Genomic DNA, 144,179 nt, shown 5'->3' on the forward strand with positions numbered 1-144,179 from the left:
CATGTACCACAGTGTTCATTGCAGCACTATTTACAATAGCCAGGACATGGAAGCAACCTAAGTGTCCATCGACAGATGAATGGATAAAGAAGATGTGGCACATATATACAATGGAATATTACTCAGCCATAAAAAGAAATGAAATTGAGTTATTTGTAGTGAGGTGGATGGACTTAGAGACTGTCATACAGAGTGAGGTAAGTCAGAAAGAGAAAATCAAATACCGTATGCTAACACATATATATGGAATCTTAAAAAAAAAAATGGTTCTGAAGAACATAGGGGCAAGATGGGAATACAGATGCAGATGTAGAGAATGGACTTGAGGACACAGGGAGGGGGGCGGGTAAGCTGGGACGAAGTGAGAGAGTAGCATGGACATATATACACTACCAAATGTAAAATAGATAGCTAGTGGGAAGCAGCCACATAGCACAGGGAGATCAGCTCAGTGCTTTGTGTGCACCTAGAGGGGTGGGATAGGGAGGGTGGGAGGGAGACGCAAGAGGGAGGAGAAATGGGGATATATGTATATGTATAGCTGATTCACTTTGTTATAAAGCAGAAACTAACACACCATTGTAAAGCAATTATACTCCAATAAAAAATTTTTTTAGAAAAAGGGAATGGGTTAGATCTTTATGGTACATCCATACTCTGGAGTACTGTGTTTGAAAGAATGAGATAGAACACTGTGTACTGGCATACAACAATGTCCAAAAATCATAGTTTATGAAGAGATCAAAACCCAGAAAAATGTATACAAGCTTATTTCATTTATTACAAAACTCCACAGAGCAAAAAATGTGTGTGTGTATATATATATATGTTCATCTGTCCTAAATGTATGAAAATGTCTATTAAAAATCTGGAAAAAGGAAAAAAAATGTGAATTTTTAAAAATTCCTACATTTTTATAGTTCTATATGGGATTTATTTTAAAATAAATAAATAAATAAATAAATAAATAAATAAATATATATATATATATATATGTCAAAACCAAGGTTTCCTATAAAACAGAGGCTATGTTAAAGATTAAATCTTTGGGACTTCCCTGGTGGCACAGTGGTTAAGAATCTGCCTGCCAATTCAGGGGACACAGGTTCGAGCCCTGGTCCGGGAACATCTCACACACAGCGGAGCAACTAAGCTGATGCGCCACAACTACTGAAGCCTGCGCACCTAGAGCCCATGCTCTGCAGCAGGAGAAGCCACCACAATGAGAAGTCCGTGCACTGCAACAAAGAATAGCCCCTGCTCACCGCAACTAGAGAAAGCCCAGGAGCAGCAATGAAGACCCAATGCAGCCAAAAATAAAATTAATTAATTAATTAATTAAAAAAATCTTAATGCTTCACTTGGGAAAGAGTGCAATCAATGACTGCAAGAGTGAATGAGAGAAACCAGAAAATGAAGCAAGGAAGCAGGGAAAGCAAAGACAACATGGGACTGTATGGAGCTGGCACAGTTTCACAGGAAAGGATAGCCAGGGACATGTCCTGGCAGGCCACATGGAACATCCATCCCACATTGGAACAGCTGGGGGTGGGACGAGGAATGAACTAGAGAATCAGCTCTCTCTTATCTCCTATTCCTCATTGGTCAACTTTTCCCTCACAAGTTAACTCTGTACTTCTAGGTTGTATTAGTCATGACATCTGACGAGTCTTTGGGAAAGGCAAATCTCATGCCCAATGCTCAGTGCTCAACTGAACGCAAAACCAGTGGGCGGGGGGGAACCAGTGGGAAGAGATAAAATTGTCATGCATTTAGTTGAGTTGAGCCTGGTTTAGATGCTGCTGTAGTTCTGTCTTCATCAGGTGCAGTAAAATCTGACATCTTGCCAGGGGAACCTGAGACAGTAAGGGATATTTGGGGATGAGGTAACTCCACAGTATAATGGCCAAAGATCTCCACTGAGCAAGTAGCCAAGACCCCAGGAAGTACATGACATCAAGTGAATGTGGGAAGATGCATGTATGTTTAATTCTACCACAGATATATTAAATTATGTAAGTATACTAATTACAGAAATAAAAATAAATAAACAAACCAAAAAGTTACTAATACATTTTTACCTTCAATATAAGGGAAACTAAGAAACTAAAGCATATTTGAAAGTGTTTTAATTCTACTAGTTAACCAGGAGTAAAATTTAAAATGGGATGCTTACTTTCCAAATTCATGGACAAGTAAAAACCAAAATATGGTTCATCACTAATAAAAGGAGACTCCCAGGAAGCACAAAAATCAGAAAATATAAAACAAAATACTAAAAAGGAAAAATCATACATTTAAATTATGCTAAATGGTCAACTTCCCTATTAGAAGACAAGGATACATAATATTAAAGCAAACAAACAACCAACTAATATCCAAATATTTATTGGAAAAACCTTCCTCATCAGTTCTGAGACCTCTCAGAGCACAAACTAAGATATTAACTTCATTTCATGCAAAACATCTCCAACTGTCAATAGAAGAAGAGCCCCCAAATGAGTAGATGAATATAGATGAATAGTCTTAGAGTCCGTGCATGAAATCTAACGGCCAGAACTGAGTAATTTGGAAGTTTGAATATAAAAGCTTCATTTAATTATTTTAATGGAATTTATCTTATCTATAGTTATAGAAATATGATTCTATTTCCTTGTTTTCTAGTATGAAAAAAATTATTTTATAAATCATGGAAACGACAGTGCATTGAGATTTTTTTGGTGGGGTGAGGAGAGAAAAAGTGAAGGAAGAGTGTGAATCCTTATGCTTATGGAGAAGATTCTTTGAGAGCTTTACTTCTCTATGTGTTTTGCATTTTTTAAAATCTTGGCACAAAATTGAACAGAAGTATAAAGGCAACAAGAGAAATCTACCAGTAATATTTCAGATAAGACTTTTGAGAGAGTTCATTATGATTAAGATAAGTTCCTTATTTCTGTGCATCTGCCCCAACATAGCTTTTTTCCCTACAAACGTTTTATATATTTTTCTGCATTATTGTAAATAAAACTTAATCTTTTTTTTCCTCTCTAGTTCAAAGATCTTTAGTGGGTTTTCCAAAGCCATATCTAAATGTTTGAGATAATTATTGCACTACAGAAATTTACATATGCCATCAAAGTCTTTACATTTATCCTCAGGAAATACTACAGTTAAAAGAAAAGATATTTTTTTCTGTTCTATTATTTCTATCCTTGATATAAACTGCACCCCAAAACATACAAAATATGAAGAATTAAAACCATATATCCAGCATAAAGGCAACAGAGACTCATGACTATAAGTAGTGTATAGGTTACTATGAAGACTACTCTTCTGGCCCTAATTTTTTCCCAAGGAATGGTCTTGGCACTGGCTTTATAAGTCTTTGTAGATAAACACATTCGCTATGATGTGTTCAGTTCTAGATTCTGAACATTTTTATGGTATTAGTGTCTTTATTCCAAGATATTCAAGCACTAGCTTTATCAGCCATTCATTTTAAGAGCTTCCAAAAAGATTTGAGTTCAGTACACATAAACACATCCATTTGTCAGTTAATCCATACTTTTCAGACATTAAAAGAAAAAGAAATGAAGAAAGAAGAGAAGAAAGAAGGAAAGAAGATGATGACACAATCTAAAATCCTGAAATACTGAAAGTAGGTCAATTCTATGACAATATCATAAAATTTATGTTCACTTTATCAATATTGGTCATAAATATGTTATACGTTACCACCTATATTATTATCAATAGCATAAAGTGCAAGCCTGAAATCCAAGTCAGCTCTGAAGCCAAGAGAAAAGAATGACACCAACCACATCATGAGGGCAGAGAGCCAGCTGCTCCTTAGTAGAGTCACAATGGCTTTTTAATATTTAAAATATTCCTCTATCATTTAAAGGTACACCTCAAACTGTGAAAGGAATCATCAAAGAAGATACAGAAACTGAGACTCTAAAATCATAGATGATACTAATTATCTCTATTGTGAAATTCTGTTCAGAGTTTTGAGATGAGGGATAAAAATGGTTTTTTTTGTTTTCTACCATATCAATAGTTTGATTTCATAAATGAAAACATCTTCATTCTACAATGAAGACCTAGCAATTGCACAGGGAGATCAGCTCGGTGCTTAGAGGGCTGGGATAGGGAGGGTGGGAGCGAGATGCAAAGAAGGAGGAGATATGGAGATATATGTATACGTAGAGCTGATTCACTTTGTTATACAGCAGCAACTAACACAACATTGTAAAGCAACTATACTCCAGTAAAGATGTTAAAAAAAAAAAAGACTTAGAAATTAACCTGGAAGATAAGTTATCACAAAGCCTCTGCAGTCTACGTGAGACACTGCACACTCCACACTGCTCAGCCTTATAGAACTCCAAAAAAGAGCAGCTGAACAAAACATAAATCCAAAGGACAAAACTAAAATACAGAGTGCCATGAACTCCTACCAGAGCTCATCCTTGCAAATGGCATTTAACCCTCTTTAATACTGTGTTTCAATCTGGCCTTTAACATCAATCTTTTTGACACTACTGACTCTAGTCTACTATATTACCATTAATATAACAATTTTCAGATATATTTTTAAATGGAGATAAAGTTTTCTTACCCTAGTCATCACATCAGTCCAGAGGAGGCAAAAAGAATTGGGGGGGAGGGGGGAATGGAGGGATTGGAATTAAGCAACATGGATAAGAACTCTGCCTTCCGCCCTGAGCTGAGCTGAGAGGTGAGGAGGCCACCCCTACGTGAAAGAGATTCAATATCAGAGTAGAAGGAAGAACACTCTGCCCACGCCCATTGGTAAAGCCATATATGTTCATGGCATAATACGAAGGACATGATGATGCACAAGGCCCTCATGTCCAGAAATCTCAACCCCACCACTTAACATTTTATCATCAGGGATTTATGCCTTTGCAATTACCAAGGGAAGGGATCCCACAGCGTAAGCTGACACCCAAGAGGAAAGAAATGGCAGCCACTTGAAGAAAGAAATCCAGAAAAGCTAAAATACAGGATGAAAGGTTTGTGATGAAAAAGGCCACTGAGAGAGCAGGTAATTGTAAGTTACAAAAAAAAAAAAGACAAATTCCACATGTGTCACTCTTTTCCCTGGATAAAATTCCATTTCCTAGTAGAGGAGAAGGACCAGTAAGAATCAAAGCAAATAAAATACATATTGAACACCTAGCATATAAATGTCTTGTTGTAGCTGTGGGCTGTAAGAAAGAAACAAAATGTAGAAATCAAAGTAGGAAGATAAGAAGGAGACATAATAATAGAAATCAAGGTTACAATAATTAAGAAACTGTGAAGTAAAATTCTAATACACATTTTGGACTAAATGTGAGAATTTCTAATTCCACGTTCAGCTCTATTTAGAGATGTGATCCTGTTGTGATATGGAAATAAATTGGTACCTGATGAGAAAAATGCTGGCAACTCTTCATCTCCAAGAGCTACATCTACAGGAAATTAACTATGTGGAAACGTTATGCAGATCTTAAAAAGCATTCACGCAAAATCTGCTTTGAGTAGATACCAATTTATAGTTGCCAGAGAATAAAATCAAAGCTGTGTGATTTCTTAGAAATAAATATGTAAAGGACAAAGAAATACAAAATAATTTTTCCTCCCTCAATCCCTAAAGAGAAAATTTCCTAAAACTATTTCCTCACAGATACAAGAGCTGTCTCATCATTCAAGCATGAAGCCTGAAGAATTTCAATTAGTGATACTAAAACATGTCTTCTTAAATAAATAAGTGATACTAAAACATGTCTTCTTAAATAAGTTTTTTATTCAATAGCATTCTTTTTTTCATGTTTAAATAAATGTTTGTTGAGCATGTCCCATGAGCAAGCCATGTTGCTTAAAATGAAGAATATAACCAGATCACTTGATCCCTACACTTAGGGGGCTTTAATGTGTGTTGAGGTAAGACATGTCAAAAAAACAATTCTAAGGCAAGGTAGAAGATGATAATGCCAAAAGAAAAATGAAAGCAAAATGCCAGGAAAGTTCAGAGGAAGCAGAAAGCTTTCCCGTAATGTTGGAAGGTACAAGACGTTTTTCATGGAGCACACACCAGCTGAGTAGGACCTTGAAGAACATGTAGGATTTCTATAGTTGTAGAGAGCACTGGAGGAATTCCAAATGAACGAAATAGTGCAATAAAAGGAGCAAATGTGAAAGAACCCAAGAAGTGTTTAAGGGAAGAACATGTAGTCCAGTTGTGTATGTTTAATGATGGTACAAGTATTGTAAGAACAAAACTCTAGACTTCACAATTCTTCTAGAAGTTCCTGGCTCATACTCAGATTTTCAAGGCATGCTTTTATACAAACAAGAAACTATCTTCTATTGAAATAACATCATAAAATTTAGATCTGGGCCTTTCTAACTCAACCCTCTATTTTAGCAGAATTGAAAAACTGACTTTCAAAGAAGATAAGTGGCATTTCCAAGTTCATACAGCTAATTAATGGCAGTGCTGAGACTCATAGTGGAGCTTATATTCTGGTCTGGAAGGAAAGATTTTTCCTGGTCCATAAATACTCTCTCACTCCACACCTTCCCTCCCCATTCATGCCAAAATATGCACTGGTTCACAGGCTGACCCATGCAGTCTGTAAGGGAGGGACAGGGTATTTTCTCTGTAAGATGCTAATTGGCTCACACAAGGAGCCATTCCCTACCTTGGCCTCATTAGCTCCAGCTTCTCACCAACTCCTGGACGGGACCCTTATTAACAAAGAGGGTCAAACAACGATGTCAGCAAGAAAAGGAATTTCTAAAAAGAACCAATAGCAGTTGAAATGCATGAAATATAACTTTCTTAGATTTGACTCCCTCTAGAGTATGTTGGAGGGAAAGACTTGATCCAGGGAATTCTTTTTCAATACACATTTTAAAACATGGAAAGTTCTTGATACAATACTCCCCCTCCTCCACAAAATCTACAAGTTTTCTTTAAAAAGAAAAGCCAAAGCAATTCAGTCATTCTTAATGGAGAGAGCTAAAATGTTCCCGGCTGAGTAAACTCCTGATTTATATCTCTAACTCATCACCTGCTGATACCAGGACCAGAGACCTCTAAAGTCAAGTCATTAAATACTGGCTCTGTGATTTAAAGTATTAAAATTCCAAATTCACAGTAATAGCTTTAGTGTGAGGCAGCTAGTGTTTTTTTCTAATGGGCTAGCATTTAATAAATGCTATCAAGTAAACCTATCATGAAGCCTTTATTTCTACAACTTCAAGTTCACTAACCAAATTCAAATGATATTCAGCTTTTTCACATGTATAACGAACATACATTCATTTGTAAAATGTGTAAATGCTATGTGTTGTTTCATGGCAAGATATATATGTATGGTTTCCATACTGCAAAAAGGAAAATCCGGGACTTGCTTAATTCTCCGAAAATCATAACATCTGAATACATTTAAGAGATTCTTTCACCCGTTTTGCATTCTCAATCTCAGGTAGGCTTATTCAACATAGAAGTTTTCTCAAGGTCACTGAGTCATTAAGTATCATACATCAATAACAATGGAGGTATTTATGAAATCCCTCAAGGGAATGATACTTATGCTAGGATAATCAAGTTACATCTAATCATTTTTGTTCTTTCTAGCAGGAAACCTACATTAAGTACATATATATATATATGTGTACATATATATGTATACAGATATCGATGTATTGTAGTTATGGATATAGATAGATATTTTAGTGACCTGTTTAATGAGCTTCTGCTATTCTAGGTTGGTAACCCTATTAAAGTGTTATTTTAGTATCTATCACCCCAAAATTTAAATAGCATATTTTTGGGAGAGGCATGCTATGCAGCTTGTGGGATCTTAGTTCCTGGACCAGGGATCGAACCTGGGCCCCAGCAGTGAAAGCGCCGAGTCCCAACCACTGGACTGCCAGGGAATTCCCTAAAAAGAGTATTTAAAGAAACTTGAAAATAACATGAGAGAAGAAACCATAAGATCTTAATTTGAAAATACCTTAACAGTCACCCGAATTTATGTAGGAATTCTACTCTGCAGGAAAACACATTCCACTTTAGGCAGCTCTCATGGTCCAAGACGGCCCTTATGTCCTTCTCTCTCAAAAATGCTCCTCTCAGTGAAGAAATTTCTCATTAGGCCTTGGGTCCCCAGCTATTAGCTGATTAGTAAAGTACTTTGGCTTGTCTACTAATATTAATAATTAACTTGATTGATTAATATACATTAAAGGTGCAGAGGAAAGTCATGCTGGTGGGAACCTGTAACGAACTGCTTATTTATTTGGACACTCTGGTACATTGAGAGTTCATTTTGACTTCATTGAATACTGCAAAGCAGATAATTTCTCACTTTCTGCAGGAGTGAGAGAGAACTCCTGTTTTCACAAGTTGCAAAATGTAGTGACTAATCTTTATTATATTGTATTACACAGTTATGTGACGACTCCTGACGTCCACAGACCATTTTCCATTCCACAGACTGGACTCACTTGACTTTCTGTTTATTGAAGTGACACTTTTGTTTGAAATTCTGGGTGCTTCTTACCCCTTTGAGTCACACACTGTGTCTGGGAGCCTCTGCTCTGGCACTTTTAGCACCTCATTAATTACTAACTGTAGCAAAGTCCTGCTGTTTTGCAACTCCTCTGCCTTTCTTGGGAAAATCACAACCCCTTGTTAGAATGAGAAGGCAGGACAATAGTTATCTGCCAAATGTCCAGTTTGGAAGCATATTACAAAGGCTAATTATCTTAAGGTCTTGTAATTTCCCTAGATATTCAAACTTGGTAAGATAACTCATTGTGTCTCTGAAGTACGTTTAAGTTTAGCAACAGGGGAAATCCAGGGAGCTTTTGCATTCAGCTAACTAAGATTAAGAGAAGTTAAATGATTGCTAAAGCTATAAGTGAGAAAAAGTGATGAAATAGAATATAGTCTCCTCGTTCACATAGGCATCTTTTAGCAGGAGAGGCCCAGAGCTCAATACCCACAGGCATAATAGCACTCCCAACTTCTTTAGCACTTATTGTCTGAATCTCCAGTTTGGCTTTCAGTATGTGCTCTGCTTCAATGTTGTTTATTTTCTTATGCATACAAGTTCTGACCATCCGCCCCACCTCCCTCAGAGGCAGGGGCTGTATCCTTTAATATTCTTTTTTTTTAATCTGTAGCACATAGCAGAGCACTCCACACATTTCTCTATGTAGGTATTTAAAATACACGGTATTTTCCTACTACAAAACTATAACAAATAAAAATCTAATTATATAAATCGATGCAAGGTCTTAGAAAGAACAAGTTCTTAAATGACAGCTAACAATTTTATGAAGGATTAATCTGTCAGACCAATTTGGTGTTCTATGTTAAGAGGGCAGATATATTGAACAGATGCAATGAGCATACTCCACACCAGTATTAGAAATGTGTTGTTGCACTTTGCGTCACATGTACCAATAAAAAGACTACATATTCTTGAAATCAGTATTCCTCAATTTGGGGGTTAAATAAAAGAAATCCAAAGGATAGCTTTCCACAGTACTGAAGAACATCTACTCATTCCCTTCACGTTGAACCCTAAGACTCTCAGTCATGTTAACCATTCTGATTTGCTCTCTTGTCTTCCCCGAAATACTCTGGTTATCTTCTCTGAAATGTTCCCTTTCAGCACCACCCCTTTCCCAAACAAAGAGATTTAGAGTTGTTGAAAATTATTCACTGATCTAGGTGCAGCAGGGGCTCTTGATAAAGTTAAGGGGACACAGACTGATTTGAGCTCTACCCACCTCCACCTCTGCTTAGACCCTATCAGATATTTTGGAACGTATATCTCATCCCACATTCTCTCCTTTCCGTGTTTACCTCCCTGCTTTGTGGGTCTATTCCCTCTCGTCATCTGGTAAAAGGATATAGGGGCACTGACTAGAACCTCCTGGGAAATGTTGAAATCATACAGATGCCCAACAACCAGAGATTCTGCTTTAATTGTGTTGAAATAGAGCTCGTTCATCAGTACTTTGAAAAGCTCCCTCAAATGATTATATTGTGAAGCAGCTTCTCAAACCTTAATGTATATGCAAATCACCCAGGAACATGGTTGAAATGATTCAGAAGATTGATTCAGCAGGTCTAGAGTGGGTCCTGAGATTCTGCATTTCTAGCAAGGTAATCTCTGGGGTGCTGCTCTGTGGACCACATGTGAGCAGCAAGGCTTATTAAACTGACATCTTTGGGAACGGAGCCAGAGCTAGAGCTAGCACTTACTCACCCGCCTTCCCTTCCGCTCTCCTTCTCCCCCACATACATTACTTATATATTTTAGATTCCAGTGGTGAGTAAGACTAATAGCATGGAGGGGAAGATTGAGAATAACCTGGCAACCTGCCTCGTTGGAAAAACGATTAGGTGAACAAATGTGACAACACGCCATAGCGCCTTGTGTGGACACTGGAACGTGAGCTCTCAGGAATTGCTGCTGAAAGGGAATCTGAATGTTCTGAAGGGGCAGATGCACAGACTGGGTCATTCAATTGGTCTCAAAGGAGAGAGAGAAAAATTCAAGCGTAAGTCTTTCTTTTGAACAGGAAGAACTTCAACACCTGAACTACCCTTTCCCTATACCTTCATCAGATTTGCTTCAGAATCTGGCTTAACACCCAAGTCTTTAAAGACTGATACCTTGACTGCACTGACCTAGTTCTGCTCATTTCTCTGTAGTCTAAAGAGGAACCTTTGTAACCTTTTTATGTCCTCCTCATAACTAAATTATGAGCCCCTGGAGACCTGTGTCCATCATTTCTTTGGTATAATTTTCACAAAAGTTAATACATTTATGTTTATTGTCCACATAGCAGACATTCATCATTCTCACTAATCGTTAGTCTGGAAGCAGAATCCAAGTGATTTTCATACATTGAAGTAATTTGAAAATAAGTGACAATTTCAGCAGTACAAGTATAGGGTATTACATGGAATAAACACATTGCCTTATTTAATTGAGGAGGGTGTAATTTTTTTTTCCTTAAGTACAACTGAAAAAAAAAAACAGAACAGGGCCACTTGTATAGCAAATCCATATTGGAATTCTCTATTATAAAAACAAATATGGGCTTCAGTTAGGAAAGTAAATACAAAAATATTAGATCTTCCTTCTATTATATTCAGAATTCATCTGACCCTAGACTTTGCAAATGCAAGTAAATGAAAGTCTATGAGGAATTATTAAAAGAACCAGAATTAAAATGTTTAACTCAAGGAAATGGGTAAATTCATAATATTTTAAACTGTATTAAGAGTTCTTCCTTTGAAAATGGTAATGAGAAACAAAGGCAATGCCCACAGAAGGTAGTAAAGGAATGTTGAATAAATGTGAGTGAACAAAAGAATGAACTAGTGAATGAATGAGTTGTTCTCAGACTCCACTGATGTGAAACAAAAGGATACAGATTTCTAAAACAGCACAAGTGATGAAACACTGAATGCTAAATGAAACTGTGTTCAGAATCTTGGTGTGGTCAAAAATATCCTAGTAATGAGAGTGACTGGGCTTTAGTCTCAGCTTTACCAGTGTGACCTTGGGCAGGTCATCTCATCTTTCAGGTCTCAGTTTCCTCATCTACAAAACAAAATAATATATATAGGGCTTCCCTGGTGGCGCAGTGGTTGGGAGTCTGCCTGCTGATACAGGGGACATGGGTTTGTGCCCCGGTCCGGGAGGATCCCACATGCCGTGGAGCGGCTGGGCCCGTGAGCCATGGCCGCTGAGCCTGCGCGTCTGGAGCCTGTGCTCTGCAACAGGAGAGGCCACAACAGTGAGAGGCCCACGTACCACAAAAAAAAAAAAAAATATATATATATATATATATATATATATATATATATATACTAAGTGATCTCTAAGAGCCCTTCCAGTTCTAGAATTCCATGAATTTGGGGAGTCAAATTAAACTAAAACTTTCATTAAGAACCAGAAGTTTTACCAGTTTTTAAGCAAAGATTCTAGTTTGCTTTTGAAATTTCAATTCAGTACAGAAAACTTATGTTGGCATAACTGCATTAGAGTGAAATAAAATTTGTTCTGTATTTTTTAAAGCTTGCAAAGAAGATTGTAAATTCCTCCCCGCAAGGTCTTTAAAAACAATGCAGACTTTTGCATCTCAAGGATGCCTTTTGTGTTCTCCTGCCTCAAGTTCAAGTGTCAAACAGGTTCCCCTATTGTATTCCAGCTCCCATCTAATGGCGGTCACAGCAGAGAGCCCTGTATGTAAAGCAGCCTGAAGCCCCTTAGGACTTGGTGTTCCAGGGTGCCACAGTCACAGCAATAAGGTACACTTCAGTGGGAGGGAGTTGTAGCACCAGACTGAAATATTGGCCAAGTATGAAAAATTAGATTAACTACCAAACCCTTCAAGTTCTCTAAAACACATATATATTAATTCATCAATAGCAAACATATCTTACTCCAGGGGATTCAGCTGTGCCATCTTTCAGTCAATTTTGCCCATTATCAGTAAGAGCCTATTGAATCTTACCTTGTAAATTATCCATTATTTTTATTATGATGGAAATTGTCTATTTTAATTCTCTTATTTATTCTCCTTCTGCACACTTGTCTTGACTTACATATGCTAAGACCTATATTGACTGAAGGAATCAGAATTTGACTTAAGGGAAGTCTCAGTAGCCCAATAACTACAAAGCTGTATTTCTCACTCATGCTGTATGTCCAACATAGCCAACAGCGCGTAGAGAATGAGAGGGCTGTTCACCATAGTCCCCCAGGGACCTAGTCTGAAGAAGGCTTCATTTTGTCCTGTGCTTCCATGAACATCACAGCACTAGAAAGAAAATGTGGTAAACCTGACTCTGGTTCTTAAAGCTTTTATCTTGAAGTGACTTAGTGTCACTTCTACTCTCATTTCTTTCCATGTATACATTCTATGCCTAACTTTAAAGGGAGGGAGAGGGAGGGATATGAAATCTCTGTACATGGCTAGAAAGCATAGCGAACGGAGATAAGACTATTTGCTGAACATTCACGTGGCTACCACATGAAGCCATGCCAGGGCTGGCATTACAATTATTATAGGGAAACTCCTGTGCTCACTTTCAACCCATACTTGAGTGCTGTACAAGATGTCTCTGGCTCCCAAGAAGGCCTGTCCTTGAACTATTATGTTAGGTCCCACCAGCATAGGGAGGAATTTTAGTTCATCCTCTGATCTTTGATTATAAGTTCCTTATGGACTTTTTACACAAGGCCGTAGATATCCGTAACAATTGTATCCCTCCTATATGAAAAGAGACATGAATGATTTCCTGTCAAGAGGAGACTAGACTATGACTTCTTTGTCCTACTCTCCTACTGTATTTCTTCTTGTTCCAGAAGAATTCTCCATGTCCTCTTCCTTCTGACAGGGAAATCTTTAGTGACTACACTGTGACTTTCAGTGGAACTCTGTATTTGTATCTCCAACTTTGCTTGTATACATAAAGGGAAGTTTTAAAGTATAGAAATATCTTGACTCTCAAAAAATCTATGGCAAGGTGAATATTACTGGGAATTCAAGAAAGGCAACATTGAGACTCAAAGCAGAACAATGAAATTGTGGTCTGGGTGATATCTGCCCTAACCCACAAATAATAAATAGCCTTGATTCAATAGATACAGTAGCCGTAGGGCAGCATAATTTTCAAGAGAATGAAAAGTTCATGTGCTTAACATTTTCAAAACTGGTATCTTCAAATTAAGCAACATGGAATATTAAACTTCAGGGCTATAAACTAAAATGCTTTTCATTAGCTGGTACAGTCTTTATTTAAAATGTAGCATGGGTCCTAGTATACAATCAGAAATATCTATGTTGCCATTGAGGGTTCCCCCAGTTAAGCATTTAGAAGTTGTTCATATCAGAGAAAATCCTTTCATATAATTCTCACTAAGAGGTACCAACAATAGCAGCAATTTTGATAACAATGAATTTTTCAAAGAAAATGGATAAAACGTAAAAATGGCGTAGTATGTTTTGCCTCACCTTTTTGTGTTCAAGAGTATATACTCATCTATTTTCAATCTTCAGAGCACTTTCTGTACAATTTTTCTTCTTTCCTAAGTCATAGGACATGCCTACTCTCAGGTGAAGCTGTATCAGGGAATTTTAAATTACTTTCAGAACAATCCATTGTTTAATCTTTGCCATAATCTCCTCCTATGGTAAGGGGATTGCAGTATGGTGTCTAATTTACATTTTTGTTAATGCTTCATTGGGGTCACCCCTAGAAAACTAAGTTCATCCTTGAAACAGTCACACCTCCCCTTCTGCTGCTTTTTCTTTCAGCTTCTGTTTCTGCCCTTACTTTTCAACCTCCCATAGTCACTGAGCATCCTTATTCAACACAAGTCTCCACATACTCACGTTTCATAATGCCCTGCACATGTTGGACCTTCTTCCCTTGCCACATGTCAGAGATCTGTTAAGAAAAAACAATCTAATTAAAATAATTCACTCCTTCTTAACTTTCTTGGGAATACTTGCATTTAAATAAATTTTTAATTATGAGGATTTCAAGTAGTATACATGTGAACAATTTCAACAATGGGACTAGACAGATGAAAAATTATGTACAGTCATATGCACACATAGAGAAAAAGTAGCCTTACATCTTCCCTACATCTGGGGCATACCACCCAGGCCAACATGAAATCAAAATCAAAATATGTTTCTAGAAAGAAAGGTTCACGTGAGGGTAGAGAAGAAAGAAAGAATGGCAGAGCTAAGCTAATCCTTTACAGCGGTCCCCCACCTTTTTGGCACCAGGGACCAGTTTGGTGGAAGACAAGTTTTCCACGGTCGCAGCGGGGGAGAGGCAGATGAAGCTTTGCTCGCCCCTACTCACCTCCTGCTGTGCGGCCGGTACCTAACAGGCCGCAGTTGGGTACCCCTGCCATCACTAACGTGTGAGCTAGGGTTAGGTTTCAGAGTAGGGCGCTTCTAAAGCAGGGAGGGGGCTTCCCTGGTGGCGCAGTGGTTGAGAGTCCGCCTGCCGATGCAGGGAACACGGGTTCGTGCCCCGGTCCGGGAAGATCCCACGTGCCGCGGAGCGGCTGGGCCCATGAGCCATGGCCGCTGAGCCTGCGCGTCCGGAGCCTGTGCTCCGCAACGGGAGAGGCCAAAACAGTGAGAGGCCCACGTACCGCAAAAAATAAAAATAAAAATAAAATAAAATAAAGCAGGGAGGGCTAGATTGCCCAATGGATGAGACTCAGCAGGGGACGTTTGGGTAAGGTTGGGTGACCAAAATCCTGTCTGGGAGAACATGTTGCAAAGAAATACCAGAACGTGTAGCAGATGGTGGAGCGTTGGGGCTAGGGTGGGAGAATGAGAGCAGCCAGACACCTAGAAAGGCTGACCTTCATTTTTTTGTTGGTTACTGTAAATATACTCAAACACTTATAAGAAATTGGAGAAATGAAACGTCATTTTTCTCCCATGAGAGGAATCCACCCACACTGCAGCTACAGTAAACTGGTCAAATCATTAACCCACAAAGACCCCTGCATAGGTATCAGCCATTAACAACACTCCCACATAGTCAATATTGAGCCACATTGAATTGCCGGAGGAGGAGGCCTGATACCATTCCAGGAGCATGGCTGCCTCCCTAGCAAGCGGGCAGCCAACCTTGACCACCGACCTTCACAAAACAAGATAGAAGGAGAGCTTATCCTTCCACCTCGGAATTAGGGCCAGTCTAAGCAAGGGAAGGAATCCCTCCTTATCCACATTTTAAGACTCACCATTAGTCCTTTAAATGCTGCCCATCTTAGACACAGAGTTTATCTCCCCCCACCTTTCCCCAAAGCATTGTTCCTTTTTCCTCTTCCCACAACATACCACCAGCCTTATCACATAGCATTTATCTCGTGGAAGCTTTAATGGTTTATGTGGCTGTCTCCCTCACTGAGGGTGTTCCACTGGAAGGCAAGGCCCTAATCCTCATAGTTTTGTATCCCTGGAGCCTAGCGTGGTGCTTCCCACATGTCCAGTGAATGCTGAAATAAGGGTAACCAGCTGACCAAAAGTAGCTACCCAAATGCATTGGTAACAACAGATGTAAACCATAAATGATAGGTAAATATATAGGTAGAGAGAGGTTGTTTTTGTTTTGTTTTTTAAGAGTTGCTTTGATGAATGTTTCCTTAAAGCTTGTTGTTGAACATGCCCTTATGTGCCTCTACATGCCATTTTATTTCTGTCATAAACCATAACATTGTTTTTAACCAGAGCACCAATACAACCTATAAAGTCATCCCTTGCATGTTCTTATCTTAAAGACCTTGCATAAGTCTCTGCTTCTTTGTCCAGCCCGGAGTTCACTCATAGCAGGCACCATCAACATACATTTCTGGAATGAAGGGATGACTGACTTACCTTAGCTGCCACCCTTCACTACCCTTTCCAATAAAGTACCCTCACTCACCTATGGAATGTAAAAGACTGGTTTTAGACCTAGCAGGAAAAAATAAATATAAAAAGTGACTTATTCAAAACAGCCTTAAAATCAACATCATCTTTTGCTACTGCTGTATCCTGACTACTTTGCTCCTTCCCTTCCTACGTATCACCTTGTTGCTGACGCCTGGCTACAATTTTGAACAGGAACTTCGCTTTGCTCCTTGCCATTCTGATTCTAGTTTTTCCCTCTGGTTTAGCCCACAGCCATGCTCTGATGTCTGTTGTATGCCTGCTTCTTTACTTGCGAAGCCTTCCTGGCTTGTAACCCTGCAGCCTCCTCTATTTCCCTCCCCTTCACCCAACTCAGTTTTAATCAGAGTGCATTCCTCTGGAAAGGCCAGACAACATGGTAGAAAAAGCACTGGCTTTGGGCTTCCCTGGTGGCGCAGTGGTTGAGAGTCCGCCTGCCGATGCAGGGGACACGGGTTCGTGCCCCGGTCCGGGAAGATCCCACATGCCGCAGAGCGGCTGGGCCCGTGAGCCATGGCCGCTGAGCCTGCGTCCGGAGCCTGTGCTCCGCAACGGGAGAGGCCACAACAGTGAGAGGCCCGCATACCGCAAAAAAAAAAAAAAAAAAAAAAAAAAAAAAAAAAACACTGGCTTTAAGTCAGACAACCTGGTTTCGAGACCCAGCTCTGACACTTATGCGTCACTTCAGGACCCCGCAAGAATTTTTGGAAGATACTTTTAAAAAGGACTATTTATAATAGCACAAAGTGAAGGGAAACAACAGGAGATGTTAAGGCACCCAGGAACTAGTCATTTCCACTCCTAGGTAAAGAGGCAGGGAGAGTCAATGGTGTTATTGAAACCTGGTTAAGAACTAGGGCCACAGAAAAGGGGCTGCTTGACGGAGCTGTGGTCACCCCTAGGGATACAGCCATTTCCAGAACTATGTCGAAGAAGCGAGGGAGCAGAATCACTCTTTCCTCCCATACTCTGATCTCCTGCTGGTGCCCTCACTGATTGAACTCAACCAGGAATCAGAGGAAGAAAGTTCTGGGGATTTGCCCATAGAAATCAACATCCTGGGGGTCAGGGAAGGCAGAGAAAATAGATGTTGGGGTAATATAACCAGAGTAGTTTCTATGTAAGTTTAGGCAAGCAACTTTATCTTTCTGGCTTACGTTGTCTCATCTAGGAAACAATGTGTTTTGAGGCTGTTTTGAGGTAACACATGCAAGAGCAACTGCAAAAGTGTTGCTCATTAAAATTATCCCTCATGTAGCCTTGCCCACGACATCTTATCGGACTTGTATGTCGTCGACAGTAATCCTTCAGCCTAAGTCTGGGACCACAGCCACTCAAGCTTCACTGTTGACTTTCTGAAGCGTTTCCTGGGACAAAGGAGACATGGATATCAGTCCTCATCCAAAAATATAAGTAGGAAAAAGAAAGGACTAACACAGAATAAAAAGGAAAGGCTGTGCTCAGTAAAATCCATGTTCCTTCCTCACTTACAATTCCTAAAAACAAAAGGAGATTGAGTGGTATCTCCATGAGGTGCAAAAGTCCTTTACTCTAATCTCTATGGGCGTCTGCCCAGAATCTGAGGTTTAAAATGTGTTCCTCCTTGTCCCAAAGTCTAGAGACATCTAGACAGATTAAACTAGTCCTGGACCTAATTTGCCAGGCCAGCGTCATCTAGGATTCTTGTAAGGGTTTAGGCATTTCCAGAAAATCAACGCGTTTACAGGCAGATTTCTAAATCTGGACCTATTCAGTTAAACATAATTCCGTAAGTGAAAGATGTGATGTCACGTAACTAGAAATAGCGTTGACATTTGCAATTACAAGTCTGTCTTTCTTTTTTGGATATATTGCCATTATTTTCAGAGCTGAAAGGGACTTTGGAGATGATTTACTTGAATTCCCTCATTTTTCAGATAAAGAAAGCTGAAACACAACAATAAATTCAGAACAAGGACTCACCTTGATCCCTAGATTCTTGCCCTTCTTACCACAACACACAGCCTCTTTCTGTTAAAACTCTGTAGTCAAACAAAATTTTCTGAGGTAGTAAATAATTTATATTAAGTACTACCAGATATTCACTTTTTAAATGAGCCCAGCAAAGAACTGATTTGTGAAAGTTTTAAAAAATAGGCACACCAGACAGTGCTCACCACAATTTTATAAGTGTCCCATAACTTCATCTGGGAGGAAGAACATTCTTTCTTGTTGACAGAAAGTAATTCATCATGGGTCTTGATTTTCTCATGTTCTTAATGCTATATAACCATTTAATCATTTTTAAAATTGCTATAATAATTCTGTCTCCTTTATTTCTCTTTCTAAAAATAGTAGTTTCCTTCATCTACTCATTTCAATGGCTTTTAAATACTGCTGTCTGCTCTCTATTTCAGGGATGACTTCTAGCTGCATCAGTTAGTTACACAGACACCACCCGGAGGACCCTGCTTGACTTACTCACTCAGATGCCTCCAGATCTGAGTAACTGGAGGGTTGAGCATTTTCAGGATCTGCATGTTAGCTCTGTGGTATAATGACTGATGTCAGCCCGAACTTTGCCAAACAACTCTCATCACTACCAGTTATGTACCATTCCAAACTATTGGGCTTGCTCTCTCTTTCTGGAGCACACCCCCCTTTCACATATTTGCAGTATGGATTCAACAATATGACAATCATTTTCTTTCCTTAAAGTGGCACTGCTGCAAGTGACAAAAATAACTTGTTACTGTTGTCACTGCCTGGTGGGGGAGGTAGAAAAGGAGAGATGAGAAGTTACGGTAACTAGTCTGGATGTGTTTAACCCTCTATCTTCATCCAAAACTATTCTATTCTCCTGGCCGACTCAAACTCCTGGTTATCTAAACTCCCTGGGACTTTGATGTTTTCTGGAGAAAAATAGCAAGGAAATGTTGACTTCTATGCTGAGCCTATGGTTTTTAACTTGCTTTAGGCTTGGGCCCTGGAATTCATTGGCAGCCACAGGCTTCTGTGAGCACTGTTTTCTTGATTAAAAAAAAAAAAAGTGCTATGTTGCACAAAATAGGCCATGGCAAGCTTTCCATAAGCTGTAAGGACAGTCGAGGGACGCAAGGCTCAGCCAGGGAAGTAAATACACACTTAATAGAACGGTAACATGGATCAGGAAAAAGTTATTCTAAAGCATAGTGTCAAGAGAGAAAGAATACACTCGCCGTTTATTTAATGTTTTCCTTATGTTTCCTCAGAGCAGCACTTATTCCTTGACAAGCTTTTCCTGCCCACTGCATCTAGTTCTTTTCTGGGATGGCTCAAGAACTGCAGCTTCTCACTGTGTTTGTTTATTTATTTACACGCCCATTCCTGTCCTCATCCAAACTAACATATGTCTGCACAACACACAGTGAAAAAAGTAAATTCTTTCTTCGTGTTTATTTCCCTGAACTTGTTCACCAAATTGCTTTTTTACATCCCCTTTTGCAATCTCATCCCATCCGGCTCAAGTATCCCGGATTAGAAAGGCCTTCTCTGGAGTCCTTTTCAAAGGGAGCCTCCCACAGCCTTTAAATCCCCCACGTTTTATGGTGCAGATATTCAGGATCTGAGGTATTAAGAAGGAAAGCAAAGCTGACTGAGACGGGCATAGAAAAGTAGAGTAGCTTCTTTTCTGGATAATCATTATTGGAATTGTCCTGTTGTCTGCAACTTTTCTGGTTCAAAGTAATAAACTCGGTCATTCTCAACTGGACATTATGCAACAGATAAAGGAAGGGAGTGTGTGTGTGATGTATGGAAAATACAGTTCCATCACAGAAACAGAAATCTTGCAAATGGGAATTTTTAAATAAGCCCCAAATCATAATCTTGATGGGTTGTTGTCTTCCCCATAATAAAGAACCTAAAGAAAACTATTCCTGCCTCCAAAATTCCAATACAGGAATGCAAAGTAATAAATGATATTTAATTAAGGAATTCATATGGGAAGACCCAGTCTCTCAGATTCTAATTTTTAGCACCTTGACAAGAGTGCCTATTTCATGTTCCCTTCCTTTGGCTTCCAGGCCATTTCCCCTCCTCAATCCTCACTTTTGGGATGTATAACAGCTACAGCATAGAAGTCGTCATAGACACAACAATTTGAAGCACTGCAAGCTTGAAAATGGAATGGCCAGATGCAATCACTTTTTCTCCTCTCATTTATCAACACAGAAATTAAGGCAATCTGGTAATAGGGGTTACAAATAGATAAAAGAGAGAGAAACACAAATCTTAATTGTTCCTGCAAGGCTTTAGCGATTTTCGAAACCGAAATTATTTGAGCATAAGAATTAGCAAGGTGTCTTTGAATCAGGGACTTTTAAAAAGCCACCTCTCAGAAGTCTGGGGCTGTGTAAAACTGTAATGCTGTAGAGTGCAGTCCTTGAGACAGTCTGTGTAATACAACACATAGGACAGATTTATGTTAAAAATCACTTCGGGGGCTTGTGACTTTCAACTAAATACTTCTTCAGAAACTACTGGAAGCTCTTCAACTTGTGCTACTGGAGAAAAGAGGTGGGAAGCTACCACCGACTAATAAGAGCCAGGGTGTACGCTCTGAAGGGCCGGCCCCCGGCCTTCCCACACCGGGGTGGACCAACGAACCTTATTTTTCGCTGCCAAGGGCCCCTGGACCCTCTCCTCTCCTCCCCAAGCCGGGAAAAATCTTTCCAAATCTCATTCCCAGTCCCCCAGGTGAGAAACCAAATTGCACAAGAGATCTCGAGAAGATTTGAGAGACGGAGAGTGAGAGAGAGAGAGAGAGCGGCGCTGGGCGAGGGCAAACTGCGGAGGGAACGCCTGAGGGCAGGAGGAATCTTCCAGAGCCTCAGCAAAGACTCCGTTTGGGAGAAAGTCTCAGCACAGTTGGATTTCCAAAGGTGTGTGAGCGCACACACCTCTGAGTCCTACCCGCTCCGGGCAGGTAACGGGCGGCCGACCTGACCACCAGTGCCCACTGAGCTTCCCCAGGACCACCCGCCCGGCGCCCAGCTGCAGCTACTTCTACTGAAAGAAAGAAAGGAGAAAAGCAACAGAGGAGGGGCTCAAGAAAGCTGGGAAGGAGTCCGCAGCCAGAAACCCTGCAGCGATCTGCCAAGGGGGCGAGAAGCGAGTTGCCCTGGGGCAGTGGTTGCGCGCCGGCGCCGGGAGTGGAGGCGCAAGGGAGCCGGGAGGCAGGCCCCCGGGAGCGGGGTGCGCCCAGCCTGAGGCGGTTGAGACCGGCCGGAGTCGGGGGCGGGGAGGGGGGCGTCCCGCGGCCGCTGGACCGTCCACCTCCACGGTCCCAGCCCGAGCGCGCCTGCCTCTCCCTGCGACCGCGACCGTTCTGAAGAGGGGCTCTTCTGGGCACGCTGTGCCTCCCCCCACTCCCTCCGGCTCCCGTTCTCCCGCCTTCTTTGCAGTGTCCAGAGATGCTCCGCCGCAGACCCGGGACCCCTTAGGCGCCTCTTCCCGTCCCTCTGCCAAATCGCGACGCCTGTACTTTTCCAGCTCCCTCTTTCCCTCTTGAAATTGAAAGTTATTGAGGTCGCTCAGGGTTGTTGCTCCAGCAGTTTCCTTCCCCGCCCCCGAGCTCCCCCCGCCCCCAGCAGCCATCCCCCTCCCCTCCCCCCTCCCTCGCCCCGTCCCTCCCTCCCTCCCTCCCACCCACCCTCTCGCCCTCCCTCCACCACTGGAGCGGCTCCTGCTCGCGAACAGCAGAAGCAGCTCGGGGTCTCTCCGCCGCCCCTTGGCCATGGCCGCGGTGCTGACGGCGCCCGCTCCCCTCCGCTCCCGGGGCCCCAGCCGCTGCCGCAGCAACCTCTAAGCCCAAGGGGCCGCCACCGTCGCCACCGCCCACCCGGATCCCGCCCGCGGCCGCCGCCGCCGCGCACCATGCTACCTGCGGCCGCCCTGGCGAGGCCGCTCGCTGCTTCTGGAACCCTCACTTGCGGCACTGACAGCCACCGTACAGGAGCCCCCGCAGCTCAGGGCTCGGACAGTTTGAAAGTACAGTAGTTGGTTTCCCTGACCACCCGACCCGCTTCGTTTGCCATCCCAGCTCGCCTATCGGATCTGAGTGGAGGAGTCCGCTGCTTGGATTCTCTCTTGCTCTCCATATACGCCTAACACCTACGTGTATTTCTAAAACATTCAATATTAATTAACAATCAAAAGAAAAAGGAGAAAAGGAAGGGAAATATTACTGGGTTACTATGCACTTGCGACTGATTTCTTGTTTTTTTATCATTTTGAACTTTTTGGAATACATCGGCAGCCAAAACGCCTCCCGGGGAAGGCGCCAGCGAAGAAGTAAGTGCAGGCTTTTTTACGCATTTGCTCCCTCCCGCCGCGTTCACCTGTCGGGTCGCTTTGCCTGTCCTGAGTCGGCTCCCAGAGGCAGCGGTCCTCCCACCCAGCACCCCACGCCTCGAGAGGAGGTAACCGTTTAGGCTCCTGTGTTGGCGTCTTTCACGCCTTCCTCTCCGCGCCCCTCTCTTCCCCCGCAACCTTCTGGGTGCCAGAGTCCGGTGGACCCGGCGCTAAGGTGGCTCCCGCACCCTCATAATTTCAGGTTCGCGGAAAAGTTCGGCCCTTCGTTAGACTAGCTCGAGGGATTTGTGCTTTCCCCCCGAGACGTGGACGGGTGTCTCGAGCCCCCAGGCGTCACGGACTCCCGGCCGGCTGGATGCCCCTGACCACTGAGTTCCCGCCGGGGAAGGCGCGGCCGCGGCGCCCGCTCACCTTGCGTCGCCGCCTTGCTTGGGGAGACCTCGCAGGGTCCTCCCGCGGCGCTGGGGTCGCGAGGAACTCTCCCGCCCCTCGAGAAATGGCGAGCGAGCGCCTGCGCGGCCGCTATACCCCCAGCCACGCACGAGTGGAACCGAAGGGCGCGCGGGGCGCTCGGGGTTCGCGTGCCTGCGCGCTTAAGGAGACGCTCTGCGTCCCAGTACGAGGGATGTGAGGGCTGCCGAACCGGCCGCTGGGAGCTGGAGGTGCCAGGTTTCCAGTTACAATCTTGCCTGTCACGCGTGAGCGCTTTTACCGTCTCAGGCCCTTTAAAGTGGGTCCCCTGGGGCAAACACACACTGAGGGTGGGGTTCCCCTAAAGACTCAGGCTCGCCTCCTCGCTGCCCGTTTTCCCGATTCCAGTTACTTGGAAGGTTGGCTTGTGAAGACTTCCTAGGACAGTGCCCTAGTTGGTATGAAACGGGCACCGCCCCCCCACCAGGGCACCCTCAACCCGGGTTGGTCTGTTTCAAGGTGGCGTCTTCCATAGATGAGGAGACAGACCCGAGAAAGGCACCTCTCACTGCCCCTGCGTAGCCCAGCGCGCTGGCCGCTCCGCTCCGGCGTATGTGCAGGCGTGGGGAGTTCCTTCGCAGATAGAGCCGAGGGCGACCCTGGCTCCAACGTGGGGGGCGCTGGCGGGGACTGGGAGGGAGAAAACTTCCCGGGGCGCAGAGAGCGATGCTATTGCTTTGACCAACTCGGACCTCCGCCGCCCAGGAGCCAATGACGCTTGGCGGCGCCCGGTCCCGTCCGCAGAGCCACCTCGGATCGCTGGCCCGCGAAGCCCCTGGGGGCAAGCTCGGGTACAGCGCAAAGGACACAGCACAGTCTTGTGTGAGATGGAGATTTTAGTAATCGCTTCTCCGCCACTGTTTGTGCCCTGCTTCTGGACGTGAGGGACCGCTGAAAGCTCCCTTTGTGCCGCTTGCCTAGGGCAGACAAGGTTTGATTCACCTGAAAATTGCCTCTAAGAAACGCTGTACCAAAGCGCCAGGGGCTCCCGCCCGGCCTCAGCGCCTCTAGGATCGCGTAGCCGGGGGGCAGGAGGGCCTAATTTAAGCACGTCGGGGGCATCCGATTTATTATGTTTGGCCTCTGGATGGTTGTATTCTTCGAAACTCCTCCACTCACCCTTTCACTCGAGACTTGCGGCCGCCTCCCAAAAGAAGTGGCTTGGAGCTCGAGTCTTGCCCTCGTTTCTGGCGGTCCCCAGGTCCCCTTCTCGCAGAGTCCGGCCAGGGGAACTGAATCGCAGGTCGGTGAGGAGAGAGAGGGATGCTGGGCACAAGCGCAGCCTCCTGCTTTCCATCCCTCTTCCAGCCAGTGCCCACCCGGCGCCCATGGCCCACACCCTCCTTCACCCCACTGAGGACCCCAGGGCCAGGAGCCACACAATCGCAGGGCAGGAACGGGGTCCTGAGTGTCAGAGTGGTCTCCGATTGCAGTTTGGGGGCCCCTGTTTCTGATGGAAGACACCGGAAAGAAAGCTGGCCATCCATTCGTTCTCACTTCCCCCCAGCAAGGACAGCGTGCAGGAAGCTGCCCAGTGGTGCGGCCCCAAGTCTTCTGGGAGCAGAGGGGGGATGGAGCACCCTTAGGCTCCGATTAGAGAGGATTTACAGAGTCCAAAGGCGAGCTGCTTTTTGATCTGCCTTAATCTTCTCAAGGCCAAGTCAAAGGCGCCCTCTTGTTGAGTAGTGGGGATGAGAAAGGGAGTGGGTGGAACTGTGTTGAAATTCCGATTGTTCTGTGGGTGTGGGGCCGGGAGAGAGCTCCCCTAGCAGGGGATGCTCCTTGCTCCTTCACACTTGAGTCTGCCTTTGCTCCTGGGGTTTGCTGATGCAATCCTGGGAGAGGGGCGACCCCTTGCGTTCTCCGAGGAGACAGAGGAGACTCTTGGCAGGTGCAGCATGGGGTTTGTTGTTGTTGTTTGTTTGTTCGTTTTTTCTAGAATGGGGAAGGAGTAGAGGGTAAGGTCCAGAAAATCAAGGTCAAACTGCAGGTGTACAAACTCGTTTCTTTGGAAATCTCTGAAAAAAACTTTTTCTCAAATAGGGACTGGGAAAAAGTTGTTTAAATGAAAAATAAGATAGTAGTCAAAGGTATTCTAGAAAGAAACGGTCTTTCCTATTTTTGCTTCAAGAGACAATTAAGGTATTTAACCTTTTGGCCTATAGTTAAATAGCTTCACTCTCCTAAACTTTTAAATCTTAACTAATGATAGAAATTTGGGGTGTAAGAACTATTTTTCAGAGTTTTTAAAGTGGGCTCTTGAATGTTTTGGTAGAAAAGTTTCTTGCAAAAACACATTCATTTGCAGTGTTAGATATTATCAATTCTAAGGAACCATGGCTTATCCGCAGATAAAGCAGATAAAGCTATCTATATCAGTAATCTCCTGTTTCCCTCAAGGAACTGCTATACCATTTATCTCTACTTTGTTGCAAACTAGTGATCCTGTTTCCTCTTATAGAAAAAATAACATTTTAAACAGGAATTTTGTACTTTAAAAAAATATCTGTTATGTTACGGATGAATAAATACTCAATAACTTTTTTACCTGCTTGGATTCATATACAGCTCCTAGAGTTGACTCAGTTGAATTTACTCAAGATAAAAATGAAATGGAATCCTTATTCAAAAATCCTGAGCAAGAAATGTTTTCAGAGGATGTTAAATAAAGAATCCTGAACGAGTTTTAAACTCACTTCCAGCTCAGCCTTTGCTGCTTGGTACAGTCAGCTTCTGAATTCTAGCTTATCTGCTAATAAAAGTAAAGGTTATATGTGCCGTAATAACCGCAGTACCTTTCAATTGCACCACACTTTCACTTGAGTTATTCACTTGGGTCCCTAAATAGCCACTTGAAGTTTGGAGGCAGGTATTAATATCCCCATTTTACAGGGAAAGAACCCAAAAAACAGAGGCTAAGTAACCTATACAAAGCCATACAGCTACTAAGTGGAACTTATCTCCTGCCGTTTATGCTATATGTTGGCCCATGTCAGAGAGAAGATGTCAGGCGTGTTAAATAATAAATCTGATGGTCTCAAAACCATCATTTATCCTATGTTTGTAGAATAAGCTGTTCTAATTGACTGGAAATTTTTGAACTGATATTTATATGTATCATACATTAATGACCAATGTCAAAGAGTTAAATACCTGATAATGATCATGAAGCTTGCTAAATATAATATTATTTAGTTATTAAGAAGACATTGTAGGATCATATTATGCCAGAAGACTATTGTGAGAAACATCAAATGCCATTGTAGTACCCTTTTAATTTAATGCCGTCTATTAATTGGTTTTTAAATGCTTAGATTCCAGATAGATCCAACTTTTGAAAAGCCATTGTAGGCATAATAATTACCAAGCACTCACTGCACAATCTATAAAACTTTAAAAAATCTTTCATAAAGATGTTTGAAATAAAGGAGTAAGAACATAAGAGAAATCATTTTAATGGTGATAAAATGAAAACCGATTTATTGGAATACAGTGGCCATTGCTCATGATACCATTTTGGATGTTAAGCCATTCTTTGAGATTCTGATACACTCTTTTTTTAAAAAAATTGATTTTGTTTATTTATTTTTGGCTGCATTGGGTCTTTGCTGCTGTGCATGGGCTTTCTCTAGTGTGGCGAGCGTGGGCTACTCTTCGTTGTGGTGCGCGGGCTTCTCATCACAGTGGCTTCTCTTGTTGCGGAGCACGGGCTCTAGACGCGCGGGCTCAGTAGTTGTGGCTTGAGGGCTCTAGAGCGCAGGTTCAGTAGTTGTGGTGCATGGGCTTAGCTGCTCCGTGGCATGTGGGATCTTCCCGGAGCAGGGGTGGAACCTGTGATCCCTGCATTGGCAGGCGGACTCTCAACCACTGTGCCACCAGGGAAGCCCCTGATACACTCTTACACAGCTAACCTGGAAAATAATAGGTTAACTACAAGACAGAAAAATCTTTCATTCTATTATGCATTTTGTCATATTAATTTTGAATGGAAGTGTATAGTGTGGATATTGGCTACAACGCATTTTTTCACCTGTCTACTTTTGTCACCAGTCTACCTTGTTTTTGAGTGAAACACTGTTTAATAGATGAAGATATGAGTAAAATTTGCTAGAGAAAGTATATTCTGCAACATATTATGTGATATCTGTATGAATCCAAGTCCCAAATTCAAACTCTTAGGCATTGATGGTAACATCTAAATATAAACAAAAGACACTTATTTTTGTGAATTCTAATTTAATCATCATTACACTATCAAAATGGTTTCTTAAAATATCTCTTTGTTATACTATTTTAATTCTTTATTACTTCAATAAAAGGATTTTATTAAAAACATTAAGAATGATAATTTTTGAATATTGTCTTTTTAGTCCCAAGTTATTCTATGTAAAGTAATTGAGAATATAATAATCATAAAATTGATTTAATGGCATTACTTCAATTTTTTTTTTTTTTTTTTTTTGGTGTTACGCGGGCCTCTCACCGTTGTGGCCTCTCCCGTTGCGGAGCACAGGCTCCGGACTCGCAGGCTCAGCGGCCATGGCTCACGGGCCCAGCCGCTCCGCGGCATGTGAGATCTTCCCGGACCGGGGCACGAACCCGTGTCCCCTGCATCGGCAGGCAGACTCTCAACCACTGTGCCACCAGGGAAGCCCTACTTCAATATTTTTAAGCATGAAACATGAACGGTATTTTAACTTGCAAGTAGATAAGTTTTGTTGAATCATTTCTCCATTAAATATTTCCTGGAACTTAATATTCTACAAATTAGGTCCCCAGAAAGTGATGAATGGGAAATTACAGCATGTAGTTAAATTTGATTTTCAAGTTATTATGGGGAAACTCTTGCCACACTACTACAAAACAACTTTATTAGTCATCTGATCATTTTAGTCTATTTTAATCTGGACAGAGATCTCCAGATTGCTACTGAGTATCTCAAATATTTTCTAGTTAAATGGTTAATCTTTTTTAAAAAATGCAATAGTTCTTTTGAATTTTATAAATTATTGATAGAATACTGTGTGTTGTCAGAAACCTTTGTAGAGTTAAGACCACATGATCTCTTTGCAATTATAAGAATGAACTATCAAAAAATAAAACTATTCCACATACAGCAATTTTCTAAATCGTCTTTCCCCCCTTTATCTCTATCCAAATGTTTCATTTTGGACATTGTCCTAACCTCTCTTCCCACTTCCTCACTATTCACTCTCCCCAGCCCCCAAAACATCCTTTTCCAAGCAGTGAATTCTTGAAATGCCATCAGAGTGGGTATTATGTTTCATGAAATGTAAGAATCAACTTTGGTTACCATTAGGAAAACATCATTCAGTTTTGAGACCATGGTAAGGATCATGTAAGACAGTGTGTTGAAATTATATGTTTTACTTGGTTAAGACTATTTCTTCTCTGAACCGTGCATCATACACTGGCATTCTTCTGAGAATGATCATTTGAAAAATTGTCGCATCATAAGTTATATAGATATTTTTTGCCTTGCTTTTGATTTTGAGGAAAAACGTGGGTTGCTTTCTTGATTGTGAATTTTTTCTTAAGGTTTAAAATTATTTGATTATCTTAAAATTTACCATTTGTTGGCCAACCTAGTAAGTTTGAAACGCTTTGCAGTTATACCTTAACAAAACATATAAAGTATAAAATACACATCTGTAAAAGACGCTGCCCATTTTTTCTATTTGTTTAATTCTGTCCATCAGATCTTTCCATTCAGGACTATTACTAGCATTACGACTAAAGTACTTAACCCAGCAATGATGAAAAGAATGGAATGTTCCATTCTCAAGGATTGTCGGGGTTCTGAGGATGCCATTGAGTGCTAAGAAATCCAATTTTCTGCTCCAAAGATGTTTCAACAACATGCAGCTTTTAGGCAAAATACCTGAATTCTTTTTACATATAAAAAGTTTGAATAATTTCAAAAACTCATTAAAAAAAAACATGGCTGCAGGTGCCTCTTCGCTGATAATATTTCTGCCTTATTTATATTCTTGGCGAGGTAACTAGGTAACTGGGTAACCTAGGTAACTAGGTCTAGTTACCATCTGCTGTCACTAAAACTGTTCTGGAAGTTTTTAGGGAAAATTCAATGGTACTGAAGGAGATGATTGCCCAATTAAATACATATTTAATGGCCTTTAACTGCTTTTATGCTTTATGCCTTATGCAAGTATCTAACCCAGTCTTCAAAATACTACCTTATTCGGTTTCCATCTGACCTTTAAGAATTTGATGGATAGCAGCAAAGATCATAAATTCATGGTACAGACTGAGACCTAAGAAGTCATTGAAGGAGAATTCCCAGTGTATGTTGAGAAAAGTAGGCTAAGAAGTAGAAGACCTGGGTTCTATGTCTAGCACTGCTAGTAATATCTGAATAACCCAGACAAGTCCCTTTACCACACTAAGCTGCAGTTCCTCATCTGTGAAATGAGGTGGTTGGTTAAAAATTTAGATCTAAGCAATTCTTATAGGTTCTTCAACTTTTAATCTTTTGGTATAAGAACATGAACCAGGAGTAGCGAGTTAGTTCTTCTAAACTTAGTTGTTTTATTCAACCAAGTTTAGTGGATGAAGATTAAGAATACAAACAGGGACTTCCCTGGTGGTCCAGTGGTGAAGAATCCACCTTCCAATGCAGGGGATGCCAGTTCAATCCCTGGTCGGGGAACTAAGATCCCACATGCCGCAGGGCAACTAAGCCCTCAGTCCGCAGCTAGAGAAGCCCGCGCGCCACAGTGAAGAGCCCGCGTGCAGCAATGAAAGACCCCATGTGCAGCAAATAAGACACGATGCAGCCATTAAATAAATAAATAAAGAGTCAGAGGAGGAAAGAGGTCATCTTAAAAAAAAAAGAATACAAACAAATATAAGTATTCACTTATTATAAGTAAATCCATCATATAAAGATTAATAAGTAACTTATCAACATAGAGACTGAATTAATTATGATATTCCTCACCCATCACAATATCTAGTGCCTGAAAACCATAGCCATAGCGTCAATCCACATACTCCATTTTTGGCAAGGCCGTTTTGTCCTTGGGCTTAGAGTCACAGGGAGCTGGTTTGGAATCCCAGCTAGAGAGATGCATCATGACAGGATTTTAGAAGTGGCCCTGTAATGGGATGGAAGCGGCAATTACAAAGGCCCAGGTTTAAGCTTATAAGACCCTGTGCTATGACAGTGACTGACTGAGCACGAGAGGACACAAAGAGGAAGAGAGCCATATTTGGCACTAAACTTTGGCTTATAAGGACTCATGTTTGGGTGAAAAACAATTATCTCTATCTTTTTGATTAGAGATGATCAAAAAGAACAGGAAAGTAAGACAAGCAGATTTGTTAGGAAACTTATTTTCCTTTTGCTCTGCCTTTGAGGGCCAGCAGGGCATTTAGTAACACTGAATCAAAGTTGCAGAGAGATTCCGGAGCTGAAAATAGCATTTTTGAGTTACTCCCATAGAAGGGATAGTTGAATACATGAGATAAAAATCTGGCAGTGTCTTGTTTATTGTTATTAAAATGTTTGCTGTGCTGACATTGAGACTCACTCTTACTGGTAGTATCAAAATAAGATGAATTACATTAAGGTACTTTGTCTATAGAATCGAATGTATCATTTTCAACTGTGGTTTCTCATGTTTATAGCCCTTTTTGTGCTACGTAAGAAAATGGTCACTGGTATCAGGAGCGGTAATTTTACGTTGCCAAGTCTTCCACTTGAAGATCATACTTGGAAGTCTCATCACCTGTGGAACGATATTCCTTTCCCACAGGATATTAGGAGACTTGAAAAACTTTATAGTAAGGAAAGATTAGTTTCCTTAAGGTGTAAAAATGATTTTTTATATCATTCCACTTGGATCTAGCATCTACTCATAGCATTCTACTTTCAAGCAGATTTCTCAACAAAGTGTGCTCTCTTAAAATAAGAAATTCTCGGGCTTCCCTGGTGGCACAGTGGTTGAGAGTCCTCCTGCCGATGCAGAGGACGCGGGTTCGTGCCCCGGTCCGGGGGGATCCCACATGCCGCAGAGCAGCTGGGCCCGTGAGCCATGGCCGCTGAGCCTGCGCGTCCGGAGCCTGTGCTCCGCGGCAGAGGAGGCCACAGCAGTGAGAGGCCCACATACCGCAAAAAAAAAAAAAAAAAAAAAAAAGAAATTCTCAGGATGGAATGAAACTTGAAGGAATTCAGTCCATCTATATGATACGTGAACTACTTCTGCAACATCCCCACCGAGTAATTGTCTAGCCTCAGTAACAACCAGGTTCCACGCCCTCACTTGCTGCTTCTAGACAAGTTGGGTCTTCCGAATCAGGAAGCAGGTTATATTTTCTAGTGGTCTGTTCTCCTACTTCTCTTCTGAGCACTTGGCTGGGGCATGGGATTACATTTAGTTACCTTAAAACCTCTTTCTAAAATGAATACACAATAATTCAATGCACTATATTCACTCCCAAAAATTGTCCTTAGAAAACTAGCTGGTAAGCATATTTATAATTATACCCCAATACAAAGCACATTCCTGAGAGTAAGTGGTAAAGCAGCCCCCATTTTATAACCACATAATACAAACCACCACCACACAATATAAAATAACAGAATTTGTGAAATGCTTATTTTAGAACACTGTTTTCTTAACATATGCTTGATAAGCTGGTAAGAAAAAGTGCCCCTAGTTTCTCATTGTTCTCAATGGTACCCTCATACAATGGGACCTCACATATGTGAACACACAGTCATCTCGACAAAAGCTGTCATATAAGAAGAGACGGTATCAGCCACATTTAGATGAAAAGAAAGAGGTACCATAGTTCTCAGAACCACTGTTATAGTCACATACATTCTATCTTAATATGCATTTATATTTATATGTTAAAGTGAGTATTGTGATAATGATTATTGTTTAAATAACTGCCATGTTTTAGTCACCTGTGAGTGCCAGACTCTGTCCTTGATGTTTTTGCAAATATTATCTCAATTAGTCCTTCCACTTACCTTGTAAGGCAGGTGCCAGTAGTCCCATATCAGTCGCCTGAGGTCATTCAACAAAGATATGGTGGACCTGGGATCCCAGCCGAGGACTGACGCCAAAGCCCATATCCTTCCTTGATTTTTTCATGTCACTTCAACTATTGGGATTGGTACTTGAAGCAATCATGGGAGTGTTTTCTCAAACGCTACCCCACTTTTTCTTTCCTTTACTCTCTGCTCATTATCTCTTCCTCCTCATTTAACAAACCACAAGTCTTCTTCAAACATTTACTCTAGAGGTTGCTTCTGGTATTCTAATACTCCTTCCCACATCTCTTTCTTTTCTCTGTCCTTTTTCCTCTTTCCGTAAACCTGCCTTATTGATGGTTTTTAAACATAGAAAGTTGCTGATTTTATTTTTCATTAGAAGCAATAGAGTAGCACAGTTTATATGAAATAATCTAAGATTATTCTTCCCATCTATGGTGCATAATACCAAGAGAAGACTAACTAAGGCATGAGAATGTGGGCAAAGTCTATAATTTTGCAGTTAAATATCAAAATCCTTCTCTGTAATTTATAACCACAATAGATATTTCACTGGCTAGTTTTTGCTGTCCAGAAAAGTTATCTTTATGGTACTTCATAAAATCTCTTATTTATATTACTTTTACTATGAGCATTAACAGTAACCTCCACTCTGAATTCTTGCTTTATGGGCCTTGGTACAGTGATTTTTCAACCCTGATTTCCAGTTAGAATCACCTCGGGATCTTAAAAAAACAAAGCCAGACTCTATCTTAGACCAAATGAAGCAATCTCTGGGAATGGGGCCTGGAATTCTGCATTTTCAAAAGTAGTCCTGGTGATTCTAAGGTACAGCCAAGACTGAGAAGTACCATTGGACCCTTAATTCAAGGATAACTCTTACAGCTAAGCAACTGTTGAAAACAATGCCAGTTTCATGAGAGTTCGACAAAAAAAATAGGCTTGTGTGGAGTATGATAAGAGATGAGATATGTGTCGTTTGAACAGATAGTAGTTTAAAATATAAAGCAGTCTGATAGCCCCAGATTGTTTATCAGTTGAGTACTGTTTAACTTGTGGCACTGACTGGTGCAGACAAGACCATCTGATTGAGAATCGTCTCAGCCAGAGGGTCTAAGAAGACATAGCAGAGAGCACACAGTAGAACATGATGGTGAGTTTAACAGCTACTGCTGCTGTTCTCACAGATAAGACCCCTGCTGCTAGGAGAGGTGCGATCAGGAGGGAGGGTGCTTGCGCTGAACTATACCAGGGGTTAGGGAGGCAGTGAATAGAAGATGAGGTATCAGCCATACCCCCAATTTTTTTTCAAAGCTACATAATCATAAACAACTGTTTTCATGTCTTACCAGATGACTGTGCCCTAGAGTCCTCTTTGTTTTCAGGAAAAATGAAATGGTTAGAAAATGGCTTCTAATAAGAAATAAACATCCTTTTCTTTTATGGTTTCTACAGTTACTGACCAACTTTATATTGACTACTGGTGATCAGTAAAACTACTATAAATAGCATAGTTGTAACTCTATCTTAATGGGTTAAGTTCTGCAGTAGGTTGTTTATTCTTGAACTTACTGTTCTTACTTCTCTCCTAATGTGCTCTTCTTTAAGTGGTTATCTTCATTAAATCTTGTTTGTTATTCCTTTCTAGTCCATGAACGATGTTCAAACCTTGCCATAAACCAGGGAAAGCTCCATGTAAAAGTGAGGTGGAAGTCTGGGCTTCCTGTCAGACTTAATTCTGTTTGTTAAGGGGGCTCCTTGGGAGAATTTGGGTTCCAGTGAGTCACTAGGCCAAATCCCAATAACCACAATTGCCAAAAGTAATTAGACTGAGGAAAGCCAGGCTTCTGGAGAGGAGGGTCATCACAGCACGCTTGAGCCATTGCTCCGTGGTCAGACCTAGTTAGTTGTCCCTAGGGATTGGGAGCAATCATGAGTTACAGAGAGCAGGAAACCCACCAGAAAACAATGCTTTTCCACCAATTTTTTTTTTCCTCAATAGGTTATTCATCCTAAGCATGCAAGAGATGGGAATGTGCCGCCAGTATACGTGCGCAGTGCAAATCACCGTCATCTTATAAACCACCTTGTCTGCCTGCATGAGGGCAAACGCACACATACAGAACTCCTGCTGTCATCACTGCAAGTTCTCCTCCTCCCTTCCTGAGTAGATAAAAAGAACCCAAGGAATGTAGTCTGAGTCTTTGTATGAGAGGTGTCTGATTAGGATGGGAAGGGAAGGGGGAAAGGATCTTTGTAAACATCCTAAGGTCAATTTAGATATAATATTCCTGACGTAACATTTGGAAATAAGAAAATAGTATATTGCACAGGACAGGAGCTCTAAAACCTCCAGATCTAGGAAAAGGCCAAGAGCAAGCTTAGGATTTCTTTTACTGAAGACAATACCATTTTGAAATATGGTGCTGTAAGCAGCTAAATGGAAATTATTAAGAACTAAGCGGTGCTTTGATTTTAAGCTTTCACTATGCTAGAAATTAGAAGATTGTTAAGCCTTTCTATAGGAAAATACTCAAGTAGCACAAATATATCTATGCTTAATAACCTCAGTGAAAGTTCACCTTTGAAACTATTGACACTGCCTCAAATAACCTGCAAGGTTACTCTGTCACCTCCTGTATTGGATCTTTAATTGAACAAAGTCACAGAGTTCCCACTGTCCTTAATGTGGTAAGTTTCACATTCTCTTATGATTCAGAATGATGTCAGTATATTTTAGTACTCCTATGACCTTAGACCTTAGACTCCTGTGACCTTAGACTCTCTTTGTTTAAACATGTGGATGGGTGATATTGCTTATTTTAAATCCACAGAAAGGCTCGCAGTCAGATTCTTATTCTGGCCAGCCTTCTGTGGCAACTGGCAATCTCCAGGTAACACTGGGCAAATAAACCCTGACCTCGTGCCCTGTGTACATCAAAGAGTTATAATGATCTGCTATCAATATGATATTACCAGTTTAGTGGAATCATATATTTGATTTCATTTGGTCTTAAATTTGACCACGAGCTGATTTAAGAATTGAAGAATCTTAACTTTTGGAAATTTAGCAGCAAAACGGTGACCTTGCATTTACTTGTATCACTCACTACCTTCTGATGGCATGTAGTTTCTGCCATGCAATACAGAAGATGTAGACAAGTGCTGCTTGGCCACAAACTAAATGAGCACCTACTGAGCTGCTGAAGATTTGTTTCGTACAGAATTCAGTCTTGTTTTCCAATTTATGAGCAATTTGTTGTTCTAAGTTTAACAGGACCCTCATTACTGTTTGGTAACAAGAAATAAAGCCCGAAGGCGGTATCCTTAGCGGCCTCAATTCACAGACTCATTTCATGCCACCCTCAAGATGTTAACTCTTAGCCCTCTCCACAAAGACTAGTACAATTTAAAAGGGGAAGTCTCTCCTATAGCATATTTCTAAGACACCCATCCAACATTCCAGTTCTGTCCAGAGCTTGATGTAAATCTAAGCTTTTAACATAGATCAGTGGGATTCCCTTGGAAGCCAATTAGACTTGCAAGATCATGTCGATGCCTCCTTGGCCCTAGTACAATCAATAGCATGTACCATTCTACCTAGCACTGAGCCTCCAGGGCCCAGCCCTGATTCATGTGTGTTTTCAGACTTGTGAGCATTATGTGCCCATACCTCAACGTTTAATTTCTAATAGAATAAGGGAGATTTCCAGCAAGCGTAGGTCCAGACCATTTCAGGCTACTTCTACCATTTTCAGTACCCACGTGGACACCTCATTGACGTTCTAGGAATTCATCATGAACTGTTTGCCTCTGAACTTAATATCTTGCCCATACTATAAATGGAGAGCTTACAAACCCAGAAATCTTTGTGTAATAATTTTTTAACCAAACTACTCAATTCACAGACTTTGGGGCAGAAGTACCATCGTTCATCAGATAAGAACACATTTCAAATGAAAATTGCCAAGATTTTCCAATGCAGGATATTTTCTCTACCCTTCCTAGCCCAAACTTACTTTCTCATCCACTCCTAAAATTCTAAATCACTACTAAGATGAGTCGAACAGCCTTAATTTTAGGCTCTTCCAAAGAAAAAACAAACACACAGACAGCCGAGTTAATTTATGAAACACTGCTGCATTTATCTTGGCATTTATCTTGGCAGATTTCACTTCTCTCCTGTCTAACTCTTGCATGCAGTGGTTGAGAGTCCGCCTGCCGATGCATGGGGCACGGGCTCGTGCCCCGGTCTGGGAAGATCCCACGTGCTGCAGAGCGGCTGGGCCTGTGAGCCATGGCCACTGAGCTTGCGCGTCCGGAGCCTGTGCTCCATAACGGGAGAGGCCACAACAGTGAGAGGCCTGCGTACCGCAAAAAAAATAAACAAATAAAATAAAATTAAGCACCTTGAGGGCCACTGCACACAATGATTTTGGTGTTCCTTCACACTTCCTATACAAGTTTCTTTCCTCATATACAATTTATTTGCTGGGTCTCTGAAACTGAATCCATCCCTCTACTTTAAACCTGAAGCAAATGGAGAGCCATTTTTATAAGAGCAATAAATGAAAGTGGCTGTTCAGATACTTTACTTGAATTTGTCTACACACTGAAGTACCTTTTTGTTAATACAAACCCTTCATATTCTAGCAAGCAGCTTCCTGAAAATCTAGGGCTGCTTAAAATTCTATGACCAGGAACCAGGAATCCCCCCTTCCCCCGACACCAGCCCCTGTTCCTGGGAGTATGCCAGCAGTTTTGCAGGATTCATTCTGACAACTGTTCTGGTGTAAATATTTAGAGAAATCCTTTCCATTAGAGATGAAACAAAGTGCAAGTAACTGTTCCCAAAAGATATATCTTATTAATGTTTGCAACAACAGGCCTTATGCTATCTGATGCACAGATTCCAATATTGTACACTGGAGAAAAGACTAAGGGAAAAAAGAATCCAGATAGGAAGTAGATTGAACTCTATGTAACCTGAACTGAAAAATATAAGTTATCACCAGAGAGATGAAACGTTTTAATGTGCACAGAAAGTAGGGGAAATGAGTTAAATTAAATTGAAAATAGTAAAAATTGGCTACTAGTGTTTTAATGGTTTAATAAAAAGTGAGGGGCAGTTACAGATTTTTCTATCACCCTGCCAGTTCAGTGTAGTTCTTAGCTATTTCTCCATATTCCCCACAAAATGAAGTAATACATCTGAGATCCTATCTGATGTAAGTTCTGGTTTCTGTGTTGTTATTCAAGAACTATTAAAAGGGATAATAGCTAAGCTCTAATACTTGTATCAAATATCACTTGTTAAAACAGGGTGGTAACCTAGCCTCAAGGGGTAGAAGCGTACCAGTGTTCCACTTCTGCACTTTCCTGTCTGCATGGCATTTTCAAGTGTTTTATATACTAGGGGATTACACAGCTAAGTCATTTAAAACATCAGAAGCTTCATTGACTGAATTTCAAATTAATTCTAGTGTATTGATGATTACTGTGATACTTGACTAGAAAAGGTATACATCCTTTACACTACTTATTGTTTCCTCCTTTGCTTGATGATTTAAGGCCTACACTAAAATATAAAAAGCCAAGAATTTTAATTCAGTTTCTTTATTGATAAGTCACAATATAAGATTTCTCATTAGTATATGTAATTTTTTTCTTCTTTACAGGAGTAGGATTTTTCTTTTTACTTTACATAGAATCTTTTTTCTGCTGAAAAGCATTTTAGAGAAAAGATGCTATATAAATAATGTTGTTAAAATATCTACAATGGGATTTTATTCCTCCTTGTTTTGCTTCTAACTTATAGTGGCAATCATTCACTGCTGAGTCTCCAGTTGGATCCCACTTGAATCCTATATTTGTTGGTGATTTTGCAAAGAAAATAAAAAGAGGTTTAAGGGAGATGACATGGAAACTTCATAAACTTCATTGTAGGAGAATCACACCTTTCTCATTGCCTTTTTAGAATCTTGATCTTTTTGTGTTTGGACTATAGCTAGAGAAATGCCATATTAGAGGGTAGGTGGGTTGATTTCTAATTAACACTCTGCTGTATAATTTAGACAAATCATTTAGTTTGTGATTCAGTTGCATCCACTATAAAATCTGACTCTTAATCTTCCATTTGTTTGAAAGCAAGAGACTGATCTTGAAGTCCCTGCAACAGTAAGATCAAAGAGCTTTCCCTTTCCTTCTTGAAGCATGCTCTATCCTTAGACAACTATCCGTCAAAACTTCAAGAATGTGGAGTTAGAGCTTGAATTCAAAAACATGAGATTCTCTTTGTACTTTCATGGAGTTTTTTAGATCATATTTTAAAAAAGCTAGCAAATGAAAAAGAAGTTCTGTTGGGGGGAAAAGTACAGGGAAAATTGAAATTAAACTAAGCCTAAAATAACATAAATTCATTCATTCATTCAACAGCTATTTATTGAACATTTAGTATGTGCCGAGATTGCAAAAGTGAACAAAACACACGTGATTTGTAGCATGTCACAGTGGTTAAGGAAAAAAAATAAAAAAAACATGAAACCAGAATTAAACAGTATTTGGCCTAAGATAAGTGAGAACTGTTAGGCACTCTTTCTAAGCTGTATAACTTTTCTTTTTAAGTATTGTTTAAATAGAACTGGAAAACAGATTGTTTACAAATAAGCCTAATGAATACCCAGATTTTTCTCTGGAAAACAAGGGTACTAGACATCATGTGGGGAAGACACAGGAAGGTAGAGGAAAGATCAACTGAAAACACTGGAATTTATTGGGCCTCCCAGTATTTTCTTGCTTGAAAATTTATGACCGATGAATAGGAGTCATGGCTTAGCATGACGTTTGTGACAATCATAGGAAGTTTGCTATGCAAACTATAAACGTGGTTGGCATTGTTAGGTAAAGCTTGTAATGGAGCGGCATGGTTTAGCTGAGCGAATTTCCTTTTTTGGCACTGAATAATTCCTATAGTTGAACTTTTACACTAGTTCATTAACTGGAATTACTTTTATCAAACAGACAAACATTAAAATATTGTATGTTTAAACATTAGTGCATTTTTGTCCATCTCTCAGAGGCATTTTTCAAACCTTTTATGGTAACCCTTGACCACTACATGGAACATACAATCCGATCTACTTAAAGCTCCAGTTTGGCAAATGCATGTCAACAAGTTATTTGGATTTCTTATGTGATCTTTCCTAACATCAATTGAAAGCTTTAAATGTCAGTTGCCAGAATTCAGAGCCTTGAAAATAATATGATCCAGTTCTTTTCTGTATGGTATTACTAACTTGTGAAGGATTTTGCGTAAGGAGAGGTGACTATCAAGTGTTTTTATATATGTTATCTCATGTAGCCTTCACACCAATCTCGCGATATATAGTTAACTATTTTAGAAATGAAGAAACTGAGGCTTAAACTAATTAGGAAACGGATCAAAATGACATAGTCAGAAAGGGTAGAATTAAGTGTATACCCAGATCTTATGGCCTAAAGCACAGCTTTCCCCATTACACTCTGCTTTTCATTAAGCCCATTAACGGAGAAGGCCAGAGGAGGTTTAAATGAGGGAAATTCTCTTTCTGCTACTGAGACAGAACTACTGATGCCTCCTTAGACAAGAGAGTAAACTGGGCTAATGACAGAAGTGGTTAGTTGGGAAGTATAATGAGAAGCCTTTAAACTGTTGTTAAAGCAGGGGCCTGATAAGATCACAACTACTGTTCTTAAAAGTTCACTGTAGTTGCTCAATGGGAGCAGAAGTGGTGGTAGGAAATGGAAAGATGTGAGCTCCGTTCATAGGAAAGGGTGATTGGAGATGAGGGTGGGGAGGGCACCCGGCTGTCTGGCTTTAGCCAATAAATGGTGCCATTTACTGAAATAGAAAATACTGGAGAAAGAGCCATGTGGATTAGGTGTCCATGTTTTATTTTATTTTATTTTTTTCTAAATTTATTTATTTATTTTTGGCTGCGTTGGGTCTTCATTGCTGCTCGTGGGCTTTCTCTAGTTACGGCGAGTGTGGGGTACTCTTCATTGCAGTGCGCAGGCTTCTCATTGCAGTGGCTTCTCTCGTTGCGGAGCATGAGCTCTAGGCGCGTGGGCTTCAGTAGTTGTAGCACGTGGTCTCAGCAGTTGTGGCACACGGGCTTAGTTGCTCCGCAGCATGTGGAATCTTCCTGAACCAGGGATCGAACCCGTGTCCCCTGCACTGGCAGGCAGATTCTTAACCACAGCGCCACCAGCGAAGTCCTACAGCATGTTTTAATAACTAGGAAGATTGCAGGGAATACTGCATGCAGCATAATTCCCTCACGTAACTGAAGAGGAAAAAGAGAGGCCAGAGAAGTGAATTACTTGACTGAAGTCACTTTGCAGTGGAGCCAGGAGTAGAAACAACTCCTGTGGCCATTCTGTTACACCAGACACCACACGGCAGATGGTTCCAAGGACTGACGTTCCAGAGAAGTGCTCTGTGGATCTTCTGGCAATCTGATTTCTTATTTGTTTAATTAACGGTCGTTTCAAAGAGAATTATTTGTTCGCTGGATACTTATTTCACAATCTCTTCATTTTCTTACTCCATGAGATCTAAACACTAAAAAGTTTCTATAACCTGTTGTCCTAGTGTAGCAAGACTCACAATAGGGCACAATTTTTAAAAAACAAACCAATTATACATACTCTCATCAAATACAGTTGTCAGTTTCCTCATCAAATATATTCTTATTCTATTCCTGGGAATGGTTAAGTTCAGATCTGGCCCTGAGATGGTAAAGTACCATTATGCCCATTATTAACAATAACATATCCATATAATTTTGGACAGCTTATAAACACATGCATATTTGTACGCATATTTGTCTTACAAGTTCATGGCCATTCCTGCATTACCAGAATCCCCATTTATCTCCTGTGAAGTTCCTGCTATTAGTTTAATTTCTTTGAGTCTGACAATAAAGGCATGTAGATTAGGGGAAATCTTTCTTATGGATGAGATGATTCTTATTGGCTGACAAGGTGAATTGGTGGCTCTTTAAGGTTCTTTCCCATTTAAATACCTATGTGTGAACTCATCCTGGAAGGTGGGGTGGGGGAAATTCCAAGGGAAAAGGGTACCAAATAAGCTATTTTAAAGACAGAACAGAAATGCTTTTAAATCTAAGAATAAAATTCTAAGCCCATGGCTCCCCTGATAGTCCTTATAAGCTAAAATAAATTAAAAATAAAGATTCATAGTGATACATTATTTGATAAAATATTAAGGAAAAAAACTTTCCCATTTTGTTATTTCACTATAATCATTTATTTTTGTTATATATCGGGTAATGAATTAGGATCTTGAAATTTGCTCCCTGATTAATATTCTGGTGATACAGTATCCAAAGGAACAAGCCTATAGAGGGTATGATGGAAGATGAACCAAGTTGGATCTCTTTTTGTTACTAAAGATTTGGCTGTATAGTCTCAATGTAGAGTGATCATTATCGTGGACCACAGGAACATTTATTTCATCCAGTGAGGAAGATGGAAAATCAGAGGAATAACAGGCAGGTGTCTCTGCTCCTACTCTATGCAAGATTCATGACTAACTTTCCAGGATCTGTCTCCACAGTGACTAATCACGAAGAAATGAACATCAGGGAATGATCTTAAACACTGGAAATGTAATGGGATATCGATGCTGTAAGAAATCACGCTTAGCTTCAGCATTTTAGTTCTGTTTGGTTTTGGAGAACTCTTAGATTCCATACCTAAACTCGTGCACGCTCAGGTGTAATGATTGAACTGCCAGGTTGCAAGCATTCCCCCCAACTTTGTTTTCTGAACTCCTATTATGCATGAACAACTTTTCCTAAAGTCCCATCACCTTTCAAAACCATGACTTTTCCTTGTTATCGGCACAACCAACTCCTTGGCCTGCTATTCATGCTCCTTATGTTTAGTCATAACTTTCTCAAGCCTCTAATTCTTTCCATAAATTTCACATTCCAGTCAACCGCCCCCCCCAAAAAAAAAACCTAAAAAGTGCCACTAATGCTAGGTGATCCTTGTCAAGGCACCACAAATCCATAAGCCTCAGCTTTTGTTTTTGGGGAGTTTGGGGTTTTTTTAATAAAATGAAGGGGTTTAGGGTTTTATTCTTTATGATGCATTATGAACCTGTTAATGTGCCTTGTCCTGGGCTATGTGTTTGGGATACAGAAGGGAAATAAGACAAGTCCAAGCCCCAGGACCTCAAAATAAAACAATCATTTTCACCTGCTTTTCTCCCTCCCTCAATCACCTATCCTTCTAGTTTGATATCTGAATTCCCTTATCTCAGTTAACCACATCATTTTATGCCTAGTTTCCCAAGTTAGAAACCCCCAACTCAACATTTATTACTCTTTCATTTTCCCATTGAAAATTGCTTGTCAAATCCTGTCAATCCTGTCCAATCTTCTTTGAAAATAACTTTAAAGTCCATGCTCTCTTTTTGCATCCCATTAATACTATTCTAATTCAGCTAACAGCAATGCCAGATACAGAACATAACATCCTATTGACTCTCTCAACTTTTAGTCTCTCCTTCCCAGTGATTCTTTTCTCCACCATCAGAGAGGATTTACTTAGAACCAAATTAGATCATGTCACTGATTTGTCCATAAACAGTTCATCTAAATTACGTGTAAGATTAAATTCAAATCCCCACCCAGTTTCTCCTTATTTCTCAATATCCAGCTCAAATGTCAGGTCTCCCAAGTAGGTGTTTCCAGGTGGTTAGTTGTTTCCTTTCTCCCTGGCCTTGTACACAGTGTTTACCATGCTGGCTTGACCTTGTTTATAGTCTCTGGCCATACTTGGAACTCCTAGGTCTTATCCATCTTTTCATCCAAAGCACCAAGCATTGTTTGACAAACTGTCTGAAGGAAAACAGAAAGCATAGTGGGTGTGCTCTATGGTAGTAGAACTTTCTGAAAGACAGATTAATGTTCACTGTGGGGAGATGTTTTAAGATATTCAATATGAGGGGATGCAGTAAAATAATTATGTTGGCTGCCCCCAAATATCATAAGATTTGTTTTACTAAACATGATTAAATAGACTGTTCTGGGGAAGCTGTTTGAACTAAATCCCTCTAAAGTTCCAAAGGTTTATGATTCTATCAGCTGGAAGCTAATTAACTGTGTGGATGTCAGTGTTCTCATCTGAAATCTAAGATCCCATAAAATTCCACAGTTTTATATTCACCATTATCCCAAATGTTCTTTATATATTCCTACATAAACATTACTGCTCATAACATTCCCTCTCTTTCCATTTGTCTAACTTCTTCGCTTCCTTCAAGTGCCATAACTATTCCTAATCGTTCTCTACAGTCTTCAGATACCTCAGCCATCAATAATTCCTCCTACCTTTTGATTTCTGTTGTAAATTTCTAAACTATGTATTTACAGCCCTCGGAATATAAACAGACTATTCTACTAACCGCATTGTAGAATTCTTGAGCCAGGGACCGTGCTTTGTCTCTCAGTCCCTGCTAGAGAATTCCCAGTAATCACTGAATAAATATTTAGTTGTGAGGATGGCCATGATGTGACACTGAGAGTGTGATATTTGTATCACCTGCATCACATTCACCTGGGGTGCTTCTTATAAATGTAGCTACCTAGGCCCACCTCTTCATTCCCAAATCAAAATCTTTTGGAGTAAAACCTATGCATCTGCATTATTAACAAGTACTTCAGGTCGTTTTCATATACAGTAAAGTTTGAGAACCACAGGCATAGACCTTCACGTTCTCTATACCATTCTAGTACCATTTCCATGGCATGCCTGACCTCCTTCAGTCTGTTTAAGCAGTTTCTTGTCGTCAGTGTGTTGCTGGAGTCCCAGAGGACTTCTTGCTCAGAATGTTGTTTGAGACCACCATTGATAGCCATTAAAAGCTGTGTCTGCAAGTCCTTAAAATGTAGCCCCTCTCTATGACTGTTGATGAATCCTCGGTTCCTCGAGGTTCCCCAAATCTGTGTTAGAAAGAAGCTTCAGCATCTGCCCTCTCTCCTGTCTCCTTGCTTGGAGGCTCTTGAGGAGTTATTATTGACTAAAGCTTCCAGCTGCCTTGAATAAGAGTGGAAATAGTACAAGGATGTGTTTGGTACTTCTTGAGTAAAACAAAATGTCTTATACTTACTGATTTGTAACGAGTGCCTGTAAGAATGCTAGGTGCTTACACATGGTCTCGCTTAGTCCCCCCAGTGTCTATCGAGTAGATATTTTCGGGTTGCAGATGAGGAAGCTTAGGCTCAAAGAGGTTACCCAACTATTGTCTAAATAAATAATCAGACTCTTATTTGTGAACTCTTCGACAGATTATTGGTTTTTTCCATCTTTGGATGTTCACCAACTAGCCCAGTGTCTGGATGTTAGAAAACTTAATTGTTTAAATGAATAGCTAGTTGAAGAGGTACCTTCTGGTTTTTCAGTTAGTAAACGTCAGCACTCTGTTTGAGTCCAAAGCCAGTTCTCCACCGCCCAGTTCCTGTTCTCCTCTAGGAAACATGCAAGGCCCATTTCTGAATGAGGGGGTACCACAGTGAATCATGCACATAAATACAAAAATGAATCATACTCACAAAGGTGCATTTCAGCTCCTTCTGTTCTGTCAGCAATTTTGTGAATCTAGGAGAAAAATCCACTTATTTTTTTCTGCTCAGGACTTTAGATGTCACACATAAAGCTGGATTTATTTAATGGTATACCCGCTATTTGTACATCTTGTGCCTGTTAAAATATCACAAGTCCCTTGCCTGCTGTTTGCTTATGCTAAGACTTCAGCCATCAGATATGCTACTTTAGCATGCTATGTGGTGAGAAGATTTAGGTTTATTCAGAATATAACAAAGTGGAGCTTGTTTTTCGGACAAACTGAAGTTTGTTTCATTCAAGAATATGAACTCAGTAGTTATAGAATCATACCCATGCAGATTCATTACCATTAAACTATCACATTTTCTGTTTATGTTGATTTCTAATTAATTCTCTCCTTAAAAAAAAAAAAAACAGAATGGCTCTCTCAGCCAGACCGGAGCACATAATGATTCCCACTGTTGGATGAACACTGTTGGATCTGTCTCATGAAAAACGCTGTTATTACCACCCACTAACTCATCAACAGGTCCTGGCTCTCTACAGAATCTGGGTCTCCATTACCCCTGTCCACGGCCTCTTATCCTCTATTCACCTCCACTTGGGAACATGGCCACTTGGAGAAGGGGAAGCTTTCCCCCCAATTAGCAACAGCTGGAGATGCTGATTCAGTCAGTACCTTACATTTTACACCCGTAGCAGAGTACTTCATGATAGATTTTCTACTTGTAGTTAGGAAAAATACCCACTATTTTTGGTTCTACAAATGCTTTCTGTTGCAGTTTCAGCAGTAGTGTCAACTATAGCTATCTGGTAGCTCATAGGAAAACTAATATGGTTTTCAGTACTTTTGAAGAATCACCTTTGGAATTAGCCCTTAGGTTATTTAAGTCATTTAATGGGAAAAAAAACCCATAATAGTGAGATTCTAAAAGGAAGGTTATAAGTGAAAACTATAATGCTGTTGCTCTAAATTATTTAGACTGTCAGTAGGCGTCACTAATGGCAAGAATTCAGAAAAATACAAAAAGGATTATATTCAAGATTGCAAAATGTTTTACTCTTTTTATTTATTCTTATGACGTCTTACATATTTCATAACTTTCCTGTTTCTTCTCACCACCACCAACGCCCCCTCCCCCTCCACACACACACTCCAGTACAAGAGAATGAAAATTTAAAACCCCAAAACAAACTAAAATTACTGCTAGAGGGAGGTGGGAGGAACAAAAGAGAAATAACATGTTCCCAAGAGCAAAGTACAGGTAGATCAATGTACAGTCTCTTCCAAGATTGCAATCTGAATGTAAATTCCCTATTTATGTCTAGTTAGAACATTATCCTCTAATATAAAAATTAATAGGAAAACATGTTTTCGTGGAATACAAGATGCTGGTTCTGTTCCATGACCCATAAAATTAACAAAAATTAAAGTGAATAACTAAATCAGGCAAAAATGTGTTCTTTCCTTTCCCTCTAATATCTGCTTACCAATGCAGAGTCTGAAGGTACTTGGTAGATAATCCCAGCTATTTACTTTGGTCGAAAAGGGTCTGTAGGATCTGGCTTTAACCTCCTTTTCTAACCTCATGTCATACCAGTCACAGCACTGCAGCCTCATTGGTGTCCCTTGTGCTGTTCCTCATGCCCTGGTCCTTCCCACAGTCTGTGCACTGGCTGATGCTGCACCTGGGGTGCTCTCCCTCAGGTTTTCATGGCCGAGTCCTTCTCACCCTCCAGGTCTCAGCTAAAGGGTAAATTTCTTAAAGGGACCTTTCCTGACCAGCATATTTAAAATAACTTCCCAGAGTTATTCTCTGCTTTACCCACCTGTTTATTTCCCGCACAACACTCATCACAATCTTTAATCATTTAATTTTTTGTTTACTTGCTTATTAGCTGATTAACGTCATGAGATCGGGAACCAGATGTCTTATTCATTCCTACGATTTCTGCACCATGTGTTGTGTTGGGCACATAGTAGTTATCAGAAATTTTTGTTAAAATCCTTAATACTAGTCTCCACTATATATATATATATACATATATATGTACACACACATATATGTGTATATATGTGTGTATAATATATATAATGTATGTATATTAAATATATATTACATATAATATATATACTATATATAATATTATGTATATAATATACATATATATATACACACACAATGCAACCCACTTTCATCTTTCACTTCTAGTTCTGATGCTATAGCCTGTGCATAGAAAAAGCACAGCCATTGTCCACCAACTTGGCATCTAGTTCCAAATATTCATCATATCTTAGATTTCGGGAATTCTATATCCGCCATCATTTGCTAGCCATGTTCTTAATATTTTGAGCTGGCTTGATTTTAGTGGAAAGTCTAGCTAATTGCTACTTAATGTTAGGCCTGTTTTATTGCGTGGTTTTATTTTAAAGTATTTATAGAATATAAATATTAGACTCCCTTCAGGAAATTATTATTCAGTAAGAGAAAAAGAAAGATTTTCCAAGTTTTCAAAGAAATAGTTTCCATTAAAAACAGTGTGTTTCCCACATAATAATGGTGGAGCCCTAACTGGGCTGTATTCAGCAGCTGGTGAATACATTCCTCTCTGAGACTATTAGGAATTTTGTGAACCCATTGGTCTGGGCACAAACTTTCAGAGTATCAGAAGTTGATTCACTGGGACAAAAGATGTGGCAGACTCAATGATTTTAACTGCTTCAGGTCAGTCCATGTCTGTGCTATTGATTTGACAAAAGACCAAATAGAATGTGTGGGTGTCATGTGTCTAATACAGGCGCACACTCACACACACACACACACACACACACGTGTGCATACATTTATATATTTAAATAGCATAGGTGAATTTTAATTCATTTAATGATTAAAACATTGGTATATGAAGACATTAAAATCATCAGATGATACACAGTACTTCAAAAGTAGCAAAATCTATATAGGTATATATATAAACATGTTGCTCTTTTAACAAATTATTAGTCAAAAATAATAATAGAGGACTATGATAGACCTCTGTTCATCCAGGTATCATTGTTTAAGAATGTAAAGGAGTATTGTGTACCAGTAAGCGATTATATTTATTTAAGCAGCTTTTGATATTTTGCTGTCTATACCTAATACTCCCAAGTTGCCCAGATGGTTCTAGAGATCTTAGCCATTGTCAATTCTGCCCTAAAAGCTTTAACCTATGAACAAATAAGAAACATTGACTCTCAATATTTTCTGGGGTTGATTCAATAGAATTTGAAAGAGACTGCCAAGTTATTCAAGTTTTTAACATTAGATTTTTCTTAAAGTGAATATTGCCAAACATTCCAAAGGAAACATGAAACATCTCTTTCCATGACCAAAAGATTACATTAAACTTAAAAATGATTTTATAACAATCAAGTCCCAAGATCTGATAGAAATATGCTGTCCTTACTTAGGCAAGAAAAAAGTCTCCATTTTCACCAGGTGAATGGATAACTGAAGTAAATGACACCTAGAAAAGCTTTCATTATGTTATTTTGAATGATTTATTTCATAATTAAGCATCCTCAAAATGTATGTGATTTAAACTTGGTTTCTTTACTATGTGTTCATAGATGCAGTTCACTAAAGTCAATTATTATAGGTACTTTCCGTTAAATATTTACTGCTTTAACATCGTTATTTTTTTAAAAAAACACAAATAAATGGCTTATATTTTATATTTATTGCTTTCATCCATTCAATAATCAAACACTCTTTAATGAAGGGACTTCCCTGGCAGTCCAGTGGTTGAGACTCTGCGCTTCCCCTGCACGGGGTGCGGGTTCGATCCCTAGCCGGGGAACTAAGAGCTTGCATGCTGTATGGCCAAAGGGGGAAAAAAAAAAAAAACACCTCTAATGAGGACCTATTCAGTAAGCAGCTACCCTGTGTAGAAGCTGAGAATTATCCGGAAAATTACGAAGAAATTATCTAGACCGACTATATTTCTGCCTTCGAGAAGCTTCCAGTCAATGCGAACGTCCTTGTAAAAGGAGAGGACATGGATGAAAGGATAGATGTAAAAGTAACTTTGATTATAGAATTTCACCTGCCTCTTCTCCCTACCCTGTCTCCTAAGGCCACTACATGGAGAAGAGCAGACAGTGAATGTTGTAAAGACAAGAATGCTTTAGGGAGAATCTGTATGTTTCATTGGTTAAAAATAAATTTATCAAATTGGTTAATTTATTAACTTTTGATTATCTGAATTATAAAATCAATGTTACCTTCATGTGTTTAGCACTTCCTTTGAACTTAGTCGAACCTATTATAAACCTAAAGTCTGTTAAATTTTGTACTTCTGGAAATTCTCTAGCCACAGATAAATGACTCTCAGAGGTAATTGGCAGCATGCAATAATGGATTTCTTCTGCATAGCAATTTACAGTAGATGTTAATATTTGCAGTTGGGCTGTAGAAAGGGATTAAAGTAAGGGAAATCCTTGAAGTTTACACTTAAATTGTTACAGAAACAGAACTTAGAGTTCAATGCTGCAGTTGGTTTGGTATATCATAAACATTGAAAATAGCAAAGATTGTGTATTTTCCAAATGCTCTAGTACCGTTTAAAACTCTATGTTCTGCACCTTTTATCAAAAAAGTTGAATTAACTATCATGACAATAGCCTTTAGGAACAGTTGCATCAGTTACACATCACAAGATTCAAACAGAAATAGTAGGAAGACTTGCCTAACAGCTAGAGAAATTGAAGTCACTTACACAGGGAGTATCGACAATTCAGATACTGAAAATTGGTTTAAGTTATGCATTAAGGTATACTCTTCACTTTTAACTTTCGTATACAAATTAAGAAAAGATACTTTCCTCTTTCCCAATTTTAGGAAAAGATATACAAATTTGACCATGTATTTGAAGCATTTGTAATCAGAAGGTCCCAATTTAAAGTTCCCATGAATTCTGCCCATTTATTCACTTTATATATACCCATGTTACACATCTAGAGTTTACTTATATATAAACAGATTGGTACCAGATATCAAAGATATAGGTTCTAACCTTTGATCTAAGTTCACTATTTGTCCAGCAGTTTACAGCATTTCTTTGGGTTCTAGTTTGGGGTTCCAAAATAAATAATTGTGATAGCTTCTACCCTTACTAACGGCAGTTTCCACGGTTAATTTAGCTTTCTATGAGATGCATGCAAAAAGTGGTAAAAATTGAAAGCAAAAGTGGTATAGAAACACGGAGTATTACTAAAATTAGCTGATAATATATATTTTCCTTATTTGGACTACAATTCCTTCTTCTGGCATCTTCGGCACCTCGCCCTTTCAAGATCTCTTCTCTAATTAAAAGACGCTCACGTACATCTCTAGCAACCATCACGATATTAAGCTCCATCTACTAAGCATCACTTTTTGGACAGTTCACAAAATCTGCAAAATCAGTGATCCCAAACCACGTTTATATTTGTAGACCTTCTTATTCTATGTACCTTGCCACAGCCCTTCAACTGTGGCTTTTATTCAGCCGTCCCTTTCCTTTCTCTTCACTGGCCAGACGTAAAACACAAATCCTCTCACTTATTCAGTCCACATCCTGTTGGTCAGCATATTTGATTGAGTCCACCTCCTAAATATCCTTGGAATATGCATCCCTCTCTCACCACATTGCACTGTCTCTGCTATATTTTAAGCTCTCATCAGTCTTTTTTTTTTTTTTTTTTTTTTTTTTGTGGTACGCGGGCCTCTCACTGTTGTGGCCTCTCCCGTTGCGGAGCACAGGCTCCGGACGCGCAGGCTCAGCGGCCATGGCTCACGGGCCTAGCCACTCCGCGGCACGCGGGATCTTCCCGGACGGGGGCACGAACCCATGTCCCCTGCATCGGCAGGCGGACTCTCAACCACTGCGCCACCAGGGAAGCCCTCATCAGTCTTTTTACCTTGATCCTTACATTAGTCTTCTCCTAGCTTCCATGCCTGCCATGCTGCCAGGGAAATTGCCTTTCTGATGCAGGTGGGATCGTATCACTCACCAGATTGAAGTCCTCCAAAGCTACAGAATAATTTCTTTGGCAGAGCCCACAAGGGGTTTCATAATCTAGATCTATCCTGTGCTTCCAGTTTTCTTGATGTGCCTCATACCTCCATTCACCACTACTTAAGCATAAGTTGCATGGAACGCGTGCCAGTCTCCTTGATGGGGTAATTGTGGTGTTCCTGCTTCCAGCCCCATCATGGCCACTTACATGCTCATAACGTCAACACATTTTCTAAGATTAAGTTCAAATGTTAGATATTCTGTGAAACCTCCCCACCACCAACCCCTCCAATGCTCATATAAAATAGTAGTACAGAACATTGTTTGCAAAAAAAGTGATTCAGAAATAGAAAATGAAGGTATAACTAGAGTGGGGGAAAAAGAAGCAGCATGACAAAGTAGAATTCTATTTTCTCTCTTAGAATTATAAGATTTTAAGACTGAAAGGGCTGTTACAGTCAATCCAGACCAAAGTTTTCTGTGGTTTCCATATAAAAGGTAAAAACTCTTGCCTTAAGATGAAGTTTGGGAAATTTGTATCTAGTTGTGTCATACCAACTGCATAATTTGAGTGATCCTTGTACAGGGTTCAAGAAAGCAAAATGTCATGCTACTCAACTGTAAAAGAATCTAGAATCATAGAATCTGAGCTTCATAGTCTCAATTTTTCTTACTTCCCACAGCATAACACTTAATCCTTCCAGAAGAAGTAAAGTTTGCCATTATTTGTACGTGCCCATATTCAAAATTCCCTGATTAAAAACAAACAAATTTTCTTTGCCAGTTAGGACAATTGTATCTTCTTTACTTTTTCGACACTCTGTTTCGCCAAAACTTTTGTCTAAAAAGGCAAAATATGGGGAAAAAAGAGTGATTGTAGTACCATGTGTGAGTTGAATGTGCTACAGTTAATCAGCAAAAGTTTTAAAGAGGGAATTAAGCAAGATACTTTGGCACATCTCATAATTTGGGGCAAAATTGTTACTAATCCTGGGACCCATACAGAGGTCTGTCTGGCAGAAGTTTCCAGGCATTCAAAACCCAAATTTTTAAATAAAATTTATTTCAAGATATATCAGTTTTTGAGGCTCAGAATATGTAAGTCATATTAATTTTCATAACTTATCAATTTAAAGTTATAATTGACAAAAGTTTCAAGGGGCTTACACTTACAATTGTGTTCCTTTGAGCAATTGCGTTTCAGAGATGAGATAGATTGATGTGGGTCAATCCAGTCCATCTTCATTTAAATTCAGTCACTTACTTTCCTGAGCTTGGAGTGATTTTCTTTCAAACTGAGGTCCCGTTTTCCATCAGTAATTCTTATGAAAAGGTTTTACAGGTTTTGACCTACACCTCTCACTTTTTGAAATGGGTCGATTAGATTCCGAACACATGGAACTCTCTTCACCCCTTTCTTTTTTAGGGTCTTTCCCAGATTAAAATATGTACACATTTTCTGTAAGTCTCCAATGCTGGAGTTCCTGGCATGAAAAATGACCCTGTTCCTTGGAAGGCAGTATTCACTTACAAGTCCCCCAGGTCCTGTAATGTCTAAACCTCCTGTGCCACTTTAGATGTCCGCCCCACCCCGCAGAGGAGCATGTACAGGAAGAGCAGACTTCCCTTCCCCCACACATTTCCTCAGTTTATTTACAAAACGTCTTGGAATGAGAATGAGCTGCTTGTGGTTCCTGTGGCTGATTCAGGGATGGTTTCCTCCAGGCAGAGAATGCTGGTCAACCAAATGACCTTTCTGCAGCTAACCCGTGCACCCCTGTGGGAAGGCTGATCGGGCTTATGGGTACCCCTTCTAACTAAGCCTGGTGGGATTTGTTTTTGCAGTAAAGAACTTAGCAATAATCAAACATCACTGTGAAGATAGACTTAGTCATTGCAAGCTCCCTCCCCGCACCAACAGTAGTCAGAGAAACACGGGGATGCCTTTGCACTCTTGTGCCTCAACCTTGCTTCTCATAGGGTCAGGATTATTCCCTTCTGAATTCCTGAAGGGACTATAGAGCTATTAATATTGTATATGAATAGAGAATACCTTAGGAGAAGAAATCATCCCAAACACCAGCTACATGAGAGATGCACGTCAGTCAGCAATTTTCCATGAGCTCACACATAGGTGTCTGTGACCAGTTAATAATCATAAAAAAAGGTTTAAAGTTGTGAAGATCTCAAGTAAACATTGATCTTCCAAATGTTTGTATTTGTTCAGACTTGCTAATGAATATTCTCACCACACATATGGGTGACTCTTAGAAACCTTGGGATTCTCAGGGATATGTGAGACTGGTCATGTCCTCACCAAATATATATTTCACTTAAGTAAATGAAAGATGAGGGCACAAAAACTGTAAGACTTCTCTCCCAAAAGATCAAATATTGAACATAGCTTATAGTAAATATTATTATAAATACTTACATATGATCCACGTGGAACAACTGATAAGATAAATCACATTTTCACCATTATATCAATTTGAACTGATAAATATTAAACTCATGTGAGAAGAAATGTTTCGGGATAGCATTGGCAGGGAGTGAGGTGCTGAATAGCTACATAGTTGCAGAATCAGTTTGCTTTGAATCAGAGAGTGAAATGGTGTTCTGTAATAGACCAGAGTTGAAAAAGATATCTTAAAAATTAGTGTCATTACTCAGATTAAGCCCCAGTCTATGTTGTCATCCTTATTTGAAGACATTAGAGACATCCACCACATAAATGAAAAGCAAAACTAATACGTATTGATTTCAATGAGTGAGCACAAAATACCCGTCTCTAATCTGCCAGGGTGCTAGTTCAGTGAGAATATTTCCACTAGGTATATACTATCTATAAATATTTTGGGGCAATATATTCTTATTTTTCAAATGCTCAAATTTTTAGAACTTTGAAATTAAAACAATATATGTATGTATTAAAGGGAAATACCAGATCACAGAAAAGAGGGAAAAATTCCCAACTTATTCACCCATTACCACCAAGTTGAAAGCTAATAAAAGAAAACGTGTATCCTGCCCAGAGAATGTCATTGAACTTCTATATCTATGATTTAACTTTCATTTTTGTCTTTCTACATTTGTCCCCCTAGTGCATCCTAACGTCAGTCAAGGCTGCCAAGGAGGCTGTGCAACATGTTCAGATTACAATGGATGTTTGTCATGTAAGCCCAAACTGTTTTTTGTTCTGGAAAGAATTGGCATGAAGCAGATTGGAGTGTGTCTCTCTTCATGTCCAAGTGGATATTATGGAACTCGTTATCCAGATATAAATAAGTGTACAAGTAAGTGTCTACACAAAATTATGTTTTTATCTCATCCTTGGGGAACTTTCCAAATTTGAAATGGCCTCTAGCCATATTTGTAGTATTCAATGTTAAGTAAATAATAATATTTACCTGACACTTAGGCTAAACCATACTTGAACTCAGTCCTTAGGGCAGGAAGATTTTCACCACTATAAAAAATACTCCTGTTTTGGGGGTGTTTTTTTCATCATAAAAACAAAAACTGAGAACGTGGTTATCATTCATTGAACCTGTAGAAAGGTACCACAAGCACCAGTGCCACCTGAGTTCCCACCACCATCACAAAATCCAAGTATTTAATGACTGAAAGAAGTAATTCAGCTATTTTCGCTTCAAGAAGGATTCCAGTACAGCAACTGAAACATTTATTTATCAGTTGGAATTAAATGTTGGAAACACTGTCAGATCACATCTCATCTGGACTGAAAGTTTACTCTCCACACCGTAGACCCAGTAACCTTTCGAAATGTAAATTAGGAAATATCGCTACTCTAGCATACATCACATGTGGCCCTGCCTTCCTCTGCATACTCGGCTCCTACGACTGCCCCTCAACCACTTTGCACTAACCTCACCGGCCTTCTTGCAAGATCTTCCCACTTCAAGGCTTTTGAAATGACTGTTGTATGCTCACCGTCCTGGCAGTTTGGAAAACTCTTTGCCCACACCTTTGCTTGGCGGGCTCTCCTTTCATTCAAGATTCTGCTCAGATGTCACCTTCTCACAGAGGCACTCCATGACCATCTTGTCCAAAATAATCAACCTCTTCCCCTCATCAGTCACTTTTTATATCTTTTTCCTACCTTTTATTTTTGTCGTTATTTTTTCCAGAGCACTTATCACTCTGGAAGTAGACTGCTTAGTTTCAAAGACCACTCTGCTCTGTGGTCCTGAGCTAATTACCTAACCTTTCTGAATCAGTTTCCTTCTCTGTAAAATGAGAATCATAATAGGGGCTACCTCACTGGGTTATTGTAAGGTTTAAATGACAATATTGTAAAATACTTGTAGCAGTGTATGACATACAGTAATCACCATATGAGGATCAACTATCATTATTGCTTATTGTATCTCCCCTCCTAGAATGTAAACTTTGTGAGGTATGGGCCTTATCTCTCTTTTGTATGCTGCTGTCAATGTACCTAGAATAGGGCTTGGCAGACAGTAGGCAACCAAATATTTGTTAAATTAAAAAATAGACCTCAAGAGCAGCACAAAGGCAACATCCTAGTACATTTCATCAAAGTTCTAATGAAACATTTTCACTATCATTTAATATAAATAGACACTTGGTCTTATAAGCATCCTTGTCAAAATTTTTTTCATAAGGCAATAAATACAATAATTTTGAAATCAATGACTGGTGTACCTCAACTAAATGACTATGGAGGAATCTTTAATTTGGTTTGGCAAAATAATTTTGAGGCTAAGTGTTTGTTTGACATACAAGTTGCATGTGCCTGTGTTGTAAGCATACAGAACTGGACCAACAATAAATAGTTAACTGACGCTAATGGAAGCATATTTCTCTTTTCTTTTTTTGTTTTCAGAATGCAAAGCTGACTGTGATACCTGTTTCAACAAAAATTTCTGCACAAAGTGTAAAAGTGGATTTTACTTACACCTTGGAAAGTGCCTTGACAATTGCCCAGAAGGGTTGGAAGCCAATAACCATACCATGGAGTGCGTCAGTATTGGTGAGGAGGAGCTCTAAGACTTAGGAGGGATGAGAAACACCAGAGATGATAATGTCAGTCTCCATGGAAACGCTACTCAGAGTGCTGTCTCACAAGAGCCTGAGGGACCACCTCTAAGAGGCTCACTCCCTCCTTCTTTACAAAGATACCATCCTAATGGGCCTTACTCAGCGTGTATCACAGTAAATTTAACACCCTGTGCGTGCACTGTTATTTCTTAGGGACCATCGATAACTGTTTCAACTATTGTGATCATTACAGATTTATTTTGTATCATTATCTAATGAAGTTTTACTTATAGTAATTTATATGTATACATGCACACTTCCATATACACACACACACACACACACACACACACACAAATTTGATCTTGAACTAAATTTCCACCTTAGGTTAAGAGGTTCCACCTAGATCTAATGTCAACCAATGACCAAACTTATTTTCCAAAAGGAGGAAACATATTCTCTGGATACAGCCCTTTAATACTCAGTAGATGGATCAAAGACTTCGAGAACTGGATCTGATATGGTTAAAAAAAATCTCACTTTTTTCTCTCACACTGCTTTGCTGAAACACCCTGCTTGCACAGGTATTCAGACACAAGGAGAGGATTTTGGACTTAGACTGACAGAAGGACACAGTCCCAGGGCCTGATTAATTGCAGGCTGAGTTTCCTGGAGGAGAGGTTTCTCAGACAAGTTGTTTGCCTAATAACGGATCACTGTCAGGCTATATTTTCCCTGTTTTAAATGGTGTGCAGCTACTACAGCTACGAGCTTGGTGAACAGTTGGGGAGCAGATGCTAAACCAAATGGGGAAACAGCATACTAAATCTCAGAATACCCCTGGGCAAGAGCTGCAAGAACCTTTTGATACTGCAGTGCTGTTGGCAAATGCACACAATTGTCCCCTTGATTCAGTGCAAGATAGTCTCCAGGACACCCCTGGGCTCCCCACAGACATATCCATTAGAATCTTAAGTACTGGAGAAATAACTCTAAAGTGGTGGTTTAACCATTTCAGGTCCACATGAGACATTTATTTCTAAACAAAGTGTTTGTGAGAAGGAAACAAATGGATGATATTTTAAAGATAATCTCAGAAGCATCTGGAAAACAACTTTCCTGAAACAGCTCATGGCTCAATTTGGTTCAGTCTTATTTTTTCCTCTAGTCAATAAAAACACAGAAAAATAAATTAGAAATAGGGTAAAAGGTACTTGAGAAAGCACTTCAAGTTCATCTCTCTGTAGGTCCTGAGGGCTGATGATTGGAGGTGATAACTTCCAAACTGTGGAGAAAATAGGAAACAGTTCTGAAAATATTCAAGGACAGAAATTCAGGATAAGTTGCAGAAAGTCTGTGATATTGCTCTACCCAGGAAAGGGGCGAATGTTTAGATTTTCTTAGTTGTTGAAGGTGTAGCATCAGTCCTTCAAAGTCCATTTATTTAAATGTGTTAATGCTTTCCTATCAGAGAGCATTTAACACCTGGCACTGTTGGATTAGCTATTAAGGCTTCCTGGTAATTTATAATACTATTTAGACAAAGACTGTTTGGTTAACACAATTACGTTTAAGAAATGTATATATTTTAGAATAGGGGTTAGCAATCTAAAAGCCATTTAGTGAATCAGGCTCATTGAACAGATAGGTGTAAATGACCTAGGACATAGGAATAGGCAAATCAACTTTAGTTCCCAGCTGGCTCTTGTTGCTTGCTGCGTAAGGGATGTCTCCCATCACGTGGTATCTGGCCTACAAGCACTTGTGTGGACCATGCCTGTGGGATTGCCTCAGAATTTCACAAAAAATGATGACTTGCTTGATGATCACAAAGGACCATTAAAGGCTGTTCCTTTAACAAATATGAAAACTAGGACCCAGAGAGCTGAAATGGTGATCCCAAGGAGACAACGTGAGTTATTGTCAGTGCTATAATTAGTACCTCTACTCTAGCTCTCTACGGCAGAAGTTGAAGAATGTATCTCTCCCTTTGCTAAAATCTATACTGCATGACTTGTTTCTTACCCGGATTTTAAATTGACAGAACATGTCATAAACAGAGAAAACACCACCTTCATACAGAGCTAGGGTAAAAGATTTATGTCACAACATACCCACTCCTCATGGTTTGCAAGTCAAATTAAGCAAAAATGTCGACTGAATCCAATTTTATAGGAGAATGTATTTCTTCCACTTTGTGCTCCAGAAATTTGCTTCCTTTCTGCACTGTCATTCTGCCATCCTCATTGCTCTTCTTGGAGAGTTGGTGCTGTTAACTAGTCACAGAGGGAAGATATCTAGCTCCAAAGAGTGAGTAGCAAAGAACATGGCCTTGCTATGTTCTCTCTGGAACCATGCAGTCAGGCAGCAAGAATGAGAACAAATGAATAATGTTGTAAGACCATTACAGGTGAAATATCCAATTCAACTTTCCTTCCAGTTCAAGAATCCCTTTTACAGCATTCCAGGCTGACGATCAACCACACCATGACCACTTCCAGGGACAAGGAGCTAACAACATTTTTTGAGACACTTGTTTCATTAGTGAACAGTTAAATGTTCCAATGTTAAGATTGTTCTTAATACAGAGGATAGAAGAAATGCAGTTTCTGTTGAGCAGTTCTGTTTTTTTCTTAATTACCTCTTAACCAAATAGTGCCCCAGATCTATATTGTTCATTTAATGACCTGAATACTACTTAAATCAACCTATTTGTTGTCTTTACATGATCAACAAAGTTTCCATTCTTTCCAAAAATATTTTTTGGATACTAACATTAAAGGTTCATTTGAAAGTATTTAGCTAAGAAAATTTCTTCTCCTCTCAAGGCCTTTTAACCATCCCATCTTATGAGAGCTCTTTATATCTGAACTCGCTAGTTGTGAATATTTTTCCTCCTTCTTCAATGGAATAATCTAAGATTGGCACTAAAATTTCATTTTTAGAACCATTCATCATCTGACTAAAGACTCATAGCTACCTATGTTGTAATTTTTTAAATCTGTTTTTCTTAAGTCTAGGTGTACATTTGCCTAGACCACCTTTGCTTTTATGAAAATCACAAAAGTTTGGGTGATTTCCACATCACGTAATTTTTTTCTAATTTAGTCCATGTAGTTCTGGCATTAAATGAATACTGGACAAAGTTACAGCTCACAAACTTGGATTTTTATTTCTCCATTTGCTTTCTTGGAGGTGTTTTTATTTGTATGTGCAAAGCTCCCCTACTTTTTAATGACTAATATTGGGATCAGAGATATGACCTTAACTGGCAAGAGATTATGATATCATTAAGTGATTTGGTTGCTCTGTTCTTTAACCAACTGAACATGAAGACTCCTTTGAAAGTGGTTCAGTAAAGTTCATTTAAGTTCATAGAAACTTAAATTCACTTATCTAATCATTTCCATTCAACTCTGTGTTGCATTCAGATACCTGAAAGTGACTGACAAAGCATGTGAAAAAATGTATTGTGAATGGTTTTAAATTTCTGAAACATTTAGGTTATATTTCTTGAGGTTGTATGAAAAATAGTATTCTGCTCTAAAATAAGGATTCGTTAAATCAGAAGGCAGCGAGGTTACTGGGAATTTGTTTTTGTGGAAAGAGAGTCATATCATCTGAAAGAGTTACTGTTGCAAGCCGTTTCCTTTGTAAGTCAGGAAATTTTATGAACATAAATATAAGAATATCACCTTGCAGGTGTTTATTTTTATTAGAAGTGCAAAAATCTGTTATAATACCTTGTAAAGCCAAAACTGAAAAGATTGATACACACAGAAAAAGGGAAACATCTACAAAAGAAGTTTTAGAAAAAGTATATCAGTTCATCCTAAAAGTCAGCCTGTCAGGTGACTTCTAGAAGCAGTTTATCAGCTGAAATTGACCCAGAATTCACTTAAAACAGATACTGCTATGCCTGATCTACACCCATGAATAAATGACAATATTTAAGTACTCAAGAAAAGGCACATGAAGTAGAAAAAGCACTGAGTTGTAGGCCAAGCACCTGAATTCATTTTTTGCTTAATCATTCTCTAGCACAGAAGTTCTCAAAGTGTGTTCTCAGTACCTGCACATGTGCATCACGTGTATCATTAGAAATGCAAATTCCCAGGCCCCACCGCAGGCAAATGAATTGGAAACTCTGGACGGGGAGAGGTCCAGCATTCTTTGTTTTAGCAAGTCCTCCCTGCAGGTGATTCTGTTGCACACTAAACTTTGAGAATCAATTCTCGAGTATGTAATAATGACTAACCTATCAAGTTATGGTCAGGATCTATCAATAATTGTAGCAGTGCTCTAGAAATTGTAAAGCATTGGTCAGTTGTGAATAATTATATTCATGCCTGGGTTAATCAAATCTACAGTGAAAAGTAAACCCAATGCAAGAGTGAGTTTACCTGATAATATGAGGACCAAAAAGTGGAAAACATTCTATTCCTGCTTTCACTTTCTCTTTGTTTTATCTTTAAGTCATCTTGCCCAACTTTGTTCTGCAGGATTTCTGCTCAGAATTTGGGCAAGTATTGATGGAAGCATGCCTTCTTGTTTATTTAACAATTGTGAAACTATGTGTGAGCGAACTGAGGCTGTTTCTGGTGTTCTGTTTCAGTGCACTGTGAGGCCAGTGAATGGAGTCCTTGGAGTCCATGCACGAAAAAAGGAAAAACATGTGGCTTCAAAAGAGGGACTGAAACACGGGTCCGAGAAATAATACAGCATCCATCAGCAAAGGGTAACCTGTGTCCCCCCACCAGTGAGACAAGGAAGTGTACAGTGCAAAGAAAGAAGTGTCAGAAGGGAGAACGAGGTACAATCATACTAACATGTGCTTGTTTGAATCCTCATGATTTGATGCAAATTTCACTTTATTTCTTAGGAAACATTTATTATTATCACTCACGTCTGAAAACCCTAAAATGTGTACCAAACAAAGAATATGTTGGCTGTAAATTACAGAATATCGATGTGGTAATTTTTTTAAATGGAGCTTGATATCAGAACTTTAAACTACACAAAAGTGTGCTAATTGAATCTTAGGGAAGGGGGCTGCATTATAAGCATATAATATATGCCTATATCTTCCTCTTGGGCCATTATCTTTCCTATCGTCTACCTTCCTAGTACCTGGAAAACTTAGGGGAAGCCTCAGAAACACAAGGTCTAATAATAACATTTGATACACGAGCATGGTGAATACCAGCCATCAGCTTACTCCTTTCTTCATTGCCTACAAACCAAAGTAGTGCAATTAGGTGTTAAGCTTTTGTAGCTAAACATATTTTAAAGGTTACATATTTTATAAGTATAATACAAGCGTTCGTGACATTTTATCCCCAGATTTTTTTTCATATTACAGTAATTTCATACATCAGATTATAGAACCTACCAAATCAATATTAAGTAACTCTGTGTAAGGGCTGTTCTGAAGTCGTATGAGTGCCAAGGAAAAATATATCATTTAATCTGATGCTTTAAGGTGATTAAACTTCCATATAGAAGATCTGCAGTTGTTGACTTGTAAAATATAGTTTTTCCATCTTTCTCACTAATCCTCAGCACCACTGCCTACAAATATGTTATGTAGCTATTGGTGAGCCTATAAATGATCCTCTCAATTAATTGCGGCTTGGCTGACTCTGTAGTTGAACTTCCTTTGTTTATTTCATTCATTCATTCATTCAACATCATTTTATTGAATTTTTATTTTATGGCCACACAGAGTGCTAAGCCCTGGGGATTCACAGCTGAATAGAGTACCATCCCTATCCTGAAGTTATACTCAGAGTCCAGTGAAAGGTTGAGATGTTTAAGCAGATAATCACAATATCACATAGTAAGGGAGGTTTGGTGTGTGGAAAATTTCGATGGAAACACAGAAGAGGGTGCTGTGAAAACTTGAACTTTGCTCATACAAGAAAGGACTTGGGTCCCCCGTACTTTGCAGTGTCTTTCACTGTACCGAAAGACCAAACTGACCATCATCAGGATGGATACAGCATGTCGTTGCCATTAGTAATCAAGTAGTTAATGTGATAAACTTTTTGAATACATGGATTATTTTAAGGGAACTTCAAGTTTTTGTAAATTTATAAGAGGTTTTGATTAAAATTAGGTTTAAGGAATGAAAGTTGGCTAGTGAAAAAGGTCTTTCTGGCATTTGTTACCAATTAATTTAAAACATCTTAGATTTTAAAAGTTGGATTTGGAAATAAAATATTTCATCACTCTACTTGTTGGTAAGCTCCCATAGCCGTACATTTACTTATGTTTACTAAATTTTCTTAAAATTTAATGACTTACAGGTGGTCTTTGTTCATATTATTCTTTCCACAAAGATTCTACATTACTAATCAGTATTTAGTATACTTTGCTTTTAAAATATAAATGAAGAAAATCTCATCCAATAGAAAAATTAAATTATGATACTAATTACATATTTTTCTTTTATTTGAGGATGTGGTCTTCTAATATATTTTGCTAGCACTGACTTAAACATTAACATTGAAAATGTTAGTTTTTAAACTAGCAACAAAGATAAGTAATGCCATAAGAAGTTTAAAATAGTAACCTGTAACATAAGCTTGACTTAAAAATTTCTTTCTGGTCCTTGTTTCTTCTCCTCTGAGTAGGATGCATTGGCATTTTATGTTTACAAAGAAAATGTTATACAACTAGAAAATTTTAGGTGCTTTATTCTTTTTCAAATGTGATAATCCATAGACTACTAAGTAGGAAATGTGGATTACATGTATAATTAAATTCAAGATTTAGTTCCATTTTTATTTAATTTTCATTCATCTTTTTATATGTCTGTCAAAAATAATTTCTCAAGTAGCCTAGAAATTTAAGATAGGAAGGTAACCACTTCTCCCTTCATTCCTTACTTCTCTAACCTATTAGTTTTCTTAACTTCTCTTAATGGTAACTCAAATATCAAAAATATATCTATTTGAATATGAAGAAACCAAATAGAAAAGTAATTATGACCCCTGGATATACCACTGTATCAAATATCACATCAAAATAATAACACTACCCAGAGTCTTCTTGTTTGTATTGTATATCTCAGAGCTATACAATAGTGATAAATATAAACACAATAAAGTGATGAAGACATGATTTCTCCTACCACTAGAATAGCTATTACTTGAGCTGCACCTAAATGATTGTAGATTCATAAAATAACATCATTTAGATTCATGGCTGAGCATTTTCAGATGAGAAAGCTAAAAGATAAGGTTTTTTTAAAAAAAAATTTAGCCTGAAAATCTTGAATTTAAACTTACATCTATCTTCCCTGCCCAAGAGGTTAACAATAGACAGAAGTAGATAACTCATGTTTGGAAAAGGTATGGAGCATGTGTTCAGGAATTTTTCTGCTGTGTTGTAATTGCCAATGGCAAGGTCTCCAGGGAAGAATGATAAGATCCAGAAATGACTTTCTAAAATGTACACAAAGAAGAAGCTGAATAGGAGGAACTAGTTTTTAGTAACAGAATGGATTATTCTAGTTGTGAGATGCATATTTGTATATATGAAATTTTCATATATATATGAAAAATTGGTTGCAAAATCTTACACATACACACATTTTTCTTTACTAATATTCTTCTCATGCTTAGAATAGTTATAGTTAGTTAATCTGAGGAGATAAATGTCATTTCTGTAGCCCCAAATCTAAACTTTTACCTGATGTACTACTTGTTTGCACATTTAGGATTATTTCCCTTTACCTGGCATGCTGCCTTTTAATATCTTAACTTCTCCATCAATTACTAGCTTTAATAAGAAGTTATTATCAATGCAGTAGTTTCTAGCTTGAGCCTATCTCAATTGAATTATATATCTTAAATGTCAAAGATATATAATGTTTATTTTAAGAGATTATGAAGGCTAACATGTATACTAGTATCACATATGCCTTAAAACAATATATTGTAAATAGAAGTAAACAAGGAGAAAATGCACTTTTAATGGCTGCCAACTCATACTTATTAACTCTTTTGACATATTGCTTGTAACCATTTTAGATAAGGGGAAGTGAAACAGAACAGGGGAGCATATATTTGTCCGCCTTTGATGCAAAAGAGTGATTTTTTTTGTTTGGGTTGGAAGGCAGGGTGCAAAGAAAGGAAGATCACCAAAATGTTTCTCATTCATTTGTACATTCCTTTAATTAACTGAAGAGAATTTCCTGTAGGTAATGGGTTTTGAGGCAATTCACAAAGAATGAAAGAAATTTTGTTCTTTGGTGAATTGCATGAATAAGATCCTAGTTAATTACATGTAGTGCATGATCTTGGGATAGAAAGGAGAGAGAAGAACAGAGTCATGGAAGAAATGGGGCAGGGTCTACTTTCTTGGTGTAAAGAAGAAATAGCATCCTTCCTAGCAGAGAAGGAGAAAAAGAATCCATTAAAATATAAATAAATAAAATGTCCAGAGACATTTCCAGGGAAGAAACAAGTGTGGGAATTACTGCATTATTTGAACATACTGAAGGTCACCTTATGTGCCTTCCCAAAATTAAAAGTACAGTTGTAAAATTCTACTAGGTTTTACATAGAAGAAAAGTGTTATATGTTAACTTACAAATTGCTATTAATCATGTTTTCAAATACCAGTATTATAAATATGCATTATATTTATCATGAGCACTATATTTAAAGTTACAGTAAAATTTGTTTTTAAAAAAGGAAACAAATAAAAAAATGAGTCCACTTTGTTCTCAGGTTTGCACCTCTGTCTTTTAGTTAACTTCTTAAGATCTTTATAACAACTACTCCAGTGATGAAGAGTTGAGTTTTATACAGGAAGGATTCCTATTAAAGCTTCAGTCAAATTCAAAACGAGACATTTAGCCAAGATTTTCAGAACAGTTCTCAAAATCCAAATAGAAGGAGTCATTAGCTCAAAATTGTAGGATGCCAACTGGCTTGGAGAATTTTGATGATGGCCTCTCACCACCATCACCTCATGCAGGAGGACCAGCTGGCCTACAGACACTGATCCTGTTTAAGCCCTGGAGGATGGGAGCTTTCTGCTCTCTCCCTACACCCAATCAGTACACTAGCCCTTTAACATAGGGCAGAGAAAATTCGACAAAGTACAGAGCTGAGATAAGAGTGGCATTAAAGACTGTGGTTTTCAACCAGGCATGATTTTGCTCCCCAGGGCACACTTCTCATTGTCACACTTGGAGGAGGGGGATGCTACAGGCATCTAGTGGGGAGAGGCTGCTAAATATTTCACAACGCACAGGACAGCCTTGCACATCAAAAATTATCTGCCAGTAGTGCCAAAGATGAGAAACCCTGGTATAAACTCAACAGTCTCTCTTTGAGGCCATGTTAGTCCTTACCCAAATGGGTTTTTTGTTTAGATTCTGGGAAGGACCAGTGAAAACCTTTCATTGCCACCAATGGAAGCCTGCACATGGTGCAGACCTTTGGTAACAAGAACAATTTGGTGAAACAGAGGGGAAATTTTTGCCCCCCAATCATTACAAAGGTAATCATCAATTTTATTAAAAATTAATATTATTTGAATTTCAAATATTCCAGTACCACACGAAAATATTTAGCTATGTTTAAAACCTCCAAGAAAGGTAGTCTATTGCAAATAAATAATGCCTTTTACTCTGAACAATGTTCCTTAATACAAATGTATGGACTTTCTCTTAAAGGCTAAGCCCAGTTTTTCATTTAATGTCCCCAGTGGAGAGGGCTGTCATTTGTTTAATCACTATTTAGCTCTCTCTCCACTGAGACAAATTATGTGGCTACAGTCATCTCTTGTTTTTTAATAGACTCCTATCTACTAGGTTAAACCATATGAAACTGCCATTTTGTTGATTATAAATGGTCAAATATAAGCAGTTTCATAGGGTTCAACCTAATACTCCAAAATTTTATCTCTCTGAATTTTGTAAATACTAGAACTAGACCTAGAGTACCATTGTTACTGATGAAAACATTACAGTTTGTATATGCCACAACTTAATTTAAATATTAGGCTTTTAATATTAATACAGGTATGCTATTGTTTTTGAAGGATGTAGGCACTCCTAACCTCTGAAGAGCCTCATAAAAACATGGTTCATCTTTGGGTCCTTTTCAGTTATGCTCACTCATGGCCTATGCACTGATTTATTTGATTACATATTTTCTCCTTTGCCATATTACTCAACTCTTACTCTTCTTTGTTTCTTTCCCACCAATTACAGCTTAATCTTTGAAGCATCAAATCAGCTTGCAAATTTCACAGCTATGTGTCCGAATTTATTATCCACATAGTTAAAAGAGTGTTATCACCTCTGTGACAGGCGCCAATTTCTTTCATTGATTCCTCTGACATTGACATTACAATGGCAGGATCTTTGCAAGCATTCTCTGTTGCCCAGGTTTGTGGGTTGAAGACCATGCTAAGATTGTTTATATATGCACAGTTTACTTCCCTCTGTAATAATGGAGCTGAAGGATCACATCCAGCACCTAGATAGATTTTGAAAAAAGTAAAATGACAGTTACTAGGTTTCTCGCCTTGAGCACATTTGACAATTACATTGTGTGTTCTTAAATTTCTCAGTGTTAACGAAAAAGTTCTGCAGAAAATAAGAAGCCTTTTATTTCATGTTTTGCCATCCCAGGTACTATACAATTTTTTATAATTCAACCAGCAGTTTTTATCTTTTTATAATCAATACCAAGTTCATACCATTCCATTTTCGTAGGCTCTCTAAGATTTTGGGAATATTCATAGTCATCAAAATTCATGGTGGGCTTTATTCACAGTGGGAAAATACTTAAGTGTTGTTATTATCTTTGTAGTCCCTACCTTGCTTTGGTGGTAGAAAAATCATTTTTAGGCTTCTGTGCTGTGTTGGTGTGTATACTGCAGCATCTCTATTCTAAAACAATCTTTATAATAAATTATTCTTGCAAATGCTTATACTTTCTGAGATTTCCTTTTTGTGATTTTTTTTTTTTTTTTGCGGTACGCGGGCCTCTCACTGTTGTGGCCTCTCCCGTTGCGGAGCACAGGCTCCAGACGCGCAGGCTCAGCGGCCATGGCTGCTCATGGGCCCAGCCGCTCCGCGGCATGTGGGATCTTCCCGGACCGGGGCGCGAACCCGTGTCCCCTGCATCAGCAGGCGGACTCTCAACCACTGCACCACCAGGGAAGCCCCCTTTTTGTGATTTTTATAAATACCTAATGCTTTTCAACCCATTGGTATATGTAACATAACACACACTGGTCAGTCTGTTGAATAGAGTAGTAGCTGTAGTAAACAAAGCATTATTCAGCCCCCAACCAACCAATGATCTTGCCATTGTTTAGCTCCTGTGCATCGGGGTGAAGTTGTTTCAAGTTAGCTTTTGCTGCATAAGTAAGAAATAACCCCAAAACATACAGACTTAAAACAACCACCATTTATTTAACAGTAAATGTGGGTGGGTAATATGGGCTGGGATTCACTGTGCAGTTCTGGCTGGCTCCCTAATGTGGTAGACTGGTTGAGGACGGAGGAAACTGCTGTTTCTATCATCCTCAAGGTGGCTAGGGGTTCTACAAGGTTCTAAGAGGGAGAGAAGAAGCAGTTCCTCTTGAGTTTGGGCTCAGAACTGACACAATTTTACTCCCACCATGTTCTGTTATTCTATGCAAGTTACAAGGCCAGTCCTGATTCAAAAGTTGAAATAGATTTCACCTCTTGGGGGAGAAGTCCCATAGTTACTTTGCAACTTGGCATGCACATACAGGGATGAGTGGAGAATTGTAACCATTTTCTCGATCTACCACAGAGGTCTTTCTCTTGTTTGCAATTAGATGAGTGTGATCGCTCGTTTATTCAACATTCTCTTCCTATCTAATGTAGTGTCTCTTCCTTTGTAAAAACACTCAGTGGTTGATGCAGGAGATGGTATATAGGAGATTATTTCTATTGTATTTTCCAGTTTGTAAAGGGCAGAATAGGAAGAATAAATAAAAGGCCAGGCCAGGATACCTTCATACACTCAACACATGTTTATTAAAGCACCAGCTATGTGCTAGGCACTTTTAGGTGCTGAAGATATAGCAATGGACAAGAAAGACAAAAGTCCCTGCCATCATGAATCTAGATATTGGTGTCATGGTTTATGTTGGTCCACAAAGTAAAGACAATCGATGATCAGCTCACTTGTAGCATATGCTTGTGTGGACAGTTTTCATCTTTGTGATTTTCTTCTGTCGGTAGCTGCAGTTTCATTAGTTTGCTAACACATTTACAAAGACATTTGTTTATGCTGGCAAAAACGAAATATCTCTGCCTACTTTTTGTTTTGGTCTCAAGGCAAATCTGTTTTTCTGTGACCACCATGTTGATATGCTAATGTGTTTTTGTGAGATGGCTAAGTAGGGTTAAAGGTACAGCTTGTGGCTGTGGAACAGAGCTGAGTTAACAGGCCCTTTGGAGAAATGACCCTGAGACCCTGGCTTCATGTGCAGCCTGTTCTAGCCAACTGAGATCCCTGCCAATTAGGAGGGTTCCCTAGAGAGAGCCTCAGAGAGCATCAGCATAAATTTAAATTCTGGACCCCCAAGTATAGTTTCCAAAAGGGCCTTCTTGTCCTTTGCTAATTACAAAGTAAACATTTCTCCACCAAAAAAGACACTTCCTCCTTTCATGCTCCTGTCCTCCTTCCCACCTCCCTAACACAGTCACTCCTTGAAACTGCTGGTGTTGCTGAAACCTCTTTGGCAAAGAAGACACCCCACATTTGAAGGCACAAAAGAATTATTCTTTCCATAGATCATTATCTTATTCTCTTTTTATCTACTCCAGTAACTTCTTCATAGAAGTGTTACAGACTAACTTTGTAGATTGTTACAGCCTGACAGAAAAGACTGGTTACCTCGGCCACAGGCCTCCCAAGAGGTGTGACCAAGCAAATACAGCCAGGTTACAATTAAATTCCCTGACCTCATTGAAACAGAAACATCCTCAAACTTGCTTACATTAAAACCGTATCATTTTTAGCATCACCGAAAGGGAAAGACCACTCTAATGGTTTAATTCTTGTACATTGCTGTCAAAGCAGACCCCAAATAGAATGTGGTATATTTTTGTACTAATGGACAAATCCAAGCATAAAGTTTTCGGCACAGTGGCTGGCATCAGTGTACATTAACATGTACAAAATGGGTGTAAATGAGAAATTCTTCAAAACTTGTTATTCCACTAAGTTTCTGCTCTCTTCCCCAGGTACTTCACTTTCCATTTAATTTTCTATTCAGTTCCCTTTTCCTTTTGGTTAAAGCACCCCGTTCCTCATGTCCTAAATTGGAAATGCTTTTCTATCATTTTTCTTACTGTTTTTCAGTTTTTCTAAAAAATTATTTGCAAATATATGTAATTATTATTTTAACAGAAAAACAATATCTGAGTGTTTATCTTTCATTGACAGTCCTTTTTCACCAAGGTCACTGTTACCTTCTGTATATTCATCAGGATATTTGAAAAGACAGATTTCAAATTACCCTAAGCAAAAAGTAAACTATTTGCTGAAGACACAGTTTGCTCTAAGTGCTAGAACAATATCATTGGCTCCATCTTCTTCTCTCCTCTTTCTTTCTTGCCATTTCAAGTCATCCTGCCTCTGTGTCTGTTTATTGGCCTTGTTCTCCCCTGCTACTGTGAGTCTGTCTCTACTCACAGGGAAAGCTGGCTCTGGGAAGCCCTAAATCTATATCCACGCTGCTCTTGGTCCAAAAGGATAGTGCGCTCTCTCCTTCAGAGTCCATTCATCCAATCTCGTGGAAGGTGAAAATTGACCCAGCTTGGCTCACATGTCTACCCTTGAACCCATCACTGTGGCAGAGGAAATGGAGTACTGTGATTGGTCTGCCTCAGTCACATGCTCACTATTGAAGCCAAGGGACACGTGAGCCACTTTGAGTAGCAGTTCTGTGTAGAAATGAGTGCTAGGCTGACAAAACAACAGATGCAAATGATCTTCTTCCAAAAAAAAAAGCTCAAAATCTAGAAGCTTGTACTCTTCTATAGGGTAATCCCTGTCCAATACTATTTATGGCAAAAAACATTTAAGTGAGAAAGTGTAACCAAAGTTTTACTCCATCTGTTTTAAACTAGAGAGGCATGTCTAGCATAATGCTAATAATATTTTAACTAATTTTTTTTCTGATTTCTCTGGTTTGCTAGAAAACTTTTTTTTGAGTAAACTGGCTCTGAAATGAATAGAAAAAGAATCCAGTACTCATATGAAGGCTTTCTGGGATTGATTTGTGCAAGCTTAAGTAAAGACATGTCCATTTCCATTTCTAGCTGCTGAGGTTCTGTGTGAAATGTACCAGTGTGGGTAATGACCTTTTGCTTGATTATACATCAGGCCAGTGAAACTTTAAAATTAACTCAAACCTAATTACTGAACTCTTGTGTTTATACTGTGTATACACCACCCGGTCATAACTCTAGCCTCTGTGAGCCCGAGCTGCCATAATTGAAAAATATATCTTGTAAAGGCTTGTTTTGTTTATTTGTTGTTTCTGCTGGAAAAGCCTGCTTTTCTTATTTTTGCAAGAGATCAGATTTAGGAAATAGTTTATGAACAGAGTCCAATTACATTTTATATCTCAATGCAAAACATACATTTTAAAATGAGATATCCCTTTTACTTTTGTATGATGTGAAATCTAATGTCTGGAAGCACAATGCAACTTATTTTTCACTGAGTTTTGAATAATATCACATTTTAGGCAAGGAAATATCAACATACTGAACTCATACTTGGAAAATATGAATAATTGCTAATTCCAAAAATGAGTCATAGAAAAATGTATGCATACTCAGGATCAGTAGTTAAAATATCTAATTAATTACAACCTGTGAACAAAAATTGTTATCCTAATTTATAGAATGCTAATTAGATAGCTAATTACTTTTTTATGGACCATGGACGTATGAAATAGTGAAATATTCCTCAAAATAATAAGTACAAACTGTTAACATCTGATGTCATGCTCCTCTGGTTTCCAACCAACACCAAAATCATAAAGGAATTTTGGTTTGTTTCAAATTGGTTTGTTTCAATAGCTAAGATGCAGTTTACTAAAGTATTTCTTGGGCAAACTTTTGGTGGATTCACGCTTGTCCAGTTTTTCTAATTTTGCTTTGAAATGTGTAGGAGAGGCAGTTTTCCTAGTTAATGTCTGTCCCTCGCCCTTCGGCTTCCTACCATGTTGTGTGCCCTTAGTGCCCCTCCTCCTGCTTTGTTTCCTGCCTTAACACCCTTTCCTTCCATTCCTGCAGGTTTCCTCCATTTTCAAAGGATTATATGTTCACAGAATCATTGTTTCTTCTTGTGTTCACAGTCTTCAAAGTAGTTTAATAGTTGCAGTGCCAGCCTAGTTAAGTAAAAGAGTACTAAACTAGTTTGGAAACCAAAACCATCTCAGTTCAACTCTAGATTTGGTGTTTATTTTTTTCTTTGTTTAATTTTCAAAAAAGCATAATTTTTTTTTTTTTTTGCGGTACGCGGGCCTCTCACTGTTGTGGCCTCTCCCGTTGCGGAGCACAGGCTTCCGGACGCGCAGGGTCAGCGGCCATGGCTCACGGGCCTAGCCGCTCCGCGGCATGTGGGATCTTCCCGGACCGGGGCACGAACCCGTGTCCCCTGCATCGGCAGGCGGACTCTCAACCACTGCGCCACCAGGGAAGCCCCAAAAAAGCATTATTTTTAACGTCAGTGATGGTATATATGATATGGTACGAATGGATACCATAATGGCATACTACCAATATAACATAATGGTACACATGGATAGCAAAATGTTTTCCCCTTTTTGCTCTTAGTACTACAGTAAAAATCTCTATAATGTTAATGAACTGATGCACTCCCTTTCTATCAGAGGTTAAAGACGTAGTATCGATACATCGTAGTATTTAGAACACAGGCTCTGGAACCAGAGTACCTGTTTTCAAATCTTAATTGTGCTTTTAACTCGCTGTATGACTTTAAGCAAATTACTTAGGCTTTGTATATCCCATTTTCCTCATCTGTAAAGTGGGGATGATAACAGTAACTACCTCACAGAGTTGTAGTGAAGGAGTGATGTAGCAAGGAGTTAATGTGTGTATAAAACTCTTGAGACTTGTGTCGGCATCTGGTAAGTGCTCAGTAGTTGTGAGATCTAATATAAAATAGAGTCCCAAACACTGGATGGAAAAACCAAAGGATGTGCACATTTTAAAAATTAATGTATTCTACCAGATTACTTTTCAAAAAGGTTTGAACAGTTCACATTTGCAGTGTATCAGAAATGCCTATTTCCTTATAAATAGGAAATGCCTATTTCCTGATGCCCAAACTGGATGTTATCAGTCCTTTGAAGACTTGCCATTCTGATGGATTAACAATGGTATCCTTTTGCTTTTCTGACTACTAGTAAGGCTGATCATGTAAAATGACAGAGCTGCTATGGAAAACATCATGGTGGTTTGGCAAAAAAATTAAAAACAGAATTACCATATGATCCACCGATTCCAAGTATGTAGGTATATACCCAACATAAATGAAAGCAGGGTCTCAAAGAGATATTTGTACATCCATGTTCATAGTAGTATTATTCACAATAGCCAAAAGGTGGAAGCAATCCAGATGTCCATCAATAGATGAATAGATAACAAAAAGTGGTATATAGACGTACAATGGAATATTATTCACCTTAGAAAGGAAGGAAATTCTATCACATGCTACAACATGAATGGACCGTAAGAATATAAAGCTAAGTAAAATAATCCTATCACAAAGACAAATACTGTATGATTCCACCTATATGAAGTACCCAGAATCATCAAATTCATAGAGATAGAAAGTATTGGGTTGGCAAAACAGTTCCTTCGGCTTTTTCCATAACATCTTATAAAAAAACCTGAACGAACTTTTTGGCCAACCCAATAGAATGGTGGATTCATGGAGGGGGGAATGGAAATTGCTATTTAATGGATACAGAGTTTCAGTTTTACAAAAGGAAAAGATTTCTGGAGAGTGACGGTGGTGATGGTTGCACAAAAATGTGAATATACTAAATGCCATTGATCTGTGCACTTAAACATGGTTAAGAAGGTAAGTTTTATGTTATGCACTTTTACCACAAGTTAAAATAATAAAAGAAAATAGCAGTGCTCGTATTGAAGTAAGGGCTAACCAACCAGTAGCCCTCTGCTAGGGTATTTTATTTGAAACCGTTAAACAAGATGGTTTATAAAATCTTTTACGTTTTTCAATTAGACTCAGGTAAAACCTGAACTTGACATTTCTATGAACCCTCTGCTACAGTATAGCACAATATTTTTTCTTTGGAAAATTGCTTGAATCTCAGAAAGGAAAAATATGTCAGTGTGCCCCCCAAGGCATTGTGCGGAGGTCATGTCAGATGTCTTAGGGTATATGTTGCTGTAGCTGTAGGATATTTAGGGTGACAAGAAATAAGTAGCTGTGAACGCTAGCTCTCTTGGGAGATACTAATATGCCTGGCTTTGTATTTGTTTGTTTCTTGACTTTCTCCCCAAATTTGTATTCTCTTATACTAATTTATGGAAGTGTGGCTTCCATATTTGTCATCTGAAGCAACAAAACTATGGAAAAGGGACATGACATTTTTAATGTTCCTAACACATACACTGTACACATAACCTTTAGCTTGTAGTAATAGTTAATGAACGGCACCATATCATTTTGAGCATCTTTTCTTGTCATTTGTCCCACCTAATCCCCTAGCACAATGCTTTTTTCAGGATTTTTGTCATTTATCATTTTTGTCAGTTTGTCATTTTTCATTGCTAGATGCAGAATCTAAAGCACTAGGTTGCAAACCAGCCTTAAATTGGCTAGGAGCTTAGGAGAAGTACTCTGAACACTTTTTGTATAAACTCTAAGGAGGTCAGATTTAGAAAAATCTCAGCTGCTGTACTTGGATCCCATGAGCCACTGACTATTTATAATTAATATTAATAAATGGCAGATGACAGATGTTTATTGCTTAACTAAAAATGTGTGTGCAATACTAAATTTTAAAAAAACAAGTTAGTTTGAGACCCAAAGGACTTGAATATATGTATTTAGAATACTGAAAAGAATAAAACTACCAACATGTGATCCAGAATCTTCTAACTGCAAAAACCCAAAGTTCCATAGGAAACATAAAACTATTTTTAATTAATGATATTAAATATTCGATTTGCCATGAAATGCTATTCCTTTAAACTAAAAGGCCTGTTTCACAAGCCTACATTTCTCTGGAAAGGAAGCTTATGAATAATTAAAAAGCCCTTAACTATTGATCTTACTCTCTAAAATCAAGTTGTTTAACATATACAGCTTTTATAGTCAAATTAAAAAAAAAATCCAAATTCTGAGTGGGTTTAAATCCTAATATTCCATGGAGCCCCACTAAATAGTACAACAACTAGAAGGGAATTTTCTCACCACTGGACCCTAAGGGGTAAAGCTAGAGTAGTTGTTACCTAGTTACATTATTCCTGGGAACTTGATAAGACGATTAAAATGGAGATGAGACTTCTAGTTATTAAAGAAGAAGTAAAAATGGTTTTCCAGGGTAATTATAGTGGACCCCAAATCACCTTACAAAAAGCCAAAGAAAATACTTTGCTTGGGTTGTATATCCTTACTCAAATCCAATAACCATAACCATTGACATAGATTCTTTATGATTGGGCTGTGATTTAAGAATATGATTTGTCAAAATCTTGGCAGTTTTGCATAATTATCTTATGTAGTTCTTCAAATATTTTGGGCATGTCTGCATTGTTGTTATCTACTCCATTTTAAAAATGAGGAAATTGAGGCTTTGAGTGTGAGTAGTTGACTTTAAATCACACATAGGAAGCAACAGACACAGGACTCAAACCCAGACCTGACTCCAAGTCCAGTGAAATTTCAAGTAACTGAGGCTGAAGAAAGTTTATAACAACCTTAAGAGTGTTAGCTAGTAAACAGATGAATCAGGACTAGAATGTGGACCTTTTGTCTATTAATCCAGTCTTCTTTCTACACTGTCTCTTTCAACACTTTTGACACATATTCAAGATGACCATTTATTTCTATTTTTCCAACCTTTTAAAATTATACACACCACACATGTGGTTGGCATTAGCCATTATTATTATTGTCATTTTGTTGCTGATAAAATTGAGAACCTTCTATTTCTATCACGAAATCTGCTAAATCTTTCTTTCTGTTTTACAATCATTTTGTTGTTCAAAGAACAAACTTGAACTTAATGAGCAAATTGGCCTTTTGCCTCAAATCACACTGCTGTTTTAAAGCCAAATGGTTTTCACAAATTGCTAATGTCGTATTCAAATGGAGTAAATGGTTATGTTAGCAGCATCACACTGTCTAAACAAAGACACTGCCAGTCAGTAGAGTCAGTGACCTTCAGGCTCTAAGTGCCATGTGCAATTTTCACAGGGTTATGTTTAAATATGGGACCTAATAAAGATCCTCATTTGGTTTTTTAAAAGGTTATGAAAATTAATACTCCATCCAACTACTATAAATTAACAATGAAGACGTAAAATGAAATTTACTAAAAAATGTATTTCGGAGGTTCAGATTTTCAACTCAATTTACGAAGTATACATGGTCTTCTAAGTGTCGTGTGAATCAGTGGATATGCCAGACATGGAGCAAAGTTCCCAGCCCAGGAGGTTTCCAAGCCTGAAGCAAGCTGTAAGAGGACAGAGTTCCAAGAGAGAACACAATGTGCATGTACGAATAAAGCAGATGCAGCATGACTTTTGGTTTGTTCTTTGGGAACTCACGACTATATGGAAAAATCACATGCTGCTCTCAGTTGCTGTAGACATCTGCTGAAGGCACGTGAGATTGAGGCTAGGGCGCTGGTGCAAAATTCCTCCTAGAATATAGTAGCTTAACTTTGAAAACAAGGGAAACTGACTGTTAGCAGAATAAAAGTTTCACTATAACGTTATAAATATATATATAGCATGCTCCTCCAAATAGGCAAAGAGAGGGCAGGAAGCTATTTGTTTGCAAAAAGATGGGAGCATGTATTTCCTCTAGTAGTATTATTAGATAGCTATTTACAGACTTTAGTTTGGGCTGTCAAAGACCAACCCATAAACAGTGTGTGTGTTTATGATACCTTGTTCTTGGCAAAAGCTTAACAATTTAAAGAGGCTTTTAACTATTTTTTAGACATGAAATTGAGCTTACAAAATAAGCTTAATGGCAAGTTAGTCAGAAACACATGGATATGTTTTCTTTAAATTATATACAGATTTTCAGAATTAAGATGTGGTAAAACCTACTAGTGATCTATTAAGCCTTCTAAAGCACTTGAAACATAATTAGAGATTTTCGAATTCAAGGATGGCCTAATGGAAATAAGAACAAATTGGTGGCTGCCATTTTGGCCTTGCCTGTGTGTTTTTACAAACACTTCACTAAATCTCATTTTTGAATAGTGGATATGCTCCCATCAGGAAAAGACCAAGAGGTGTGAAGAGAGCAAAAGAAACATGGGACGTTAAGAAATCGGGGTTACAGATACATAATGAAACTGCTTATATGCTGGATTTTATTTTGTTGCTGCTGTCCTGTGGGAACATGAGGACCATGGCTTTACAAGCTGACCTCACTGACACCATATTCTCTAGAGCCATTAGAATGTAACTAGTCTAACTTCATTCTCCTCAAACTTTAAGTATGTGTGTGCTACACGGTAATTAAAACTAATAACATACGGAGTCAGAGAACTGGGAACATAGTCACCAACACATTTTTCTTTAACAAAGCCCATTTTGTGATCTATTTGTGTTTATTCTCGGCCATACAATAGATTTACATTTGAAGTACTCAGTAAAATTTTCCTAGGCCAGTTTGCAAGGATGTCTGATAGAAATAGTGTTTAGATTTGTGGAGACGCTTCTACCTTTGGGCAGCTTTACCTTAACTCTTTAAACTAGCCATGGAATCATATGAGTGAGTAACTCTTTCATTTGTATTCCTGAATTTAGGTACAAATGCATGAAGATTTATTCAATTTTAAAACTTCATAGTCAATAGATCTTGTAGCACATTTCAATACAAAAAGAAGTGACTATCCCAGCTTGTTGAAAACACTCACTCTCCCTCTCTTTATGTTCTATAATTCATTTGTCCTCTAACATATATATTTTCCTAGTATGAGTTATTTATTGATTTGTGGTTTTATCCCTATAATTGACACTTAGCGTCTCTTATCTTGGGTATGAGCATTTGTTTTGTTTTGTTCATCTGTCTAACTTAGAAAATTGAGTTCCTTTACTGAAGACAAAGTTCCAAAGCATAGTATTTAGTTTTTGTTAGGTTTGGAGGGATGCATCTTGCTTAATATTGAAAATTCAGAAAATCCAAAGGAATAGCTTTGCTAGTGTTTACAGAATATGTTTGAAAAACATGCAATTGTGATACTTTCCTCAACTGCATATGATTAATCTATTGCAGTCAAGTGGAAAATTGTTTAGGTGACTGCTTCAGTTATCAAATAATACTTCCTCGTAACATTGATTTTTTTCATAAATGATATAAAGGGCTGGAAAATTTTATACTTTTTGATCATTTAAACACCTCTAAAAACAACTGTTTGTTCCAATATTAATTTGCATAACAAATCCTTTTTCTCCCTGAAGGTATTACAAAGGTCAATTTTAGCACATTTATCATAGTCCATTCTAAATCATAGATCCAAATTCATGGACTTGAGCTGATTTTTTTTTATAACTTTGCCTGATTTCTGTTACCTCCATACTGGTCTCAATCGAAAACTAGTAGGAACAGATCTAGTATTAAACCCTGAATATTCTTAAATACTGTATTAAAACTGGCTCACCAAATTTTCTAATACTGGTGAGTGAAGACACTTCATATTGAATGAGGGTATGGTTAGCTGCATTCTCTCCAAGATTCACCTTAAATTTTTTTGTTATAAGCAGTGTGTATTTATAATCAAGAAACATCGCTATTATTTTAAACACTTATAAAGTGCCCATTTGAAAATGATATGCTGTTGGATGCTTCGTAATGTTAAACAGATGCAGACATAAAGACAAAAGCAAATTCCAGGGTATTTTTGCAGCCATGAAACCACCATAAAAAGAGGTTTGTGACCCCAATGTTACCTTAACATTGTCTTCAGCATTTCATATTTAATTACAGTAGATTACTCACCAATATAATAAATATAGATTTATGAGATACTTTAATGTTCTTAAAACAAATGAAAACCACCCAAGAGGAGCCTCACCAACCCTGAGGTTGTCCAGATTGCATTGGCTAAGATTAAGTGGAAGATCATTCATCTCCAAGGGTCATGCAATTAATCTCAGAGTGGGAGTTAAAGCAATGACTAAGCAGAAAAAGAAGCTGAAGTACAAGCCTGTAACAAAGGAATTGAAGCTCCAGTGTCAGGGAACTTGTTATCTCCTTTTTCTTGGTGAATAGACCTAAATGCTCACTCCTTACTATTAGCTTCTTTGGGTCCTAAAATCCCACTTGTTTTAGGTCAGCCAGTTTTCATGACTATTCTTAATATGGTCGAGCAGATGGAAAGAATAAGCCTTTAAAAGAGCACAATGTGGGGCTTCCTTGGTGGCGCAGTGGTTGAGAGTCCGCCTGCCGATGCAGCGGATACGGGTTCGTGCTCCGGTTTGGGAAGATCCCACATGCCGCGGAGCGGCTGGGCCCGTGAGCCATGGCCGCTGAGCCTGCGCGTCTGAGCCTGCGCGTCCGGAGCCTGCGCTCCGCAACGGGAGAGGCTGCAACAGTGAGAGGCCCGCGTACCGCAAAAAAAAAAAAAAAAAAAAAAGAGTGAAATGTGTTTTAATGTCTAGGAAAGGGGAAAAAAAAGCACTTTATCTTAGGAGTCACCGGAAAGAAATTTAGGATGAATTTACGATAATCCAGGGTTTGGATAATGAAAAACCTCAAGACACATTTTAAAGAAGAAATATTTTACTCTAGGGTTTATATATTTATTTAATTTTAAATAAAAGTCAAAGTTCATCTTCATTTAACTCAGGTGACACCCGTTACAAGGTATGAATTCCTTGTAGCTGAATTACTATACTCTTGATAATCCCTGTGCTTCTCTGTGGCAGCAAATTTTTATTTCTAATAAACACTACCTGTTTCCACCCCTTCCACTCTACTAAGATTCTCAAACCTTACATTTTAAGCCAAGACTCTTTCTGAACTTGCTCTTTTCCTTCATGGTAGAGTCTTCCTCTAACTGGGGAGAATTCTGACACAAGGTTGGCCTGCGTTTGGGGTTTTTAATGTGATGTGCCACGGCTGATGGCTCACAAAAGTGACTGCTAAGTCTGTTGCTCATGTCAGTGTTCCCACTGGATATTTTGCTCATTCTTTGGGAATTTAGAAGAATAACAAATAACCAACAAGTCATCAAAAACTATAACATGTTACCCAATTCTTGGGAATAAGCCAATGAGACTAAAATCTGCTTAAATATCACAAATGTGAATTCCCAGCCTTTCAAGCTACCAAATTGTACCAAACACTCACTGATGACAATTCCTTACCTCAGCTGTACAGAAGAGGCACATTCATCTGGTTAGCTGTCAACCATGAGAGTTCGTCTCCTTCTTAAACCCAGCTGGTCTTCCAGCAGACAGGACCTGTGTATTTGCCCAGAGACAGCAGAAGATAGTACCCTGTCAAAAAGAGGACGTGGATACAAATGTAATCTGGGATTCGTTGGAGGTTGGCACCAAATGTTCCATGCCAGTAATAAGTTCTGGTCACAAGAACTTAACTCTATATTCTATTAGAATTTTTGATAAGGTGTGAACATAGTAAGTCAGGAACTATAAAGATGAATAATCAAAGCTAGGTGAAAAACTAAATTGGTGAAACAGGAACTGAAAAGAAGTTTTTAAAAATGTAAATTAAAAAGATTTGCATCTACTTTCTCTTTTTTTATAACTTGAGTAAAAGAAATGAAAGACAAAGGGAGAAAGGACTCACAAGAAGCCAGACTTTTTACAAATGTGCTTGTTTTTCCTCAAAAGTCAATTATTTAATGGCTGTCCAGGGAAGGGAGTCAGAGAGAGCCAAGTAGTGGTCTTAAAGTTTTGTTTTTGTTATTGGCGTTTTGCTGGTTTTTTTAATGATAGAATAGAATAATAAATTTTATTTCACTAGTATTAGTCTCAATCTGTTGGATACAGTCCTTTGACTCATTTCTGAAATAGAAATGAAGTGTGAAATGAAACTGGTATTAATAGAATATTAATAGGTATTTACTTAGCTGCTCTTCTAGGGCTTTACATCCTATGAGAGAGTCTATAGTCATCTTTAATCCAAATATTGAAATGTTAACTAATTCTATTTCACTGTATAGATTTTTAAGCAATAGATGGTATATTATAGTTAAGTAGTAACATTTTATAGAATTTGGGTTGGACAACAACTTCAAATATTACAAACAACTCCTTGAGATTCTCTAACATATACACACATGCTTTTTAGTTACTAAACTCATAACAAAATATATGTCTTAAGGCAACGTTAATTTGAGTCCTACTTTTTTCACATAATAAAAATGAAAGATAAGTAATATGATTAAATTTGGGGCAACTTAATTTTTAGGTACCTCTTCGAGATTTTCCTAAAATGATTGGAAGTCTGATAAATTAAAAATATTCTCCATGCTATAAATGTGCTCAATTATAAGTCAGAATAAATAGTAGAATATCTGTTTACTATACATTTTCAAAGAAAGACATTCTGGACTAAGGGTCAACATCACCATGATACAACATTTATTGCCTTGTATTACATATTATGTATAATATAATAATATTATATATATAATCTTAGGCATTTCCAAAAGATATTTATCTTTTGTGAGCTTCTATAAATCAATAAAATACATGGATATACAAAATACATGTTGTTCTAGATTTCAACTAGATTTTTTCATATTATACTTCAAAAGTATGAAAATATCACTGAGAAAGGAGCATCTGTGTCTTTTCACATATAACTTTTCTTGATTATTCCTAAGAAAGCAGACTAAACATGCAGTTCTGACAAAATGCAGCATCCCATTTTGATTTCTGGTTAGCTCAGAAGCCTTCACTGGCTGAAAAAAGTCTCTGAAAAGGGCAAAACTTTCTGACCTCAGGAGGTTCTGATAGGAAGAACTGAAGCAATGAACACCATGAGTACAGAAAACATTGGAATAAATTCCCCAAAGTTCTGTAACCACATTGGTGTGGGCGCATGGAGGAAGGCATAATTTCATTCTTAAAGAATCTCCCTGTCTTCACATTTTTTTCATTTCTCTTAAAGCTGATCTTGCAGATGATACACTCCAGATGAATTTCTGCTTAATAGGAATCCTTGTTCACAAATTGACACTGAAAATGTATGCACCATATACAAAAAAATAAGATGGGAAGGACCCATCTTGTTTCACAATTTGTCTTATAATTAATCAGATCATTTTTAGGAAAAGCAAATTTTGGGTTCTCACAAGAATTGGATAAGTATTAGAGGTATGACTTTTTAAAAAATTAGTATTTCTGACACAGCTGCTTTTTGCAGGCTTGGTCACCAGTAAATTCTATTTCTCCAAATTTCGAGGAATAAAGTTGCCAGAAAGAAATCTGTGGTGCTTATGTTCTAACAGTCTGTCTAGACAAGTTAGATGCTATTCAGAGCCAAGATGATCCATTCAGGTTACCTAGAGCATCTGAATAGTAGGATAGTGGTCTTCAAAACCATTTTTGGCATATATTTATGAACTGAAATATAAGAAAACCATTACAAAGTTTGGGCTCATATTAGTTTTCTACTGCTGCCATAAATTACCAAAAATATAGTATCTTAAAGAACACAAATTTATCGTCTTACAGTTCTATATGTCAGAAGACAAACACATGCCTAGTTAGGTTAAAATCAGTGTGTCCACAGGGCAGTGTTTGCTTCTAGTAGCGCTGGGGAAAATTCACTTCCTTGCCTTTTCCAGCCTGTATAGACAGCCCACATTCCTTGGCCCAGGGCCTCTTCCTTCTCCTTCAAAGCTACAAATGGCAGGGTGAGCCCTTTGCACATAGCATCTCTCTGGCCCTCTCTTCTGCCTCTTCTTCCTTGTAAGTTCTTTTAAGGACTCATGAAATTAGACTGGGCCTACCTAGATAATCCCAGATATTCTATCCATCTCAAAGTCAGCTGATTAGCAACTTTAATTCCATCTGCAACCTTAATTCCCATCCGCCATGTAAAGTAGCATATTCATAGGTTCCAGCATTAGGACATGGACATCTTTGGGAGGCTATTATTCTGCCTGCGACACGGCTGTTCCAGTAAAGTAGATCATGCTTCTTAGAAATTTGAAGGGCTCCCAATTTACATAATGCTCTCTGAATGGACCCTGGGTAAATAAATGATTACCAAGCCAAGGACCAAACATCAACTAGCATTGCTTCTTTTTATGAAGTGAACATTTACAGTGATGATTTCCTCCATAAGAAATTGTTGACAGATTCGGCTAAGTCTGCCCAGTTCTTTCATTACTCTGCCTGTGTGTCCCCTCTGACTATCTCTCACTGATTTAAAAAGGAAAGTTAATCCTTCTCATAAACAGACTGTAGAAAATATGACTAAATCCATCATCCCTAACTCATCATGCATGTGTTGTGCATATTAATCAGTGGACAAACCGAAGCTTAGAAAATTGGAAGCTGGATGTGATGGAACCATGAGTAAGCCTTGTATCCTTACTGCTTCCAGCTGGGGTGACGTAATGATGCCATGCCTCATATAGAACAGTTTTATTTACTGGATCACATCATCACCAAAAGCAAAGATTCCTTTACTAAAAAGAATATAAAGAAACTGACAAAGCAATATAATTGTGGCAAAGGCAAACTAAGTCTGATAAATAACTTGATGTCCTACTAGAAAATCTGTTTTTATGAATAGAATTGTCGTTAAACTCTTTTGCTGTTTAAGCCTTGTGGTATCACCGCTTGTCTAGCTCTGTATGATTCTGGCATTGAACACTCTGCCTATTCATCCTTTCTTGTGACTTTATGTGTTGAGTAACTACTGTATGCCAGGAACCATGCTAGATGCAAGAAGTGAAAATGACAAGGAAGATACACAAATCTGTATGAGACTCACTTAAGAGTTCACAATTTCATGTGAGAGTTAGTTGTAAACAAATAATGGCAAAATAGACAGATGGGTACAGTGTTCTGGAAACAGAGGAGGTAAAGTGTTATTGGCTCTTGAAAAGCACGTAGAATTCTTCCAGCTAAAGAAGCTTTCCATTAAGGACGAGCATCTAAGGCACAAAAGCAAGAAAGAATGTGATGTGATCAGATATTCATGAGACATGTGGTATAGCTGAAGCAAAGGCAAATTAGGGTAAAAAATAACACTATTAAATAGACTGGAGTCAGATTCTGAAGGGCCTTCTAAGCTATGTATTCCCAACTTTGGAAATACAGGCACAGGGGAGATTAAAAAAACAAGAGACCAACAGGAACAGCAGAGCAGCCCTCCGTGCTATAAGGGGGTAACCTGACAGCAAAGTGGAAAACAGCTGGAAGCAAAAAAATGCAGTGTCCCTAGTTTTGCAGAATTACACTCTGGAGATGGTAAGAGGCTTGAACTAAATGAGAATGAAGAGACAATAACATGTTTGAGCAATACATAAGGAGTAAGATTTTTAAAATTTTAAAGCAGATGGACTTGAGTGGGTTAAGGACTTCCACCAAAAGTCTTAAAAAATTAAGGTTTTATTTTAGTCAAATTAGGGCTCTTCTGTTTTCAAAGGTGATTTGATTTACTCAACTGTTTTATATCTTCATAGAGACCACCACCACCATCATATCATCATTATTTTAGGGGTTATAATTTTATTATTTTTTCAATTTTCTAAGTAGTTATATATCATTTGTTCCTCACACCTATCCCAAGTAGTGAGAAGAATAGGAATTATCTGTTCATGTTTATAAATGAGTCAACTGAATCACAGAAAGCGCTTCACTTAAGGTCACGTTGCTGCTAAGTAATATAGCCAAGTCTAAAATATACATTCTCTGATACCCATTTCAGATGTTTGACATTTAATTGAATGCCACACATATTTTTAAGCACATATTTTTTTAAATGAGGTCTTGAGAGTTTAAGCAACATCCCCCAAGGATAGAAAATGACTAAATGGTTTGGCAGAGAATCAGACTCAGATCTTTCTAACTTCAAAGTCCAAGGTCATAGAAGCTATACTTGACTGCATCCCTACTCACCTGCTGGAGAATAACTGGGGAAGGCTTCATGGAGAAAGCAGCCTTTGAAATGTATCTTAAAGGATGTATATAGGCAAGGAGTGATTTTCAAAACATTTAACAACTAGTACAGCAAAATATGTTAATATATTAATCCATGTATGAATCAAAAATGTAAAATATATTAACATACATAAAGAATACAATGCTTATTATGTGTTGTGAGCAGTAGCAAAAATCATCTATTAGAGCATTCAGTGATCTCTGAAATATTTGCTGATTTTTAGAAATCATGGGTATTGTTTTCTGTTAGGAGAGATTCATCACCCACACCTAGACCTGTTCATACTCAGGGAAGGCTGCCCAGGAGACAGCCTTCTGTGCTTCACTCCTCAAGGCCTGTGCATCTAAAAAGTACCAAGAGAGTTTACAGGGCCCCAAAATGTACTTGATTAAGGGTGGCCAAGGTGTAATAGAGAAGAAAGGATTCTTCTTCCCATCCCCTCAACCCCCAGCACAGCAGAGAGATAAATCTGCCAATCTTACTCCTGCCATCCGTAAATATTCTTACTCCTCAGCATTTTTAATCACCTCCTGACTACTACCCTTTTTCCTAAAAGTTCCCTGGAGATAAGGGAAGGGTTTATATCAATCATTGGTCATATATTCCCCTTTCTACCTTCACATGGTCTCCAGGGACACAGGAAGATTGTGCACTTTGCTCAGAAGGTAAAAAACCAAAACATGGAATATTAAAAACTATTTATTCCTTTAGAACATTTTTTTTCTATTTCATTTGGCCTTTTTATTTCCAAGAGCATCTTATTTGATTCTTAAATTCTCAATTAAACAATAAGGATTCATTTTTGTGGAGATGGTGTAAGACAGATTTCATTCCTTCAGAAACTGTTACAGTTTATTTCATTTTCAGCTCATTTGCTTAAGTCCTTCCTACGACTTTCTCTCGTTAATTGCATTACACGTGCCATTTGCTGCCCTTGCTACACCCTCTTAAATTGACAGTTTCATCATATTACCCAAGGGCCCTTCCTTTTGGTGGAATTCCACCAAACACAAAATTCAATGCATTACAACAAAAGCCACAGTCAGTCAAAACTCAAGGGGAAATCAAACTTCTGAGACTGTGCAGTACCACTTCAAAAGCCCTAAGATTGGGCCAAGATGAGCCAGGGTCATATTTCATTATTTTAAAAGAAGACAACATTCCCTACTCCACCAAATAAAGCATCATTTGTGCCTGCTATAGAAGATAATTTAAGGAAGAAAAAAGCTATTTTGCCATCTTTCAACTTTTCATAATCATCCAAGTCCCTTCCTCTCCTCCTCCATTTCCCCACTCTCTCCCTGACCACCTCTTATTCTCCAGTCTCAGAAAAATTTTCTTAGGCCACTCTTTCCCAGTTTTGGGCTGAGAGGTTGTCCACATTCCCAGTCTCAGGGAAACCTTAGAGCCCTCAAATCCCTAAAACTGTTCTAGAATTTAAGTTCCTTCTCACAATAGAAGAGAGGATGCTCTGTAACCTCTGTCGCAACCTGGACTTCTAAGTTCTCTACTTGAAACAGCCTTAGGGATACTCTAGTTATTCATCATTGGTTTGGTCCCAAAGATGATCTTCTAGAGCATGACAAGTTAAAATTATTTCCCTGCAACCATGATGCAGCTCTCTGGAGTGGATTGTAGTCACTTGAAACCAATATTGTATGGAAGTGGCTAACTGGCAGAGGACTCCATAATAATAAATGTCATTCATTAAGACAAGTTGTTCAAAATACTGGGTAATCACAGCATGCTTGCATATGTGATAATAACACCAAAAGCATCTCTCTCTATGTCTGTCCTTCCCCGTCTCTCCCTCAAATAGAATGACAAGCATTAAATCAAGAAAAGAGAGCATTATTCATCTTTTCATTTAATTTTTTTAACCAATATTTATTGAGTCACAACTGTGTACAGGCTTGTGCCAAAGAGAAAGGCAAAACTGCCACATTCTTTGGAGCAATGGTAGCAGTGCTTACCTGTGTACCAGGTATGGAGGCCTCCTATGCCTCCAGGTTCTCTGTGCACAAAATTATGCAAATGAATCAGGAACCCACTGCTGGAAGCCCCAACGTTATCCACCCGACCTGAAATAACCCATCCTGTGAATTGTATTTTCTTTCTAAATATTTTTATAGGGAAACAAAATTAAGGTTGAGTTTCTACAAAGGTAAGTCCATCATATTTACAGTTATTACTACAATGTTATTCCTATTTTATAAAAAGTAGAAGCATAATTCAATATCATCATGACATATTAAAAAGGGCCTGGAAATATAGATCAAAATTCAGTAGATAATATATGTAGATAATACATAAAATATACACTTAGGGACCCAATCAAAACAATGGAAGGAAATGGACTAATTAGTAGCAAAGAAAGAAGAGGGAAATTGGACTTCTCATGATAATGTCAATGTTAGGAGGGGAAGTCCACATGTAAAAGTTTGAGTATCCAAAAAATGAACATAATTCTTTAAATTCTTCTGCATTAATCAGATGCTTATTAGAGCAACACATTCTATTTTTCCCACAACATTTTGAAAGTTTGCAAAGAAAAAAAGAAAGGGTGCAACTTAATTTAAGTTAAATTAAATTTAACATATGGAAAATATGTTTGATAAGAAAAAGGTAAAAGTCACATAACTTAGCAGAGTCTCTTAATTTTAAAGGTTCGGGTTTCTGAAGAACTCTTGTAATTGGCTAAATCTCCTTTCAGACTTACTGAAAATTAAATTGGAAAACAGGCTTTCTGTCTTTGAATTAATATTTTTAAATCCACCAGAAAAATAGAACTTTTCCATCTGTGGTGGGAAGGGGCCTATAAATAAATATGTGCATATGTATTTATATGTATACACAAACATACACACACATTTGTTGCACATGTGTCTACTCTCCCAACTCCTCCCCCACACTAACATGCATCAATACCACGAGAAAGGAAGTACAATGAAAAACTGTAAAATGAGATGTGGTAAAATATTACTAATCTCAATTATAGGGTGGATATTTCTAGATTAGTGAACGCTCAACTGCCCAAAACTTTTAAAGAAATGAAATCATTTGTATTCCATTCAAGTATATGTAACCACTGTTGATGAAATAATTACAAGGAGCTACCTTGTTGCTTATGGAAATGCATGTGAAAAGTATTTCTAATTAAGAACAGATATTCACACGAACAGAGTGAGAGAAAAAGTACTTAAAACAGCTTGTGTTATCTGCTACAGGTGAAATACACCCCTTATTATCTTATTTACATTAATGAAGAAACTTTATTTCTTGCAAATTTTAATATAGTAGAGGCTACATGGGGTACTCTATGTTTTCTAAGCTAGTTAAGAAGTCAATAGTTTGAGATAGAATCTGTAACAAAAAAAGAAAGAAAATACTAAAACTAGTATTACTGAAACTAGTATTAATAGTGAAAACATTTGAGAATGTACTGAAGTTGCATTAAAAAAATTAGCTTTACATAAGTAATCAATAAATTGCTGAAAATACTAAATTATAACTATAAAAGAGTGTGACATCTTTACTAAAAATATGGAGTAACACACACTAGATAAAATGCTTGGTAGTTGTTTTCCCCCCTGTGATGTAATTCCAGATTAGAGTTACATTTTTCCTCCATCAAGCAGTAAAAAGCTTCAAAGGAAAGAAAGAGTGGGATGTGGTAGAATGAGAATTAGACAGCACAGTCAACTCGTGCATAAAATGATAAAAGTGACTAGAATAATATCAACATTTCTTGTATAATCAATCACTGCCAATGTGTCAGCAAGTATGAGGCCATCTCCTCCTGTCAATACAACTGAGTACACAATTTGGGTAAGGGAGGAAGTACAGCACAGTCAAACATGCCTATCAACACTTCTTTTTTTGTCTCAGAAGAACAAAATTCTGAGACAAGTTCTTGGACCAAATGGAAATTTATCCAAATGAAAGTCAAATGATAAATGCCAAGAGAATATTCTTTCTTTGGAATTCTTTCAGTTCTTCAATTTAACCAGCTGGAATGAATTTTCAAGTAGCATTCTGTTCAGACTTTTGAAATGAAGGACTTTCCTGTTAATTGGAAAACTATATTTCATGAAAGATGAAGACAGTGCTCTTGGCTTAGTGATTCTCTTTAAAAAAAAAAAAAAAAAAAAGGCGTTTGGTGGATATTTACCATAAACAGATTCCAGAACCTGTATTTCAAGTATGAAAGACTGAACTGTGAACCTACACACCTAACTGAAGAAAAATGGGAAAATTCAAATACCAGTGTTATTCTGACTAAGCTGTACATGAAAACACACTGTCATTGTGTTCTCTCATGAGAGGAATATGTGAGGATGAAAAACAGTTTTAAAATATCAATTGTTAATTTTCAGAATCAAATATTGATATAACTGAGGTTTTTGGTCCTCTAAGGTAAATGAATTGGGTAAGTCAACAAATTTAAGCGTTCTTTATTGTGTTACTTTAGCATGTGTTAGTGGGACTGGGGTAGGATGATTGTCAACTCAGAAAGATTTAGAGCAAGAGAATGAAAATTCACCAAGAAAAGTTCACCAAGAAAAACATTTTTAAGACTCAGATTTTCAAAGCAGTCTACACTTCAGGCAGTACTTTCAACTTATTGTTGACTAGTGGTATATTAAATAAAGTTGTTACATTTAAAATTTAAATTGAGGACTTCCCTGGTGGTCCAGTGGTTAAGACTCTGCATTTCCACTGTAGGGAGCCCAGGTTCGATCCCTGGTCAGGGAACTAAGATCCCACATGCCGCGCAGCTCAGCCAAAAGAAAAAAAAAAAATTTAATGACACAAAAGTAGGAAAAATAATTTATCACAAAAATATGAAATGTTTTTTAAACATTCATTATAGTGAAGTATTAAAGAAATCATTGCCCATACTTCTTAAAGGAATCACTCAAAAGATGGTCTGACAGTTGTGTATTCTGCTTTTAAAATAATTTTGTAGGAAATCCTGTCCATAATAAACTATCTTACATACTTTAAGTCTGGCAATATGCATATGATAGGAATTTTCAAAGAGGCTATTCCTAGAAAAAAACTGGGTGGTATTTTTTATATTTAAATTGCTGCAATAAATTTTTTAAAGGATGATATGAAAAAAATTTTGACGTAAACATTCCATAGACTCATACATATTCTCTACCTTGATGTATAAGATGGTAGCCTATAGCAGCAGTCAACATGAGTTGAGGGTGGGCTGTGAGGAGGGAGACAAGGTAGAGAATGAGTGTTACAACAAAGATAAACACATAAATTAATTTCCAAGATACTCATTAATACTTCGAGAAGACTGATCTCTGCTGAAAATTTTGGGAGGACAATCAACAATGCTACTAGGCAGGTTTCAACGATTTTTGAAATAGCGGTGTCAGCCATATCACTGTCTAATTTCTGAAGATAAGCAATATACACATATCCTCGTAAATTCATAAACAGTATGTGAAACAATCAAAATATCATATGTAGAGTCATTTTTTGTAAAGAGAGCAGTAATAGTCATTTCACAAGCTAGTCATGAATTTCATGGCAAAAGTAATGAACAAAATTTGACTGATTTAATAGGTGAAATTTACCAACACGTTCTTTGACAGCAAATGAAAATCAGAATAAGTTTACTTGCTTATCCAATAGATGAAATTGTATAAGACCCAAGATCTAGTTCAAAACACACTATGCAAACATGCTTAGATCAGGAAATTTTCAACATGTAAATTGTATGTGATTTAGTTTCCAAGAATTTTGTGATCTAACCTAATATGCTGGGTAGAATTTCAAAGTGAAGTTAAGAAATTTTGCACTGAAAAAAAAACAACACTGAACTTACTAATTTCAAGTGAACTTTCAAACAAAAGGTAGTTGATTCAAAAGAAATTAGCCCACATAAAAGAATACTAAGCTTAAAATAGTTATGTAATGAAAATCGTAATGCACTGTTATATTTTTTAAATATTATAAAATAAAATACAGGATACCCTTTACTTTTATAATGAGTAAATTGTAAATATTGCAAATAGTAAAACATTTTGGGTTTCTTTTTTCTCCTTGCACTTTTAACTGTTCTTTTAATACTGACGACTTACAACAAGAAGGCATCATAGTATGCAGTATCCAGTATCTCTGACAGTTCCCTTGGCACTCTAGGTAATGTCCCTTTTGAGTGCAAGAAGTCCAGGGTAGCATTCTAGGCATCAGAACCATGAAGATGGACTGGAGTTGCGTTTGGGGGAAAGGCACATGGAAAGTTCTGTTAGGACGTGGAGCGAGAATTCAAAATTTCAGATCTTGAATCTTCAGTGAGTAATGAAACTATTTAAGCAACACAGGGGAAAAAAATCTGTAAAGACCTACTGACAACAATCAATTCATAAGGAAAGTATTTGATTTGGCAAAAGCAAGTTGATTATACTGAAGCATATTATGGAAATATAGATTCTGAAAAGTTGTTATTATTGGTGTTTATGATATCTGCCATAAAATGAAATTATTTATAATGGGACTGCCTTCAAGCCTCAGTGGGGTTGTGAAATTTAAATTCATACAGTTTTTCTTTCTCTTTTTCTGATATTAAATGTAACAAAATATAAAAATCTCTGATAATTTTATTAGAATTTCAAAAATGTAATAGTGGTAGTTTTAAAAGTCAAATAAAGTTTCTAAGTTAGATATGAATGATAAGATATATATATGTATGCAATATCCTACCTCTATGTCATTGGGAGACGAGTGGAAATAATGAAAACTAAACAGACTTGTAGCAATAAAACAGAAGAGGGTAGAGCATGAGGTAACTGGATGGTGAAGACACAAAACATCTACTGCAAAGTGCTCTTAGGTTCTGAGGAGCAACTGGCAGCTCAGGAAACTGAAGTTTCAAGAGGTCAAGTAAGTATGTTCTAATATTTACAAAACCTCTATGTTTTCCTATGTTAGTCCACACCCGCACACTGTCTTTTCTTTTTTGTTTTTTTGTATTCAGTAGTTTAAGTGTGAAATAAAACAAGAATACAAGGATGTCGTGTCACATTGTGCTCTATTGAGACACAGTTGTGGAGGCAGAGGAACACGGTGGTTAAGAAGAGCCCTCGTTTTCCTCATCTTCCCATGGAGGTTATAATAGAGCTTATAGACACAGTGCTCGCTCTTAGAAGTATGCCTGGCACATGGAAGTGTTCATTAATTTTTAGTTATCTGTCATTGCTCTTACTATTTTTAAAAACAGACAGCGCAAGTCATCTTCTCCTTGATTATTGCAACAGGATTACTAATTGGGAGTTTAAGGAGCAAAGAGAGGAGAAACATAAATAATCCAGCTTAAGAGAAAGTTAGAAGAGTGAGGAAGATTTCCCTGAAGGGGTGACATGTGAGTACTTAAGTCTGAGTTAGAGCAAGGGATACTAGAGAATGCATTCTAGGGAAATGAATCAAACATACGGGATCTGTAAACACTGTGAGTGTGGCAGGTGAAGTGCAGAGGTGACTAGGAAGAGAAGGATGAGGTCTTCAAGGTTGCTGACTACATAAGCAGGGGCCAGGTCACAGGACAAGCATCCTGGGCGCCATGGCAAGAAGTTTGGGTTTATCTTCTTTCACGTCAGAAAATTTACACTCAGTGCCTTTCAGTCAGGACAGACTTGTTTCAGAATCCGCAAAAGAATGACACAAATAGATTAACATCTCTTACATTAACCATTTTCAATTGGTGGCAAAATGTTATTTCAGTCTTAATATCTTTGCAAAAATGGGCTCAAGGTAACTCCCCAAATTACAGCACTTAGCAGAGCATGTAATGATACATCAAATTATTTTTCTGCGAATAGTTACTCAGAAGCATCTTGGAAGTTAAATGGAAGTACAATTGAACTAATTCATGTATTAAACGATGGTTGACCCTTAAACAACTTCAGAGGGTTAATCCAAGTATAATTTATTGTCGCCCTCCATATCCATGGTTCCTCTGCATCTGGGGATTTAACCAACCAGAAGCTATAGTACTGTAATATTACTGTTGAAAAATATCCATGTATAAGTGGATCTTCACAGTTCAAACCTGTGTTGTTTAAGGATCATCTGTACAGAGTAGATAAATCAAGTAGCTTAAATTTCCATTTGGAGAATTTGTCGCCTATTTTTTTTTTAAACCTATCATTCTTTCATATTTTCCCTTTATTTGGAATAAATTCCTGAGTTAAAATAATAGCAAAGAAATAAGTGTTTCTATTTTATTAAAACAAAAACAAAACAAAACAAAAGGTTTTAATGCATTTCTCAAGTCAGTTCTATTTGGTAATAATATAGCTGAGAAGGAATTTGGCCTTGCTGACTTTCAGCTCTGTTCTTCACCACTGGGTCAAGCTGTCCTGTCCTGTGCCCACAGTTCAAAGACCCTTAAATATGTATTTACACGATAAATCATATTTGCTGAAGAAGTTATACCGTAGCAATTTCCCCTCTGTTGTGAAATTTCTTCGGTGATGTCTTAACAAAAAGGAAAAAAAGTTGGAATTTTCATCCTCTATACATAAATTTCAGGTCCAACTCTAGATCCAAAATTCATCAGATTAACCCCATTTTTACACCACTTGTGTTCTTTTGAAGGTATAAAGCCTTGCCTTTCCAGTTGAATTTCCTTCTACACCCAATAAAGAGAAACTACCTAGCAATAAATTTTGTACTTTTGATGGGATATTTATTTAATTGGTTTGAATCATAGATTCAGTCATACTTAGTCCTCAGTTTAGAGTGCAGGATACATTCTCAGCTTTTTGAAAAAGTCTTGGAAGTGGAGCTGCTTAAGCTCAATAGCTCCCCTTAGTGGTATCTTGCAAGAAATTCACCAAGAAGCAGCTTTTATAAAGACAGACACAGATATTTCTAAACATCTGGAAAACTGTGAACTGATATTCATAATTTGAATAATTCTCAATAAATAAATTATATTTGTGATTCTAAGGAGAACAACTCTTTTATTTATAACTGCATTATATTTAAAAGGGTGATTGAGCATTTTCTGTGGTTTTTATTTTTACTTGGAACTTAAAATATGTTATATGTAATTTAGGAAATATAATTCAGGATCATTTCCTTCTCTCTTTGTTCTTTTTAATATGTTTATTCTTTTCAGTTCATATTTCCTTGATATATTTTAAAAAGACTATCTGCAGCTAATTTTTGTTTTGTATCTAGGTGTCTATTCCAAATGTACCTAATCAGAAAACTTGACTTAAAAATTAGTAGCTACAGTAAGTCAAAAAACATATTTGATATCCATGGGAAAAAATATAAGAAAAGAAATGATAAGCCATGTGATATGAAATAAACTTTTTGAGAGTATATGTTTAAGGAAATTGGATCTTCTGTTGATCTACAGCTATGGTTCTTAAATGAAGCTGCACATAAGAATAAACTGGGGGTGAACATGTTTTTAACTGTAGGTTCCTGGGCCCATCATGAAAACTACTGAATCATGATCTCCAGGAGTGGCACTAGGAATCTGTATTTTTCAGTCATCTGCGCTTGGAAACCTGGTCTGCAGAAGGCCCTAGGAGGTGTTTACATAAATGGCTATATACTACTGTATTAATAGAAAGTAACTTCAGGATCTCAAAAAGGTCAATCACCTACTCAATTATGTGACACTGTCTTGCAACAGAATCTTAAATAATACGCGGCTATATGGTCTTCACATAGACTTTAGCTACTCTTTTAAAAGTTAAGGCTCAAAAATAAATACCAGTCATTACCAATACTCACTTTATGGGTTCTTATTACTTATAGAAGTGTTTCTGAAATAGAAAATAAGGTCACATGTTAAACTAGTCACAGAAACACCCAAACTCTGCTTTGCTCTCAGTTTCTGATACTTGCCCTTCTCCAGTTTTCAGTACCACTGGTCCTCAGGACAAACTCCCCAAATGGCAATCAAGTCCTGTCTATTGTTCCAGCTTCTCTGGGTAATATACTGTATATAAACTCTGATCAAACCAAGGAAGTCTACTTCAGTTCCCCAGATTCACCATGTCCTTGCATGCCTTCATGCCATTGACATATTGTTCTCTGCCTACCATGCCCTTTTCCCCTCTTCAGCCTGGCAAACTCTCACTAATTCTTTAAAGCTCAGCTCAAACATCACCCCATCTGGCGAATCTTTTTCGATCTCCATTGGCAGAGTTCAATGCTTTTCTTGGTCTGCAACCAGTAGATCTTGTGCATGCTTCAAATTTTGCATTAGTGTGTGACTATATTTATTGTGTCTGTCTCTATATCTCACTTGTATCCCCAGGTTTTAGCCCACTCTTTGGCATGGGATAAAGGTTTAATTTGTGTTTGTGTAATGAGTTATTAACATTCGCTTTCATTTCTCCCATGGTTAATGTGTGCCATGCACTATGCTAAGTGTTTTACAAGCATCTCACGCAATCCTTAAAAAGTTTAGCAAGTAGTAATGATTATCCACATTTTAAATATCAGACAATTAATCCCGAGAGATATCAACAACTTACCAAAAGTCACACAAATAGCTGGTGGCAGACCTAGAATTTGAACACCATGTTTTTTTGACTCTAAAGACAGTGTTCTTTTTTTTTAATTTAATTTTATTTTTTCTTATACAGCTGGTTCTTATTAGTTATCTGTTTTATACATATTAGTGTATATATGTCAATCCCAATCTCCCAATTCATCCCACCACCACCACCCCTGCCCCCCGCTTTCCCCGCTTGGTGCCCATACATTTGTTCTCTACATATGTAAGACAGTGTTCTTAAACATTACATTTCTATGCAAAGGCTCAGATTGTACTTGATTGCTAATAGCAATTTCTTTGTGATGGTTTCTATGCAAAGTCCGCCCATGAGGATGGAACATCGAGGGAAGATGAACATTCTTTTAATCATTGGAATACTCTACAACACAATTCTGGTGCGCGTGTGTATGTGCACACACATAATCAATGAATGACAAAACACAAACATATATATGTAAGATTGTGATAACTGGAATGCTTAGTTTGCATAATTACCCAAAAAAGTATAAAAATAACTATTGACCACATCAATGAAAAGTCACCAGAATAGAAAAAGAAATCCTCTTTAATGAAAACCTTACCAAATTTCCCAAATTGCATGTGATTTTTTAATGGACTAGAGCCACTCTTCTGCATTTTTATTTCTTGGACAAGAGGAAAATATATTACTTACGCAAAAGGGTAGTTAGCATTTCCAACCACTAACACATGGCCTGTAAAAAGTAATAATCACATTTTTCTATTGTGCAATAGCCCTCTGTTGGGCAACAACAATGTACAATGTGCTAGTTTCCTGTTACTTTAGTAGAACCTCCCCTTTCACTCACCGCCCAGACTAAATAGTTATTCCTTGGATAATAAAACTATGATACTGGGTTTCAAGCTATTTCCAAGAATGTTTCTGCCCATATTAAGAAATAATCATAGCAGTTTGCTAATAAGCAGAAATGCACTGTAAGTTGAGTACATTGTCACATGTAGCTAGAAAACATATAAATCAATCTCTGACCAAGAAAGAAACAATATATTTTTTACATGTCCAAAACTTTATGGTTGGGATCACAGCTGTAAGATGTTGGACCATCATCAAGAGAACAATGTTAAACACTGAACTTTTGGATAATTTCCATAAAAATAACATTTTGTTTGGGGTCAGTAGTTTTTTTGGAACTTTGGAATGATTTTCACTGACAATATTTTTAGAGTTGAGCTCGAACACCTCCAAAATGCTCTTCAGAATGGAAATATTATGTAATCTAACGTTTGCAGCCATGTCCTTCAGAAAATCAAGCATACACCATAAAAACCAGCATTACTCTCTTTCAGTTCATGCAGATTTGTGAAAACTATATTATGGTACATATTCAAGAAAGTAAATTAACTCTTCAGTTTTCTCTGTTTAGTTACTAAGTTTATGTCAGCTCTTCAAATGTGTAAAGCCAGCATAAAAAAAAAAAAAAAAAAAACCCTGAATTTCTTCTGTAGAAATCTTATCAATCCAGGATTATTCTTTTAAGTGAAAAGAATAATGGAATTGGTGAATCAATATACAACTAGTCAACCCTAGACATACAGTCAACTCTAATATTGTTTGCTCATCTCTACATATCCAAAATAATTTGACTGATATTTATTTTGCGTGGTCTGAGTTCTCATTTTTGTTAACTGTCCTTTTGGAGTCCAAAATCTGGAGGTGTGTTATGTTGAGCCCAACAAGGCAAGTTTTCATAAAGTAACTGGAAGGTTTTGTAAATATAGTCTCAGGCAAAGCTAGCTGCGGCATAAAATTCGAGGAGACTGTGTTGGCCGAGTTTACGAATGCAGTATTAATAATGGTTCCTAGAATTCCATAACCAGAGCTCAAGAAAAGGAAAGCCAAACCACTGAATTCAATATTTGCAGCCTATTTCAGGACGTGAAAATATTTTGGTTCTGTCATGCAAATAATTTATCCAAAATACTTTTGTCCAAAGTGACTTTTTGTAGACCAAAACTAATTTCAGATTTTACATGGCTCAGTGTGTAGGGATACAGCCAATCAGAATTTCTCCCACACCAAGGAGTAGTTTGTTCCTAGTGTTCATTTACTATATTGATTTGAATCAGTAATTTTTCACTGGGATGTGGGTATGAATGGAGGTTACTAAAACCATGCCCTTGAAATTATTTTACACTGTAGGTTGTATTTGTAAAATGTTAATGTGATAATAAAATATCTAGTTAATTCACTAATTTGAAATTTAAAAAAACGATTCATCTAATTTGGTGCCAGACTCATGCATTTTGATCAAATTACTCTCTTCTAAAACTGTTAACAGTTCCGCGAGTCCAATAGAATAAAATCCATTTCTTCACCCTGGCTCCAGTCTTTCTTGCAATATGCTTTTCTGCATCAAAACCTTTAAAGTCGTGTTGATTCCACTTTTCAAAATGCCTCAGAGTGTGAATCTGAATAAATCTGTGCTTCAAACCCAGTTCAAGGTCAAGGTCCTCCATGGAATCCAGTATATTCCAATAAATATCTACTCATTTGGTTGATAGAGACACAAAGTCCCTGCCCTGGTAGCTAATACCATAGGGTTATCGATAAGTTATAGACACAGCTACCCCTGCATGTAGAGAATTTGTGATGGAAATTAATTTCAACATATAAATACTTGCATTAAAATATAGTTATCCTGGTATTCCTCATGAACCTTTATTTACATATTTTTTATGCAAATTAATTCTCTTTTAGTAGATGGCATGTAGATATATCAGCATATTGCAACTATGTAACTGCTACTTGGACAATTTTGAAAACAAAATAGTGCCTTATGTAGGAGCCAGATAATGTATAGACATTAATAAATTTCTTAGATGGCAAGAAATCTATTCAATAATTTCTATTAAATATCCATAAATAGCTATCCTGTAAAATAATATTCATTTCAAACTTATAGCAATAGAACCATCTGGAATTCAGAACTATCATAGATTAATTGCTCCATTATATGTTGTATGTGTTTCATGCTTACATTGCTTAAAATATAGCACAGCCTTCATAAAGACTAGTTGAATGAATGATTTAAATAGTAGATATTTGGTATCTGTGGGCATGGTATGCAACCTAAGAGAAATTCAACTACTTTTTAAAAACTTAGAATAACCAAATAGAACATGATTCAATGTTTTTTTAAAGGTGTATCCTTTCATTTCAGGAAAAAAAGGAAGGGAGAGAAAAAGAAAAAAACTTAATAAAGAAGAAAGTAAGGATGCAATACCTGATAACAAAGGTCTGGAGCCCAGCAGAGAAACTCCAGAGCAACGAGAAAACAAAGACAAACAGCAGCAGAAGAAGCGAAAGGTCCAAGATAAACAACAGAAATCGGTATCAGTCAGCACTGTACACTAGAGAGTCCCATGAGATTGTTGTAAACTCGTGATGCTGCTATCTCCACCAGATGCCCAGGACAGGTGCTCTAGCCATTAGGACCACAAATGGACAAAGTGTCAGTTACTGCTCAGTCTAAACATCATTCCAGATAGTTGCTATATTCTTCATACAAGCATAGTTAACAACAAAGAGCCGGAAGTTCAAAGAAGGGATGTTTTTGAATGGTTATCTTACGCGCTTCTGTGCATTTTTAAGAGACAAGAAATTTTGTACATAATCATCAATAGGCTATAAGATGTAACAACATAATGACGACATCTGGAGAAGCAACATCTTTTTCCTATAAAAGTATTTTTTTGAGCTATTTGTTTAAAGAAGCAAATGATAGTTCTGCAAATTCAAAGATGTGGTATCCCTTCAAAAGAAACAGGAGATCAGAGGAGAGAAACATCTTTCAAAGGACAGTGTTGTTTTGTGCAGGAAATCTAGAGAGTGCTCAGATTTTAGGGCCTGGCATTTGGAATCATAGGAATTATCACCACAGAAACAACTGTTATAAGCTTGGTTCTCTTGCCCTCATTTGTCCTTCTGCAAGAAGCATGAGAGTGCACATATTTACAGAATTAAATATACTGTATGGGATTGGCAAAATGTGGAAGAAACCATAGAGTTGGAGATGACTTTTGTGCTTTCCAAAACTGTGAAGGGTTGTGATTACCTGGAACAGGTCTCCAGTCTATGTCAGCACTGTGTGGTTCAGCCTCTGCTACCCCTTGGGTTATGTAAGTCTGTAAACATGTACCTGTAAGTTACTTCCAAAAACAAATCATACTTATTAGAAGAAAATTCTGATTTCATAGAAAATGAAAACTAGAGCAAGGAAAATATAACATGTTTGCAAAGTCATGTGTTTTCTTTCTCTCTCAACGGAGTGGGGGTGGGGGTGGGGAGCAATCTTATTACCTGCTTAATGGTCCACCTGGAACTGAAAGGGATACTACTTCCTAACAAAGTGTATCTAATGGGGGGAAAGCCACCACAATAAATATATTTGTTGATAGTTTTTAAAGCTTTGTTCATTTTGTTTTTTTAGAAAATTGTTACTCTTAGAGACTCCTGAATTAGGGAAGAGGATTCTGTATCCTATGTAATTCAGAACATATTACATTTCTCAGTGTTTGCTTTTGGAATCCACTGTTATCTGAGCCATTGCAGATTTACTTACAAGGTATTAGGAGATATTTATTCAATTTTTTTTCTTATTTTGATCAAAAAATTCTAGTTATAGGTGCAGGGGCCTCCCTAAATGATTTCACTACTCCCCCTTCATTGCTTCACAATTAGCATCTTTTCTTGTGTGTCAGCTCCTCCTGCATCTTGAACATTTGGCCTTTTCTTCTCCATATTTTCTAAGTCTGTGGATCTCTTTTAGAGGTTGAAGTCACCCTAGCTGGAGGCCTCACCAGTATTTCAAAGAGGACACAGCCAGCCCAGGGCAGAAGGAGGCATGTGCCACAGAATCTCATGACCCACCATAACCTTCCTGTTGTCATGGAAGGACACACAGCTCGCCTGTCCACCAGGCTTCCCAGCCCTCTAAAGATCAGTGCTTTCTGAAGACCTGGCAATGAATCTGGTTTCTGGCTGCTTATTTCTGGTCATTCTTTCTCCACCAGCTGTACTGTTCATATGGACTATTTGGCTTAATTCTCTTTTCCTCTTCCAAGATATAAAATTTCTGAATGATGTGTTCCTGTTTCTTACTCTGGTGTTTTCTTTTCTTGTCCACATGAGATGTGTTTCAACTAACTAGATATATTCCCAATGTATAAAAATAATTCTATCTTCACCTATAATTTATGTCACTAAGGAGAAACAAATCTTTTCCTACTGAGCTATATTAGGTGGAAGTATATTCCCATCTTCTAGAACTTTGGGGTGGTCTCTATCACCGCCTTTGTCCTCGATCTTATGTAGTCAAGCATACGTGGCCAAATTATTTTTGTGTATTTTCTATGTTTACCACTGTCTTCATTCTTTCAACAAGCAATTACTGGGAAGATCTACGCCTGCATATGCAGTACTGGGATAAAGTTTAAATAAACTAGGACACAACAATCGTGGCAAATGACTATCATGTCTTCCCAGGTGTTTTGACTCAAGACTTTTACCCTGTGGTCCCCCAGACAATGGCAGATAATCTAAATCCTTGAAGCAGCATGTAGTTACAGGTAGAAATATTACAAAGGAAAAAGAAATGAAAACTAGCATTAATGGTCACACGTTGGGGAAATATAAGTGAAGACAAAGATAACATCAATTTTAACTGCAATTCTCAGTCCACACATAATAGATCTTTAGGCACATGGAATCATTATCATCTTCAAACCAGCAGCCTACTCAACTTTGAGCAAAATCTCCTGTTTAACTTCTGGTAAAATTCCTGCACTAGTCACAGAAGACATTAACTTTCTGCTCTGATTCTGTCTCTAAGATCTGGTAAACTGTTAATGGTAACAGATGGCTGGTAAATTCTTGATACAAAGAAAATCGAGGGAGTGCAACAATGGAAATCCATGTCTGATCCACACTCCTGTTCTAGTCTCCAGATTCTACTTTATAATAGAGACTATGTCTCTCTTCTATCCAGTCATAGGTGTTAACCACTTACAAGTTACTTAACTGCTCTGGGTCCCCATTTCTTATGTGCAGCATGAAAGAGGTAGACTAGAGATGATCATTGACAGGGAAGCATGTGACCTTTCTGTTAGTTCAGGGTGCTATCCCTAATGACTCTGCATTAGTGACAGTGTTCTTTGGGTTCCCCAGCCGTGCTTTTCCAAAAGGTGGGAATGTGTAGGCTCTTAGATGAGAATTAAAAGGTTCCCTACTCAATATAATAATTATTCTATATATAAATAAATATCAATAATTCCACAAGCCACACGCATAAATCAATTTTATCTTGATTAATATATGATAGTATCCATATAGATGCACACATGTAATAATTTCAAGGAATAAGTATATATGTGAGAATCATGGAAATGAAATGAATAATAGGAACCAAAATGTAAATACCAGTTTTGTCTTGGATCTTCTTAAAATTAAAAAATCACCTATTCTTGTATGCATTTTTTATAAATGGACATAAAGATACTATGTCTTTCTCATAAATATATTTTAATAGAAGAACTGACTAGACTCTATCTCGGTCAGACTGAAACTATTTCTGGGCAAAGTAGTCGGGGACAAGGCCTCTTTCTAAGGCTGATTTGTTACTTCTTGTAACACAGAGTTGGTCTGGAAGCCAATATAAATTTACCCTCCACTGAAAGAGTAAGATTACATAAAGCTGGTGGTTGGATCAACTGAGACTGTTCCTGTTGCAAACAATGACATTTCATCTCGCTAACTTAGTAGTATTAACATTTTTGTATTATATTCCTACTTCTAGATTAATTAGAAAAAGAAACAAAACCTAAAAATTGTACCTCCTTTGTGCTAGCCACTTACCCTTTGACTAAGTTACATCATGTAATTATCCCTAAAGCCCTCTGAGCAGGTTATTGATATCTTTGTTTTTAAATTGAGGAAACTGAGGCCCAGCGAAGCACCCAAAGTCACAGAACCAGCAACCAGTAAGCCTGGAAGTCTCTCCAGCTCTGCCCCTGCTCCTTCCCCTACCTCATAGCTCTTAAAATCCTATTTATTCTTAGCTCCAAAAATGTCCACGAACACATTATGGGAGTATTTTCTTGTGATCTGAACTAGTATCTCATAAAGAAGAAGCTGAGAAGTCAAATCGCAGAGGCCTTAACCCAGGGTAAGACTCAACTCTGAATCTGAACTCAAATGTGACTACATGTGTGAGTGTGAGTGTGAGAGTGTGTGTGTCTGTCAGAGGGCCTGTACGCTAGCTAGTAGGAGAGTTGATGGGAAAAGGAAAAGTGATAATTATGTTCCATCAGTAAAAGACCAACTTTCAGACAAAAAGGGAACAGCAAGTGTGGCTCCTTGGGAAAGTTCTGGATTGCTATAGCTCTTCATGACTGGAATGACTCACAATTCAATTCTCTTTCAGTGTAAGCAGAATATTGGTCCGCTCTATCATCTTTTCCCTGAGTCCTTGTTCAGAGTTAAAATAATACAGGAAGAAACATAAACAGGTCTTTTTCACTATTGGAATTGCCAAAACAACTTATTCAGATAATGCCTCACTTTCTCCCAGCTACATCAGACATTCAGTATCAATATTTCAATTGTCACATACCTTTTCTTGCCCATCCTGTCTCTCAAATGTAGCATGTCCATCATATAAACAGGTTTTAAAAAATGAAGGAAAGAAAGAAGAAATGTATGGAGGAAAGGAAAGGGGGAGGCAGAAAAATAGTAAACACAACTTTATTCATAGTTCTCAAAATATAGTTGTAAGAGAACCTCAACTAATAAGAATATTCCACTAGCTGGAAAATTGGCAACATGATAATTTTAGAAGACAGAATTACATGACCATAAAATAATCTGATATATAAACAGTTTGAGAAAATATCTTACACTTTTATATCTGCATTGATGCAATGAAAAATACTGTTCAAAATGATGTTGAGACAATCCAAGATATTGAATCATCTACTAAAGATTAAGTTTTACTTATAAAAACAGAAAATTAGTAAATACATATTAGAAAAGTTTTTAAAGAAAAGTGAATAATAACTTTAATTACAAAAGATTTCTGGCTGAGGTTTAACTGGTATGCTAGCTTTTATACTATTAATACCAGTTGCTATTTTAGTTATCCTTATCAAATTTCCATCACGAATAGATTTTAAGCAAGAGAGAGTTTTGTTCAACCAACTCAACAACCTGCTAAAAATGTTACAGAGGCACCTACTTTTATAATAAAATCTGAAAGAATACAGTACATTTATAAGTGCTTTGAAATTATAAAGCACGATAAATATATACACCACTATTGTTGCTAGCTAGTCACTAACTAAAGCAACACATTGCCTTTTCTTTCTCCGTTCCTCACACTGTTGATCCCACTGGAGAGTTTATTCTTAGAGGAAATTATCCATATCACTCCCAAGAAGGGATTAATAAAAGCACAAATTCCTGAGTTGACCCCATGTTTGAGAATTCAGCATGCAGTTTTTCCTTCTGGCTTATTTTTCTGTAGCTGCTGTCAGTGGAGCTACATCAAAGTGGGGCAGGAAACACCAATTCACTTTGTAAATTTTGTGGTAGCCAAATACAATAACATAAGCTACCACTAAATATTGATTTTATACCAGACACATTTTTGAGTCAGTTAATGCTACCATGTGTGCTCTCTGTTCCCGGACTGACCATGCTCACTCTTGGTGAGTCCCAACCTCCCAAGAGGTAGAAAGTTCTTTAACAGATCAGTCAACCATCTGGCCATGACAGTCTCAAGGTTTGAAAAAAAGAAAATAAAAGAAAGCTTAAGATCCCAAAAGAATGGGGATCCTTAGCTACTCAGTGACAACCATGTACTGCCTAACCCCTCTCTCCCAGAATGCTAAGGCCACATTCCTAGCGTTGGGGCATGGATACTGGGGTCTCCATGATGGCAATACCAATCATCCTAGCCAGTAGCCTCTTTCCTTGCTTTGGTCCTGTACTTTGCTTGATTATGTTTTTTGGTTGGCTAGTTTGAGAAGGAAAAAATGATTTTTAAATCATTAAGTAGTGATGCTTTAATGACTTGATTTAAAATATTAATCTCGGAATAAGTTGGAGGAGAAGTAATTTAGTAAGTTCCTCTACTCAATATAAAACTAAGGAAAGACATTATTTTACACTTCTTAAAGAAGTAGTTTAATAAAATCAAAACAAGGAACCCAGAAAAACAAAAATAAAAACACTAGGTATTTAACACCCAAGGGGTTTTCCTCATGTGGTAACTATTTAGAAGCAGATCCTATTTATCACTCAGTTTGCCCCTACTGATCTTTTTCCCATAACTATTAAGAAACGGTTATGACTCATTTTAGGAACACACCAAAAACTACAGGAACATAGATTATAGTTTTATGCAAACCAGCAGTGAGAATAATTTATGAATCCAAAAAGTCATAGACAAGCAGAATCAGTTTAGGAAAGTGGGTCATTTTCATGCAAATGAGTCCTAACTTTCTTGATTGCCATCTTAGTCTCCTTTTAAATGTTGAAGTTTTTAGGGTGGGAGGGGGGGAAATGAATTATTGTGGTAAACCAATATTTCCGCTTGTTGACTGTGGAATGTTTAACGCATAGCTTAATATGCAACATGTGAAAGGAAGGGTCAAGAGAATAGAGCTTAATTTGTATCCATATGATCCAATCAAATGCGAAATGCTACGATTTATAGAAAGGAAGAGATCATTAGAATGTGCTGCTCCAGGTCTCCAGATTTTTCAAATTTATTATGAAAATTGTCCTTTCCACAATCATCAAAATAGATTGTTTGGTCACAGCCATTCCTGCAGGCCAAAGTAATTTGAAATTCAGGGCCAGTATCAATTTCCTTGCCTCTACCACCCCGCGCTTAACAACCAGTCAATTAGATAATAAATAAATTAAGACTAAATTAACAAAGAATAATTAAAAATTAATAAGTTTAAAGAAAAATTATTGTAGAAAAGCATCAATTGTTTCAGGTTTAATATAGTCACTATGGGAGAGTAATATAAAACTAGTCAGTAGATGTATTTCCTGTCTGTCTTAGTCCATTTGGACTGCTATAACAAAATAGCAGAGTCTAGTAGCTTATAGATAACAGTTCTGGAGGCTAGAAGTTCAAGATGAAGGCCCTGGCAGATTTTGTGTCTAGTGAGGGCCCGCTTTGTGGTTAATAGATGGAAACTTCTTGTTGGGTCCTCACATGGTGGAACAAGCTAGGGATCTTTCTGGAGCCTCTTTTACAAGGGCACTAATCCCAATCATGACAGCTCCACCCACATGACCTAATAACCCTGTCTCCTAATACCATTACAGCAGGCATTAGGATTTCAAGATATGAATTTGGAGGGGGACACATTCAGACCATAGCACCATCCACTAATTAGGTATCATTTAAATGAATAGTCAAATGATAGATTCCACCATCCTTATTGTATTGCTAATTAGCAACAGTGCTTTGAGGGGCCAATAGAACTACCCAATTAGATTTAGTATTTCCATGTGTATAGGTTACATATTCTCTTAAAATTTTCTGTCAGATCTCCAGGTAGAGGTTAAAGCCTTATATTATTTTGTAATAATTGCTCTACAATCCCTGGCATCTATAGTAAACATTAATGTTTTCCAGCCTGTAAAAATGATAAGAAAACATATTATTGCTTTTGTAGTTATATAACTTTATAAGTTTTGATACCAAAAAAAAGAAAATTTGAAAATACAGAACTCTAACTTTGCAAAGAAAGTGATTTAATTATGAATTTGAAGGAAAAGTCTTTATCTATGAAAATAAGACTGAACTACCGAACTAGCTAGCAAAACTAAGCACTATCCAAGCAGTGCTTCAAAAGACTGAAAAAAATAAAATACACCTTTGAGTAGCATTTCAAATGGAGAAGTAGGTGGGTGTAAGATTATTTTGGACCCTCAGAGAAAAGTAGCTTTTCCTTGTGTCACTTAATACACTATACAAAACTCAAATATTAAGTTAAAAGTGAATTGAGAAGACAAATTCATTCCCAAATCACTTCTTAAAGCTTGGAAAGAAAAATAATGCTAAAGTAGAAGAAAATAATTAAAAGTGGAATCCCCTGTACATTCTAATTTGCAAGATGAAACTTCAGTTTTACTACAAAGTGTTGCATTATGATTCTAAAGACACCTCACCAGCCCTAATCCATAACTGTCCTCAGTGCTTCCCCAGCCTTCATTGTATACCACATTCCCAGCTTCTTCTTTGCACGGCGTCCAACCTGTACTCCCAGAAACTCAGTGCTAGATTTCCCAATAGAAAGTCTAAGGGATTTGCAAAGCAGAGGTAAAGAAAAGCAATCTTTGAAAAAAAATTGCTGTTTTATATTGCAAAACAATTTTTGAAGGAAAAATGCTATTCAATATTACCGAAGTGGCTGTGAAGTAGTCACAATGAGAAAAATGAGAACTTTGTGGAACTTTCTCACCCTTGTTTTACAGTTTAATATTGTTTTACTTTGCAACACATAAAGGAAAGGAATGACAGCATTGTTCAGCACAGGAAGCCTCCACAACCTTGATCCAGCCCGACTGCACAGTCATAACCACCTTCTGCCCACCCTCCTCCACACCTCCCTGGTCCTAAGCCTGGTTTGAGAAGCACCAGTGATGCTATCCAAACACGAGGAACTGCTCTCCATCCTGGGCGCCTTGGGAAAATCTCCAGCTATTCCAGTTTCAACCTGGATAGGAGCCAGATTTGTAAGCAAATCCTCGAAGTCCCAGTCACCCCTTCTGCCTTGTGTTTCTTTCATTTCCTCTGCAGGATAACTGGTCCAGAAGCTCAGATTTTCCTCCCAGGATGAATCATGTAAAACCTTACAGGACTGGAAAAGATAAGGAAAAGAAAGAAAAAACAGAAAAGAAAATTCCAGAGTCCCCATAATGAAAGAACATGAGAGGAATGAGAGAGAACATACTGGAGGTTACCAGACGCCCCCATTCTTTCTAGTGCTGGGTAGCTTTAACCCACACCCGCGTCAATTGTCTTTACTTCAAGAAGCTCTCTCTCTATAAATAAACTGACCAATGTATCTTTAAAACACAAATGGCTTGGACTGTAAAAATAAACTTTGCAAAATAAATACCAAATAACATCTGGAGGCACAGCTTTGGAGGGGATGGGGTGAGAGAGAGTGCTGACTTTTCTTAGTTCTATTACTAAAGTATGGGCTTCATTTTTTAAACTTAGGACATGCTTTCCATTATTAACCAAACACAAACCAAAAATGTACTAATTTTACTTTAAAATCCCAAATAATGTAATACTGTCTGTAATTATGTCCTTGAGCTGATCTTAGTGATATTTTAACTCTCTTGTTTTCTACTATTTGAAACTAAGTGTTCAGTTACTAAGCCACTTCATTTAGATATGAAAATGGTTTGTATTTAGCTCTAATTATTATTGGTGCTGGTAGACAAGAAAAATACCCCCTTTTGCCTTGGGAAACTAAAATCTCCAATGTAATGTACTAGGAAGATGCAAAATTTCCATCCTAAAAGAATACAATAGTTATTATTACATTAAATTATTTCTCCTTGCAATGACAAGCAAAAAGACCATGTTCCATTTGCTTCTCATATGCATCAAACCTGTGGGTAGTGATCCCATTCAGTTAATATTTATAAAGACAGCAACTGGTCAGACGCTCTTCATATGCAAGATAATTAAAAGGAATGCTTGAGTCTCTCCTACTGAATTTAAGGATTATCGTGTGGATACTTGCCCCAGAGTCACTTTGCTTATTTTGTGTAAAGCTCTCATAAAATTTTTGTAGGTGACATAGGCATTGTATGTCCAATGCCAAAGAAAAAAAACATTAGAAACTTCTGTAACTTTGTAAGTAAATTGTAAGACCTCCAAAAAATATATATCTTCATGCCTAATTTATAGTGAATAATAATCATCAGCTTAATTATTCCGAACTTATATACCCTCAGTTATTTCTTCTTCCTAGTTCATAAATCTTGATTTTTTTAAAATAATGAAACAAACCTGTTCATTACTAGTGGGATAATAAATATTTCTCATTAGTCAAATAAATATGTAAGGATGTTTAATCTCACATAAGAGTTTTGTAAAAGTGCACTCATTTCTCTTTCCATAGGGGCTAGAGCTTGGCAGAGAATGTTGCTGAGATATGGCCTGAGATATCATCTCATCTGCGAACAGTCTGCTCCTGATGACACATATTCTATTTTTCACATATGGCCTAAACTATACCAGCAAAATGGGGAACTCAGTTTTCCTATCTAAAAAAAAAAGACCCCATTTGACTGCATCACGAAACACTCCAAATGCACTTCAGAAGAAACAGCCAAGATGAATAGTTAGATGGACTCGCTGGAGAACACCAGGCGATAAGTCATCAGACATTTCATTACTTTTTTTTTCTTTCTTTTTCTGATTAACCAAAATGCCAGTTTTAGGCAGGCTGCGTAAAGGATGTTTTAAATTCCAGTCTCTTCTATCAGGAACTGTAAATGTTGGCAGTAGGTCAAATTTACCCAGGCTACAAGTTGTAATAAATTTAAAAGACTCTTCCTCAGCTTTGATGATTAACCATTTCCTCTCTTTAACAAACAAAACTTCAGCAAACAAAAATAAAAACGTATTCATATTGCAAGTTTCAAAAAGAGCATTTGCTTTTCATTCTACAAGTTTTTAAATGTCACAAAGTAAAACATATTTAAGCAAAAACAAATATCCCATAGCTCCACAGAAGGGAAGAGGAAGTGCAAACATGGGGGGCACAGTGCTGGCCATTTTGCCATCTGTCTACATCCACTGCCCCTTGACTGCCCTCTTCAGTGACTCCTGGCTCCTGTTTCTCTCCCGATCAATAGACGTCCACTTGTCGGCATCAAGAAACAATCCAAATGTGCTTCAGAAGAAAAAGCCAAGAAGAATAGTTAGATGGAATCATTGGTGAGCACTAGGAAATAAGTCTGGGGTTACTTTGTTGAGTGAAAGTTAATGGAAAGGGCACAGTCTTTGGAGAGTGGAAGAGTTACCATTAAATCCCTCCATCACAGACTAACTGTGCAATCCTGGAAAAATAATAATTTAAGTTCTTTCATTCTCATTATCTTCTTGTATAAAATGAATATATTATTCCAGACTATACAGACTTGTTGTGAGGATTAAAGGAAGCAAAGTATATGGCTTGCAAAATAAATAAATGAATTAAAATAAAGTTTTAAAAAAGTATATGACTTGCCAGGCACATAGTGGGTACTCAGTAAGTTGTTGCTGTTATTGTAAGATCTTATATATGCTTTGTTTAAAATATTTAGAATTTCCAAATCACTCGAAACGGAAGTTCTTATATATACAGGCATGTTCTATTGCACTTTGCTTCACAGCAGTTCACAGATACTGCGTTTTTGGTATTTTTTTTCCGGTGGCCTCTCACAGCTGTGGCCTCTCCCGCTGCGGAGCACAGGCTCTGGACGCGCAGGCTCAGCGGCCATGGCTCACGGGCCCAGCCGCTCTGCGGCATGTGGGATCCTCCCGGACCGAGGCATGAACCCGTGTCCCCTGCATCGGCAGGCGGACTCTCAACCACTGCGCCACCAGGGAAGCCCAGATATTGCGTTTTTGACAAACAAGGTTTGTGGCAACCCTACTTTGTCAGATGATGGTTAGCATTTTTTAGTAATAAGATATTTTTGTTTTGTAGATATCAGCAATGTATTTCTAAATATTCTTTTATTTTATTTTATTTTTTTATTGAAGTATAGTTGATTTACAATGCGTTAGTTTCAGGGGTACAGCAAAGTGATTCAGTTATACGTATATATATATCTATTATTTTTCAGATTTTTTCCTTTATAGGTTATTACAAAATATTGAGTAGAGTTCCCTGTACTATACAGTAGGTCCTTATTGGGTATCTATTTTATGTGTAGTAGTGTGTATACATTAATCCCAAACTCCTAATTTATCCCTCCCCCCTTTCCTCTTTGGTAATTGGTAACCATAAGTTTGTTTTCTATGTCTGTGGGTCTATTTCTGTTTTGTATATAAGTTCATTTGTATCTTTTTTTTTTTTTAGATTCCACATATAAGCGATATCATATGATACCTCTGTCTCGGTATCACAGTGCTTGTGTTCAAGTCACCCTTATTGTACTTAATAACAGCCCCGCAGCACAAGAGTAGTGATGCTGGCAATTCAGATACACCAAAGAGAAGCCGTAAAGTGCTTCCTTTAAGTGAAAAGGTGACAGTTCTCAATAAGGAAAGAAAAAACATTGTATGCTGAGGTTGCTAACTTCTATGGTAAGAACAAATCTTCTACCTGTGAAATTGTGCAGAAGGAAAAAGAAATTCGTGTTAGTTTTGCTGTCCCACCTCAAACTACAAAAGTTATAGGCACAGTGGGTAATAAGTGCTTAGTTAAGATAAAAAAGGCATTAAGTTTGCACAAGATAAAAAAGGCATTAAGTTTGCACAGTAAGATGTTCAGAGAGAAAGAGGGAATAATCACATTCATTTAACTTTTATTACAGTATATTGTTACAATTATTTGATTTTATTATGTTATTGCTTTTAATCTCTTACTGTGCCTAATTTATAGATTAAACTTTATCATAGGTATGTATGTATAGGAAAAAAACATAGTATATATAGGGTTTGGTACTATCTGCAGTTTCAGGCATCCCCTGTGAATAAGGGGAGACTACTGTAGTTCTTTGCCAGTGAAACAAGGTAGGAGAGAAGTGATGGAGTCACAGGCCATGAGAAGAGTCTGGCATAAAAGAGCATACATATGCTGTTTGCGGAAATCCAAGTAGCTTTTGTGTTCCCTGGCAAGAGATTTGGTGGGTGTGTGGGCAGGGAACAGGTGACAAATGGCCTTACAAGCTATGTGAAAGACTTAGGACTTTATCTTGAAAAGAGTGATGAGTCTGGGAAGGGTTGTAAGAAGGGCAATGGAATGATTCTATTTGGCTTACAAAGATGCCTTTGGTGACAAAGAAAGGATGAACTTTTTAAAAGAATGAACAAAAGAAGACTCAGATGAGCAGCAGTTTTAAGTATGGGGTATAAAATTATATTACTGAACTCAAAAATAAATAGAGCCTGAATTAATGAAGAGAGAAAGTTGAAGGAGAGTAGGGAATAGGTATCAAACATCATTTGAAAGTAGGAGCTACAAAATGCAGTGACCAGTAGGGAGAAGCTGGTGAGTGAAGTGAATCCCATGTTTCTCTTGGTGTGTCTGAGGATAGAGGTGTCACTGCCCAGAGAATTGACCACAGGTAAAAGTGGATTGCTTCTTTGCCTTGTTGATTTTGAGATGTGTGAGGCATTCAATAGAGATGAACTCAAGGTAGTCTGAAATACAGGTCTGTCTCATTAAAATGTATAAAATGTAGAAATATCGAGTTAGGAGTAATTATCAAATAAATAAACCAGAGGGCATGAGTGAGTGGATCTGAGCAGAATACATTAAAAGAAAAGATAAAAGATTGAACACACTCAGCAATATTTAAAGAGTGAGTAGAGAAAAGGGAAGTTATGAAGGGAACTGTGAAAGTCAGTCTGTGAGGTAAATAAAGAACAAAGAAAGTGACAACACAGAAACATTTAGGGGTGGAAATCAAAAGAAGCTGTGATAATATCAAATGCTGCAACAAAATCAGTTAATCTAAAGGCCCCATGTTGCCAGGGTTTGCAAATCTGGTAATCTTTCAACTTGTTTCCTCAAAGTTGCACGGACAGAATTCAGATTCCAATGTGTTGAGAACAGAATGGGAAGTAGGGAACTGCAGATGTGGAAGCAAAGCAGTGGGGAAGCTCTCCTCTTGGTGGATGAGAAAGGGAACCCAGAGTAGGGCCCACACAGAGTCAAGTTATCTTTTACTTGGGTCTGCTTTCAAAGAAAGAAATTGGACTAGAGCATGTTCACCTGCTAAAGCAAAGGAGAAAAAGGATTTTCCTGGCTTAACAGACAAGGAGTACAATTATGCTAACCTGTAATAAAAGTAAAAGTGCAACAAAAGATATTGTAATAAGCATGGAGGACAAATAGCAATTTAAACAGTATTTCCATTTTAACATCCTTCTCCCAACACATCTTCCAACTCTCTCTCAAATCCCCATATCACTTTGTAATTCTCAGCAAGATCTTTTTTTTTTTTTTGTCTTCTCCTTTGTCTCTTTTTCCACAAAAATGCATTTGGTAATGCTATTTCACCTTAACTGATTTTTCTATCCAAAATCAATCTATATCACTGCCCTCCTTAACACCCAGGTCAAGTTTCTCAACTTTTAGACAATATTGCCTACTCAAGTTTTTGCCCAAAACTTGTATATACTATATTAATTTCTATTTTTTGTATGTTACTTTATAAACGAATTACAAGTAAAATCAAAAAAGGATGAGTCCTTTTAAAAATATAAAAGACTGCAAAACTTAAAGTATAATAATAAAGTATAATATATTATTAGTATCACTTTAAGGATGCCATATCTCCTCCTCCATCAAATCGTAAGTCAGTGTTTGAATCATGAGTACAAGTCATTGACAAGAAGGAAAGCTGTCCAAGTCAACTTATCACTACCTAGTAGAAAATTTTTACAAAGAAAAGTTTAAACCTACTAGGTATAATATATAGTCTATGAAGCATAAATTTTTGGCTCTATATTTGCTTTCCTTTTTTCAAATACATGCAGCAGCAGTCCAACCTATGCAATCCTGTTTAATGAAACCAGTTATATTTTGTTGCAGTTTGTAACTCTGTCTTTCACATATTGGCACAGTTTCATCTATTCAATTAAAAATTAGATGTTTTACTCATGTGTTTAGTTGCTGAGAGGAAGCATCTTGTGCTCAGCATATGCAGCAAAAAATCGGGCTAAATTGTCTCCATTAACTTATTTGATGTCTAGAAGCAGAAACCTAATGTAATGCTTATTGTATAGATCCAATGGTAAGTATAGAATTCTAGTTTTCTGCCTGATAGAAACTCAGATAGCCAGTAAAAATCACATATCTTCACAGCTCCTCCTAAATAAAAAAGAGAAAAACTTGCTTTCAAGTCAGATTTTAAGAATTTTCTTAAATCTGTTGTACATTCTTTTGAAAAACAACATCAATTATGTTTTATCACCTCCTCAAAACAGCTCATTTTTAAAAATTACTTTATTTTCAAAACATATTTTCTTTTGCCTAAATAACAGAGCCTGCCCTGAGGAACAAATGTAGATTCTGAAGACTACACCAAAGTCATGCGTTTATATCTAACAAGATTATAAAACTCATGTTAAGCTATTGACGCAGAAGCAAGAAGACCAGACATTACTTTCAGGGGAGACTGTACAGGCCACCGAGGAATTACCACAGCTCCCAGACATCAGGCTCTGCCTTACAAATCACACGTTTCCTTTCCTGTCATGTTTTATGGTGTAGGAGATTTTGGGGGGTTTTGTTTTGTTTTGTTTTTAGAGTTTATAAAGTAATAAATTAGGGAAATTTCAAACACTGTCTTGAATTTCAACAGAGTTTCTCTGGATATTTTCCTGAATAAATTTACAGAAGTGGCTACAATTAGATGGACCCATATCGAGCTGAGCAACGTTATAGAAGGAATATTGGTAAAATTCTCTGTGTCAACCTGCAGTTTCTATGATGGTGCACCAAATCTTTATCCTTCATCCTTTACTGTTATTTCATCTCAATAAGTTGGATGAAGCTAAAGAAATTTGAAAAAAAATATAAGAGAATGCTGGGAGAAATAACTGATGCTTCGGATGAGAAAATAAGAATTGGAAAACAGCCAAATAAACTGCTATGTCAGTCTGGCACCAAAATGATAAAATCAAGAAGAAAAGAAAGCACAGACCTACATTAAAGTACAACAAACTAAAAAGGAGCAAGGGAATTAATAGCCATTGGCATGGAAAAAATCAACCCATAGAGGTTCTAGTTGACCACAAGCTTCATAGGGCTAAGAGTTTGATATGGTATGTAAAGGAGCTAATGAAGGATGGTACTGTGGACCAGCCATCCCTCAGGGCTGCTGCTATTTCCACCTCAAGGGCAGGTCCTGGGAATTAGCTAATCTGAGTGTCTGCACACCTGGACTAGAATGTCTTCAGAGACCCACAATAAAATCCCCTTATCAGTTAGCTTAGAATCTTGAAAAGTGACATTTCACTCATGTCCTCAAGCCATTGCCTGTTCAAGTTCACCCCTGAGCTCTATGGGGAAATGGGAGGTCAGCGAATCCCAGAACATAGGTGGGATTTTCTCAGGAGGGGAGAGGATTCAGGTTTGCCTGATTAAATACCAACTCTCTCTCTCTCTCCAGGCCACCCCTGTCTTTGAGAAAATTAGTCAAATTTCAGCTAAAGCAAGGAAATGGAGAGCTCAATTTATGAAGAATTTGGTAACATGTTGCATTCTAAGTATGGGGTTGGGAGCGATGAAAGGGAGGAGTGGATAATTCAGACTTGAAGCAACATAGATTATACAGAGAAAGGATCCAGTTTGGGGGAGGTGACCAAGGATAAGAGGGATGTGCATGAAGGAGAAGAGCCAGAAAAATGAGATTTCCTGTTACTTTTTTTTTTTTTTTTTTTTTTTTTGCGGTACGCGGGCCTTTCACTGCTGTGGCCTCTCCCGCCGCGGAGCACAGGCTCCGGACTCGCAGGCTCAGTGGCCATGGCTCACGGGCCCAGCCGCTCCGCGGCACGTGGGATCTTCGCGGACCGGGGCACGAACCCATTTCCCCTGCATTGGCAGGCGGACTCTCAACCACTGCGCCACCAGGGAAGCCCCCCATCCATTTTTTAAAGTCAGAAATGGCATTCAACCTTCACATTTATCCAATGATTAAGTCCTCTCAATTTTTTTCTTAATGTTCCTTAAAGCCATAACTTTGTTATTATTATTACTCCATGATTACTGTCAAACACTGGCCTTCCATGTGGTTTTCTACAAGATGTTCCTCATCATTTCTGCTGAAACTCACTGGAGCCATATTCAAATAAATATTGCTATTTATCCTTTCTTACTTTTATAAGTAAGTACTTATGGGCCCCTTTGCCCAGAAGCCTCTGGAGAGTCTCATCGTGTGAGAGACTTCCCTTCTCATGCAACCCTGTCCAAGCACTGCCTAATAAAGCTTGCCCTGTGTTACTGTCTCTCGTGAACATATTTTTTTCCTTGATGAGCGCTAAATTCATTTAACCTGGGCAATGGCCATACTATACTTCTTTCAGGATAAAACCCAATATTTTTAGCAGAGCATATCAGAGAACTCACCATCTGGTCTATTTCTCCAGCCTCACTTCTTGCAGATACTTTTCTTTGTACCTGCTACAATCCAACAGTACCTTATTAACTGCATTTCCTCAAATGGCTGTATTCTGTCTCATGTTGGTTCTATGATAAATTCTTTATTGGGATAATAAAATAATACCCAAATATCAGTAGAAAAATTTAAATCAACCAAGGTTAATAAAAGGTTAGTTAACTGTTTATGCTGTATTCTTCAGAGGCTCAAGTCAACAATCATTCATTTATTCCTTCAACAAATATTTAGCACATACGTACCCTGTGCTTGGCATTCTTCTAGGTACTCAAGGTAGATCAGTACATAAAATGGACACACACACATACCCCGATACCTGTGAAGCTTCATTCCAGAGGGGTATAGGGTGAGTTGGCAATTTTAAATAGATTTCAGAGATTTCAGGGCGGAGACACGTGAATGAGTTTGGGATTTTACTCTAGGATGAATGGGGAGCCAATGGAGGGAGTGAGCTGATACGTGCCATGATCTGACCAAAATCTCAACAGAATAACTCTAGCTTCTAGGTTAAGAATAGATTTAGAGGATAAAGAACAAGGGAAGCAGCTGAGAAAAGATGGTGTCCTAGAACAGGGTGATACCAATGGAGCTGGTGATAGAAGGACAGATTCTACAGTATTTTGAAAACAAAGCTACCAGATTTGCTCATAGGTTATAAGTAGGGTGTGAAAGAAACAAAGGAGTTAAGAATGACTCCAATATGTTTTGGTCTCAGCATCTAGAAAGATGGAGTGGCCATTAACTGTGATAGGGAAGACTTTAGGTAAGGTCTTAGCATTTATTCTTTCTCTTCAAGCTTAACCTTTCTCCTCAATGAACAGTAATTGTTATTATGTACCAAAGCTTTGAAAACATAGCTTGATCCCCGGAGAAAAAATAATCCAAACCAACCATCTCAAATTATACAGTGAAATAATTACAAGTTGGGTGGATCAGTGTGTTCTAGATACTCTGATATTCCATATGGTCTAAAGTACAGTACAATCCAAATTGCATCCATAATAATGAGTCACAAACAGGAACTGCTTAAGACTTGGAAAAAATAAAATATAAATACCAGAGTGGATTTTGAGATTTATTGTCAAAAATCCATTTTTCTTTAGTTTTGTTTTATAACCTTTTTCCTCTTCATCCTCTCTTCTATTACCTTCTACTTTGTTATTCTTTTCTCCTTTCTAAAATTGCATTTTTTTTTCTTGGTTTCTCTTTGATATATTAAATTTTCAAGGCATTGGTTTTATACTTAAGTTAAAATGTGATTTCTGAAGCATGTGTGGATTAGAGTTCATCCAAATCATCATGTTTTATTTTCATCAGCCTCTTTCTGTTAGCGATACAAAAAGACCCAAATCTACTACAAAGCCTAACTGGTAACAGAGGGGCACTGATGATTCTTTTCATTGAGAGTAAGCAGAATAGGTACTTGCTTTATTATTTGCTCAAGCAAAATACACACACTGCTTTAAAAATAGAAAGTCCCAGGATGAGGATAATCAAATATTTATGTCAGTCTGGAAAAAAAAAAGCATAAATTTTAAAGTCAGAAGACTTGGGAACTGCACATTATATCTTGTAAACTAACTTTGGGCAAGTCATTTAACCTCTCTGAGTCATAGCTTCCTCAGCTACAAGGCATCATTCTATAGTTTTTTCCTTCCTGTTTATCTTATTTATTTCTTCCATTCATCTTTACTTTCTTTCACTTCCTCTCTCCACCTCTTCTCTTTCTCTCTCCCTTCCTTCCTTCCTTCTTTCTTCTTTTCCTGCTTCCTTTCTTCCTATTATACTTCATACTATATAGAATTTGAGAGAGATTTCAATAAAAACATGCCCAATAAAAAATAGAAAAATGAAAATAGGAATAGGAAGCCAAGAGTACAAATAAGTAACCTAAAAAGCACCAACAGAGCTGTAATAGTTGATCTCTAAGCAATTAAAATTGAAAAGATTAGGGCTTCCCTGGTGGCGCAGTGGTTGAGAGTCCGCCTGCCGATGCAGGGGACACGGGTTCGTGCCCCGGTCTGGGAAGATCCCACATGCTGCGGAGCGGCTGGGCCCGTGAGCCATGGCCGCTGAGCCTGCGCGTCCGGAGCCTGTGCTCCGCAACGGGAGAGGCCACAACAGTGAGAGGCCCGCGTACCGCAAAAAAAAAAAAAAAAAAAAAAAAAAAAAAATTGAAAAGATTTAGCTTAGGGTACTATGCTTCGATTAGAATAAAGATATTCAATCAACACCGTCAGCTGGAGAGAAGCAACTACACCACTTTATGGAGGTGTTTGCAGCCTCAGTTCTCAGTCTACTCCATCACTTGCACGCATGATGTAAGTGTTTGTTTCCATTCCTAATATGGTCTTTCTAAAACTCTCCCTATCCTTCCACACACTTATGAGGTCGGTAAACATTAAGTTGTTTAACCTCTCTGAAATCAGTTTCATTATCTGTAAACACTAAAATAAAAACATGAATCTGGGCATTTCTACAAGAATGAAATAACAGATGTGAAAGTGTTTGTAATAGTTCTCTATTACTATATAACCATACCGCCACAAACCTAGAGGCTTAAAACAACCCAAATTTATTATCTCAAATTCTCCATGGTGAAGTGTCTGGGCATAGCTTAACTGGATCTACTGCTCAGGGTCTCATAAAACTGTAATCAAGGTGATGGTCATGATGCTGTTCTCATTTGGAGCTCAGGGTTCTCTTCCAAGCTTAGTCATTGATGAGAGAATTCAGCTCCTTGCAGTTGTAGGACTGAGGTACCCATTTTCTTTCTAGCTATTGGCTGGTAATCAAAAGCCACTCGAAGTTCCTTGCCATGTGGCTCCCATAGTCAGTTCACAGCACAGAAGTTTGCTTTCTTCTGAGTCAGTCGGAGTGTATTTGCTGATGCTTCTTATCTCTTTTATGAGCTCACTCGGTTAGGTCAAGTTCACTGAGGATAATCTCCATTTGAGATTGATCAGTCAACTAGTTAATAACCTTATCATAAGAGTGATACCCCATCATATTCACAGCTTCACCCACACTCATGACCCATGATGATACAATGTCATGGGTCATTGGGGATTAGCCTAGAACTCTGCCTGTTGTATGTAACATATCATAACACCCACTCCCCACATATAAAACAATTAAAACAAGTTTTTATAAAAAGTGCAACTTGGTTTAATCTTTTGGCACACCAGATCTTGACTGGTTCAGTCTGGGTACTGCTATAGAACAATATTACCTTAAGGATTTCTCCAATTCCTGAATTTTTTGCTTTCTTCATTCATCTCTGTCATTCATTTAGCAAATATTTGTTGACTATCCACTATATGCTATGCACAGTGCTAGGCACTGGTGTCATAGTAAGACAGGCATAGTCTCAGCCTTCACGGAGCTTATACTTAGTCCTGAAAGAATAAAACAAATAAACAAAACAAACAAACAAATAAGGAAACAAATAGATACAATCTTTGCAAATTATGGTAAGAGTTTTCAGTCATTAAAGGGATTTTAGCAGAAAAGTGACGTTATTCAGATGGCATTTTTAGAAAATGACACTGAACATTATTGAGATTAATGTTTATTGAGATTGACTGGACCCATTCATGAAATAAGAATTTGGGATTATTTACCCCAAATAAACATAAATATGTTGGCCTTAGGGAGAACTCAAGACTCTTGCATAAGCCTATCTTAAATTCTACTCACAATGAAGAATAACTCTAGTCTAATTTTATTCAAGCCTCAGAGCACTGAGCTTGGGCCACAGTCCTAGTAAGGGGATTAAGACGTGTCTGCCCCAGTCTAGTCACTCAAGTCCCTTCTTTAATCTCTGTATATTTTTGCCGGTAAATGTGATCTCAATTAGAATTTTCTCCAACCGCAATGGCTCATCATTTAGGATTAGTTTGGCTGCATATAACATAATAATATTGACTTAAAAAAGAAATACATTTATTTCTATCTTGTTTTTAAAAAAGCCTGAAGATATGTGTTCCAGAGCTGATATGGAGCTCCATGATATCATAGACCCAGGTTTCATCAACTTCAGCTCATGCCTTCCACCTCATGGTCCAAGGGAATGAGTCAAATTCCCTGGGAATTGGTACAAGGGAACAGCCAGTTGAAAAGAAGGAGGCATGAAGAAGAAATGGGCAAAGAGCACATGCCAGCTGATCGTGAAAGAAGGTTTTTGAGAAGCTGTAAAAACAAAAACAAACAAACCAAAAAACCTTCTGCTTACATACCATTCACCTCAATTGCATGCCATACCTAGCTGCAGGGAAGATTAGAAAATGGAGCCTTTTTTTCCAGGCAGTCATATTTCTAAATAAAATCCAGGGTTTCCATTACAGGAGGAAAAGGGAAATGAAAACTGGAGTAGGCAACTAGCAGTCTCTGCCATGTGGTCGAAGCCAAGACATGAATTTGAGTGGAATAGGCAAAGTCCTCTGCTTTGGGCCAGTCTTATTTTGGGCCACTCAGGCTAACTCAGTCTAGACAAAAGGGGTGCTCTACCTGGGCCAGCCCCATCAACTAGCATTCTCAATATAGAATTTGAAGTTGAAGCCCAACTAGGACTGGTAGAGCAACTTTTTATGTAAAAAAAATAGAGCAATTGAAAGTCTTGATGTATTAGTTGGGATTCTATCACATATAAGTGACAGAAACCCACCTTGAACTAGCTTAAGCAAAAGGGGAAGTTTTATTGGAAAGATATTTGTCTGATGTTAGGAACTTAGAAAAATACTAAACAACCTAGACTTTGGAAGAAGAAGGGTTGAACTTGCCTCAGGAATAAACCAGATACTGGAGGATTCTTCTGTATATGGTAATATTCTCAAGACATTCTCCCTACTTCTCACCTCTATTTTAGGGGGTGGGAATTAGCTTTATTTTCCTGGGTTTCTCATTATGGTCAATATGTAGAATGCCTCCTGACTATTCAGTCACATCCTACAGTTTCTGACTAGAGAGGGGATAGAAAGAGATTAAATTCCTGGAAAGAGACTCTGATTTGCCCAGTTTGGGAAATATTCCCATCCATGGACCAATCACTCTCAGCCCCCAAGTGAACCAGGTAGATGAAAACAGGAAGGAATGGGTGCTTTACATGAAGAAGGAGGAAAGCAACAGAGCAAATAAACTCAACAAAGGTCTGCTGGACTTGAAGCTGATATACTAAAGTTTTGGAAGTCCTGAACATCAGTTCAGGCAAAAAGAGGCAAAAAGAGAATAGATGTTTCTGTATATAGTTTAGAATTTTAATATTTCTTCAGGAGTAAATCAAGAGTAAGACCTATTTAAGGGACTTTTCATTTCTCTGCGGGAACAAAGGGTGTTCTTCATTAAGAGAAGAAGTTCATTTTGCTTAGTCTTATAGAAAGAAAACAGTTTTCAGACACTTTATATTTCTGGCCTCATGTAACTGAGATAAATTAGATAAATTAGGCTTTTATCTGGTGTATGCTGCCTAACTGGTTAGTTCTTCCACCCAGCTGCATAAGAAAAACCAAGGAAGGGATCTTCCTTGAGTTCCTCTCCCAGCCAACCCAAAATAATGCAGAGGGAGGGAATACAACCAGCTCTGCCCTATGCCTTGGGCCAAACATTTTCTTGGCTTTTGCGCTTTCTTCCTGTTTGTTGCTTGACGGTATGCTTTCCTGGACTCAGAGTGCTGACATTCAGAATTCAGATCTGAACTTTGGAGCAGAAGCAAAGAAAACAAGTAGGTCTTCTGCTGGACTTTGTCACTGAGGACCAATTAACCAAGTCCAAAGAATGAGAGTATGGTCTAGGCTAGCCCAGCCACTGAAGCTCTCCATGGGAGTTTGGAATCAATACCAGATAGCAATAAAGTGTTCCCTTGTTTGTTTGTTTCTGTGCTTGATTTTTCATTTGTTTGTTTTTGTTTTTGTTTTGTGAGTATGGGTACCTGTTAAGAATAGAATCAAAGCGCTTGGGATGCTCTGTCATGGCTAACCTTATCTCTTTCCATAAAAGTTGCAGTTCACACATACGTATATTATGCACACTCACACACTCATATACCTTTTTACAACTATATGTATGCATACATATGGGATTCTGATATACTAATATAGTAAAGTTCTAAACTAGACATTTAATTCCTTTTTACTAAGGAGCTTATGAGAGCCCTTTAGCCAGTGTAGATGAGAATATACAGTATATGTACTGCTTCAATCTGGAATCCCCTTATATTCTCTTCTACAGCTGTGATAGTTTTTATCAGGCCACCTACATTGGGATTTGTGTTTTTCTTATTTAAAAGCCCTCATTACTATTTTCAGAGCATCTTTTTTTATATATATCTACATGCTCACATTTTACTACCAGTTGATTTCTATGGAGAGTTGATTCCTCTAATTTGTTCCATAAAATACTTTCAGCCTGTTTTACTTCTTAACCTTGAAATGCTCCCTCTCTCCCTCTCTCTCTCTCTCTCTCTCTCTCTCTCTCTCTCCCCTCTCTCTCTGTCTCTTTTTTGGATGGGTGAATGGATGGCTCATGGATGGATAAGAAGAAAGGGAGGAAAGGAGGGAGGGAGAAAGAGAGAGAAAGAAAGAAAGAAAGAAAGAAAGAAAGAAAGAAAGAAAGAAAGAAAGAAAGAAAAGAAAGAAAGGAAGAGAAAGGAAGGAAGAAAGGAAGGGAAGGAAGAAGGAAGGAAGGGAAGGAAGAAGGAAGGAAGGGAACAAAGACAGTAACAAAGAAAGAGAAAGTTCTCGGAAAGCACTGGTATTATGTTCCAAAGACATTGGTAAGAAGGGTTATCTCCAGATGGGTTGATAACAACTTTGATATTGACTAAAACATGAATATCATATATGACATGTCCTATGTCAACACTGACTACAGCATTTGAGCATGTGTCTATTTAACAATTTCACATACAACACGATACAGGTTAAACATAGTTAATACTCAGTTTCCTTCTCTATTGGTTGAGGATAAACACAAAGGTGATAGATTCACAGGAGCCCCAGCAGTGGCAAAAAGAGGCTGAGAAAAAGAGACTGAGGCTGCTGAGTACAAACTTTACTGCCTCAATACTTGGCCTTTTCAGGACCTTAGGAATGAGTCGGGGAAAGGCTTTGCAGGACCTAGGAGTGAATTTAATGGTCCATTTGGCACCTTTGAAATCAGGGAATCAGTAAGAGATGGCATCTCCCTTAACTTCCATTGTTTCATGGTGGCCTGGGTCATGTCAGCAATCCTAACACAGTCAGAACAAGTTAGCTATTGCCCGCTCATTTAGAAGTCTTCTTGACCTGAAAATGTCAATGAGCCTGTGATATGTGTTAACCTTGGAAAACCTCTTCTCTTTATTACATCATTATTACTTGTGCCAACTTGTAAGTATAATTAGAATGTAAGAAAAATGAGATTGAATTAAGTTGCAGGCAGACAATAGCTACTATTCTTAAAAAAATGGACAAACTAGTGTCTAATCTAGCTACATATAAACTGTGTCGTCATGACACAAGAAGTAGAGCAAACAGATGTGGAAAATGCCACCTGCTATCTGTTAAAGCACCAACACCTATGAGGGACTAAAATTTAAATGTAAATTTGAACCAATTCAAATTTTATTCCTAAAATGTTATCACTCCCATTTCCTGCATTTTGATATGTGCAGGGCTGGGGACACGCTCAGTGTTCTGCCCAGAGCGCCTTGGATTCCCCATTACCTGCCCTCTGCCAGTTTCCTGTCTGTACCTCAACCTCTTTTGGAAACTGCCTAAGGCCAACTGAACTGCTTTGCCCACAGACTTGGAGCAAAGGAGCTGAAGGTGCCTGAGAGCTTATGTACCTCTCACAGCCCCAGCCCTTGGCCATTTACTTACCGACACAGAACTGTGAAGGCCTAGCTCTTTCCCCTTCCAGTCAGGACATATGTCGAGGTGAATTTCACCTTCCAGAGAATTTGACATTCCCCCAGATCAGGCTAAGGCCCCTCCCTGGCTTCTTTTGCTTCCCTGTCCTGCTAGCCTGCCTCTCTTCCCAGTGTCTCCTGAGCACTTCCTGTACAAATCACATGGCTGGGGCTGCTATCCTTCCGAGAAACCTAGCCTTAGACGATATGCCGTCTTGAATAGAAGAGAAAATGATAAACATGGAGATGGTCTGTCAGAAACTGCACAGGGCTCCAAGTTCACCCACAGAACCGTCCTTCATAGAAATGCCATCTGTTAGACGTGTCACTCCAAAAAAAAGGGTTGAAATCCCTCCACAAATTAAGCCTGGTTGAGGAATCTTTTTATATATTCAGTCTTTGTGCCTCAGAAGAGAGAAAAAAAGTTAGCGTCCATATGAGCTTCAAGATTCTTATATCAATTGAATTTTTGAAATTTTGAAGAGAGAAAAATGTATCACAATCTACTTATCTTTTAAAATTATTAATGGGAATGTTGAATTCTATGGATTTATTCTGAAAATAATTAAATTTCCACTTCAGTTACTTTCTAGAGAAAGGTGAAAAACAGAGGAGGAAAAGAGCAGAATACAGGGAATGCAGACAAGGAGACACAGTGAGAAACAAAACTTATAATCCTGCCTATGCTTAGAGAGTGCTTCTTGGGGACCAATTATCATTTGCATATGCACACACATCTGTATGTGTACACAGACACACGTATACCTATACATATGTATGTGTGTAGGTACATATTTATCCTCCCAACAATTCTATGATTGGGCACTATTATCATCTTCATACTTCAAATGGGAAAACTGTAACTCTGAGATGTGAAGTTACTGGTCCAAGTCATCGCTCAGTATATGGCAGAGCTGAGGTCTGGTCCCAGGCAATCTGGCTCCAATGTCTGTACTTTAATCTGCTATGCTGTACTACCTGTCCTGGGAGAGAGTGAGAGAAGTAAGTAGAAAGTGGCAGAGACAGAAAAGGAAAAATGGAAAGTTAATTAAACATGTAAAAATTGACCCATACATAAAGGATTGGGCAGAAAGGTATCAACAGAGAGAAACACACACACACATCCCACAGAGGCAATGGGAAATTGATATAAAAAGATTCATACTGTAACACAATCACAGAGAGAGATCCATACACACAAAAAAGGCATGCAGACTATAAAGACAGACCAATATACAAACCAAGGTGGGAAAAGGCATGCATATAAATAAGCAGGACTCAGGAAGAATGGGATGGACCAGCTGAAGGAGACTGGGAACTGGAATTCAGGCAGACAGACCTTTACCTATTGCAGGAATGGCTTTGTTGGCATGATTTGAAGGGAATCATCCATCTTCCTGGATAGAGAGAGGAGAAGAACTGATATTAACTATCCTAAAAAGGAAAATTAAGTCCAAGATTCAGAATATCCATCATCTACTGCTGTGTCAAAAATGACTCTGAAACTTAATGGCTTAAACAATAACCACGTTGTTACATGTCATCATTTTGTGAGTCAGGAATTTGCATACACTCAGCTGAGCAATTGTTTTGCTCCACAGGGTGCTGACTCACGGGTTTTCACCTGGTGCTGTGCTGGGCTGTGCTGGAAGGTCTAAGGTAGCTTCACTGTCACTCTTAACATCTTGCCACAGTCAGTGGGAGGGCTGGGCTCAGCTAGACCCCTCTGTCCCTCTCCTTGCATTCACAGGCTTTGCCATGTGGTCTCTCCAGCAGTGTAGTCTTACTTCTTATTTTGTGGTCTGGGGCTTCAGGAAACCAAAGCAGAAGCTGCTAGCCTCCTAAAAACAAGGTCTAGAATGGCCATAGTCTCTCATTGAACACTGTTAGTCAAAATAACCTCATGCCAGCCCAGATTCAAGAAGAGGGCAAGTAGAGCCTATCTCGTGATAGAAGGAGGGTCAAAAATTTTGTGGCTGTCATTCATCTGTCACACCATCCAAGCAGAAACAGGCTAGTGATGCACAGGTGTCGGAGAAACCAGCAAAAGCTGAAGTCTTGGACATTTTGCAGAAGGAAGTGTCATGGGAAGCTAGAGTTTAAGAGCAGAAAATGTCTCTGAGGCAAACTGAGGGTTGGATAATTACGAAAAAAGAAAGAAAAAGAAAGAAAGAAAATGACAGACTATGTGGTTACAGTCTCATACTTCATTTAGAACTAACTAAACATGCTGCATTACTTGGCCCAAAAGGTTGTCTTCAGGTCCTAAATCACATGTTTACATTGTGCGTATTGGCTTGACTCCCTACATAGCTTTCTCATTCAGACTTTACAGCCATGTTTTTAAGATTGTCAGTTCTGGTATGTTTCATCGTCCTTTGTATTTCTGATACATCTTCATTTTGTAAATATATCTGGGCCCATGTGATTCATACTAGTACATAGCACCATCACGAGAAGACACACACAAAGCAAGGAGTGGATACGTGCCTGGTAACAGGACTGACCGATAAGTAATTAAATGAGCAGAAATTTCTTCTTCCAAGGCAAAAACAGAATAGGTCGAAATAAAGTAATTGATGTGGGCAAAGTGCTCACTCTGGTGTTAAGTATAAATCTACCACACCCTTTGAAAGGTGACTTGTTTATTCCATATTTAATATGACGTTAGTACTACTTATTTTCTAGGATTGTTGGGATTATTCAAGAAAATGTATATTATGTGGATAGCACATAATAGTCATTCAACAAATTATAGCAATCATTATGAATATCACCACAATTTTTAAGATCATAAAGCAAGTAGAGAACTAGAATAAAAGAATAGGGGCTTCCCTGGTGGCGCAGTGGTTGAGAGTCCGCCTGCCGATGCAGGGGACACGGGTTCGTGCCCCGGTCTGGGAAGATCCCACATGCCGCGGAGCGGCTGGGCCCGTGAGCCATGGCCGCTGAGCCTGCGCGTCCGGAGCCTGTGCTCCGCAACGGGAAAGGCCAGAGCAGTGAGAGGCTCGTGTACCGCAAAAAGAAAAAAAAAAGAATAAAACTCATAGGTGCAGCCCTAGGATGTGGTTGAACCTCTTTGCCTCTAGAACCTTAATTTCTAAGTATTTTATTTATTTTATGTGTGTAACTCATATAATTACACAGATATTATGTGAATAGTTTATATGTATAACTCATATGATTATGTATTGTATTAAATCAGAAAATATATGTTACATTGTAGTTTTTACCAAAATTTATTTTTAGAAATATCGTTCATTCTACTGTAAATTTGATTTGACCAGTGTCTGAGTTGACTAATTATGTTTGCTTATCCTCTTCATGAACACGAAAATTTAGAAGATATTATTGTTAATGATTTAAAATCTTTAAATCTTTGTAATAGATTTAAAAGTGACTTTTTATGACCGCAATGACTGCTTGGTGTTATTTCTTAATTTTTCCTAGTGTATTTAAAAGTAATACACTTGAAAAATGCATGTAGTGCTGCAAAAGAAAGTTCCAAATATATTAGTTGTCTTCTAATATAGAAGAGAATTTAAAATAGGTCCCCATACCTATTATACAGGTTCCCTTAGTCTGGCAGCTCCTATTTTCTTTATTAACAGAGTCTGGTCATCAGGTCATAACATATTATTTGTTTCCTCCTCTCTGTACCCTCCAGTTAGAATTAATCTCTCCTTCATTCTCCCTTGTTTGTAAGGGGGGTTATGTTGTGTTTTCTTAAGAATTATTTTGACATCTTAATTTGATGCTTTATTTAAAGTTGTTTGTGTTTTTGCCTGCCTTCCCACTTGCTAATGAATTCATGAAAGATAGAAGACCCTTAAGCTGTGTTCAAAATACAAACCAAAATACAAATCAAAAGACTTTGTATATAAAAGTTATTCAATAAAAGAGATTAAATTTACTAACACATACAAATAAACCAATCATGTACTTCATTAACCAGACAAAACCAGATGATAATATAAAACAATAAATACTGACTTTTTATAGCAACAGAAATATTTCTTTATGATGGACTATTTAAAACACATATCCTTACTAAAGTATTTCTGACTAGTTTTAGTCCAAAAATATATCATCTAGTGTCTTGAAACAGAATTGCAACTAGTATAATTTCTAGAGTTTAGACAAGAGTTACTCCAAGTGTAGTCTGAAGACCAGCAATAACATCATGACCTCAGAACTTGTCAGAAATACAAAGTATCTGACTTCACCACAGATCTACTTAATCAGAATGTCTGTATGCAGGAATCAGGAATCTGTGTACAAATTCACTGGATGATTTTGAGGCATGCTAAAGTATGAGACATACTGTTCTAAGTACTTATTAAAACAAAACAAACAAAAAAACAAAAAAACACCTCTAACCTGGAAGAGAATTAGAGGGTCTTTTAGTCTAGCCCTTTACTTATTTGTTGGATGAGAAATTGAGGCCAAGAAGGGATAAGGTAATTGCCTAAATGGTGGAACCAAGACCACAATCAGAACTTTTGATTCCAGACCAGTGTTTTATTATTTTTTTCACGGTAACCTCCCTAAAAAAAAATCATTTTCTCTTAAAACAAAACACATAGGCTTTGGGATAATACTACATGGAATTTGAATCAATGCTAGGTAGAATTTGGGATACAAAATATATTCATCATTTGTTACAAATTGTCAAGTTAACCAAAAGTTATTAAATAAAGAGAAGCATGGAAAGGTTGTATTCCTTTTTTACATATATACATCTTTATTGGAGTATAATTGCTTCACAATGCAGTGTTAGTTTCTGGTGTACAACAAAGTGAATCAGCCATATGCATACATATATCCCCATATCCCTCCCTCTTGCATCTCCCTCCCACCCTCCCTATCCCACCCCTCTAGGTCATCCATCGCAAAGCACCGAGCTGATCTCCCTGTGCTATGCTGTTGCTTCCCACTAGCTATCTATTTTACATTTGGTAGTGTATATATGTCCATGCCACTCTCTCACTTCGTCCCAGCTTCCCCTTTCCCACCACCCGTATCCTCAAGTCCATTCTCCATGTCTATGTCTTTATTCCTGCCCTGCCACTAGGTTCATCAGTACAGTGTTTTTTTTAGATTCCCTATATATGTGTTAGCATACGGCATTTGTTTTTCTCTTTCTGACTTACTTCACTCTGTATGACAGTCTCCAGGTCCATCCACCTCACCACAAATAACTCAATTTTGTTTCTTTTTATGACTGAGTAATATTCCATTGTATATATTGCCACATCTTCTTTATCCATTCATCTGTTGATGGACATTTAGGTTGGTTCCATGTCCTGGCTATTGTAAATAGTGCTGCAAAGAACATTATGATACATGTCTCTTTTTGAATTATGGTTTTCTCAGGGTATGGAATATGGCAGTATGTGACCTTTCTATTCATTCTATCACTGAGCAATAAACAATTAGGCACTTGCATGTGCTCTCACAGTTATAAATGAGGGAAATTTCACTCCAGATATGCAACTCTGTCATGATGTAGCCCTTCCTCCCAATGATGGATTTAGGAAGAGCCAATATTTATGTCTTGTTTCTGACTTTAGAGGGAAAACATTTGTTCTTTTACCATTAAGTATTATGTCAGCTGTAGGTTTTTATGGATTTCCTTTTCGGGCTCTGGGAGTATGCTTGTGTTATTTCTTTGCTGAGTATTTTTATCAGGAATAGAGGTTGAATTTTGTCAAGTGCTTTTTCCATTTGTTGAGATATTTTCGATATGAGTTTTCTTTTTTATCTTGTAATTTAGTGAATACATTAATTTATTTTCTGTTAAACCAGCTTTATATTCCTGGGATAAAGCCCACTTGATTATGATGTATTACGCATTTAATATATTTACGGGCTCAATTTGCTAAAATTTTGTTTGGATTTTTTGTATAGATGCTTATGAGTCATATTGATGAGTGTTTTTTCTTATTTGCTTGTTTTGTTTAGCTTCTTGGAATGCCTTGCCTGGTTTTAGTATCACTTTAATGCACAAGTTGGAAAGTATTCCTTACTCATTAATTTTTGGAATAGTTTGTGTAGAATTAATGTTGTTTTTCCCTCACCAGGTAAGCAAGATGAGGCTGGAATTATCTTTGTGGGAAGTGTTATAACTACAATCTGTCTCTTTAACAGATACAAAGGTATTCAAATTTATTCCTGCTTGAGTGAGCTTTGGTAATTAATGTCTTTCAATTTAAAAATTTCCTCCCTTCTTCATGGCCTGGAAACTGCTCCCCCCAGCCCTTTGGGGTTACTTTGTCCCCAGGCTCAGCCCCCATGTGTCCCTGCATGGCATATGGTGTCCACTCCCAAGCTGTGAGTATACGTGGCCAATAAACCTCTGCCAATCTCCTCTGTCCATTGTTGAGTGCCATGTGTTTGGCTACCTCATACTATTTAGAGTGAAGGATACTGTTGAACAGTGTCCAAAGCAGCCTTCAGTCTAGGGCTAATGTAGTCCCACTAAGGTGATACTCTTCTGAGAATTCTTTCTGATGAACTCTGGGATGTATGGTGTTTACATGTTTGTTGATATGAACATGAACAGTTCCCAGCCCTGAGTGATTTCTAGGAATTATTCTGCCTACTCCTTCATGGTGGTTCTCTCTATGTTCCTCAGATAGTTTTTCTCTGAGAATCACTTCTCAGCTAAAGACTCAAGAGATCCCTCTGAAAACCTCTGGAACTCTTTTTGCACAGTTTTTTTCTCTTCAGAAATTTCACGAGCAAATTCTAGCCAACTCAGCCCCCCAAACTTTTACTTTTTTTCTCTTCAATTTAGCAAGACACTTAGGCTGTTCAGGTTCCTATAACTGTATTGCAGCATGAAAACTGTCTCTGGGCAATAAGCTGGTAAAAACATAAGTCTTGCACTGCTTATTTCCCTTCTCTCAGGGGTCATAGTCCTGTGCTATTTGCTATCCAATGTCCAAAAACTTACATTTCCTGTGTGTCTCTTTTTGTAGTTGTTTAAGACAATAGATGTGGGTAAAATCTGGTCTCTATTAGTTCATCTTGACTAGAAGAGGAACTTCTAGTTAAAAATTTTAAAGTGTATTTTTAAACAAATAATTATGTGCTCATAAACTTTTAAAAACATAAATAAAAGCTAATTTCCCCTTTTAAAATTCTGAGAATTTATAGACACATGAAGGACTTAGCTTTTAAACATTTACTTTGAAACTCTGAAAACTGTTAATTTTCACCAAGATGTATGTGATATTACATTTTCAAACAAAGCAAATGACAAGGGATCAATCTCCAAATGTACAAACAGCTTATGTAGCTCAATATCAAAAGAAACAAACAACCCAATCAAAAAATGGATGGAAGATCTAAATAGACATTTTTCCAAAGAAGACATACAGATGGTTAAAAAGCACATGAAAAGATGCTCAACATCACTAATTATTAGAGAAATGTAAATCAAAACTGCAATGAGGTATCACCTCACACTGGTCAGAATGGCCATCATCAAAAAATCTACTAAGAATAAATAAATGTATGGAGAAAAGGGAACCCTCCTACACTGTTGGTGGGAATGTAAACTGGTATAGCCACTATGGATAACAGTATGAGGTTCCTTAAAAAACTAAAAGTAGAACTACCACACGACCCAGCAATCCCATGCCTTGGCATGTATCTGGAGAATACCATAATTCGAAAAGACACATACATCCCAACGTTCACTACAGCATTATTTACAATAGCCAGGACATGGAAGCAACCTAAATGTCCATCAACAGAGGAATGGAAGAAAATGTGGTACATATATACAATGGAATATTACTCAGCCATAAAAAAACAAAATAATGCCATTTGCAGCAACATGGATGGACCCTAGAGATTGTCATACTGAGTGAAGTAAGTCAGACAGAGAAAAACAAATATCATATGATATCACTTATATGTGGAATCTAAAAAAAGGCTACAAATGAATGTATCTACATAACAGAAATAGAATTGCAGATGTAGAAAATAAACTTATAGTTACCAGGGGGTAAGGCGGGGGAGGGATAAATTGGAAGATTGGGATTGACACATACCCACTACTACATATAAAATAGGTAACTAATAAGGACCTACTGTATAGCACAGGGAACTCTACTCAATACTTTGTAATGGCCTATATGGGGAAAGAAGCTAAAAAAGATTGGATATATGTATAACAGATTCACGTTGCTGTACACCTGAAGCTAACACAACATTGTAAATCAACTATACCCTTATAAAATTTCTTTTTAAAAAAGATGTATGTGATATCTCTTGGCAGTGTTTCCTTTTTCTCAATTCTGCCTTGCAGCTCTCTTGTCATCATATACCTCTAGATTAAAAAACAGATACAGAAGAACACACAAAGAGCAACGCTACAAATGGAAACTAAGAAAATGATAGTCAAGACATATACCTTTCCTTAAAAAATTCCTCATAGGGAAATCAAAACTCTTGAGTGTTTTCACAAAATTAGTACAAAATAATGACAAGAAGATAAGGGTCCAATCCAAGAGATTAGAAAAAAGAATATAGTAAATGAAAATAAGATACAGAGGAAAGGAATTAATAAAGATAAAAGCTGGAACTTTTATCTTAGTTAAAAGAAATTCAAGGCAGAGTTGGAAAGCAGAAGAGCATGAACAAACATGGCGAACTGAGCTGGCACAGATGGCTTCCCTCTGACTATAAAGAAAATTCTGAATGAAATATTTTTTAAATCGCTTAACACAACTCTCAGCTTGAAAGGAAGACAAGAAGACTCCAGGAGCCATAAACATAGAACTAAAGCAATAGTAGAGAGGGAAGCTGAAGCTAGGTCTTTGCCCATGGAGTAGTCAACGAGATATATCATAGGGGCTGGGATTCGAAGGCAAAGAGGAAGATTGAAGTGTGACAAAGTGTTTCACAGTGGAAAATTTTAACACCCTCCTCCCAGAAACTGACAGTTAATGCATAGTTACTGATAGTTAATGTTAAAACATTTTTTAAAGTGAGCAACAACATTAATAATTTAGACGACAATTAGGGAATGCACATTCTTTTTAAGCTCTAATAAGACATTTTCAAAGGTTGATTAGGCTTCAGACAACCAAGTATTCTCAACAAGTGCCCCCAAAATGAATAACATATACCACATTCCATAACTACTCTGCTACAAAATGAAAAACCAATAATGTATACCCTAAAAAATAAACAAACAAATCAAAATCATAGTAGCAAATATCTGGACATTTAAGTGAGCACAATTGTAGATAAGTCATGAGTCAAAGAAGAAATAATAACGGACAGTATTTATTATTAAGTATTAAGTCATGAATTACAACTAGACTCCCATATAGCAAAACTTGTGCAATCAAAACAGTTTTCAGGGGAAAATGTATAGGCTTAAAATGTATATATTACAAAACAAGAAAAACTAAGAATTAATGAGCCTGTCATCCTTCCAAGAACAGAAAAATAATAACAGGATAAGTTCTAGAAATAGATAAGGAGAATAATACAACTAAGATCAAATATCTATTAATATAAGAAACAAAAATACAAACCAGAGAATCAAATAATTCAAAAAATTATTTTTTGATAAAACTAATAAAATATAAAAATATATAACAAGTTTGATGGAAGAGAGAGAGGACAAGAGGGAAAAAGGGAGAGAAGGGAGTGGAGAGAGAGAGAAAGAAAGAGAGAGGGAAGGAGTTATGCTGGTAAATCACCTCTCTCTGGGGTGGAGGTAGGCGCTAACTTGTAAGATTTCTGATTTCCATAGTTTAAATATTCCCACTATTTCTGATTTTAATCTACAGACATGATGTCACAGTGCACATGTTGGGAAGAGGTGCACATGTTGGGAAGAGATACACAGAGTTGGCTCTGGGAAGCTGGTACAATCCAGCTCCAGCACACCACTGGAGAGAAGTCACAAACAAATAATATTAGAATTGAAAAACAGAGCACAATGTACTAAAGATTTAAAACATTGTAAGAGAATATCCTGAATAATTCTGTCAACATAAGTGAAAATGTGGACAATTTCTTAGAGAAGTATAACTTACCAAATCTACCCAAAAGGAAACTAGACTAGAATTAGGTCATTAAGATAGTGAATTAATATTGATAGTTTCAAATTCACCCATTACTTAAGAAAATAAAATGAAACAAACAACTTGGTCCATGAGATTTTATAAATTTTACCAAATACTTAAAGCAGTAGTTTTTAAAGTCGAGCCCTCAGAACATAAGCATCAGCGTCACCTGAGAACTTGTTAGAACTGCAAATTCTCAAGTTCCACTTCATACCCACTAAATTAGCAATCCTGGGTAGGAGCCGATGAATCTGTACGTGATGCATGCTGAAGTTTGAGAATTTTGTTTCAAGGAAAAGATCAACCTAAAATTATACAAACTATTTTAGAGGACAGTAAAAACAGAAATTCCTCTCTAGTGATTTCATTTTATAAAGCCAGTAATGCCTTCACTCCAAAATCAGATATAAACACTACAAGAAAGAACAATTATAAGCTAATGTCACATGGGATAAAAACTCTCTAAACAAACTATTAACAAATGGAATCCACCAATGTTTGTGTGTGTTTGTTTCTGTGTGTGCCTTGACTAAGTTGAGAATATGAGGAAATCTGTTACTCTATTTGCCACACTGATGAATTAAAGGAGGAAATTACCGTATGATGATCTCTATAGGTACAGAATGTATTTTTGATAAGTTTAAATATCCACTCATGATAATAATAATTAACTCTTAGCAAAGTAGAAATAGAAAATTTTTAACCTGATAAGAATTATCTATTAAAAATCTTCAATAAACATAATAGATTGATAAAATTATAGATTTTAAAATATTAGGAACAAGATAAAAATACCTGCTATTGCCACTTCTACTCAGCTTTGTATTGGAGATCCTATCTATGCAGTAAAATAATAAAAGAAATAAAAGGATATGGATTAGAAAGAAAGAAATAAAGCTCATTCTTTTTAAGTGATGCTATTGTAAATACAAAAATTCAGGATACTTTATAGACAAGTTAATTAATAAAGTTCAACAAGGGTGCTAAATATGAGATCACTATACAAAAATCAATAGGATTCCTCTGGAATAACAAATTTTCTCGTTTACAATAACTTAAAAATGTTTAACTCACTTAGGAATAAATCTAACACAATAAGCCAGATATACAACCCTAATGATTTAGTGATATAAACACTAAATAGATGGAGAGGATAGAGTGTTTGTGAAAAGGATGACAATATTTAAAGATATCATTTCTTCCCAAATTAGGTTGCCAGAGTTATCAAATTAAAATAGAAAATAATTAAACTTCAATTTCAAATAAATAATTTAAAAAATTCTTTTGTATAAGTATGTCCCAAATATTGTATGGGATGCATTCACACCAAAAAAATTATCACATATATATAATAATTATACAAATATATATATTTGTTGATTATCTGAAGTTCAAATTTACTTGGCATCTTGGATTTTATTGGGTAACCCTATGCTATTGATCCAGTATAATACAAACAACCCCAACAGGTTTTTTATGGAATTTAGAAATAATCCTAAAAATCATATGGAACAGTAAAACATGCGATATATAAATATGAAAATGGCTTTTCCAAGAATAATGGGTAATATAAAGAAAACCTATATTACCCCTGTGTTTCTCCTTTACTCTCACATTACTATCAGACTCACAATACTTCTAACATCAGCTATGGGGGGGTTTCCACACACCAAGCAATTCTGTGACACCAGCTGGGTGTCCTATAATTTAACTCAATTCTGACACTATCTACTAAGAGATAGCATCTTACGCCACAGGTTAAAGGCTCAGTCTCACAAGGCTGCCCCCATCCTCAGAGGCCAATAGCAAGTCTAGGGTACAGGTTGTTACCTGTACTTCTGACTGATCAGCTGTAAACTGGAGTTCCCATAACCACCTCCTCAGGTTCAATTAATTTTCTACAGCTGTTCACAGAATTCAGGAAAACAGTTTACTTACTGTTTACCAATTTATTATAAAAGAATATGACAAAGAATACAGATGAACAGCCAGATGGACGAGATGCATAAGGAAAGGTATGTGGGAAGGATTGTGGGGTTTCCAAGCCCTCTCCGGGCACACCACTCTCCCAGCAGCTCCACTTTGTTTAACATCCCGGAAGCTCCTTGAACCTGGTACCTTTGGGATTTTTATGGAGGCTTCATCATGCAGACGCAATTATCATCGACTCAATTCCAGCCCCTCTCCCCTTCCTGGAAGATAGAAGGTGAGGCTGAAAATTCTAAACTTCTAATCACATCTTGGTCTTTCCAGTGACCAGCCCACGTTAGGCAGTCCACCAAGAGTCACTGCATTAGAATAAAAGACACTGCTATCACCCAGGAAATTCCAAGGGATTTAGGAACTCTGTGTCAGGAATAGGGTCAAACACCAAATATTAGACAAAAGGACACTCCTAGTTCTTTTAACACTTAGGAAGTTCTAAGAATTTTAGGAGATTTGTGCCAGGAACCCGGGGCAGATATATACATGTGTATATATATATATATATATATACACACACACATATATATATATAATTTTTTTCTATTGTCTCACAGGCAGCTTTCTGCTTTAGATCTATGGTTAAAGAGATTAAAGAAATACTTAAAGAGACATTTTTAAGAAGCCTAACACAAAACAAGGGAGTGTCTTTCCCAAAGATAAACTCAACTTTTCACCCAGAACTAATAAACCTCAGCCCTGATTATACCTGCATTGGCCTATTCCTTCCTGCCAGGTGGCAAGGACAGGGGAAAGGAGACCCTCCACATCACTGGTCATTACTTTCATTCATTTTCTTCTCTTTTCTTCAGGGACTCAAAGAGTGCATTTGATTTGAGGCAATGAAAAAGCAAAAAAACTATTATCATTTGAAAATGAGTCATGACAGCTATTTCACCTCAATAACCACATTCCAGGCATGATCTGATCTTAGCCTCATCCTGGGATAGATCCAGCATCTCAAGAGAAAGTAGACCAGATCAGTGAATGGTGTTAGTAAGATCAATGCAGGATTCTATCCTGGTAGATAGATGCAACTGAGTAACAGGAAATGTAGAGAAAAAGCACACTTACATAAAAATGTTATCATGAGTAGAACTTGTATCACTTAGACTTTTAGGTGCAAGAAACAAAAATCAACCCAGCCTAACAAGCACAGGGGGATATATTGGAGGATTGAAGAACATGGGACATCTTTACACAACCTGAGTCAGTCTTGGAAAAGTCAAAAGCCAAGGTTTCTATGGGGAAAATGAGAAGGAATGGACAGTCACAGCCAGATGGAGTTGATCCACTCCAACTGCTTTTTCTACCTTTTCCCACATTCCACATGAGCTTCAAATTCCAAGGAGAGGAAAGGATCTGATTGGTATAGCTTGGGTCACATGTCCATCCCTTGGCCAGGGGAAATAGGGACATCTTGCTTGATAGTTCTGTGGTTACATCCAATAGTGAAGGAGTAGTTTTCCCAATGTTAAGTTCAGGGTACCATTTCAAAAGACGGAGAAGTGGATTTTTGGCAGCCTTTTACAATAGATGTCCAGTGAATGACTGAATAACACAGGTTTTGAGAAATGTACCAATGTAGAACAGCACTGTGATTACAAGTTGAATCTTGGTGCAAGACCATGATTTTTTAGCAAGAGAAAGGATTTTCTCAAGATCAGTCATTCTAGGAAGTGGTTAATGCTAGAGGAGGAAATGAGATAGGCCTCTGTCTGGAAGAGGAAGGGTCTTCACTCTCTGGAGCTGCAGGCATCATGCTGATGCCAAGATGTTATCTTAGAACTACTCCTGCCTGTGGTGGCTTCAGGGAATCTCTGTGTGCTATGCGAGGTGCAATAGCAACAATGAAGAAAGATAAGCTACTTTCTGGAGCTTCCTGTATCCGTGACAGTGGTTGTGGAGTCCTTCCGTTTCATGGATGGTACCTCTGAGTGAGTGGTGCATAATTGGTGCATGGTAAAAAACCAAAAAACAAAACAACACCCCCCCAAAAATAAAACTGCCCTCCCCAACAACAAAACAAAAAAAACCAGTTATTTGGACTGCAGGAGTTTCTTCTTTGCTTAAGATCAGGATGGGGTTTCCTCAATGGTGACCAATAGAGGGTCTGTGGCCAGCAGAGTAACACTCAAGAGAATCAGCAGCGGCAACATAGCATAGAAGCCAGATGAGAATGCTGGAGTGAAAGAAACAGCTTAGTCCAAAGCAAGCATTTAATGAAAATCCATGTAACCATATCTTGCATAATGAGATTCATATAAAAAGACAAAGAGGAAGCTAGAAACACACACACATATATGTAATACATATAAATGTGTACATTTATGTATGTATAATAAGCACAATACATATTTCACTTAGGAAATAACTGCTCTAATATTTCCAACAGTTTTCATTCCCCTCTTAATTTATGGTATTTTTGATGTACAGAAACTTGTCATTTTTATGGTATCAGATACCTTCCTTTTCCACTGTAATTTCTTCCATTTCTTTTATGCTTGGAAAGTGCTTTTCTGCAAAATGCCAGTGTTGTGGTATCTATAGTTCACTTTAAAGAACTTGAGCATAGACAGTGTGCTACAATGTATGTGCTACTTAGCTTAAGCTACTTGTTATGTGTAGCTATTTGCCCTAATTAGAATTTCCCATCCAAAGGGTGATCAGCTAGCACTCAGTCAGAAAGGCCACACCCCAAAGAACCCCAATGTTTCAGCTAGCTTGTCTCTAATCACCACCAGAACTTTTGCTAATCGATATACAAATGGTAGAAAAGGATTTTTGTTGGGGAGATGAGTTCTTATTGGTGAAGCTAATGGCATTTGAGATATGTATGTTGGATAAAAAATTTCAGAGACACTTCCTACCCTTTCTTAAATAGTATGTAAGAATTTAGGGAGCCCTATATCCTGTTTGCTTAGGGATGACACCAAAACTTGATCCCTGAGATGTTTTGCCTACTTTCTAATAAAATTTGGCTAAATGGCTGCTTGTGGGGAAGAATTTGGTCTGAGACTTGCTTTCTCTATAATGTGATAGAGAGGTTGTGACGAAATAGTTAACCTTCACTTACCTCTAACCCTTGGAGGCTACCATTCTTTAACAAAAATAACCCGAGTTAGGCCAACTCACAAGAACCAGTTAAATATCCACCTGTGTTTTCTTTTAATTTATTTCATGGTTTTATCTTTTATATCTAACTCTTGATCCATCCAGAGTATTTCATCTCAAATGGCTACAGGACTGGAGCCACTCGTCTAAATGCATGAGGCAAGCTGGCATAAAATGGGAGGCAGGGGATTCCCTGGTGGCACAGTGGTTGAGAGTCCGCCTGCCTATGCAGGGGACACGGGTTCGTGCCCCGGTCCGGGAAGATCCCACATGCCGCGGAGCGGCTGGGCCCGTGAGCCATGGCCGCTGAGCCTGCGCGTCCGGAGCCTGTGCTCCGCAACGGGAGAGGCCACAACAGTGAGAGGCCCGCATACCGCAAAAAAAAGAAAAAAATAAATAAAAATAAAATAATAAATGACTTTGCCAATAAATAAAATAGAGCATTTATTCAATACAATGCTCAATGAGGTCATGTCCAATGAAACAAGCATGGACTTTGGAAATAATATAACAGCTAATATTGTCAATATAAGTCATCTAAAAATCAATACATACATTCATGTACAGATACAAAAAGGGTTAGGAAAGGCGTGCGTGCCTTTACAAACTATAAAATGTTGGGCTATTTCCCAGGCATACAATTGTCATAACTCAGTCGTAACTTCCACGGCTGCTGTAGAAGCACTAAGAATGAGCCAAAGAGAGAGAACTGGTTATCACATTAGGTAAAGGACGAGCACCAGCAAAACTGTCTAGTCTACTACTATTTACAAAGGAATTCTAGTAGAAAAGTACATATTTTTGATAACTGAAGAACATGTCAAATGGTAGGACAGAGAGCAAGATATATATCAGCTCTTGGAGCAAAATCTTCAACTGAAATGGAAAAGTTTGCTTTCTAAAACTTCCCCTTGGCTTTATTTCTATTCATCTGCTAGCTATAATGACTAGTACATTCCTGAATCTGGTTTGTTCTGTTTCCAGAAACATGAGAAAGTTGTGTCCACAGTTATCAGATGACTGCTGGCATGTGGGAAGAAATCTAGCTCAGGGCTGGTGCACAAAATAGTCCCAGTCTATTTTACATTACACTAGAACTAGTGTTCTGAAAGTTCTTGGTCTTGGGACCCCTTTATACTCTTAAAACCTATAGAAGGCTCAGAAGAAGTATTGTTTATATATGTTAATTTATCAATATTTACCAAACTAAAACTGAGAACTGTTTAAAATATTTATTAATTCATTAAAATTAATTCATCAATTAAAATTAATTCATTAAAAATAACCCCATTAATGTTAACATTAATAACCCCATAAATATTTCCTGATAAATAACTATTTTTAAAACCAAAGTTAACTTAGTGAGAAGAGCAGTATTATTTTATGTTTTGCAAATTTATTTAATCCCTGGCCTAATTAATACAGCCAAATTCTAGAATCTGCTTCTACATTCAACCTGTTGTTACGTCACATATCATGTGGCCTCTGGAAAATTCCACTGTACTAAAGTGAACGGGGGTGCGGGAGAAACAAGGCAGCTAGAGTCTTTGTATATATTATTATCCAAATAATTTTTACCTCTAGGATCCTCTGAAAGGATCTCAAGGACCCCCAGGGAACACTGGAAAACACTCTGAAAACCACTGCCCTAGACTAGCTATATCAATTGTTTTCAAAACATTTTCCACTGTGACACATACAATTTTCTCATGCATGTTTTCATGGATGTCTTCAGATGTTAACTAAACAGAATATTTTGACCATTAAACTAACAACACCAAACATTTTTATATGTTGGGGGGGATAGTATAGGGAGGAGGGGGTACCTGAGACATGTGGTATTCATGAACACATTTTATATGCTTGTGGGAAACAGACAGTCAGTTATGAATAATGAGCAATTCCTAGCAGTCTTTTGCAACTTCTTGATTCAATGAAGCAAAATAGAATGAAAATGATAATAACATTATTACAGAGATACCTTGAATCTGTTGGGCTCTGATTTATTTCTTACCATTTGAAAGTTTGGGCAGCTTGACAATTACTGGAAACCAATTACTTTTCAAATAATTCTGTCCATGTTGAGAGGTGCCCTCCTGTATTACTCATAGAGAGAAACTCATACTATCTTTCAGGTGTGGTGAAGGTGGAGTGCATAACATTCCATACACTCAATTTTCCTCTCTATATACAACTGCTGACAAATAAGTTTTTATTCATTTATATATTATTTAGTATATAAATGTGTGTGCACATATTCATTCAATCATTCAACATATATTTCCAGAGAGCCTCTCTAAGTGTGTTAGGTACTATTCCTGGCAGTTGGAATACAAAATAGAACACAAATTCTTGACCCCGAGAGACTTATGTTCTAGTGTGCAGAGACACACAGTAGAGATAAACAGGTAAACTAAGTCATCCTTTACATTGTGCTAAGTATTAGAGAGAAAAAGGTGAGAGGAATAAGAAATATTGGGAATGGGGGAATGTCACGATTTAAAATAGTTTGGCAAGTAGAGGCCTGACTGAAAAGATGGCATTTGAGCCCAGACAGAGGGAGAAAGCCACTATGGTGAAGAGTTTTCCAAGCAGAGGAAAGAGCAACTGCAGAGACCGAGGTTCAGAGACTTTGTAGAATCTTCTTGGAACTCAAAGCTAAACAAGCAGTTTGTGAGGTCAGGGAGGTAATGAGGGGAGAGTCTTAGCACCACTGTTAAGGACTTTGGTTTTTACTTTGTTTTGGGAAGCTAGGGGAGACTTCCAACAAAGATGTGGTATGACTGACTTCCTTTTTAATAAGTTTACTGTGGCCTCTGGGTGAACAGACTAAAAGGAAAGCAAGGACAGAAGCCAGAAAACCAGTCCCTGGTCTAAGAGATAATGTAGGTTGTAGTAGAGGCGGTCAGTAGTCCAATTCAAAACGTGTTTTGAACGAAGAGCCAGCAGGTTATTTGCAAAGTGGATATGGGGCATGAGAGAAACAGAGAAAGTACAGATAGGTGTGAGCAAGGAAAGATGATGTGAGCAAGAGCTATTCACTGAAATGACTAAGACTATGGCTGTGCTGAGAGTTTGAAGCCTGTAATGGCGTTTTAGTGAGACTCCTGTTGCACTTTCTTGCACGCAGATGGATAGACAGACAGATCAGCAGATAGATAGGTAGACAGACAGAATAAAAGAAAATACACATATATATAAACTCTGAAAAATTTCCAACCTTGAAAATTAACCATAAACAGTTAATGAGAGTTCAAAATGCAACAGCATTGCAAATTAAGAAGATGCTGGCAAGGAATGTTGAAACATATATTCTTTTAAAAATAAAAAAGCATGCTCTTCCACCTTTTTCATTTTACTACAAATTAAGAAAATACAATCAGTTCCAAAAAAAGATGATGTATATGCTAAATTGAAATGGAGAGTACTGCCAGGAATCTGATGTTTGAAACCAAACACGTGCAATAAAATAAAGCCATTTCTTTAGTTTTAGATTCTTATGCTGATTAATCTCTTCCTCCAGCTTCCTGCGCCCTGGTCTAAGAAAAATGAGCCCAAAGGAAAGTAAGATTTTTTTTTCCTATTAAATTGCTCAGTGGTTCAAAAGATGAATAAATTGGAACTTCCTTTTTTTTGAAAGAGAACAAGTAGTTTTGCCAAGGACTCTTCACCCCCAAATCCAGCTAAGGCGCCCAAAGGGCTTCTCCTGGATCTCGAAGCTGGGTTTCTGAGCAGCACCACCTGCTGGTTCTACACGTGTCTTACTTCCTCGGCCCCAAATCTCTCTCTGGTGGACTTGCATTCTTTCAGAATTCTTCGGCACCTAACTACAAGTAAAGCAAAATATAAAGCAGTTAGAAGCGGCGAAACTGCAGCTCCCCAAAGATAGGAGAAGGTAAGCAACCTGCGGCGTGCGTCAGGAACGGGGCGTGGGGAACTAGGGCGGAGCTGGGCTTGAGCGAGCTCACGGGTGCGCGGCGCTGCTTCCGCATCGCGCGGCCCCGCCCCCCGCGACGCTACCGGCGGTCACGTGACGGCCGCGCGCGCGTCCGCGGCCGCTGCGGGCCCCGAGGCCGAAGAGAAAAGACTGCGAGGCGACCGCGGCTGTGGCCACAGAGGTGCGAGTAAGGGCGAAGCCCACTTGAGGGGCAGGGTGAAAGTTAGCCGCTCCGGGATCCTAACTTGGGGAGAGAAGTGATGGCCCGCGGTGTCACCTCCAACGGCGACACACTCTGGGTCGGCCCTGCGCTCCAGGCCTGAGAGGGGCGGCGGCGGCGGGGTCAGGGGCCGGTACGTAGGTGGACGCCCTTGGGCCGGGGGGACCGCGGCTGTTGCGCCGAGCCGGGGTGGGACAGCTCAGCCCTTTCCATCGCTCCCAGCTTGGCTGCTGTCACAGGCAAGAAGACGGTGACGGGCTCTGCGTTGCCTGGGGCCGCCGCAGCCCCTGCCCTGGGCGACAGCCTGGAGCTGGTCACGGTCCGGGTGCGAGAGGCGGAGCAGCGGCCATTACTGCGCAGCCTCTTCCGCCGGGGTCCTCGTCGCTGCCTTTGGTGGCAGCCAGGTCCCTCTCCTTTCCCCTCATCGGTGGTGTCAGGCCTCTACACGGGGACTTTGGGCCTCAAGATTTAGGGGCGGCAATGGTTTGAGGGGTATCCTACTCCCAATTTCCCGTGCGGAGGCTTCTACCCGGGCCTTGGGTCAGGGCGTAGAGTTACTGCATTTTGTCTTTTTCCGGAGTGTCTTTGGCTTCTTTTTCTTCCCTCTTTCCCTCCTCCTCCGGTTCAGTTTCTGGGTATTGCCTAATATGACGAGCAGTCCCTCGCCTTGCTCTCGTTAAGCCCAGCGCTGTTATTAAAGCATCAGAATCATTAAGAGATTTCTCAATACCCGTTGAGCCTCCAAAAACCTCGGTGCATCTTAACAGCGGAGGCTGTTGCTTTGTTCTTCTGGTTGCTGGGTGCGGAATTCTCTCCCTACCCCCCATCCCGACTGAAAGAGTACGGGTCTTATATTGTTGCCGCTGTTTTATTTTCCGTGGGCATCTAGAGAAAGGCTGAAAAATTGTTTTGAGTTTACACACACTTCTGGCAACTAGATCTTTTCCGCTTGATATCGCTTTTAATATGTTTTTCTTTTTCCTAAGTGCCATTTTAGTGAGCACTTATTTCTCAAGTTTCTAAAGTACGTACATTTTGTTTGTTAAGTAATATTTTGTTTATTAAGTAATATTAAAACTGTGGAATTGAGAGAAGAAAGCCAAGAAATGATAGAAAAACGCGTTGTCTTTGGATGATTGACATTTCAGGTACCCCTCCAATGTGTGTACTTTTAAAATAGAATTTGAAAGTATGACATTGGCGTTAAAAGCAGTATATACTTACGGAAACTGGAAGACTTAAAACTGTTTTTGTTTTTTTAATAAGTGAATCTATATTTAGACCTTTAAAAGACGTGGCATATAAGACCCAGGAGGAAAATGACCTGCACAAATAACAGGATTTATGATGTTGGCTTTGCTGTTTTTGTGACCAGCAAATACTGTTCGTGTTGAATGTCTGGGAGTGCTCTAAAAATCATGAAAATACGTCAAGTAATCCAATTTTAAAGAGCAAACCGGAAAAGTGAAAAACCACTTTAGAAATAGATTTTGCATGTTTGTTTTAGCTTGTA

The 144,179-nt window shown here is 38.1% G+C and overlaps 2 protein-coding genes and 1 non-coding gene across 9 annotated transcripts in view; all 3 read left to right on the forward strand.

Moving 5' to 3' along the window:
• Window positions 1-22,208: 22,208 nt before the first annotated feature.
• On the forward strand, window positions 22,209-99,327 carry RSPO3 (R-spondin 3). The gene is made up of 5 exons (XM_019951461.3): window positions 22,209-22,812; window positions 54,133-54,324; window positions 55,899-56,045; window positions 60,669-60,866; window positions 98,215-99,327. The coding sequence occupies exons 1-5, from the start codon at window positions 22,716-22,718 to the stop codon at window positions 98,406-98,408; spliced, it is 828 nt and encodes a 275-aa protein (XP_019807020.1). The 5' UTR covers window positions 22,209-22,715; the 3' UTR covers window positions 98,409-99,327.
• TRNAG-UCC (transfer RNA glycine (anticodon UCC)) lies at window positions 89,151-89,223 on the forward strand. Its single transcript has one exon. It is a non-coding gene; the product is annotated as a tRNA-Gly (tRNA).
• Window positions 99,328-142,511: 43,184 nt separating the features above from the next.
• Window positions 142,512-144,179, forward strand: part of RNF146 (ring finger protein 146) — a 21,098-nt gene continuing 19,430 nt past the window's right edge. For 2 of the 7 annotated variants that reach the window (XM_073789567.1, XM_004312710.4), the window contains exon 1: window positions 142,512-142,627. The gene's annotated coding sequence lies outside the window, so the exon portion shown is untranslated. The other 5 variants (XM_004312711.4, XM_019951840.3, XM_073789568.1 and 2 more) reach the window with 4 other exon arrangements.

Source organism: Tursiops truncatus, chromosome 12, assembly GCF_011762595.2.
Source record: "Tursiops truncatus isolate mTurTru1 chromosome 12, mTurTru1.mat.Y, whole genome shotgun sequence".
Lineage (NCBI taxonomy): Eukaryota > Metazoa > Chordata > Mammalia > Artiodactyla > Delphinidae > Tursiops > Tursiops truncatus.

Bases quoted from the DNA above. Each gene is read 5' to 3' on its own strand.
- RSPO3 (XM_019951461.3), top strand. From the start codon at position 22,716: ATGCACTTGCGACTGATTTCTTGTTTTTTTATCATTTTGAACTTTTTG. The intron at 54,325-55,898 runs GTAAGTGTCTAC...TTTTGTTTTCAG, and splicing joins AGATATAAATAAGTGTACAA to AATGCAAAGCTGACTGTGAT. The intron at 56,046-60,668 runs GTGAGGAGGAGC...GTTCTGTTTCAG, and splicing joins CATGGAGTGCGTCAGTATTG to TGCACTGTGAGGCCAGTGAA.